At 49.1% G+C, this 123982-nt stretch overlaps 3 protein-coding genes across 29 annotated transcripts in view; 1 reads left to right on the plus strand and 2 right to left on the minus strand.

Moving 5' to 3' along the window:
* Positions 1-5052, plus strand: part of Ikzf1 (IKAROS family zinc finger 1) — an 89164-nt gene extending 84112 nt beyond the window's left edge. For all 22 annotated transcript variants that reach the window (XM_063234343.1, XM_013145414.3, XM_013145415.3 and 19 more), the window contains one exon: positions 1692-5052. In XM_063234343.1, the coding sequence (XP_063090413.1) occupies positions 1692-2380 (689 nt within the window). In that variant the 3' untranslated portion in view covers positions 2381-5052. The remainder of the gene's footprint in view (positions 1-1691) is intronic.
* A 41991-nt stretch (positions 5053-47043) lies between these two features.
* Positions 47044-53384, minus strand: Fignl1 (fidgetin like 1). Of its 2 annotated transcripts, none has more exons than XM_003463468.4 (3): positions 53285-53384; positions 51007-51130; positions 47044-49964 (listed from the first exon to the last, which is right to left on the minus strand). In XM_003463468.4, the coding sequence occupies exon 3, from the start codon at positions 49952-49954 to the stop codon at positions 47924-47926; it is 2031 nt and encodes a 676-aa protein (XP_003463516.2). In that variant the 5' UTR covers positions 49955-49964; positions 51007-51130; positions 53285-53384; the 3' UTR covers positions 47044-47923. The 2 variants fall into 2 exon arrangements, with proteins under 2 accessions (XP_003463516.2, XP_063090430.1); XM_063234360.1 differs by lacking the exon at positions 53285-53384 and adding an exon at positions 52913-53245.
* Positions 53385-58409: 5025 nt separating this feature from the next.
* Ddc (dopa decarboxylase) lies at positions 58410-121329 on the minus strand. 5 transcript variants are annotated; one of them, XM_013145397.3, is made up of 15 exons: positions 116278-116297; positions 102389-102617; positions 101452-101565; positions 98673-98792; positions 95171-95305; positions 93787-93930; positions 82714-82780; positions 79813-79907; positions 74200-74267; positions 70744-70820; positions 69473-69492; positions 68218-68316; positions 66940-67041; positions 60494-60709; positions 58410-58772 (listed from the first exon to the last, which is right to left on the minus strand). In XM_013145397.3, exons 2-14 carry the CDS (start codon positions 102587-102589, stop codon positions 60509-60511), a joined length of 1443 nt encoding a protein of 480 aa, XP_013000851.1. In that variant the 5' UTR covers positions 102590-102617; positions 116278-116297; the 3' UTR covers positions 58410-58772; positions 60494-60508.
* Positions 121330-123982: the final 2653 nt, after the last annotated feature.

Below are 123982 nucleotides of genomic sequence, written 5' to 3' on the forward strand. Positions count from 1 at the left end.
GACGCATTTCCTGTCTTCCCTAAATTAAGTTCATCTTTCCCTAGAATGCACTTAACTGCCTTGTTTTACTTCCTTTCCTCCCTCACATCACTGGAAAATATTTGCACGGTAACTAGACATTTCATGCACTCCTGCCTCTGCCGCTTGGTCTGACGGAGCATGGCCAGTATGTCGGCTTCCTCCCACTGCAGTATCTTCTTTCCACTGCATCCAAGGCTTTCTTCTCCCATGAGCTCGACTGGCTGACTCTTCTAAGCCTAGAGGATGAGAGCCGCACCGGGTCAGGTGGCGCTGAGCAGCCTGGGCTGCCGACTTCCTTCTGCTCGCTCTCCCTCCTCATGAGATTTGGTTAAAACCCATAAACCAGCAGCACCATGGTGCTTCCTGTTCCCACAGGGGAGCTTGGCTCTGAGCCTGAAGGGCAGAGCTTTCTCTTCTGTTCTGTGTCACCTGGTTCCTACAGACAGAGACACAGCCCTGCTTGGTGACCCGAAGAGAGAGAGAACAATTCTCTGGGACATGAGAATGTTAGGCAAATGCAGGGGGTGCTGCGGGTCCACACCTGAGCTTTGGGAACTGAGCTCAGCACATGGCACAGAAGAGGCTGTGATAGAGGAATAGAGAGCTCCAGGCCAGCCGGGGCTCCTCAGAGACCCTGTCTCAGAGAGTGAGAGACAGAGACAGAAATTGGTAGGCAGATGGTGCCTGTGTCTCATGCTAGAGTTTCGGTTCTTTCCATGGTTGTAGCTAGGTAAACTTCCCTAGGAGGTGTGATTGCTGCCACCATGTTTTGTAGGTGTCTTGACTTTTCTCTTGCCATTGGGCCCCAGGGAGGAGGAATTCGTGGGTAGACTGGGTGCGCCCTGGTAATTGGCACAATGCATTTGCTGTTCCTGTTACCCATTTGTTGCTCGTGTGAAGTGTTTAAGAGAACAGAGTTTGGTGGGGCCCGGAAGTCATAGAACCATGACTGGGGAAACAGGATGTCTCCGTGGGAAAGCACCCTGGCCCCCATGTGGCCGCTGCGCGCCCATAGTCATGGAGTTGGCTGCCCTGCCTCATGCTGCTCTTTCCCAGACCTTGAACAGAGGGTTAAACATAGTGCAGGGCAGCCTGACTTGATCCTGGCTGGATGCCAAACTGAGCAGTTATTGTGAGGTCTCCAGAACACTGTCTTAAAGATACTCTTTTAAAATACGAATTTTAAGTTAATTATGATAATGTGGGGCTTGTTCGGACTTTGTCTGTTCGTTTATAGTACTAGAGATTGAACCCACACTGAGCTATATCTCTAGGCTTATTTATTTACATATATATTTATTTGTTTATTTGAGACAGGGTCTTACTGAGTTGCTAAGTCCCCCAGTGAAGCTCAGATTTACTGTTCTCCTGCCTCAGCCTCCCAGAGTGCTGGGGTTACAGATGTGCACCCCTCAGGCCCGGTTCCTGTGTCTAACATGATATGAGTAGTTAGCCAGGTGAATTACACTGTTCAGATCGGCATGGGTTCAGTGTCCTGCCCATGCTTCCAGCAGCGGTCTTGCGACATCCACTGCGGAGGGTGGCAAGTCGCATCCCCAGACACAGACACACCTATCCTAGCCTCTCCTGGCTGCAGGCACTGGGACATCCGGGTGGGAGGCCTCCCCTGCCCAGTGTAGACCCTGCTCACGGTCACTCACTTCCCACAGGGGACAAGTGCCTGTCCGACCTGCCCTATGACAGCAGCGGCAGCTACGAGAAGGAGAACGAGATGATGACATCACACGTGATGGACCAGGCCATCAACAACGCCATCAACTACCTGGGGGCCGAATCCCTGCGGCCCCTGGTGCAGACGCCCCCTGGGGGCTCTGAGGTGGTTCCCGTCATCAGCTCGCTGTACCCGCTGCACAAGCCCGGGCCTGAGGGCCCCCAGAGGCCACCGCCCTCGGCGCAGGACAGTGCGGTAGAGAACTTGCTACTGCTGTCCAAGGCCAAGTGTACATCCTCGGAGCGTGAGGCTTCCCCGAGCAACAGCTGCCAAGACTCAACGGACACGGAGAGCAATACAGAGGAGCAGCGGGGCGGCCTCATCTACCTGAGCAGCCACCTGGGCCCGCATGCACGCAATGGGCTGGTGCTCAAGGAGGAGCAGCGTGCCTTCGAGAATGCGCATGACGCCTTCCGCGTGCTCAGCACAAGCGGCGAACAGGTCAAGGCCTACCGTTGTGAACACTGCCGCGTGCTCTTCCTCGACCACGTGATGTACACCATCCACATGGGCTGCCACGGCTTCCGCGACCCCTTCGAGTGCAACATGTGTGGCTACCACAGCCAGGACAGGTACGAGTTCTCCTCGCACATCACGCGCGGCGAGCATCGCTTCCCCATGAGCTAAGCTCCCGCTTACTGCCCCATCTCCCTCCTGCTCACTCGTGCCCACCCAGACCCCTGGGCGTGCGTTTGTACATGGCTTCTGTCTTCTTTGAACTTGGTTGGTTGGGGTTAGTTGATTTGCTTGGAAATGCAAGGGTTTCCTTGTCGATAGACGCAGAGTTGTATTGGATGCACCCGAGCTTCTGTCTCGCTGGAAGTTTCTGTAGACTCCTAGCTGAAGTTCCCTCACCCATGACTCCCTAGCTTCCCCTTCTCCAAAGTGAGCCTGAATTTCCTGAGAGATTTAAGTAAAGCAAGACAGAGGCTGGATAGGAGTGAGATGGTCCAGGCGTCCTCCACAGCCCTGGAGCAGCCGGTGCAGCCCAGCCGAAGAGCCACAAACCGGGTCAGCCGCTGCATGGGGAGAGAGCCAGCAGCCTATGCCCAGGCCATGGCCCTGGCCCTGGCCACCTGCATCTGGAGCAGAAGGCTGCCCTTTGGAAGAGATCATACAAAGCAACCCCTGTGTAGAAAAACTGGGACAAGCACTGTTGGGCCACCCGGGCAAGGAGGGGAAGTGACCAAGCCTCATAGACCCAGCTTCCGGTTTCTGAATGTCCCAGGGCTGCCTGGGTGCCATGAGGCTTCCTGAGGCTGTTGCAAGGTAGACGGGCCCAGCAGTCCTGGGGACAGTGCAGGGAGCCCTGTTTCTGCTTCCTTGTTCTGTGTCATGAAGGCCCCAAAGTGTGTCACTACACTCTGACCACCAGCCATGGAACTGGAGCCTTCGTTCTCCCTGAACCTCCCAAGCAGTCTGCTTCCTCCTAAACCAAAGCTTCCCTCCAATGCCACTCTCCTTTCCTGTGTCTCTGCTCCTCCTGCGGCTGATTCTGCCCAAGACCAGCACCTGGCATCCTCTCGCCTGCTGGGACCTTGTAGCCTGGGCTGGGATGTCTGAGTGCTGCTCCCCTCACCACCACCCTACCCCATCCACTCTCCTGCACCCTGGTGCGGTTTGGGAGTAGGTGGAGGCTGAGTTCCAGTGACCGCTCATTTTTAGATCAAGAGAGATGCAGAGCCCAGCACTGTGGCTGCTGACACAGAGAACTCCCCTGTTTGAAGCTAAATTGTGAAGTATTCATAGACTCTCCTCCATAAAGACACAGCAGTGTAGGGCCACACAGAAGCAGGAAGTGTGGAGCTGCAGCCTTTCTCCCCAGGGGCTATCACGTGACTTGTCCCTGCCCCAGGCAGGAAAGCCCACCTACCTGGTCACACAAGACAGGGCTATTAGCGCTGGACCCAGCTGTGATGAAAAGGTTGCTGTGTCTCCTGCCACAAGATTGATCCTCTCTCTAAGGTCATTACTTTCTATCATCTTGGCAAAAAAAGAGCCTACCCTTCTAAATGTTTGCAGTTCTTGTCCAGAGCGAACCCAGGGTACAGGAAGGGAATGGTGGGCGAGCACCTCCGCATCCAGTGTTAACCAGCGTTCTTTTGTCAGGCATGATGGCTGGGTGGCTCCTTCCGTTGGGGGGGGGGGGTCTCTCCTGGGTAGTGTAGAGCACTCAGCACCCTTGGTCACTGCCCAGAGCACCCCCAAGAATGTCTTACCAGGGGCAAACTCTTCAGTGAGCTCAGGGAATTCTAAGGCCACTAGAGGGCTGGAAAGCTCCCCAGAGACAGAAAGCACTGGAAGACTTTCCCCGTTAGCAAGCTCCGGCCAGACCTGTGCCCTTGGTCAGTGTCACAGCGCCTGCAGGTGAGGTTCTTGGCCCCAGTGCTCATAGATACACTTCTCCACTGGCACTTGATTTGTGCTAAAGGACAGAAGTCATAAGGATGTCACTTTCTTTGCTTCCAGAAGAGTGGTATTTTGAGGCTGGAAATAAAATTGTAGTTGTAATAGTGTAATCTCTACCACACCAATATTTGAGTGAAGAAAGAGATAAAGAACCAAGGCTGAGGATAGCTTTGGTTCAGCATCTACTCACGGAGACAGGGTGGGCCCCAACTCCTCCAACTCCACATCCCGAGGTGAGGCCTCCCCGCTTCAGCCCTGCAGTCTCAGTTTCCCTGAGCTCTGTCCTGCATCCTGAGTCATTCGGTCGAGGGCATTCTTTTTCCAGTGGCGTCCACCAAAGTGTCACTACCCAGAGCTGAAAATGTATCGGCAGGAGCTCTTGCTGGAATGCTTTGTCCATTCCTCTGATGTCTTTTTCTCTCTTTTTTTCTCTATCTTTGTCTCTCTGTCTTTCTGTGTTTGCCTCTCCCCAACCCGTCTATCTCTTCTTCTTTGTCCTTTTCATGTACTGGTTTTAGACCCAAAGCCTTTACAGTGAATTACACCCTCAGTCTCTTAACTTTTTTTTAACTTCTGAGACAGGGTCTCATTGAGTTGCCTAGACTGGGGCCAAACTTGCCATCCTCCTGCCTCAGCCTTCCAAACTGCTGAGATAACAAAACCACCAAGCCCAGTTCACTGTCTTTTATAGCCAATATAAATGTCTATTTGCACACCTTTTGTTGTGGTTTTATATTGTAACAGCATTTTGGAGGGGGGGAAACTGTTGTATTTAAAGTAAGGTTTCATATTATGTCAACAGTAATTAAATTATGTTTGAAAAGTGCCCATATTCTGTACCAAAAGTCACCGGTTTTTCTTCTAGTTGGTAAAAGTAGGATTTTGCATGACCTCTCAGTTTTTGCTCTGTGGTTTCTTTTGTTGTGTGATGGTATGTGCATGCACGTGTGTGCTTGTGTGTCTTGAGCACCAATGTGTGCTGAGGTGTGCTTCCCATTCACGTCCCCATCATGTAGAAAGGAAACAGCAGAGGCAGGAAGGTTTCCAGGAGCAGATTGGCCTTCCTGTCTCCTGCCTCTCCCCACTTTCCAGAGAGTGCCTGTGCCTGTGCTCCCTGCCCCTGGCCCCTTCTGTGTCCTTGTCCTGGTGAAGGGATCACCAAACATCATTACCCTCATTGCATTGTCACCAGAAGGTGCTCAACCCAGCTGCTTCAGACACAGGGAAGCCTCCATCGTCTGTGAACTTAATTTGGTTCTTGATTTTGGAAAAGGTGGCGACAGTGATTTCAGAAAAGGTGTGGAAAAGATGGCCATGGTTCTGTCACTGGATGAAGAGTTTGCAAGCACGTACAAAATTGAGTCCAAACCTTTCTTTTTGCAAGCCAAACTGTTTGCCAACAAAAGCATTCATGAACCAAGATACTGCTATGCCAGCCTGGACGTCTCCAGGTGGCATCTGATGCATAATGAGATCTTGGTGTCTCTGAGAAGAGAGGGAGCAGCCAGGAGGTGGAAATGCAGGTGATTTAATGGATGCTTTTGTTGGTTTGATTTTGCTTTTCTGCTCCCATGCTTCGTTCTTCCATCTTATTTTGGGGACTGTGCTGTGCTACTGGCACAGTCCTCCCCTTTGCCGAAACAAAAGCAGCAGGAACAGACTTAGGTAGCTGCGTCCAGATGCAAATATATTTCCCCACTCTATGGCTCTGTCCCAGCCATGACGAAAGGTTGCCTCTGCTAAAGCCCAGGTGTCCCTCATCCACATCCACTCCAGGGCTCTCACTTTTTAAAAATGAACCAAAATAGAGCCTTCTTTAAAATCACAGTCATCAGAAAAGATGCATATACACTTTCAGGGTGCTGGCACTCACTGTGAACAGCTATAACCCAGAATTATTTGCAGTTTCAATTCTAGGGCTTTCCAGTGCAGGTTTTTATGATGTGTGTGGTGCCTGTGAGATCCAGTCTGTTGTGCCCAGTTCTTCTTCTCCCTCCTGGCCCAGGACTGTAGTGACACCACGAAGCCCTCTCTGCAGTCAGCCTCTGTCCAGCAGAGAATGGGGCTGTACCATGGGACAGAAGAACCTTGTGTACACATTTTACAATGATTCTTTGGTAGTGGTAGAAAAAATAAACGCAGTGAACTCTGTGTCTTCCCTCTCCTGTGATGTCCACACCAGTGTCAGGGAGCTCCAGGCAGTGTGCAGAGACTCCTGCCAGTCACTGCAGGGCCTGAGGCACAGGAGGCCAGCCTGAGACAGCCCTCCTGCAGGTGGGAATACACACGACAGGCGATGAAAATGCAGGGCGAGTGGTTAAATGTTTTAAAATCACTCCGGTAAAGAAGCCCTGCCATTGATTCCCCTCATTTGAACACCTTCAGCCCATTGTTCTGGCCATTTTCTGAGGCAGCTCTGGAGTCCTTTCTAAGTTGTCTTTATGTGTGATCAAGAAGTACGCTGACTGCTTCGTGCCGTCCAACAGAAAGGCAGTCCTAAAAACACCGCATGGGGGAGGGGCTGGGGATTTAGCTCAGCGGCACAAGCATCTGCCTTGCCCCTCCCAAGGGTGGTGTGAGCGTGGATGGACGCACAAGCATGCAGTGGGCAGCTGGAGAGAGGGTGGACAAAGGTCCCCAGTCCTATCTCCAGTGACCGTGACTGCAGCACATTTGCCATCAAAACACCTGAGTGGTGCAAGTCCTGTTGACACTTTGCACTCTTCAGACATCTCAGGCACCCGCCTCCGCCTCCTACACAGCTTGGCTTTGAACACTGGCACAGAGCAGAGAAAGCTCCAGCAGCCAGAGCAGGGCCTCCCCCAGTGTCCTGGGGACCCGCACCCTTTCACAATGCTGGAGCCAACAGTGGTCCCCAGGGGTGTGGTGCCCACACTTCAGTACCACCTTCTCTCTGCTTCCCCGTGTCCCTGTCATTACCCTGGGGGCAGAGAGGGATTTCCCTCTGGCCCCAAATTGTCTGCACTGAGCAGCCGACGCTGAGACAGGCAGCCTTGTCTGTGTGCAGCTACTCGCACTGTGACGTGGAAAACACACCCTGAGGTCTGGAGGACCAGTTACGAGCTCATGTGGATCACATCCTCAGCATCTGGGGAGCACTAAGCATGGGGTTGGGCTGCCCCGGCTTTCCTGCCTGGCCTGCAGTGGTGCAACACTTCCTACATTCCCTTCTCTCATCTCCTTGACAACCTGGTGAGCCACACGCAGTGTCCACGTCTCCATCCTAGAGACCACGTGGTGCACATGTGTCCTCCATACACAACTGGGCCAGCCTGAGGCCCCATCCCATCACACACACAGACACCACCAAGGTAGCCTCCCACCAGGTGGGAGTCCAGGACCCTACGGTGAGGAGTGGCCCCAGACCCTACCCGCTGCCAGCTCCCACGTCACCTCCGCAGTGTGCCCCTCGGAGTACAGGGCTTTGATCCCCGAGCCACACAGCAGTATCATGGCCTCACACACACCCATCCCCAAGTCACACCTCAATCTCCCAGCCTCACTTTGGGACAGCCATCCTCCCTGGGACTCAGGCAGGGACTAAGCAAAGTTCCAGGGGCACAGGGAGGGAGGGGGAGAGGCAGCCTCAGCAGGGAGCAGGGGTGGGGGACTCAGCCTGGAAACAGAAGACGCAGGAAGAGAAACGAGATTGGGTGAGAGACACAAGAGGGCACTGGGAGCCCTAAACCCTAACTCTAACCCTTAGCAAGGGCCCTGAAAATGCAAGCAAAGCCACACTGTGACCCAAAAACCCCACCTTGGCCAGGATCGCCCCCAGGAGACTAGACCTCCTGCCCCCAGCCCCACCCCAGGGACTCCACTTGGTGCCTTCTCTGTCACTGTGCATTTCCTCCCAGTTCCTGATGCTCAGTTCCAGCTCACTTGTGGGCTCACTGGGGACTGAGCTGGGAATGGAGAGTCTGGGAAGGTGAGAAAGTTCTAGATAGAAAGGATGCCCCAACATCAGGTAGTGCGGGGCTCTGAGGACCCTGTCCCTTTGGGACTTGCAGAATGACTGGACCCCGAAGGGGGCTGGGGGGACAAGGGCTCCCCACACAGAATAGCCCTGGGCAGGAGGGCTGAGGTCCATGGTGCAGTCTGGGCCAGAAGGGCGCGCAGGAGGAGACTGGGCCATCATAGAGAAATTCAGGTTAAAGAGAGAACATGAGTTTGAGCCCCAGGAGCTGCAGGGGAGAGCGCTGTTCTCCAAGGGCAGGACAGACTCAAGGACTGGGCTCCACAGCAAGGAGAGGAGGCTAAGTCAGAGCCACACCACGGTGCCCACTGGCAGGAGAGGAGGGAACTAGGCTGCCTGCCATTGGGTGCCATGTCCAGGAACAGGCATCTTCTAAGACATGCAGTGTGTTCTTGATGTCAAGAGGAGCAGCCAAAACCTGCTGCTATGGGTGCTCCAGAAACACCCAGTGCCCAGTCATCTGTTTCAGGTAATTAGACCTAGTGCACTCCACAGAGAATTGCAAGTTCGAGCCCAGTCCAGGCCACTTCGTGTCTTAGTGAGACCTTGTCTCAAAATGGGAAATAAGCAAAGGGAGCTGGGAATGGAGCTCAATGCGAAGGCCCTGGGTTCAATCCCCCGTACTGCAAAAGAAAAAAAAAAAGAAAAATCCCCAGCTAGGATCACACACAGGAAAGTGGTGATCGGGCAGGCACAGCCACACAGGTGGAGGCACCTCTAACCCTGCCAGCCCAGATTCAGCTGGTGCTTCCAAAAGGCACAGGTTCCCCTCAGGAGCAAGGGGGTTGGGTCCCACGCACAAGTGCATGGCTTCCCCTACTTTTGACCAAGCCGACTCCCCCTGACCCCTGTTCCCATGCTGCTTCTGATAGGATGCCTCTCCGTGCCCAGCATCTGGTGCCCTGCTCGTGCCCCCTCCCAAGCCACAGCAGCAGCTCCCCCAGGCCAGGGACCAGATGGGCCCGGGAGACTTGGTGAACCGAATCAGCAGGAGGGGAAGCAGATGTGCCCACCGAAGTCCCCAGCACAGCCACCACCCGCCACCAGGGGAGGAGATTTGCATAACAGGGATAATTTGGTCGCAAAACTGTCCCCTGCAGCAGACTACATGGATCTCGGTACAGCTCAGAGATTTCACTTCTTGTTTCCCGTTGTCTCAAACCAACCCAACGTAACGCCCGGCGTGTGAATTGTCCAAAGATTTTTTTCCATCTCCCTCATGACTCAGCCCCAGACCTTCTCTCCCCACTCTGCTCTACTACACCCCTGGACCCAAGGGAGAGACAGAGGCAGAGACAGAGACAGAGACAGAGACAGAGAGTGCCACCGGGTACAGGCCAAGCAGGAGCCTCCGTTCCCAGACTCAGTGCATGGAATCCCAGCTCCCAGCAGCCTGGATGCTGTCCGCTGTCCCAGTCACCTCACCTTGCTGCCACCTGCCCATGCGTCCTCAGCGTGTCAATCCCATAGCTTTTGCCTGCACAGGCCTGGCCCTGCCACGTGAGGAGACCCTGCCTCGATTCCCCTTTCAGGGCCCTCCTCCTCACCCACGATGGGCACTGCACTGACCTTCAGCAAACCCATGGGCCCCTCTCCCCACACCCACTCCCCACCTCTGAAAGCACCACAAGTTCTGCTCTAAATGTTAGATTTAAGCTGGCTGTGGTGGCCCACGCCTGTGATTCCCAGCTGCTCAGGAGGCTGAGCCAGGAAGATTGCAGGTTTGAGGCCAGCCTGAGTGGTGAAGCGAACACCCTTGTCTCCAAAGGAAAACAACAAAAGGGCTGGGGAGGTAGCTCACTTCGAAGGCCTAGGATTTCAACCCCAGAACCACTGAATAAAAATAAATACTGGGTTTATACTACTTCTCGGGCTGTGCTTTTATATCCATGGAGTGGAGTCAGCTCATCACATGAGTCAGGCTCTGAAGGTGAAGGGTTTACTGGGGTCTGCAGACCTTGAGCCCCAGCCACATGGCCCAGAGCTGCTGCTCTGCCAGGGCAATGCCCTCGCTCTGCAGGGGTGGTCGTCCAGCCTGCTCCCAGCTGCCCCAGCAGGTCATGTGGTTCCACCTCGCTCCCACTGCCAGCCCCATGTGTCATGCAAAGTCCACCCCTTCCTGGCCAGTGGCCAATATAAATCCATTGGTGCCCAGGTTTGGGAGCTGTGGTCCTGCACTCCATGTATCTGCAGTGCAGCTCTCCAGTGCTGTGTGTTAAGTGCTACCTCCTCCATTGGATGGTGAGCCTCTGAGGCAGGAAGCAGGCCTGTCCCCCCTGAATCCCCAGAAGGGATAGTGGTTGGGTCACAGAGCCTGTACCCTGGACCTCTCAACTCCAGCCAAGGCTCTTCCTCTGAAGGATGTAGTAGATACTGGGCCTGGGCTCCCTGGAAGGAGCTGCCTTTTTCCTGGCCTAGGCCTGGGACAGGCAATAGTAGAGTGGCGGGAGGATTCTGCGGGCCAAGGCGCTGGTGGGCTGGAAGGGTGTCTTTCAAGAAGCTCAGGGCTGAGGTAGAGCTCAGAGGTAGAGAACTTAAGCATGTGAAGGGCTTGGAGGTCCATCCCTATGCAAGAAGAAGGAAGAGGAAACAGAGGAGAGGGAGGAAAGAAGGGGAGGAAGAGGCAGAGGAGGAGGAAGCTGCCACCACCTCCACCTTCCGGGGCTGCTGCTTTTTTACCTCATGCATATTTCCCCATCTGCTGTGCTGGAAACATGGGTTGGTCTGTTCCCCAGCCCAGGCCTGAGTCCTCAGGACAGAGACCTGAGGGGACTTCAGCTCCATGCCCCCGTGGAGCCACAGCAGAGGCCAGGGCTGTGATGTCAGTGGGTCCCTGCCAAGCTCCTGCTCTGAACACTGCAGACTGCTCTGACCCCAGATCCATGGCACAAAGCACATCTCTGTTGAGTCCTGAAAAGTGGACAGCTGAAAGCAGAACAGTGGAATCACACAAAACACTCAGAGAAAACCAGAGAAGACAGGAAGAATGGAAGGCGATAGAAAAGGGGCTGTAAACAAGACAGGAGGCGTGTGTAGGGCTAGCAGATACTGGTCTGTGTGTGAAAGTGCTTTCGTGTCACTCGTTCAGACACACACATCAGAAGGTAGACACGGTGAGAGTGGGTCCCAGAAGAAAGCTGGGCTGTAGAGTGTCTAAAAGATGCTATTTTTAAATATAAAGTCATAAAGAGATTAGAAGTGAATCGATGGAGAAAGAACTAGCATGCTAGCATTAACAGAAGGAAAGTGGCATGCTGATGTTAATTTCAGAGGAGCATCCCTCAGGGTAAGGAAGTTGTTGGGGCAAAGAGCCACATGGCATGGTAAAGAAAATGTAACCCCTAATATGTATGTACCTAACAACTTGGCTGCAAAACACATACGGCAAAAGCCAGTTGACCCTCAAGTAGAACTAGATGAATCCACCCTTACACACTCCATTGGATGTTTTTAGCAAGCAGAAAATCTTGAGCTAAGAGGTCTTATTTTGTCCAAGAAAAGTGAATGTCAAGAAAATGTCAGGTAAAGTGGACAGCATGAACCCAGGCTCAGGGCTTGGACATGGGGTGTTGAATGGATGAAGGCTGGCACCAAGGGTTAGGCTGGGTGGCAGAGGCACTGGCTAGGAGAAAAGCCAGCACCCTGCTCTGCAAGGTCTAGGAAGAAGCCAAGGATGTACCTGGCCCTGAGTGTGGGCAGGGTGGATGGCATGGCCCCCTGGAGGAAGAGTGGCAGTGGGCATGAGCCCTGATTTCAGGTAGTGAAACCAAGGCCAGAAAGCAGAGAGCCTTGCTCAAGGTCACAGAAAGTCACCCTCAAGCCACATTTCCTAAATCCCACTGTGCAAAATGCAGAAAGGGATGGGGCCAAAAGGCAGGAAAAGCAGCACAAATCTGCCCCCTCTTGGAGACGTGTGATGACCTTGAGCATCAAAAGAGCTGAGAAGAGAACCAATGTGCTTTGCTGAATCCAATTTCCACACTTGTATTTCGATCAAAAGTCCTCTCCACGCTTTTGTGTTATCTTCCCTTTGGAGAACAGAATTCCAGAGGCCAAGCTGTGGCCGCAGCACAACCACAGCTCTGTCCCCAGCTCTGCCTGCTCCACTGTCCTCAGGGCACTGATGTCCCCAGAGTGTCTCACTTCCCTCAGTCCCAGGAGAAAACGCCAGCTCTCCTCACAGGGTGCCGTGACTGGTGTGGGCGTGGGCTGGAGGCCAATCAGTGTCTGTCCCAGCTTCTGGGACCCCGTCTTTCCATGAAGGTAAAGCTGGCTGGGGTGAGGACCCATTTGTCTGCTGCCCACAGAGGTGAAGATGGGACCCCAGGCATCGAGCTGGGGCCTAAGGCTGTGTCCCCATGGCGGAGAATCAACACAGAGCTGTCTGTTCTCAGCCTGCATCTAAGTTTCAAACTGAAATCAAAGTCCTGAACCAGAATTTGAACAACTGGAAACATATCCAGGTCCTACGCAGCTGAGCGGGCCACATAAACAGTACCAGTGCACCATTTCCAAATGTCTTTTACCTACTTGGGGTGTTAGTGAAAAACAGGCTAGACTGCTACTCAGCTTCAGGTACCTGACACCTAGAGCTTCAAGGAGGACAGGTTGATTTTCCGCTCACTGTTTCACAGGGTTCACTTCCTGATCAGCTGGTTGCAAGGCAGGAATGTGATGCAAGGTGGTAGGGAAGGGCAGCTGGTAACCTCATGGCAGCCACAAGCAGAGAGTGAGGAACCCCCTCAAGGGGTGGGCTGGGGACAAGACGGACCCTGCAGCCCCAGCTCCTGCTGAGCCCACTGAGCTGCGAGCCACATGAAGGGGTCCCTGAAAGGGTACAGCTAGAGTCCTCGGGATCCATTCAGTTCTTCAGATCCTGTCAGCTAAGCCTGCAGCACAGGGAGGCTTGGGGGGGATCTGCTGGACCCCCACTCCCACAGACATGGTTAGAGATCTAAATCAGAAGGAAAGAGAAGCAGTATGTTTGCTGAGTGGCTGTACAATCTCATGACGTTCCGTTAGCAAATATGGAACCCCTAGGCTCACATGAGACTCATCCTCTCCCCAAAGGCAGACAATGGCCAAGAGAATGCAATTTACAATTGTGAAACGAGTTCCGTGTGCCAATATCAGTGTCATATCAAGCAATCTTATATAATAGGTAACATTACTAAGGGAACGTTGAGATAATGATGTATTATTACATTATGGAAGAAAAGCTATCAATGAAGCTAATGAATCACGATTCAAATACATTCCTCGTGGTTAATGCCTGTAGTTATATTTATGTTGCTGTTTGACAGCATGCAGACTCTAAGTGTAGATTCCTTCATTTCAAGCCACGGGGAAGAATCCTTAAAATTGTTGTATGTGGGTGACATGAAACCTTCTTATGCCACCCACTCCATCAAGGAAAGTTGCCGGGGGTGGGTAGTTTTGGGAGAGAGAAGATCTGTAAAGGAATTTGACAATGTCGCCCTACCACGTGTGGAGAAGTGTGATGTTACATCTCTGGGGTGTGTGAAGAAATCAGACGTTGATCTCTTGGCATGTGCCCTGTTTAACGACGGAGAGACAGAAGTGCCGAGGACAGCGGGTGGGAGCAGGGACGGAAAATCAGATGCAGCAGAAGAGATATCTGGCTGAAAACAGCAAAGGAAAGCCGTTCAGCTGTCCTGTGCCTATGGGCAAGTAGTGACCGCTCTCCACATCTTGGCCGAGCGTCCAGCAGGGCCACAGCTCAGAAGGCCCACGCTCAGCTTCCTGGGTGAGGAGGCTCTCCGGTTCACACAGGATTTCCTCTGCAGACTCTGTCACTTCCATCACGTAACGTCCTTACCCAGCCTTCAGACAAAGCTCATTCTCTCCTGCTCAGGGAGATCTCTGAGTGGTGAAGAGCCAGCTTATCATGCTGCAAGTAGAGAGATTTTGGAACAGCTAGTGAGAAATTTTGAATATCCCCCACACTAAGAGATGATAAACATCTCTGATTATGATTTGCCCCTACCCCGATGTGACTAATACATGTTTCATACTCCTATTGAGACATCACTCTGTGCCCTATCTGTGTGTACTGCCAGCATGTGTTGGCTAAAAATAAAATATATTTCAATTTTTAGAAAGCTTTAAAGCCTGGCAACATTCTGCTGTGTATCCCATAAGGAGTCGCTTAACTCAGCACGTAGTAGGTTTGCTATTAAATGTTTATGAATAACTGCAGTTCTCTCCCTGCCCATCCTAAAATCAGTCTTTCTGTTGCTCTAAACACTCTCTAATGCACACAGTGGCTGGAGACCAAGCCATAATAAATGCAAGGCTTTAATTCCTCTCTAATGTCCAAGACAGTAAGAAACTACCGCCCTGCAGGTTCTGGCCTACTGCAGCTTTCCCAAGGCGGACTCCATTGCCAGCCCTTCCTCACAAAGTCGCTGGACCCAGGAACCTACCTGCTTTCCCACCGCCTGGTTCAATGGGATATTCTTCCCAGGACATACTAACAGCAAATCACAGAATAAATATTTTTATGGGCTAGATGTTTAGGTAGAAGCAAGACTGCATTGCTGGCCACAATCTCATAACAAAGGAGTTACTGTCCTCACACTGTAGAAAGAGGAGTCAGGGGCCCCACCTGAGGGGAGCAGGGCTCTCAGACCCACCCAGGGCCCTGCAGACAGCTCAGACTCCTGGCCCTGGGAGCTGGGACTCATGCATAGCAGGATTATGTTGAACAAGCACCCCACCTGAATCACTTAGCCTGAAGGTAACTTGGTCACTGTCCCACACTGAGTACACACTCACCACTCGGGGGTGGAGTGTATGGAGAGACTAAGCAAAGAATAAGCAAAAAGGAGAGCCTGCTAGATGCAAGCCCATATCCTACTTCGGGCTGTGGAGAAACAGCATCTGTTCCGCACCCAGAAGACCCAATGCCAGAACCTCCAGCACTGAGCATTTGTCACCCAAACAAAGGCTCCAGGTAGCACAGTGCTGACCACAGGCACTAAGCATGGTTGACTGTTTAAATTTAAATTAGATGCAAATGGATAGAAACCCAGATGCAAGTGGATAAAACACCCAGTCCCAAACTCATAAGCATTTGGATTGTCCTGCAGGCTGCATGTGACCGTGGCCGCCATATTGGATTGCCCTGACATGGACTCTTTCCACCCTTATAGTGGGCCCCATTGGGCAGTGCTTGTGGGGTCCTGGTGGTGCCTACCTCATTCCTCAAGGATCTTCCATTTCTGGCATAGTGCCTCACCCAGCTTGTGGGAAGATGCCTGTCAATCACAAACTCCTTTCCCCAAGCAAACCATGCCCTCCCAACACATCTCCCAGTGAAGTCTGTCCTAGGGCGCTAAGCTCTGAGGCCACCTTCAGTATTCAAAATTTGCAGCAACTTTCACTTCCCCCTTGGCGAGCAGACCCTTCACTCTGGTTGGGAGGGAAATGGCATTTGCCTAGGGACATGTCCTTTTAGAATGCTCTGGTCCCACTGATCCCTTCCAAGGTGTTGGCTTTTTTCCCTCCATTCCAAGGTGCCCCCAGGATGCCTCTGATTTCCACTCCATCTGCCTGGGACTCTGCGCCCTGGTGGGTTCCTCTGACCTCCAGTCCCTTCCGGCCAGTTAGCAACCTGCAAAACAGAAACTGTGAAGAGCAGTACCTCGGGAGGGTGGGATTTCCAGCAAATAGGGAAGGACTCGCTACGCCCTGCTGGTCAGTTCTTGCAGGATCATCCTCCTCTCAGGAGAAAAAGAGGAAAAAAAGGCAAATCACTTTCCTCTTGCTTCTGCTTCTCCTAAATAACTGCTTGCCTAATTTCCTTTGCAGTTAGAGAAATGTTCCTTGTGAAAGCTGCTATTTCCACATATTCACACACTGTGGATTCCGGGCTCCAGGATGCATTTGCATCTGTGGGTTCCCTCTATCCCAGCAGCATAAGCTGTCCTTGTGTCTCTGTTTGAAGACAAAGCCCAGTGCAGCCAGGCTGGCTGAGGCCACTGGGCCCTTCCAGCCGCACATGCCCACCACTCCTGGACCCCAGGGATAGGCAGGGTGCGCTCTGGAAGGCTCCATCCAAATGCTGAGAATGTCATCCCACGGCTGGGACCTACCCAACCCATTACCTGAGTGAGGCAGGTGGCAAAATACAAGATTCAGGAAAGCCTGACCAGGGCTCCTGGAGCCAAGCATCTTCCCCCGCCCTAGCCCAGGCTTGGGTATCTTGTGGTGTGTGGGGTGCAGGTAGGAGCACACACAGTTACTGACTCAGCCTCACCTGCTTCCTACATAAGAACGGTGTCCCAAACCACTCAATCCCAAAGGAATAAGACCCTTCCTGTTTCCAAAAAGATCATCAATGCGAAGGGAGTATTTGCAAAATGCCCAGTGAGGTGACCACCCCTTGGCAGAGCGTTGCTGGGTGTGACAGTTGTTCTCTGTGGTGAGTGTTCATGTACCACTGTAGAGAACAAAAATCTCAGAAATGTGGGCGTAAGGTGCGGCTTCCGCTTCACTCCTCAGAGCCACCATCCCCTGCCATTTGATTGACCCAGGACCAACAACTCACTTGAAAGGGATTCACATTGATTTTCACATTTGTAGAAACCAGCATCAGGAAATCAATGCTGTTGGTAGTACTGGGGAAAAAAATGACCTGAGGACCAGTGCAACAGAGTAGAAGATGCAGACACAACTACTAACACACTCAGCCACCTTATCTTTGACAAAGGAGCTAAACATGCTCACTGGAAGACAGATAGCCTGTTTAATAAACGGTGCTGGAAACCTGGTTCTCTACATATCAAAGGCTAAAACTAGACTCATGTCTATCACCCTGCACTAAAGTCAAAATGGATCAAAGATCTAAATATTAATACAAAAACACAACTGTACTAGAAGAGAGTGTAGGTCTCAAAGACATAGGGGTAGACAGAGACTACATGAACAAAACCCAAACTGCACAGGAAATACTTCAATCAACCAACAACTGGGATCTCATCTTATTTAAAAAAAAAAAAAAAAAAAAAAAAAAAAAAAAAAAACTTTTGCACATCGAAAGAAATCACCAGCAAAGTGAAAAAGTCAACCCATAAACTGGGGAAGAATTTTAGCCAACAGTCTCTCATACAAAGGGCTTCTATCTAGAACATACAAAGAATTGAAAAGTATCAGACCCTCCCCCAAGTTCAAAGACTCAGTACAAAAATGGGCAGCTGAGATGAACATATACTTCTCAAATGAATAAGTACAAATGGAAAATAAATACATGAAAAAATTTTTGACATCACTGATCACTTGAGAGATGCAAATTAAAACAACTTACTCCAGAGACAATGATTGTCATCAAGAAATCAACCAATAACAAATGCAGGAGGGGCTGTGGGAGAAAAGGAACCTTTCTCCACTGGTGGTGGGAGTACAGATTGGTGCAATCAGTGTAGAAATTCCTCAAAAAACTAGAATTAAAGCTCTCATTTGACTCAGCTGTTGTCCTTTTGAGTATCTTCCCTGAAGAATTAAAATGTCATACCACAGCAATATATGTGCACTCATGTTTATAGCAACATAATCTGTAATAGCTGAATCTTGGAAACAACCCAAATTCCCATAAACCAAGCAATGGATAAAAAAGATGTGGTATTTTTTATACAACAGAGTACTACTCAGTTTTAAAGAAGGATAGACAAGACATTTATAGGGAAGTAGATGCTTCTTGAGATCTTACTCATAAGTGAAATAAATCAGACATGCATATGTAAACATATAGTGTCTCCCTAGTGTGAAAAGCTGAAAGAGTAAATAAAATTCAAAATGTACAATATATATTGTGAAGTGGGAAGAAACTGTTCAAAAGGAAAAGAAACTGGGATGGAGAAAGAAGAAAGAATGAAAGAAAGAAAGAAAGAAAGAAAGAAAGAAAGAAAGAAAGAAAGAAAGAAAGAAAGAAAGAGAAAAGGAAAAAATAGATATATGAAATAGTTAAGATAATTATACTACTAATTGCTATTAGCTCATTAGAAAGAAAGGTTTGTGTTAATACTATCTGATCAGTTTTTCATGCCTATATCTTGTGATATGAGCAACTTCTTTGAAGATAACAATACACAATGTACTAACCCTACAGTCTTGTTTTGAAATGTTGTACCATTGTTTTTATTTTTTTTGCTTTAAAATTTAAAAAAAATCAATGCTGTTGGAAATTTCCCAGGTAACAAACACAGGCTATTACATCTTCAAAGTCCAATTAAGTCTAAAAATGTTTAAAAATCTAAATGTACTATGAAAACAGTCAAAACGGGCAGACCCAAAATGTGAGGTTTATAGCAAATCAAAGAACTGAGCCTGCTAACCTCTGAGCTGGGATTCCTTCCAAATGCCATCAAACTCACAATACTTCACAAAAAGACCAGGTGACAGCCACTCCCAGGCCTTCACAGAGCCCTGGGGAACCTGAGGAACGCGCTCCACCTAGCGGTGAAGGGACGCAGGACCGGAGGGGCCAGATGGTGCCCAGAGAGGACCCTGGAGCCAGCCCTGCCTAGGGCAGCACAGGCACAGTGTTGTGAAGGCATCCTCTGCTTCTGGCTTGTGAAAGGCAGTTTGTGAGATTTTCTAACCCCTGTTGCCACGGAGAGCAGGGCTCCCTCCCGCCCCAGAGGGCACTGCGCCAACCTGTGAAGTCGGGGGACAGAGAATTTCCACTGTGTGCTGTGGACTTGGGCCTGGGTGAGCTGGAGCTTGCTGCGGGCTGCCTGGGGGCCACCGCAAGGCTTCCTATGAATCCCTGCCTGAAAGGTGGCTATGGAAATGTAGCACAGCACACTGCCGGCACACAGCAGGCCCTGAGGAAGCTCCGATGCTATTCAGATCCAGTCATCTAACCGTCAGGTGACCCTGGAGGGCAGACAGCTTGGCTTGCCGACCGGGAGCGTCATAGCCAAGGCTGGAGGGTCTGGCACTGACCTCTCATTCTTAGGCATTTCTTTGTCACAGCTCTAGGAGTTGGGGCACTGTTCCATGAGAAGTCTTATTACTCTCATGATGGATTGCTTATGTTTTTGAATTAGCAACTAAATTGGTATAAATCACCCAGCACTATTTATGCCAGGTCTGTTTGTAATAGTCAAAAATTAGAAATAACCCCAACATGTGTCAGCACTAATGCATGAAAAAGCGTGGCATTTCTACACCACAGAATCATCATCATCGTCCAGGAAAAGGAACGAAGCTGTGATGCACAAGCCCAAGTGCACAAGCCACAAAGTGATTACATTTTCTTAAAAACAAAACCCCATACTGTGTGAGTCCATGTATATGGAATTCTAATAAATGCAAACGGATGTCTCAGAACCAGCTCAGCGGCTGCCTGGCACTGGAGGCCGGAGGCTGAAAGAGTAAGTGGGAGGAAAGAATTCCACAAGGACACAAAGAAACTGAGAATTCTGGTGTTTTATTTTGATTGTAGCAGTGGTTTTGCCTGTGTATACATTTATTAAATGTAATCAAATTATATACTTCACATCTTTGCAGCTTACTGGATTTCATTTATAGACACCTCAATATATTGCAGAATAGGTAGAAAATGTTCAAGTGGGGAGGGAACAAAGGAAAGGGGAGGGGAAAAAGAAAGAAGGAAAAAGTGGAAAAATGAGAAAGGAAAGGAAAACATGAAAGCCAAGTTTCCGTGAATAGGGAGAGGAGACGGGACGGAGGGAGGGCAGGGAAATGGAAAAAAATAAGTTGTATCGTATACAAGTACAAATTCTCTGGAATTAATGTGGTCACGGTGCATGTCTACAATGTACCAATAAAATCTGATTGAAAAAATAATTCTATACCTCAATAAAGTCATTCAAAATTTAAGGTAGCTGGGACGCAATTATTTTGAAACTGCATCTTACTTTTGAGAGATTTCCTAAGAATATCACTGGATTCCACAAAGGCCTTTGGAACTGAATCACTGAATACCCTCTGCTGTGGTCCCAGTGCCTCTTCCAAAGCTCATGCTGAGATTTAACTGCCACTGGGATGGTAGTAAGAGGTGATCAGTTCCTGAAAGCTCCTCCTTCAGGACTGGATAAATTCTGAAACCTTTAGAGTGGATTAGTGATGAACTCTGATTTTCCCCAGCCACCACTGCAAAGCCCCTTCTCCCACGGTGGAAGGGAGCTAGGAAACTCTCCGTAGGATGAGTCTTCCACCTTGGACTCCAGCCTTCAGAGCTGTGAGTAGGCAGGCACCTCCTGCAGCGCACCGTCCACCAACTCCAAGCCAGCTGCGTGTTTTACTTCCCTGTGGTGTGGAACAGCAGAGGAGCAGACTCCTCCACCAGCCTGAGCCTGGGCAAGAACCACATCCAGGGACGGAAGGTAAACGTGGAGGGCCAGCTGACCTGGGAGAAGGTAGGGGCCAGCAGCTTCCGGGATTCCAGTCCAACTCCCCAAAAGTGACTGCAGGAGAGACAACCAAGGGAGACTGCCACAGAGAGGCCCCTCCTTCCACAGGAGAAACCAGGCCCAGCAAGAACTGACATTAGTCCAACAATGAACCCACATCCAGCAGAGACCACAGGGCTAATTGTTTCCCCATCAATCAACTGGAGCAGGCACATACCTTGGCGTTGCCGGTTACCACAGTCTGCGGTGAAGGAATAGAGGGGCCCTGCTGTAGGGAGGGCACCTCACAAACCCACGAGTGCCAAAGCCAAGCAGAGAAACCATGGCTGGCTGGATTCCAAGACTGCAAATCCTGAAAAGAAAGCATGCATTCAAAAAACACAGAGGAATATTGTACTCAATTTTTAAAAATTGTTAAATTTTTTATTATTTCTAGCTTTCCTTAATCAGTGTTTTGAGGAGCCAAGCAGAATTTTGGGCATTTTCTCTCTTTTCTCTTCTCCTGTTTTTCTTACTTTCTTTCCTCTCTTTTTTCTATTCCCCTTTTAGTTTTCTCCCTCCTCCTCCCCCTCCTCCTATTTCCTATATTTTGCTCTCTGTTTTTTCTTGTTTCTTCTTTTTCGTGGTCATTTCTTGTGACTATTTTCTAATATTATTATTTCTTTTTACTCCTAAGTATGGACCCCTCTCACTTTTCTCTCTCCCTTCTCATCATTTATTAATTTTTAAGTTATAGTTTTCTCCATTTTCCCAACTCCCTTCTTTTTGCTAGTGTGACTATTAAGTTTTATGAGTCTTTAGATAGCCAGTGAACTCTGTGCTACTGCAGTTAAATATTGTTCTATTCTTAGTGGAGGTACAGTTATTCCACCTAGAGCTATTTAGTGCAGATCAATCTTTGGTTTATACTATAATTGTGTTTATACAGTAATTGTAGATGTCTTTTCTTTGATTAAGGTAGTACTCATGGTTATTAGTTCTCAGAATTTGTCACCATCCAGTCAATCTTTGATGTTATTATTATTGCTGATTATATTACAATAGCCACCTATTTGATCTTTGACAAAGAGGTCAAAAACATACATTGGAGGAAAGATAGTGTCTTTAACAAATGGTGCTGGAAAAAGTGGCTCTCCACATGTAGAAGATTAAATTTAGACCCATATATATCACCTTCTAACAAATTAAATGCTATCAAATACCTAAATATTAAAAAACAGAAACACTTAATCTGTTGCAGATAAAGTAGATGAAATTCTTTGAACCGTAAGTGCATACAAGGACATCCTGAACGGAACCCCAGCTGCACAGGATATGATACCCAGAACCAACTAATGAGTCCACATCAAATTTTAAAAAAGCTTCTTCACAGCAAATGAAACAACGAACATAGTAAAGATACAACCTATAGAATGGAAAAAACAATTACTCCACAGAGGACTAACATCCAAAATATATGAAGAACTCAAAAATATCAGCCTCCCTTAAAAATAAGAGACCCAGTCAAAATATGGACCACTTACACAGACACTTCTCAGAAGTACAAATGGCAAATAAATACATGGAAAAAATGTTCAGTGTCATTGAGTGTTACCAAAATGCAAATTAAGACAGCACTGAGATGCCGGCTCACCCCAGCAAGAGCAGCCATCATCAAGAAGTCAAATAACACCTGCAAGGCTGAGGGGCCTAGGAGCCCTCCTGCACTGTTGGCGGGAGTGTGGACTAATACAGCCGCTATGGAGATCAGTATAGAGAGTCCTCCAAACACTGAGATAGAAACTGCCCTTGATCTGGGTCCCCTTGTAGGCATCTTCCCAAAAGGTTAAAGGCAGCACAAGTCACAATAGCTACACTTTGGATGCACCCTAGATGTGCTTCAACAGATAAATGGACAAAGAAATGTTGGTATTTACACATGGAGTACTACTGTATCATAAAGAAGGATAAATTTGAGCATTTTGTAGGAAAATGGATGCACTTTGAGACCATATTGGATTCTGCTAGCCTGTGGTTTAGCTCTATCCTCCCAACTTGGTAGCAGACTCAGAGAAACAACTTATATTTCCAAGGGTAACTTCTGCGTTCTCCTTCTCCTTCTAGAGATAAACCTTCTGCTTCCTTTGCATGCTCAAAGCCCTCTCCAAGCCCAAGACTCTACAGCCACCCAAGCCCCCACCTCCAGCCCCCAGGAATCTTTCTGTCTCCTGTCTTACACAGGCAGATGCTCCTTTAATTCAGCAGTTAATCTGTTATCTTGCCCACCTCCCAAACTACTCCCCCAGACAGAACTGAAAAAAGTAGCCCCACTTCTTTATTCTTGTTTGAGAGCTTCTGTACCCCCTGCCCTGTGAAGCTCTCCCGTGCCCACGTTAAAGGCCTCTGCCTTTGTCTCTTCCTTATCTCTCTCATTTTCTCTGTGCTGCTTCATATTGAGTGCCCAGAATACTCAGTCACATAATGATAACTGAAATAAATCAGATACATGAGTAAATATCGCATGGTTCTTCTTATATGAGAAACCAAAGATGTAAATAAAGATGAAAATAAAAATTAGATAACAGGAAGTAGGGAGATAAATTTTTCTCAAAATTTGGTGGAGGAATGGAGGCTTCGGTTTCTTCAGAGGAGGAACGGTCTTCACCTTCATCTTGGACGTCGTCTCCTGGCTTCTAGCACACACTCTGCAGCTTCCAGCATGCACTCTTCGGCCTTCTGTTGCAGACCCATGGACCTCCTGATGCAGACTTCCAGGGTCCACTGCAGTGAGCTCCAGACCTCAAGCTGAGTCCTTCGGTCTGTGGCATGCAGAAACCTTCTGCACTCTTCCTCACCCAGCTCTGCAGGTGACCATCGTAAGCCAAGCTTGTGATTTCTTATTTGTAAATCTTGTGTAATATCCCTTTCTCTAGTAAAACACTGACTGATGCCCCCAGGTATCTATGAGTAAGATAATGAATAAAGTAACTATGTTCCTATGATAAACAAAAAGTAAAACACACAGCAACAAAAAATAATAAACTACTGTTACAACAGAACTTTAAAAATCTCAAAAACATTATATTGAGTGAAGAAGCCTTCCTGAGAGAGAACACAGTGTTAGATTCCATTCATGTGAAGTTCTAGCACAGGCACATCTACTTCGTGGGAGAAAAATCTGTGGGTGAGTGCATTCGTCTGTGGAACCCTAATCACCAGGGCAAAGCTGGATCCACAGGGGTGGCCTTTGGGAGGATAAATGTCCTGAGAGCAGAGCCCTCATAAAGGACAAATGGAACGGGATGGGGTGAACAAAAGGGAGACGGATGGAGCGGAAGAAGATGAAAGAATTAAGACGAGCTGTGTGAGTGTAGCAACACTACCCTGGGACATAAACATTATGCACTACAAACATATGGGAATAAAAAATAAAAATGAAAAAGAACTCAGAGGCAGATTCATTGTTGATATAAACTGCTGATATTTTTTTTTAACTGCTGATATTTTGTTATGGCAGCAGAAAGCAGACCCAGAGAATACTGTCCAGGTAATATTCAGAAGGTGCGGTGCACAGTAGGGTAAAACCCTGGATTAGGCAGCCGGCAGGGCGCCTGGACCCTGATGCGCTGGTCATATCAAATCTAGGGCAGGCTTCTATTTTTCACTTTTATTTACTTAATTACGGAGTCATGACTAACTTCAGCTCAGTATGCTTTTTAAATATGTAGGATCCTTGATATCAGGTGTGTAAAAAAAAAATCACACATCTTTTCCTTCTAAAATAGTAGAGTTTCTTGGAAACAAGGGGAAGAAGGAAGGCTCTGGACTTCCAGGAGGGCTCTCAGGTGGTGGCCAGAGAGGCCGTTTGTCAGGGAACTCACATAGCAAAGTCACAGCAAGGTACAACACGGGTCAAACTACCAACAACCTTAGGGTTATACATATGCTGCTTAGTTAATATTGATCCACTCAGGAAACAAGTCAAGAAGCACAGCGGTATTTGGGGGAAGGGCTGGATCCAGATGTTACGGTCCCACTGGGGCAACTGATGCCTATCTGGACTTACTGAATCCATCGTGCTAGTTACAAAATAGCCTCAAGTTCCTTAGAGAAGCATGCAGACACAACCACTGTCTGCGGCCACAGTTCATTTCTGATACCTTTATTTTTCGGGTGCTGCCTTCCATGAGGTCCCTGTTCCTCTCTGATTATATATTCCTTTCTGTCTAACTTAGATGCCTATAATATTAGGATGTCACCAAAAAGCTACCACAGTGAAGATCTCTCTGTCTCTGTCTCTCTCTTTTCTCTCTCCCTTCCTCCTCCAGTCCAGGGAAGGATGGCTTTTGTCTTCAGGGAACCCTTCCTCCTCTCCACATTTTACTCATGCACCATCTCCCCTTCATTCGATTTAAGAGATCTGTGTCATGCATTCTCCCTGTCAAGAAAACTGCAGACTTAGTTACCGCCTATGAGCAGGGAGAGAAAAAAAGAGAGGGGAAAGTGAACATCTTTCTTCTGCATACATAAGAAAATACAATTAAAAAATCAGCATCAGGGTTAATATAAATTAAAACAGATGGTGAAAATGAAGCAAATGGTTACACACACATGTACACACATGCACATGACACACACACACTTACATTGGTTCCAAGCTCCCTGATATATGTTCCTGGTTCATGGCTCCTTCATGCAGGGGCGCTCGGTGTGAAGAACATTTGAGAGGAAAACTACTCCTTAGGACTGTAAGTAAGAGGCCTGAAGGTCCATAACACTCTGCACAATGCAACACTTGGAGAACATTCGGTGCCAAAGCCCAGAACTCACACCAAAGCAATAAAAACAGGCCTCCAGATCTGTGTTTGCATAGCCTCCCTGGCAGCCAGGGCCCTGAGTCTGTGATGTGTGTGTGTGCTGTGCTGGGCCATGCCTCTGATTCCTCCTGACTGGCTTCCCAGAGTTCTTCCTTTAAGCCCACCCAAGGTAAAGAAGTGCAAGGCCTGATATAGAAGAGGAGCCCAGAGATCTGGGCTGAAAGGGCTTGAACCACAGGCTGAATCAGTACCAGATGTCTCGCCTGCAAGACGGGGATAATCACTATGAAGAAAAATTATCCAAAATGTGGAACTGGCAAAGATGACTGAGCTTTTCTAATCCTGGGGTGCAGCTCACATGCCCTCTCATGGGTTATTTAGCTCTCTAGGAGAATCTATTTCTAATTAACAGACTATAGCTATTACTGGTGATTCAGCCCTAGATCTTCAAGGTGCTCTGTTCACTCGTGTATTTTGTCCTGGAAAGATACAGTCCCCCCACCATGAAGATAATCCTAAATTATGTCTTTGGGGTCATAAGGACACTGACCAGCCCAGTGCAGAATTTGCCTCATACGCACACTCAGTCTCCCAAATACTCTCTGAATCAGCTTCACGACTTGCTGGTTTCCTCATCAGTTTGATAAATATATCCCACAAGTCCTTACCATACATGGGTGTGGTAGGTTGAATAGTATTCCCCAAATTTTTGTTCACCTGGATCCTTCAGGTGCAACTTTCTTTGGAGATAGGGTCTTGGTGGGTAGAGAAGGTGGAGCTGAGGTTAAGATGGATCCTGAACAGGAAACAACACAGTCAGACTCAGAGACCTGCGGGCAGGAGGCCAGGTGCAGTCTGGGGTGGAGCTTGGGATGGTGCTGAAGCCATGGAACCACAGAGGCTCCAACAGGTGGAAAAGGCCAGAGACAGACGCTCCTGGAGCCTGCAAAGAGAGCACGGCCCTGCCAGCACCCTGACTTTGGACTTCTGGACTCCCACACTGCAGAGACCAGCGCGCTATCGTCCTGCTCCTCGGAGACAGCTAAGTGTGTGGATATTCCAGCTGCACCATGACATCCCATTTCACACGCCTTTGTAGATCTCCTTTCGTCCTGGTGATGTTCCTGGCACCCTGTGGACCAGTGCTGTCTGATACAACTTTTACAATTAAAAAAGTTCCATGTGCACCCTGCCCATCATGGAAGCCAATGGGTGCTTGTGGGCTTGGCTGGTGTGACCTGGGACCTGGCATTAGGGCTACTCTAGCTGTAGGGGAGACTGTTAGTTATTCTATGTGTCCTACATCAATTATTTCTTTAGTGGCATTATTTTTCTCTGCCACATTAACGTTGAGTTTTTGCTGGGATTTCTATTGGCAGGACTGATTACATGCTTACCTCAGAGGAAGCCTCTCCACCTAATTTTAAACCTGGAAATTCTGAGTTTGCCTGTCCTGACAGCTGGGAAGCAAAACAGAATCTGTGACACTGAGGTAAAGTGGGACAGTCAGAATGCCCAGGTACACTGTAGAGGTGACATTATTATCCCTTGAATTCAAGCAACAATGAATTCATTATTCCCAAGCCTTTTTTACCTGCCATTCTCACCCCTATGGTTGATGTTCCTTTAGTAACTTCTCTGTCCCTGTAAGCCTTTCATAAGTCCTGAGAGCTGAACATTTCCACAGATCCCCAGCCAGGCTACCGGGGCCCTGGCTCTTCTAAGGGCAGAGCCCCCCTGGGGCCATTCTGTGGTCAGAATCAAAGGTCCAGCTTGCAGGACAGGACTGCGCAGATTTGCACCTGCATTTTCAGGAAGAACTTCGGTGAAGGAACAACCCAGTGAGGGTAAAACCTACCGATAATTCTTGCTGTAAACTTGCTTTTCCACTGAGTCATGGTTGTGTATGTGACACAATTTGGAAATTCAACCCCTGAGTGAACCTGATGGGGAGCCCTCAGAGGACTCAGGGGTTCTCCAGTGAAATATCTGAATGAACCATGGACTATTTTTAGAAGCTCTTGTGAGTCAGAATCTTTCAAAATTAATAACTTTTTTAAATTGAGTAAGATGGAAGATACTTCAATAAGCCCTAAGATGTGAATGAGCAAGTTTTCATAAACAGAATCACTAAATGTCAGCGTGAGGAAAGGGCACCTTGGAGTCTGTGAAAGCAAACCTTGTGACCCTCCTTCCACTGCAGATCTTTTAGAGGTAAATCCATATGGTCAGCGGTGAACTGGTGGATAGAGCAATGGTTGGAATTCTGGGCCACAACTTCAGGTATGCAGGAAAAATTATCTTGCTGGCCTTATTAGTTAGCTGGTAAATCAACACATATTATCTATCCCAAAATACAACAGTTGAAAGCAGGAAATACACAAATATCTCAGTTTGTGAACTTGGTTCTTTCCACTATTCTGGTTGCAAGCTGAAGTGGACAAAAACTGAACCAAACTCAACAATTAGGTTCAGTGTTGCCCTTATGGGGAAATCTGATTGGTTCCAAACCAATTTGGTTTGCAACCAGAATGGTGGAAACAAGTAAGTTCATGAACCGAGGTACCAGTGAGGAAAGCGATGAGCTTAGTCCCCAACTTAGCAACTGGGTGAGTGCATGAACGAGGTTACACTCAACAGTTTCTGGGGCTAAGGAATTCAGGTGCAGTCTAGCTATGTCTGCTGGCGAAAGGCAGCCAGGGCCACCATGGAATCGCACCAGCCTCTGGGTCCCTGAGTGAAGACAGGACGAGGGCAAGATTCACCCCAAGCTCATTCATGCCAGTCAGGTTCAGTTCCTCTGGGCTCCTGGGCTCAGGACCACTATCCTCTGGCTGTGATGGCCACATGGGCCTCACCAGAGGGCACTCACAGGTGACAGCCAGGTGCCCCAGAGTGGGGGAGAGAGCACGGGAGCGGACAAACCAGGAGTCACAGCCTTCATGTGAACTCAGGTGAGATCCTGTCACTTTTTCTACATACCGTTCTGTTCCTTAGGAGAAAGTTCCCTCCCTTTCTCCTTCCTTCCTTCCTTCCTTCCTTCAATCCTTCCTTTCTTCCTTTCTCCCTCCCTCAGTGGCAGGTCCAGATTCCACCAAAGTGACAACAGTCTGTCGATGCTTTTTATACTTTATCTTACACCAAACTCCTTGCAGGGTCCCCCTGGCCTGCTTCCAAAGCCACCCCTTCACTCATCCTCCATCTACAACAGCCACCATCTACTTCCAGATATCCAAATCCATGTCACTTATCTAGTGCTGCAAAGTAAACTGTGCAGTTTAAACATCCCAGTGGCTGTGCAGGTGTACAGACCTTGCGAGCTGGGCTCCGCTTCCAGGTGGAGGCATCAGCTGGGCCTTCTCCTGCGCTGGAAGGTCACTTGGAGAGACTTCCTGTGGGCTCATCAGGGTGGCCCGGTTGGTGTCCTGGGCTCATGTGACTGAGAACACCAGGGTTTTGCTGCCTGTTGGCCTAATGCAGCTCTCAGCTTGAAGAGGCCAGATGAGCTGTTCAGGACACAGAGTGAGAAATGAGAGGGAATCTTCCAGGGAGACTGAATCTCAGGTCCCACGGTTATGGGAGTGAGACCGCATCACTTACGTGACAGTCCATGCAGAGAAAAGATTCACAAGCACTTCTGAGTCCAAGGGACAGGGCCACCACTCGCCCTGCTGGAAAAGCCTTGCATTAGACAGACACACAGAATGGCAAAAGAGCATTCTCTGAAACCCATGTTTGTTTTTGAAAGTTGAATTTTATTATTGGCAATAAATGCCATCCATCATTTTCCTTCAAGGGACAGGCCTAGTCCTTCCATTTTCAAAAACAGACTTCCCAAAAGCCCCAAGTGTGAATGGGCCACCTGTCAGCATTTCCTGTAAAAGTGGTGCTCAGTGAGGAAAGCGGTGAGCTTAGTCCCCAACTTAGCAACTGGGTGAGTGCTTTTCCCCCTGGAAACCCACCCTTTGGAGACCACAGAGTCGCTTTCTGTGTACTTCCCATTTTGCCCCACAAAAAAAAATGAAAGGGTGCCCTCGGGGGCTGAGATACAATAGGCCTGGTAATTTTTACTGTTTCATCAAGGATGCTATTAAGTAAAGGTGACATTTAAAAGAAACAGGATGGAGGGCTCTTCTGGTGTCCTGACGCTAAAGTGCTTGTCCCTGGCACATTATGGAGAGGACCCTAGCTTTATGGGCTGCTTTCTGTGACTTCTACAACATGCAGCGTGTATAGGAAGGGCCCTAGAAGACCCTCAAGCTGTGGAATGGAGTCAGTGACCTTTGAGGATGTGGCTGTGAACTTCACCTCTGAAGCATGGACTTTGCTGAGTCCATCCCAAAAGAAGCTCTAGAGAGATGTGATGGGGAAACCTTTAGGCATACGGTGACTACAGGAAGACTCTTGGATAACCAGAAAGTTGAAGAAGAGTAAATAACTATTGCAGAAATCTAAGAAATGGAGAGGTTGAGAAATGCCATTGATATAAAACTTGCAATCAGCATAAACAAAGCTTCCTATGGACTGAAGATACTAATGTCCACATGAAAATTTCTGGTTTAAAACCAACTGAAAGTCTTACTAGTAGAAGACCCCTGATTGGACATTTTTCACTAAATGTGCCTGTCAGAACTAACACTGCACTGAAGCCAGGTAGGTAAGTATTTGGAATCTGAAAAGCAACTCTTAAAATGTAATGAAAAATTTGAAAATTGTGATGATTTCCAACTCATTCAGAATCATGCAAGTGTAGAATTTGGCAAGAAACCTTATGAACATGATCATATCCTGCTCTGATCTTAGAGAAAGAGCTCATCTTAGAGAAAAGAAATTTGTCTGTCAGAAAAATTTGAATGCCTCTAGCAATCTAGTGATGTTCAGATCTATCAGATAAATCACAATAGGGGTATACTCTCTGAGCACAAGCAATGTGGGAATGCTTTCAGCACACATAGTATTCTTCAAAAGCAAAAAGAATTCAGATGGAGGAGAAATAGTATGTATGTCAGCAACGTGGGAAAGGTTTCACCAGAAACAGTGATTGTCAAATACATGAAAGAATTCACACTGGTGAGAAACATTATGTATAGAAGCTATGTGGGAAAGCTTTTGTCACACAGCAGTACTATAAAAGACATGAAAGAAATCACACTGGAGAGAAGTCTTCTGTATGTAAGCAGTGTGACAAAGTTTTCAGGCAACATTCTGATTGTCAAAATCATAAAGATTTCACACGGGAGAGATGTATGTAAGCAATGTGGAAACGATTTCAGCAGGAAAAAAGCACTATCAAAGACATGAAAGAATTCACACTGGTGAGAAGCCGTATGTATGTATGCAATGTGGGAAAGGCTTCAGAGTCACAGAGTCATTGTAAAATACATGAAAGTATTCACACTGCAGAGAAACTATATGTATGCATGCCATGTGGGGAAGCTTTCAGGACAAGTGATGGTATTCATGATCATAAACATCTTCACATTGGGGAAATACCATATGTATGTAAGCAATGTGACAAACGTTTCACCAGAAACAGTCTTGATCAAATACATGAGAGAGCTCTCACTGGTGAGAAAACCTTATATATGTAAACAATGTGGTAAAACTTTGAGCACACACAGTACTTGTTGAAGACATGAAAGAATTCACATGGAGGAGAAACCAACCCTATACATGTAGTCAATGTGAGAAAGTATTCACCAGGAACAGTAATTGTTGAGTACATAAAAGAACTCACACTGGAGGGAAACCATATGTACATAAACAATATGGGAAAGATTTCAGCAGATCCAGCAAGCACAAAATACAGAAAAGAATTCACACAGGGGAGAAACTTTATAAACATAAGCAATGTGATAAAGCTTTTACATGTGATACTCTGTGTCAAAGACATGGAAAACATCACACTGCAGAGAAAACATGTATGTATTCCATGTGGGAAAGCTTTCAGTAGAAACAGTCATTGTCAAAGACATGAAAGGACTCACACTGGAGAGAAACTATACACAGGCAAGCAATTTGCAAAAGCTTACAGCACATGATTAGTGTCAAATACATGAAAAAAAACTACAATGTAAAAATCCTATGTATGCATGCAATGCAGATTTGGATTTGCTAAGTCTTCCTTATATAGTCATTAAGAAACTGATTGGGGAGAAGCCCTATGTCCTTAAGCAATGTGGAAGAGATTTCAGAACACACATGTTGTCAAATACATGATTATATGTATTTTATGTCAAATCTAGGAGTCAGTGGGAAGAAAGTGTATATGTAAACTTACTTTGAAAAATCCGGGGAAGATGTTTCATGTAGTGGAAACCTGCACATAGTACATTGTTCTATATCAATGTTTCTTCAAAATGTACCAAAGAAAAAAATCCTAGATGAAGATATCAGAAACAATGTACATTCTGTGGTTTTTTTGTAAGTTACTTATGTACATTTTTATGTGCAATGTTTAACATAAAAATATTGAGTTGACATAATGAGATGTTTTATGCGAGTGTCTGAGCATAATCCAGAGTGTCTTAAATAAGCATGTTTGACTGAGATGTATTTTGTAATTTCAAGTACAGTTAGTGTTTGTAAGTTTTTCTTTTATCTTTAATTTCAGGACACACACACCATTAATAATCATATCTTGCCATTTATTGCTATTAGAATTTTGCACTATTTTTCTTTGCAGTCTTTGTGTATGTTTTCTAAAATCTGTGTAACAAAGATATTTTTAATTTGATGCTATACTTCATATGGATACATATTTTCAAAGGCTTGTGAACATGAGTTTTTGACAAAGTTGAATTGTTTTCATACAACTTGGGGATTAGTGAATTTTGTTTTTCATATGAAATGATAAATAACTGCTTGTATACCAACAGCACTGTACATTGTGTCATGTATATATGTTGCATATTTTTCTTTCAATACTGTCATTTTCATAAGGTTTTATTTTTTGACATAAAAGTTTTCATGTTTATATTGCAAAAAAAATAAATAAAAGAAACAGGATGTGGTGTTTGTACACTACAGAATACTACTCAGAAAGAAGGGTAAGTCTGGGTCCTCTGTAGGAAAAAGGAGGCACCTCGAGACCACAATGTTAAGTGAAATAAATGAGACACACAAGCTTAAGTGTTGCATGGTGCTTTTTAAATATAGGAACTCCAAAATAAAAGGGCAGTACTAGGAAATGGGAGACAGAGCTTTTGCAAATGGAAAGGGCACAGGAGATGGAGAAAAGGGAAAGGAGAGGAGACGGGGATACGAAGAGAGTTAGGGTGTATTGTGGACACGTGCCAACTTCCCATGAGGTATGTGATTGTTAAGTACTGCGAACACAGACTCACACAAGTAAAGAACATTGGGAAGGAGCTAGGGATGGATCGATGGATGGATGGATGGAGAGATGATAGGCAGATAGATAGATAGAAAGTGGGACTGCATGGCCATGCAGAATCTGGTCCAGTGTCACTGTGTAGCCACCACTGCAACTCGGGAGCAGTGCCAGTAACGTCTCCCCTGCCCGCCCAGAAGCAGCACTTCCTGTTGAATGGCTCCTGGGCTGTGGCTCTGCACAGCTCCTGAAAGGCGGTGGGAGTGGCAGGTCCTATGAACCACATGCAAGGACACGATGACACCAAAGAACAGATGGACAAAAAACAAACAAAGCCCTGGACAGTAAACAGGAAAAATCAATTAGAGATTATTAATTTAGTAAGCCACTAGAAGAAATCAAGCCTTTCATCACACTGAACATTAAAATTATCATTGAAAAGGATGTCTGGGAAGAGAAATAAAAGAGCTACCCAAGGTCTCCCATTTCTAGCTGGAAAGAGACTTCCAAAACCAAAACAACAGAAGACATCGCAAACCACAGATGTGACACAAACAATGTCTTCCGGAGTGTTCCTCCTTCTATTTCAATCCAACTTTCCCTAAAGATGTTGTAAATGCTGAGCCCTGTTTCTAACAACCGGCCCAATATAGCAGTGGGCAACCTTATGACACAGCATGATTTCAAAAGCCGACCTTCCACCCTTCTAGAGCACTGCTCGGGCTGCCCTGGGTTGCAGCATTTCCTGTGCCCAATCATGCAGGAGCCTCTCCAGTAAGCACACAGGTGGATCACTAAGCGCTCCAGTACGGGTTCTCAGTCCAGGAGGTCAGGGTGGCTCTGGTGGCCGCGTGCTGCTTAGCCGTGGGAAACCCTTTCCACCGCCTAGTAACTGGGGTGCTGAGGAAATAACCTGCCAGGCTCCACCCAGCATTCCCAGCCTCTTACTTCTCTGCAGCCCATAGAATCTCCTGCTGTTCTTAGAAGAGTTTTCTTTTTTTTTTATTTAAAAGGAAAAAGAGAAAAAAAAGCAGAACAAAACAAGACAGTGTAAGGGTACAAGTAATTCAGAACTACAGAAAAGTGAAAAAACAAAAAACAGTATGCTATCACCAGTTAATAGATTACTCACTATCATCTTAGAAATGGTGTTTCAGGTCACAGGATCAAAGCACACAAAGCGAACATTCAAACAGTGAGACTGCAAACAGTTGTGTTCAGTAATCCAATCCAAACTATTAATATGGTCTTCTATGCAACACACCTAAACACCCTTGCTGTTGTATCCTTCAGGGCACTTTTCTTTCCCTCTCTTTATTACAACAAAATTTACACATTTTGGGCTTTATTGCTCCCTTAGATCTTATTACTTTTTTTTTGTAAGAGAATAAAATCAAGCATGATAAAACAAAGCTGTCAGTCAAAACCAAGGATAGACATAGCACATGATATAAAAACAGAGTACAAGGTTATCAACAATGGTTACCATAATGCCTCTTGTATCCTTAAGACGAATTGTCTATCTCTTAGGTGTTATAGAGTTAAACATAACAGTAGAGAACAAGACCAATAAAACCTAAACTTTGTAAGTCTTACCTTAGAAGAGTTTTCTCAACACCTAACAGCCTTCTCCTCTACACCAGTCAGCTGCCAGGACCCCAAGTTGAGTAAACCGCAGTGCATCCATTCAGTGGGACAAAGATGTCCTCACTGCCCCACGGGATGGGTTCCAGGGACCTTGCAGATGCCAAAATCTGCCAGCACCCGAGTCTGCCATGTAAAGTGGCACAGCATCCATAAAATCTGCACACAGCCTTTGTATGCATTAACTTGTATGGACCCAGGCTATTTCTAATTCCTACTGTGATGTGGACACCATGTATGCTGTGGCCACACCATACCCCTCAGGGACTGGGGACAGGAAGCCACTTTTGCAGATTTCTGACAGTTTTTGTCCATTTGAATGTTTGCAGTCTGTGATTGGTTGAATTCACGGATGAGTTACCTGAGGCTGCAGAGGCCACCTGTACTATAAACCCCCAAAAAGCTTCCAAGAGTATAGAGCTCAGTCTTACTAGTACTGCTGTATAATTCTGGTTATATAGCAATGCATTGTACTGTGTTTGTGCACGCTGAGAAATATGCCAAAAATATTATGATGTGTGAAATTACATGCTTTCCTCCTTTACATCTTTGTGAGTTCCCAGTTTTATTCAATTAACATCATCCTAGTGATTAAACTCATTATATGCATTGATGTGATTCTTTAAAAAATTAACATTGCACTAAATCTAAGCCGTAGGACAGCCCACAGTGAAAAGTATTCTAAGAATCTATAGGAAAGCCCTTAACTATACTCAGAAGGTTAGGATTTTTTAAAGGTGGATTTCTTCCAAGTTTTAGCTTTTAAAAAGGCACTAACCTCCTTTAATTCACTACATGCTTATCAAGAATCTTCAAATAAAAAAAAAAGAATCTTCAAATTACACTTGTACAGAAATATAGAGAAGAAAGAAAAGCAGACTGCAAGAAAAGGATTGTCAATGTACACTGTGTACCTGAAGCTTTCAAACTCATATTTTCGTCTGAATCTTACAGTAATCTTTAAAGTGGGGAATATCACCCTCATCGAATAAACCACAAGGAACATCACTAAGAAACAAAGGTCATGAAGACTGTTAAGTTATAGTATCTTTTAGAGCCCAATTAAGTTGTTCTGCCGTTTTTTTTTTTTTTTTTTTTTTTTTGTATCAGGGATCAAACTCACGACCTTGAGCTTGCCAGGCAGGCACTCATGCCACTGAGCTAAATCCCCAGCCCAGAGTTGTTCTAGCTTTTAAACATGGACTTGCATATATTCTTATAGTTCTCCCCAAAAATGTGAGATTTTTTTCTCCTTATGCAAAATCCAGCTTTTTCCTTTTAACATATTTTCTCCTATTTAGAGCTGATAACTAGTCTTAGAAGACCTCAAAACACCTTGCATGCAGTGTCTGGGGAACTTGTTTCTTTGCTCTTTGAAAATTGTTTGCTCTAGAACATTATAAATGGGTACTACATTTTACAAAAAACAGCACATTTCACCCCACTGAAGGAATACTTTATTGAATACCCTCTGATTTCTGAGAATCAGTATCTCTGAGTCGATTGCTAAACTTGGGCAGAGTTTTAGGGGGTCCTTAAATAATAAAGTTTGCTTTGACTTTGGCCCTTCTAGTCATTCGCATAGACTGTGAGAAATATCAGCCTTTCCTAACACAAGCAGCTTCAGGAAACCAGAAGCCACCCCGCTGGACCAGCACCCCAGGCTTCCAGGAGCGCAGGGCTGGGATCTTCACCAACTGCTCCTGCAGCTGGCAGTGGTCCCCCCAGGGCCTCAGTCTAGGCTCACCAAGTTACTCCTGCTGGATGAAATGATGGACTCAACTATAAAGAGATTCACCTGATCACAAGGGGACTGTGAACGCCATTCAGTGGGGAGCAACTCGATCTCCCAGGCAATGTCTCTCTGACTCTCTCTCTGTCCCACACACGGTGCACATGGACAGTGCAGTACAGTGGGCAGGGAGGGTAGAGGGGAGGCTTAGAAATGAACTATACACTAGAACTAAGTTTCCCATCACCCTAAAATGACTTAGGAATAACAGGCCTTTTTCATTTCAGTGTGCACAATTTTAGAGGAGATATTGTGTGCATTCTCCACTCTAATTTCGACCACTGGAAGGGAATAAATAATGAAGGGCCAACGTATTTACTTTGCATCTACTAAGCATGTCCATTAAAATAGATTTACCCGCATCATTTCCCTTAAATTGCAATCATGCCCTCGTTTTACAGCAATTTTCTGTATTTTGTGAAATTATGTCCCCAGAAGCTTAGCAGGCCTCAGGGGCTGAATTGCCCCCCTAGGTCAGCAGCATGGACAGCTTGGCCATTTCCACCAGTTATGGGAGCTCAATGTTATTGTATCCCAAACTCCAGTGAAATAGAATTTATCCACTGTGCAGCCACAGATGTAATGTTATGCATACATGTTGCTCACTCAAAAATTCCGCTGTAAAATGAATTTCTCAACGTTCAGTTTCTTAAAATGCAGATGAAATCCATATTTGCCTCACAGCTGCTTTTTTCAGCAATTCTGATAACTTCGCTCAATTTGGAGTTGGATGAATGACTCTTAACTATGGATTCTGATTCGGAGGGGTTTAGTTTTAAATACGATCATATGTATGTGAAAACACAGAAACTTCTTAAAGATTCACCTTCTGTTTGGCAGCATCTTTTCAGGCTCATTTTCTATCTGCTGGGCATAATGTTTCCTAGAAAGAATTTATAACCCCATTATTAACTAGTAATCTAATGTCTCCAATTAAGAAATGCTGTTTAATTGTTCAAGAAAGCTGTGGTGCTTTTAAAATGCCTTATTTTAAATTTTCTCTTTATTAAGGTTTTATTCATTTTTCTTTCACTTTTTTTGTTGATACTGGTACTGGGGATCAAACTCATGCCTTACGTTTGCCATGCAGCTGCTTACGCCACTGAGCTAAATCCCTGGTCTCCTTCACTCTTTATAAAAATCTCTTTTCCCTTTTCCTGAACTGACTATTTAAGAATTTCTTCCTCTCATGAATGGAAGGTTATATCCCATTTTTTGACCCATGTCCTACTTCTATTTCTCTAATATTTCCATTTACATTTAATAGAAATTTAAATATGTGTGTACATGCACAAACTCACAGGTGAGTTCTGTTTTGCTTTTAGTTTAAATGAGATACACATACAGTTATATGACACATAAGACTAGTTGGACATTTAATATGGACAGAATAATAATTTTTAACCTAAGAAAGGATTTCATGTAAATGATCATTTGCTAATATTCAAAGTCATCTTCCCCGAGTATCAGGACGTGAAATTGTGTCCCTAACGGTGTTCATATTGAAATCTGGAATGCGTAAAGTAGTTTGTGTCTAACATTTTTCAGTGAAAATTTATATCAACAATACCGTTACTTTAACTATTTTTATTTTTTTATTAATTTATATTTTTGGCACCAGGAATCAAACTCAGGACCTTGAGCATGCCAGGCAGGTACTGTGTCACTGAGCTATATCCCTGGCCCCCTATTTTTATGTTTAGCTTTTTATTTTTTATTACTCCCTTGATATATAAAAAGTATTTGTAAATTATAGACAAAATACTTTTGAAACTTCCTCTCAAAGTCATTTCTGCAGTATAATTCCCACTACAGTACTTTAGATGTCAAAATGAGCTAAGATGACATCAAAAAGCCTGATGCTGAAGGCTGTGTGTTTAAACATCAGCTCTGAAATTCTTAGCAATACCAGGGAAAGGAGACCTGAGGTTGTTAAACAACAGAACTGAGTTTGTTTGCATGAAGCTCACAGATTCTAGAAGCCAGATCCTCAATTTGCATCTAAAAGGTATAAAATTAGTTTGCAGTTCAAAAGCCTGCCTGCAAATCCACAGCAGAGTTAAGAAAAACCATCTCACTTACTTACAAACACAGCAGCCAGCCCTGCGACCTTCTATACCAGCCCTGATCAACAAGGTGGCCCATGAATGGCCGAGCGTTTGGCATGGGACATCTTCAGCCTGAAAGGGCTGCAAAGCTTTATAAACTCAACTGCTGGATTCCAGACTCAGGATGAGAAAAAAGGACGAGAAAAGGCCTCTCACCAGCAGCCCTGATACTGACGACTCCCTGAAATGAGGAGGGTATTAATTTCACTTGGTTCTTTGACCATTCATTGTGACCACAAGAACATTTTAAGTTAAATATGCAGAAGGCACCATAGATCTGTCAAACAAATCTCATTTCTATTGGATGCACTCCATTCTGGGAATTCTGGGTAGGGATATCTGCTGGCATTTACAGCATTTCACACACACGCACGCACACACACACGAGTTCTGCTCAGCTCAGACAGTGTTGGTGGGCTGGTTGGTTGTCATTTCTTTGGAATGCCAGCTATGCTATTTTTGCCCACCATAACAAATTGCCACAACCTTCCCATCTTAGGACCACATGGGGCGCTGAGGAGTTTCCTTGGAGATATGCACTTGAGAGAATGGAAGAAAGGAAAGTGGAGATGAGGAATAATCATGCCTTCTTTTCTTTGTTTTTGTACCAGAGATTGAACTCACGACCTTGCGCTTACCAAGCAAATGCTTGAACCGCTGAGCTAAATCCCAGCCCAACCTTCCCATTTTAGGACAACAATGTTAGGATCCCAGTTTGCTGTAAGTTACTGGTCAACTCCATGGGTTCCTCTGCCCAGGGTCACCTGAGACTGGAATCAGAGTCAACCAGCCTGGCCTCTTAGCTGCAATCTCTGAACTTCTGCTCAGATAGGTGGCAAGATTCTGTTCCATGCACTGAGGGGCTGAGGGCCACGTCTTTGCTGGCTGCCGTGGCCCAGGGCCGTGGTCAGCTCCTGAAGGCCTCTCTCCAGTCCTGACACATGGCATTGCGCCTCTGGGCTGCAAGGCAGGTCACATCTTTCTCATGCTTGGAATCTCTGACTTCCTCTTCTCTCTTCCTCTTCTCCACCGCCCAGGGACACATGCAATTAGACTGGGCCTAACCTCTGATAACCTCCCTGTCTTAAAGGTCGAGATTGCATCTGTAAAGTCCCTTCCCAGCAGGACGCAGATGAGGGGTTGATTGAGTAACCACAGGCTAGGAATCTTGAAGGAAGGTGCTTAGGATTCTGCCTACAGCAGCTTCCTACAGTGGAAACAAGCTTGCTGTACTGCAGGAAAGTTAATGAAAGGAAGCGAAGCAAAGGAAGAAAAACCACAATTGGCTCAGGAAGGAATGTGGGTCTTTTCCTTTCATGGGAATTTATTGGAGGGTTTTTTCACAGGGAAAACTAACTTATCTTTTAAAATGGATAGCACAGTGAGGGAAGAGAGTTTCCACAGCAATTGAGTCTCTCTATCCAGCAGGGTCACTGATGGAAAGGGCATATTGACCACAGCATTCGGCAGTCTCCTCTTGGGTCCTGAGTGTGTCTTCCTGTCAGTGGAAGACAGAGAGGGGCCCTCTCTTCAGACCTTGGAAAGGAGGGCAGGTAATCGGAAATCGGAGGCACAGGAAGAGGGAACATTAAGAGGTAGGACAGCAGTAAGTACATGGGCAGTGTCCATTGCTTTGTCAGATACCGTGCTTCCGAGTAATGTGGCCACTGATTTGTGTTGCACAGAACCAGGCCACCATCCCAGTTTCCCTTCTCTGTGAAGAGAGCAGGCCCTGGCATCTGTGTTGGTGTCCATAACCCCTGCAGACACACACCAGCTGGTGGCTGAGAGGTCACCTGCACCCTGTGAAGACTCAAAATACCATATTTTCTTTAAAAAAAAAAAAAAAAAAGTGTGGGAGTGGGGTAGGATGGTGGCTTTTAAGGGGAGACTGAGTTGTGTATCTGCATGCCTCCAATACTACGGAGCAACTCTGACCCCAAAATATGGGCCCTGAAGAGGAGGGGTCCCTCTGTGGGAGTGTGGGTCTGAGTCACATGTGGGAATAAGAACTGGGGTGACAGAGGTGGGGAGCGAGGCTCTGCTCTACTCTCAGGGTGCTGGCCCTGACAGTAAGAGCCTTTGACTCACTCCCTAAGTTTCTGAGCAGAAATGGACAAAGAGTGCCAAGACCCAGACATCTCTGGCCTGGGCAAGCCAGCTCCCCCACCAGCCAACAGCAGCCATCTTGGCATCCCTAACTGCAAGGAGCTGCCTGGGGCCCCTGAGGTGGATATACTTCCACTTCCTTCCCCTTTGCTTAACTGATTTATACATTCAGTGGCACTTAATAGGAACTCCTTTCCAAAGCTCTCTTCTCATGTTTCCCAGTTTCCTTAGGGAGCCTGTTTTAGGCATCCGAGTGAGATAGAAATAGTATAGGCGTCAGACAAGGGAGCCAGTGCAGAAGACCAGGTATCTTGTGACCTTGGAAGAAACAGACACCTCTGCTGCTGGCCAGCTCTGAGGACAAAATGCAACCACAGCCTAAGTATAAACATCAAGGATTGACATTCTAAATAGGTATGCATGACCTTGAGGAAGCCAGGAGTCACCATCCCTAGAGTCACTGCTCTTTAAGCATGCCCACTTGCTATGTGACTGGCTTCCCCATTTGTCCCTGATTATATCAATTTTACCTCAACAATTAATCTTATTGGCTGACCATAGTTCTATCCCACCTTATGCCCACCGTGCATGTTCCTAGTTTTCCTCCACCTTAGACTGGCCTCACCTCTTGGTTTTGCTCTATAAAAATCCCTAGAAAAGAGAGAGTCTTTGGTAACCCACGTGGGAAACCCTTCTGTCTCCCTCCCGGACAGAGGCTTTCTTTTTCTCAATAAATATATTCTGCTCTTAGCCTCCACTGTTCCTATAACTCATTCTTCTGTTTTAGAGAACACGAAATTGTACCAGACATCTAGTAGACTGGGAGTTTCTTTCCCCTGTATCAAGCCAAATCAGCAGCACTGAAGTTCGCCCTTTCTGCCTAGCACCTGGGACTCTATAAGCATTTGTCAAATTGATTTCACTTGGATCATTACTAACAAAATAGCACACCTGGTTGTGTCTGTCACAGAGGCTATCTACTGCAATTCCCTTTCACTGCTAAGGAAACTGAAATCTTAAGCAGTATGTAGAAAATGAGATCTTAACAGGTGTGGAGGGGCTGTCCCTGGGCAAGATCACTAGTGGTTTTCTAACCTCACTCTTCCATTATAAACAGGTAGCATGGTGGAAACAGTTATATCATAGAGACAAGAGTAAAAAATGGTGACTAATGTTCAGTCATCTGTCTTTGACAAAGGGGCAACAAACACACTGCAGGAAAGATCAGGTGTTCAGTAACTGGGGCTGGGAAAACCGGTTACACACATGGTGAAGACTGCATCTAGATCCACATCTCTCACCCTGTACTAAAATAAAACCAAAACGGATCAAAGATCTGGATAGCAACACAGATATAATCTGCTAGATGACAAAACTACAGAAATTTCTCATTTAATCACCCCCTAATTAACAACTGGACTTACGGCCGTTTGAACCTAGGACCCACCACTCAGACATGGGCCACAGGAGCTTGGGCAACAGTGCAGCCTCCGGGGGCTTCCTCTGCAGTACAGTACACTGCTAGGGTTTCACTGCACCACACTGCACGTGAGAGTTACACGAATAAAGTCATCAAGTTGGAGCTTCCTTTGGTCATTTCTTTGATCTGAATACTGTAAATACAGTCCTATTTACAATTCCTCATTTAGCAACCAATTTTAGCAAACAATTCATTTAGCATCTTACTTGCAGGAATGAAACATAGTTGTTAAGCAGGGAATGTCTGCATTGAAGACATAGGTACAGGTAGTTTTTTGTTTGGTGTAGTTTGCTCTGGTGACGATGGGAATTGAGTCCAAGGCCTTCACACTGAGCCACATCCCCAAATGCTTTTATTTTTTAGTTTGAAACCAGGTCTCATTAAGTCATTAAATAGGCCAGACTGGGCTTGAATTTGTGATCCTCCTGCCTCTACCTCCCAGAGTGCTGGGATTTCAGACATGTGCCACCACACATGGCTACAAAGACTTTTTAAACAGAATCCCAACTGCACAACCACTAGTCCATGACAGCCAGAATTAACAACCCATTTGGCCAGAGCCTGAGATCTGTGCGCCATGATGCCACTCGGGATAGCGCATCAATGTGGATGGCGGAGTTAGCAATATTTTAGAATTCAGACCATGAATTAAAATTTCAAAAGAATGAAGAAGACCATAGGTGGGAATAAAGAGTTCCTCAAAATATAAATCAAATGGAGGTGTAATAGGCACATTTCAAAAGGCCTAACACAACAGCAGCAGCAACAAAAAACTATACACACATTTCTCTACAAAATACAGATGTGAAATTTTTCATCAAAATAGTAACCCATTGCTTCCAACACCATCTCAAAAAGAACATTCATCTTTATCCAGTGGGATTTACCAGAGGTGTGAGAGTGAGTCAACAACACAAATCAACCAACAGAATACATCATATCCACAAAATGAAAGCCAAAAATCATGTGATTATCTCGATATAGAAAGTTATTTGATAACATTATTCAATACCTTTCATGATTAAAAAAAAAAAAAACTCTGGACAAGTACAAAAGAAACATATTCCAATACAATAAAAAGGGGGAAAACCAGAAAGTTTTCCTCTAAAATCTGGAACAAGATAAGGATGCCCATTCTTACCACTCTTATGCAACACAGTTCTGTACTGAAGTCTGGGTCAGACAATTAGGCCAGGAAAAGAAATAAAAAGTACACAAATAGGAAGGAAGAGGTCAGATGTTCCATTTGCATGATGACACCATTTTATATCTATAAAAACCGAAATACTCCACTAAAAGGCCACTACAACTAATTTAAAATTCAATAAAGTTGCAGGATACAACAATCAGTAATCCATTGCTGCTTGACTAGCATGTATGAGGTCTGAGGTCAATCCCCAGTACTGCAAAAACAAAAACATAACTGTTAATATTTTTATACACCAATAATGAAACTACTGAGAAAGAAATCATTTTTTAAAAATCCCATTCACAATAGCTACCAAAAATATTATCAACAACAACAAAAAAAATCAGGAATAAATTTCACCAAGGAAGCTAAATACCTTGAAAATCACAAAATTAAAATTACAAAACTCTGATGGAAGAGATACACATAAAAAGAGAAAGATTTCTCTCATTCATGGATTGGAAGAATGTTGTTAAGTATCCATACTTGAAGCTATTGACGCACTTGATATAATTCCAATCAGTTCTTAAAAAGCTTGTGCATGGCAAATGAAATCATCATCAGAGTGAAAGACAGCTTACTGAACAAGTGAAAGTATCTGCAAACAATACATCTGACATTCAGAATAGAAATGGAAATCGAAAACCTCAACAGCCAAAAACCAAACCAAGCACCTGATCAAATAACATTTCTAAAACGTATTTCTAAAGGAATATTTCTTAAAAGAAGACATGCAAATGGGTAGCAGGTGTATGAGAATCTGTTCCCCATCTACGTCCTTAGGGAAGAACAAAACAATGAGGTAGCATCTCACTCCAGACAGAATGACTGCTATCAGAAGGCACAACTTTTAAGGGCTGGCCCCAGGTGGAGAAAAGAGAAGCCTGGAAGGCATCCTGTGGGCAGAAATGGGAACAGAGAGATGGTAACAGTGTGGTAGCTCCTCAAAAAATAAAAATACGATGGCCAGCTAATGCAACCGTGCCACTCCTGGGCATGCACCAAAGGCAAAGATATCCTATCTGGCCACCCGCACTCCACAGCCACTGCAGCACTGTCACAGCCACAGAGACATGCGGTCAGCCCAGCTATCCACACACACACCGCCCTACTCAGTCACAACATGAATGAATGAACACCAGGCTTCTGCAACAAGAGCAGAACTAAAGATCTCTACATTGAATGACATAAGCCAGGCTGAGCACAGATAGCCCTGCTCTCACTTATCTGGGCTCCATAAGAAATTCTTCTCTTGGAAGCTGACAGAAAATGGAGGATGCCAGAGGCTAGGGAGGCTGAAGAAGGGGTTACAGTTAGCTAGGAGTAAAAAGCTCTGAATATACTACTAGGCTGAGTATAGAACAGTCATGTACCATGTATCACAAAAAGCTGGACGAGGCCAGGTGTGGTGATACATGCATGGAAGTCCAGTATTCTGGGAAGCTGAGGCATAAAGATCTCAAGTTTGAGCCCAGCCTAGGCTACTTAGTGAGCACCTCAGAATAAAAAATTAAAGATAAAAAGGTCTGAGGATGTATGTAGCCTAGTACAAAGGCTCTGAGTCAACCCTCACACCACACACACAACTAGGATGCTGAGTATTTTTACTTTGAAGAGATGACAGATGACATGATACAGGTGTTTAACTCAATCTAAACACTGCACAATGTACATGCATATGAAAATGTTACACGGTACCCCATTAATATGATTTTTATTCCTGTCAAATTTTTGGAAACAATTTATGGAAAAATAAGAAAAATAAAAATAGAGAATCTTTTTTTTTTTTTGAGATAGGGTCTCTCTATGCAGTTCAGGCTGGACTTGAGCTCACTTTGTAGCCCAGGCTGGTCTCAAATTCTCAATCCTCCTGCCTCAGCCTCTCAAGTGCTGGGATTACAGGGTGAGCCACCACACCCAGCTTGTGTCCTTTCTAAGTATAAAACTCAGAAGCCAAATAATAAATAAATGAATGCCCAATATTATACATTTGGGTTAGTTACTATATTCCTACCAAAATTTTAAGCATGACACGTGCTGGGATAAGGTGTCTTTTTATAAAAGAACCTGACTCTGCAATCAGTGTTCACTTTCCTGAAAACAGTGGCTTCACAACGCCGTGGAAACCTGTAGTTAGTTGTCCCCAGCTGCTGTGAGACTGTGTGGATGCGGTGACCCAGGGTCTGCCCAGCTCCTTCCTGTGTGATACTCTCCCTGGAGTATTCCTGGAGCGGACTCTCACTCAGCAGAGCAGCAGCCCAGAAGAGCTGCTAACCAGAGCCACAGCCCATGACAAGCAGAATCCGGGCTTTTCTCTTGGATGCAATCTACACCGAGCTCCACAGAGGGAACTCGCTCAGTGCTGGGGATCAAAGGCGCTGAAAGTCAGGACTGGCAGGAATTGCAGCTTTAAAATTTAACATTAAGGCCAAGTTTCAGTGGCCGGCACGATGGCACACACCTGCAGTACCTGCACTGGGAGGCTGAGGAAAGAGGATCACAAGTTCTAGGCTGGGCTGGGCTACATGGTGAGATCATTTTAAAAGAAAAGTTGATTTATTAAAAAAGAGTGAGTTAGAGTTAAACAAATCCTAACACCTAGTAGGCAACTGCCCCTAAATCTAAATACTACGGTAACTAAGACCCCAGAAGATGTGAGGAGAATACCAGTAGAGAAAAACTAAGACTTCCTTGACAGCAATACCTAAGATTCCAAGGTTATATAGTATGTTTTAGTTACTTTCCCTCATGGCTGAGGCAAAGTACCCAACACTCAATGTTAAAGGGGGAAGAAAGGTTTATTCAGCTCAGTTTGTAGAGGTTTTAGTCCGTAACTGGCTGAGTCTGAGGCAGAGGCATCCCTGGGGAGATGCAGCTCGTGGCAGCACAGCACAGCAACAGCAAGCCAGGGGGAGACACACAAGCCTCTTTCTGCCACTGCGATGAGGGTGGCGCCAATCCCATCGGCAGACAGATCCAGCACTCACCCACCCCTAATCCCAGCATGGCAGGACTCAGCCACACCCTCCAGATTCATCGGCCTCCAGAAAAGCCCCACCTAAAAGCACATGGGGCTTTGGAAGGACATCCAGACACAAACCATGACACAGTGTTTTAACAAAAAGGGTCCAAGTATGCACTGTTATGTTCTAAGATGTTAAAGAAACTTGACATCCAAATCTTAACAAAGATAATTGTGTATTAAAGGGGAAAGTTGGAATAATAAAGCCTTTTATATGTATAAAAACAGAAGGCAGAGGCAGGTGAATAAAAATTTAAACTACACATCCCAGAAACAAATTGTCTGAAGTCATCAGCTAAAAGCGCCTTAACTCCCATTTCAAGTCTCAGTGTTCACAAGAGAGAACCAGAATGTGACTTCTCTGAAGCCAGGAGCGTTTGTGTCTGGTTCCCAGCTTTACCTCCAGCATCTGGAACTCTGGCTGGCATCCGAGTTTCACAGGAATGAATGCAGAAGAACACTAACAGAAAGAAAACTCCCCACTGCTCAGTGCCTACGTGGCACAGACAAACAGCCCCTCTGATTCACTGTAATGGGAATTCTGAATAGGCAGAATTATTTTTCCAGAGGAAAACTTAGGAACACCTGCCAAAATTTCAAACACGTGCACTCTTACCCCACACATTTTACTCAGGAGGTTCACACAGACACTATGTATTTTTATCTTCTTGTGTGTGGTGCTGGGCACTGTGCATGCAAGGCAAGAGCTCTGCCACTGAGCCACACACCTTCCCCTTTTTCAAGACTGCATTTTTAATAAACAGCAGCATACAGTCCTGCCCGAAATGCCCTTTTTAACAGAGGACTGAGCTGATCACAGTTCACCTCACACAATGGGTTTCTGGGCAACCACATAAAGGAAGACTCTCATAGATGTCTATTAATGTGGAAAATGGTAACGTGCTTTCCTGAAAAGGGCAGGTAACAAAAGCTGATGCATAGTACAATTTCTTTTGCTTGAAAAAACGACTTCTAAGAGAATCAACGCTGAAATAAAATTTTCTCCCATATGGTAATATAATAGTGATTTTTATTCTCTTTTCATCTCTATTTTCTAAAGTTTTCACAATGAGCACATATATTATGTATAAAACCAAATGGCCCATTATAAGCCTGAAAACATTTATTTTAAAAAATAGTAATATGTAAGCGCCTGCCTTGCAAGCAGGTAGTCGTGAGTTCGATCCCTGGTACCAATAAAAAGGAAAAAGACAAAAAAAAAAAAAAAATAGTAATATGACAGGTGGTGAAGTAGTATCAAATAATTTGTTAATGTAAACATTGTAGATTCTCTGCAAAAGTACAGCACTCTTTACCTTCGGTTCTGTGGCTGTGTCTCCGATAGATTGCTAATTCTGAACACGTTATTAGTCTTGATAAGAAAAGAAAATCATAAAATAAGTAACAAACTTGCCAAAGGAAGTGAAAGCTGTCAGTTTTATTCTAGCTTTTGATGAAATCTTTAGGCAGCTAAATGGGAGCGACCAATGCAGCTTGGAATGGAAATCACTGTTGCAGCCAACCGTAAGAACCACAAGACCTTCAGAGGAACTTCGTTTAATACGTTCGCACTAATAAACATAATCTCCAGAGTAAAGCTCTGATTGGAGCTCGCTATTCACCTTCAAGACTTCCTAGAAGTAAAACAAAAAGTTCAGCCTCATGCAGCTTAAATAACTTACAGACGTCAGACAACAATTGGAAGGCAAGTAAAGCATTCAACACAGGCCAAACCACCGGCTGGAAACCCTGAACTGTTTCTACCCTCCTCCAATGTGCAGAATTCACAGCACGTCCCAAGCAGTGTACTTCCCATGTCCCCAGTTCCTGTGCTAAAAACAAACTGGCCAGTGCTAAAAAGATGTCACGTTTTAATTTGCAGCGTCCCATTCACCTCCCACAGCCAAAGGTTCTGTTCCAGTCTTCATACAGCTCCAAATCCTTTGAAGATACGCTGGGCCGCACAGTTCTAAACGCGTTTTCAAAGTCAGCGTACGCGATGGGCCGGACCTGATCCGGAGTTATAGTAGCAATGTCGGCAGTCTGTAAGCTGCGAATGGGACCGAGGGATGCCTCCCGGCACAGCTGGGTCATATCTGCCCCTGAGAAACCATCAGACTGCTGCACAACCTGGCGGATCTCGTCCTCGCTGAGCTCGCACTGCTCCCTGGACATCAGATTTGTTACTATCTGTCTCCTGGCTGCGGCTTCCGGGAGGGGGATATACAGTCTCTTCACCAACCTTCGCCGGGCAGCCTCGTCAATCTCTTGGGGCCGATTTGTGGCTCCCACTACTAGAATTCGGTCTTCAGAAGATGTGGCTGCTCCGTCTAACTGAACTAAAAATTCCGTTTTTATCCTCCTAGAGGATTCGTGTTCACTATCTCCTCGCTGGGACAACAGGGAGTCAATCTCATCTATAAATATCACAGCTGGCTGCTGACACCTCGCCACAGCAAACAAAGCGCGCACCATCTTCTCCCCTTCTCCCACCCACTTGGAGGTCAAGGATGAGGCCGAGATGCTGAAGAAGGTCGCCCCAGACTGGCTGGCGATGCACTTGCCAATCAGAGTCTTTCCAGTACCAGGGGGCCCGAACAGCAGAACCCCTTTAGGGGGTCCCCGTAACCCAGTGAAGATGTCTGGCCTCATCATGGGCCACACAACTATTTCCTTTATCGTGGCTTTCGCAAACTCTACTCCCGCGATGTCGTCCCAGTGCACTGGAGGCCCATGATCCATGATCTCATTCATAATCAGGTCAACCATCTTAGGCTCCAAGTTCTTGAGCCGCTCGTCAGCAGTATGGACTGGTTCTGTGGGCGCTGCCCTGGACGGCTTGTACTGCATGCCTCCATCCTGCTCTGCCCCCTCAGGCTTTGGCACGGGAGGAACAAATTTCCCAAATATCCCTCGAGATCGACCAGCCCCCAGAGACTTTTTCACACCCCCATATGAGGACCCTGGTACACGCTGGGATTGTTGGCCCTTTTTTTGCTGATCTACCCATAACTGTTCCTTTGCTGTTTTAAAAGTAGGCAGATTTCTGTCCTCCCTTGGGCTGTCATCTTCTGTTTTGTTAGAAGTCTTATTCAGTACTGGATTGGAAAGAGCATCAATGGAGACAGAACTATAAAAAGCCCTCCTTGCCTGGAGGTTTTCACAGCCAGAAGAAAAAGGAGACAGGTTGGATGAGAACATTTGCTTTCCTGTGTTGGTTTGAGGAGAGCTGTGACTTTCCTTTGGGCCACCTCCAAACAATGGCGTGGTGTGGAATCTGGCTGTGGCTGACCCATCTAAATGCCTGGACGATGTGGGACAAGTCCGAGCACTGTCAGGCACCATGGATGGTTGGATGCTCTGAGGGTACCTCCAAGGGTTGCTGCCTGGGATGTCATGGATCTTGGCTGTGTCAGGAACTGAGCTGGGTAACAGGTCACCGTCTCCTGCACCCCCACGAACACCAGAGTCAGGAAAATCAAAGACAGGGACCTCCTGCTGGATCACCACCGATGCATCCGCAGGTCCCAGCACAGAGTCCCTGAAGTTCCTGCCAGCCTGCATCATCTTCTGCACATTACTCATTTTGAAAACACTGTTTATTGACAACCCAGACTGCCACTTGTTACTGTCAGCTTGCTGAGATCTTGTCAAAGTTAAAATATTTTCTGCATAGTTATTCAAGCCAGTTTCCACATTGTCAGAATCAATAACTGCAGAGTATTTCTCTGCATACCTTTTGAACAGTTTGGAAGCACAGACCTGGGAGATCTCGGTGTTTGCCCAGGCATACTGAACGCGTAGTATCTGTGCGCGGTATGCATCTGCCTTCTGTTCCGGGGTACATGAGCCAGATGTGACTGCAAAGTAGTTCTTCTGCCACTCGCTCAGGTGCACAGACCGAGAGCTGGGGGCCTGCATGCTAGAGGTTCTACAAGAGACCAAAATGAAAGATATACGAGTAGCAGGAAGAAAATAGACATGATGGTTTCAACATATTTAAAACTTTCTGGTAAGGAAACTATGTTGGAGTTTTTAACTTATAAAACTTACTTATAATGACATTATTTATAAGAGAAATATCAAGTAAATCATAGACTTTACTCAAGATATAAAGATATATTTTAAATTCAGTATTTATTGGTAGTTTTTAAAATACAGAGCTTTTCAGTCTATGAATAGACACCACTTTAACCAAATTTTTGGCAAGAAAGAGGCCGAATGGTATAAAATCAAAAATTCAGAAATAAGACAACACATACTGCTGTAAGTACTATTCAACGTTTTTCTAGAAGTTGTGGTCAACAAAGTAAGTAAAACAAACAACAGGTTAAAACACTGAAAAGAGGGAAAAAATGAACGTTGACAACAGAACCAAGTGAATTAATAAATGATAAGAAATGGAGCACTGAGATACATGGATGTAAAGTGAACAAAGGAAACAAAACCGTTTCCTTTAACATCAGTTCCTCAGTATTTTTTATTCAAAATAAACCATGCTCATAGCAACTATAAAGACTTAAACATATCCAAAGAAATGGAAGTCCTGCCATGTGATGTGAACTCTCAAGACATAAAGATAAACTGACATGAAGTCTTTAAGATTAAAGTTTGTCTTAAGAGTGACTTAGGAGCTAAAGTATTTTAGTTATCTAATTTTCTTGGCAGAGAAAACATTCTTAAGTTTTAAACACAAAGGTTTAGAAATTAATCACCAAAAGAAAAGCACTATGGAAGCATAGTAAAACTATGATTATATAAGATAAACCAGGAGTTTACATCTGGGCTCAGTGAAAACCTGGATGAATGACGCTAAGCAAGACTTTTATGCTGGACGTGCCAGCTTCTTATCTGTCAAGCGAAGCAGCAGCATCATAAGAATCAAGTCAGGTAGTGAATATGAAAATAATCTGGAAACTACTAATGTTCCCAGTATACAAATGCAGAAACCAAGGCTGGGTTAAGGAACTTACCAAAAGTCACACAGCTGGCTATGAAAAGAGCCAAAAGTCAAACATACGGTTTCTTTCCAAGCACTGGGCACTTCACCAGGGATCCAGTGTGTCTTAATGCTACTGCCAAAGGTCACAGAGGAAGCTAAATGGATCATAAATATGAAAGATATTTAACGATTTTGATGCCTTACTCCGGAGACAGCTGCTGCTGAACCTCACAATTTCCCAATGTCACACACAGTGAATGTGAACTGTTTTTGTTTTTTGGTACTGGAGAGCAAACTCAGGATCTTGTGCTTGCCAAGCATGGGCTTGTGCTGCTGAGCTAAATCCCCGTTCCAACAACTGTTAGGACAGATAAAACAGCAAAAGTCAAACAGCCTACTAGTAAAGTGCTTCTACGTTAGATTTCTCTAAGTTATTTCTTTGAGCCTGTTCCTATTTTAACAATCATGAATATATCACGATGTTGCACGTGTAGAATCTACCTGTGTATTCACAAGAAAAATCTATAAAAAATACTTTAGTTTTCTAAGAACATTACATTAAGGTAAAAAGTAAAAACTTGTGTATTTTAAATTTACCTTTCAAATTACCTAGAATAATCAAATTATTTTCATGTAAGTGCCATGTTTAATATAGTTTGCATCTCCAACAATGCCTTGCAGAGAATGTGTCACATTATAGGTGGGTCTTTATAAGTCTTTAATAAAAATACTGTCTAGTGGGACTAATTTGTATAAAGCTATAAAGTTGAACAGAGTCAAAACTTAGATAAACAGTTCATCCTGCTTCCCACTCTACCATTTTAACTCTTAATGTCCTTTATACAATACTGGAACCAGAAACTAAAACACAGATGACTTGGAAGGATTTATCAAAATTCTCACAATTACTGCAGTCATCCTCTTCCTCTCCATAGTTGCATCCCAGTTTATCACCTGCAACCCTGGACTTTCTCCAACAGCTCAGGGATCTAATCACCGTTCCCAGAAACCTCCATTCTCCCTCTCATCATCACCTGTCTCAATAGTCACCTCCCAAATCTTACTTCTTCCTTTCAGCTCAATTACTTATCCAACAACTATGGATATGGATATGGATATGGATATGGATATGGATATGGATATGGATATGGATAGGCAAAAGCTGGCCATTGCTGCTCAATGATACATCTTTACCATTTATCTTTATTATTTCTAAGTCAACTTAACCTTTATAGTCTAAAAACTATAGTTAAGGAGAACTGATATAAAACTGCATTTCTGTATTTTCATAATTTTCTGATTACTTTAAGAATGCATTTGTCTTTCTAACTGGATAACTGGAAGAAGAAACTACTATTACATTTATGGTCTCCATTAAAATGACATCATTTAAAAAAAAAAAACAAAAACAAAACCTGACAGGGCTCCTATCATACACCAGAAACCACTGACCAGAGGCAAAGAGCACAGGAATTCTGAGCACCGGGTCTGAGGCCAGGGTGCCTGTGCTCTACTTCCCACCAGCAGTGAGCAACTCTGGACAGATCTCAGTCGTGTCTGTTTCCCCTGTAACATAGTGCGCTAAAACTGCTCAGGGGGAACGGTCTCAGGTCTGCAAAGCACTCAAAATGGTTCTCACACTGATAAACGCTCACTGTTGTTCCTCACTCCTCACAGTGAGCCCTGGGAGAAAGTATCTGTGTCTTACTCATGGAAATTCACAGCCTGTCCCTGGCCACAGGGACCTTGCACCGCCAGCAGCGTGATGCAGCCCTGACTCCCTGCATGCGCCGAGCATCCCTGGTCCAAAGCGCTCTGGCCGGCAGCGTTAATCTGCATATACCAGCTTAGGGCGGGGACTCGTCTGCACAAGAAATTCGGATGCCACAGACCATAAATGCATGGCTTCTGGTTAGCTGCACGCCTCATTTTAATACCTTCGTGCAGGACTGCAAGTGTCATGCATTGACATTTCAACTGCGGTGCCGGGGGAGAAGGGGCTCGGAGGTTTCCGAGGCCGAGTGCTTCGGGTTTTCGGCGAGGGGTGCTCGGCCTGCACTAGGCGTCCGCCCGAAGTGCCACCCCGCGAAGCACAGGAAACGCACCGGGGAAACCGGCGGGGGCCCAGAGGTGGCGAACGGGCAGCCCCAGCGGCCCTGCCCCACCCCGGCGGCGCCCCAGTGCCCTCCGCACCACAGAAGTCAAACAAAATAAATAAAAGGGCGCCACAACGAGACTCCCCGGCCCAGCCCGTAGCAGTTGTTGCGCGAATGCCGAGCAAGCCCCGCACCCCCGCCCCGCCTGGTCACCTCCTCCAATGCGCAACTCGCCGGGTCGCCCAGAACTCCGAAAAGCGCGCGGTGCGCTGTGCGCCTGCGCAGTGAGCGAAGTGCGCGTGCGCGGCGTGACACGTTCCTCTCTGAGCTGTGCGTAGGAGCGTGCGTGCGTACGTACGTACATACGTACGTGCCGCGGCGGCCGCTTGGGTCGCGCCGGCTAGATGATAAGTTAGCTGTCCAGTCGCGGTGGGCTTACTGTTTTTCTCTTTGAGTCCTAAGAGTTGGACCCACGGCCTTCTCCCAGAGCGACTCCCGCATCCCACTGTCTTTTATTTTGAGACAGCGTCGTTAAGTCTCTCAGGCTGCCCGCGCGCGACTTTACAGGCGCCGAGGGTGACAGTGGGTTTGCCTAAGTGACAGGTGGTGTTCCGCTCATGGTGCACAGGGCTCGTTTTTTAAAAAGTGGGACGGGATGTGGAGACTGGGGGAGAGAGGAGGGAGGAAGGGAAGTAAAAGGATCCAGACGCGACACGTGCACGTCCCAGTTCCGCACAATAAATGTATTTTTACAGTGTATCGCGAACATACTAGTAAAGAGGGAACAAACAAAAATAAAAGTGCTGGGAATTAAAGACAAGGACGTGGTGAGAGTTGGTGGACGCTGGAAAGGTTCGTAAGACAGACACCAGCGCTCACCTCTTGTCCTAGCGGGGAGCCGCGTTAATGTTTTTAGGTAGGACTCTCGCAGGCTTCTGGAGCCAGCTTGTTCATCACCCATACTGCTCTGCAGCCCTCGCACCCCGTGGTCTACTGCAGGTTCTCAGTCTCCTTTCCGACAAGGCTTCTAAAAGGACCGTCAACAAAAGCTCCCAACCTGGGCAACTTTAGCAAGACCCTGTCACGAAATAAAAAAGACTGGGAGGAAGCTCAGCGTGAGGCCCTGGTTCAAGCCCCAGTATCAGAAGGGGAAATAAAAGAGATGCATTACGTACTATTTAAATTGTGAAAGTATCTGGCATATGCACACTTTCAACAGAAGTATATGTGGTTACTAATAATACAGTGCTGTCATTCAGGCCCTTTATGCTAACAAAATTTGTTCACCTGAAAAGTGGGACACATTAGATAGTCTCCTAATGATTCAGCACTGTATGTAAGAGTTTACTGCTTTGAGCTTTGCAGCTATTACAACCCTTTTCCTGCAGAACACAGGCAGGGTAGCTTATTCTGTCTTCTGGGGAGAAGTTGCTGAACCTTCAAGGAAGGCGTTTTTACCCACATACAGCAGACCTTGCCAGTCTGCTCCAGGGCTTCTGGGAGATGGCTGCTCATTTCCATATTCATGAGTTTTATAAACATGATCTCAGATAATGCCAGTGCACAGTTGAGTGAGTTCATTTGGGTTTTTTTTGTTTTTTGTTTTTTGTTTTTTGTTTTTTTGAGCAGAGGGATTACAAGGTGCCGAGTAATATGCATTCTTTTCTGCCAGATTTGCTTTTCAAGAAGTTTAAAATGTGTTTGAAGGTGAGCTGGGAAGTGAATGGATTGAAGCAGGAAAGACAAGATGAGCAAACAAATTGAAACAATTCTTTTTCTGTGGAATTACCTAAGTGTGACTAAAATCCCACTGATTTCCAAACCTTCCTGATCCCTAACTGTGGTGAGCAAGAAGGTGAGTGAAGTCTAAGGAGGACATGTAGCCATCCTGCAGGAAATGAGACGTGGTGAGCTGAAACCAGTGAAGGCACAATTCTAGTGCAAGATTTTCGTTGGCCACATGGAATGAATTGTAAAAGGCAGGCGGTACCTGTGGCATCATCAGCATGAGCAAGTTGGTGAGTGGAGACAGTCCCTTCCCTGTATTAGAAGACAGAATTACAATGAATATAACATTGTTTTTAGCTTTTATTCATGAATCCAGGTAGCCTCATAGAGGCTGGGGATTTAGTCTGGTGACACATGTGCCTGCCTGGCAAGTGCAAGGTCATGAGTTCAGTTGCTGGTACCAAAAAATAAATAAGTAAATAAATAAATAAAAGAACAGGGTAACCTCATGAATTGTACAAAATTGAACAAGCATCTGCATTGATCAAAGGCAGGACAATGGATTTTCTACAGTCAGGACAAGAAAACAGAACAAAAGAAAAAAAGCTGATGTTACCATCACACTACAGCAGATTAATTTCTTTGTAAGGCGTAAACAGTATGACTTTCTTATCTTACTGACTCTCATAGACTGAACTCTGATTGCTTGCTGTGACCCTTATACTGTTGGGTTGGCCTGCTTAGAGATCCACCTTCTTACTTAAAGTTTGTTTGACTGTGTTAGGCCTTGAATGACTCTATTTTGGTTTGGGCTATTGGGACCTAGCTCAGTCCAAAGCATTGGCCTCCCATAATTTTTGCTTAATACTTGCAGTGGGGCATAACAAAGCAAAAATGAACTGTATGGCCATTGTCCTCTGTGACCCACCATAATCAATGCTCCTTAGGGTTTCCAGTTTGGTGTTGTACGAATCGAATTGTTCCACACACAGCTATGTTGAAGTCTAGACCACAGATCTGTACATCTGCCTTTATTTGGAAATAGACTTGGTCACGTCAAAAATGAGTTCATACAGGATTAGGGGAGGCCCAACTCCAGTAGGACAAGTGTGCTTAGGAAGAAGAGCTGGATAGGCGCAGAGAAGATGGAGGGAAGAGGCAGAGACCAGAGCGATGGGTCGACAAGCCAAGTAACTCCGGGATTACCGGATGATCTGTTGGCTTGGTGGAAGCAGAGCCATTGCTGACACCGTGTGTCCAGAACTGTGAAGGAGCTTCTGTCCTCCTCAGACTGCGCAATTCTGGTACACATTACAGCAGCCCCATGAAACAATACGAGGCCTTCTTACAGCATCCAGGGTGAGGGCAGAGGGGTAGGGCTAGGCCAGCACGGGGGATCTCTAGGCTTCAGTCCCAGCTCCACTGCTCACCAGCCACAGGAGAGGGGATCAACTCAGGCAAATTCCGTAGAGTAGCCGGCCAGGGCCAACCCACTAGCACTGCCTGTGTGTGGGGTGTCGTTTGTATGCCAGGCCTGCCCCTGCATCCCATGTGGATGCCCCAGTTAGAGTGCAGCCCTGAAAAATAACACACCTTCATGGTGTTTCTACCTTCAGGATTTTTCTCCTTGTTCTTTAATAATTTGGCCAAAGTCTCTTATTTTCAGAGAACGTTGGAATCCCGGATGTAGGACAGAGTTTAAGGTTTGCCTGCATTGCAGCCTGGTTTTTGTTTGTGGAAGATGTCTTTACTCTGTCCCAGCTCGAGGTCTCCCGTGCTTACATGGTGAGCTACAGTGGTGTAATGTACACTGTACTGTGAAGAGACACATTCCACTTGCTGATAGCTTAAGTTTTTCTTCACATTAAAAAAAAGAAAAACCATCTATGTTATTTGCTCTTTGGAGTGACAACGAAGTCTCTTCAGACTAGCAGGAAAGTAGAACTTGAAGATAGCTGTTAAGTCTTCCCTCTCCCTTTCTTACCAGACATCCTTCTATTCAGCCTCGGGCTTTCTCTGTTCCTAGCTGGGTACTGTGATCAACAGCCACCAAAGGCCACCGAGTCAGCCTCTGATGCCCCTCCCACCCCACCCTGGTCAGTTCACTGTTAGGACACCAGGCTGAACCCAGAGTTAAATAAGATGCTGTGGGTTGATCACTTACTAATCCGAATAGTCCAGTCCTGTAAAAGCTTCCTTGTGTTGAGCCATTTGGGCATTGTCTGCCTAGTTGGGACCAGGTTCCAAACTTTATCCTGGTAGACATCCGGGGCTCTTCTCAAAGGGCAGAAATCCCTGATAAGTGTTTGTCTTAGTCACTTTCTTGGTGAGTCACAGCACTTGACCCCCACGGCTTCTGGGAGGAAAGGTTCATCTTGGCTCAACTAACAATCCTTGGTTGACTGGCTCTGAGGCAGGACGGCATGGTAAAGGGACGGCAGAGGAGAAGCTGCCCATATCCCGGGGATGGGGATGGGGATGGGGAAGCAGAGAGAGCAGGGACGGAATTGGGAAGGGAGCTACATCCTTCCAAGTCACAGCTCTGGTGACCTCCTCTTCCGATGGGACCCCACCTCCCAACAGCACATTCAACTCAGAAGAGTATATCCCCCGGGGCCAGTGACCTTCCAAAAGTGCCATCACTAAGCATCGGGCATCCAGATATAAACATAACATGGTTCATTGTGGGGAGCACATGGAATATTGGAAAGCACAGTACAGTGGGTAGGGTAGGGGGAGTTCCTGAGCCTGACTGGGCTGCAGTCCCAGCTCAGCCACTGATGATGCAGGTGACGTTAGGCAGGTCACCAAAGCTCTCAAGTCCCACTTTTTGCGTCTATAAAATGAGATAAGGGTACCTCCCTCTGAGAATATCCAAGTCTTAGTATTTTAGATTAAGCACAGCAATGCCTGGCTTAGAGCAAGTGCTATGAGTGCATCTTCATTATGGAAACTGGGAGGATGCCCTTCTTCCTGTCTCGGGCTGGGTGGTTTGGGGTCTGAGCCCTATGTCAGAGATGCATCTTGAGAATGAGAGATGGGGCCACCTCAAAATGAGCCAGCTCCCCTGCAAGATTTTCTCTCTGCTGGGTCTGCATCTAAACCGAAGTCTTAGACACTGTTCCCAAAAGATCAAACCAGTTCAAAGAGGAGTGTTCTAGCCCTCAGCTGACCTGCTGCCTGCAGCAGCCCTGGAGCCACCTGCTGCCCACCATCCTGCCTCTGACTTGTCTCAGCCTTCTCCTCAAACTACATTTGTGAACAGGCAAGACAGAGCTGCTCCAAAACAGCAGAGGGTTGGTATGGGTATCTACAGATTTCACACAGGAAAAACTAAGGCCCCAGAAATCAGAACATCACAACAGAAAATTTGGAGCTCATTGCCTGGATCCAAGTTGTCTCCTGGCTATGAGTTTGTTGAAGTCACCTCCACATAAAACTTCCGTACTATTAATAACGCATCTAGAACAGGGAGCACCTGGGGTAGGTGCTCAGTGAGCATGTGTGGAATACATACCACTTAAAACTATCTAGGCATAGCGAATCTGGGCATTTTACACCATAGCAATCAGCACACAGATAGAAGAAGGCAGTCACTTGACACTGAGCAGATGCTTCAGATGTTTATTAAGCATTTAGCCATGTGACAGGACCACAGGTATAATCTCAAGTGATCACAGACAGCCCTGGAAAATACTTCTGTAAGCCTTTTCTGCTACCATTGATGGCTTTGTGTGCATGAAAACCTATGATTTTTAATCAGCAAATATCACAGCCAGATCATGAGTAACAGCTACAATCACTTGGATTAACTATACAGTAAATATTTCTTCATTGATGAGACACAGAAAAAGACAGTCACAAGTCTGATTAACATGAGGCCACAAGCAGGTAAGCTCCATGGAGTGGGACAATGATTACTTTCTTCTCCGTCCAGTTTCCAGATAAACTGTTTTCACCCAACTTCTCATCTCTGCAGGGAGAAAAATAGCATAAACATTCAGGTGCATTCCAAAAATAAAAGTGTAACATTCTGTGTGCTCCCTATTTGAGTATAGAAAAGGAATGTACTATTTCTCCAGAATAGCAGAGGCAACTGTACCGGGTAAAATAGTTTGAACTGAAAGACAGAGTTGCCATTGCTTATCTGACATCTCTAGTGACAAATTTTATCAATATCAACTAGAATCTCTGCCTAATTCCCTCCACTCTGTAAAACAGGAATAGTTTCCACCTTTGCTCAGAATTCTGGCCATGTGGACATGAAGTGATAACCTCAGATAAGCACAAGAATAAAACCAACGGGGGCTGGGGATTTAGCTCAGCGGCATAAGCGCCTGCCTTGCAAGCAGGCAGTCGTGAGTTCGATCCAGGGTACCGATAAAAAGGAAAAAGACAAAAAAAAAAAAAAAAAAAAAAAAAAAGAATAAAACCAAGGTGCCAAGACTTTCCATTGCCCAGTTAGCCTGACCAGGCTAGAGCTGCATTATAACTCCTTGGTACCCTACCAGCTTTTAAGAAAATCAGAGTCCAGTTTTTCTTTTGAATCTGCAGCAAATATAAAGGCCCCACAGGAACTGTGATCTCTGTCAGAAATATGCGTCTGTTTCTGACTTTTCCAGGGCCACAGCTTTTTTTATTACTCTGGGTGCACGGGAAGAAGATCTTTGTCTGATGCAAGCTTGTGGGATATGTGGAATATTCACGAGGAGTGTTTGCCTGATGGGGTTTTGTTTTGTGTGTATTTTTTATACTTAAAGCAAGTAAGTATTTCAGAACACCAGCCCCTCCCTGACACCTTCCAGAGATGTCTGAGCTAAGGCTTGAGTCGTTTTGGGGAAGGAGGTCTCAGCTGAGAGCAGAGGAAGGTTCTTACTGCACTTCTCAGCCTGTTTCCATTGGCAAGGTAGCTAGCTTGGCCTTACATTTCTGCAGCTGCCAGAGCCACTCACAGAATGAAATGCAACTTTAAACTTGATGTTCTTGGAGCACTATAATAGTTCAGGTCTTCATGGTTATAATTAGGAGCACAGAAGATACAGTGAGAATCTGCATCCTCCAAGGGTTGTGATAAAAGACAGGAAATGAGGAAGGAGATAAAGAGAAACAGGATTTAATGAGGTGGCAGTCACAGAGCTGGGTTTACTGCTCTGTTCCCTAAGTGGGACCAAACCGACAGGGAGAGAGAGAACTCTGGTGCAGTGACACCTGTATCACCTGTGCAAGGCCTTCACGGCCGACTCTTTCAGCTCCCACATACATAGCTGTAAAATCCTTCGTGTCACTGACATCACATCTGACCCTGTATGTCCGTTGTAGGACTGTCCTGCTGGGGCCCATCCTCATGTGGAGGAGTGTAAATGTGCTCCTTTCAGAAAGCATTGTGTCAGGGGAGTAAAGAAATTCCTGCCCTCGTTTGCCTAAAGCTGGCCAGCTTAACATAGCAGCCTGCTGTGACTGTAAGTTGCCTTGATAAATGCATTTGAGATGTTATAGAGACTGATAACCTTCTTTCCGATGATAAAAGTTTTAAGTTTTCGAAGAATTATTAGCAGTAGTGCTTCTTTTCCTTCTGGCTGAACATGAGTCGGTTTTCATTCTCCAGGGACGGGATTCAGTCCCTAGCGCTAGGTGGCAGAGCCAGGATGGGGACACCTGGAAGAATGGGGCGTTCCCAGCCTGGGCCAAGCTCACCTGCTGGCTGGGCTTTCAGGCCCTCTCCAGCCTCAGCACATCATCCGCCAGCTGTCGGATGTGCTGCCAGGCCTGCTGCACGTGGGTGGACTCCACCTGGCGGGAGCAGATGGCGAAACGCAGCACAAACTTGTCCCGGAGGTGACACGGGACCAGGTGGATTTTCCTGGCACTGTTTATTCTTTTCAGAAGCGTTTCATTCAGCTGGTTGGAACCCTGGAGGGATTGGAAGTGAGAAACTGCTCAGCCCCCCAAGTTCTTAAAACATCAACCTACCCCATAAAGTGATCTCTGCTAAAGTTTGGCAAGACCAAGGTACAGAAAGAGAAGGCCACTGTGTGCCCTCATTTGGGAGATGCAAGAGCCTGACAATAACAGCAACACAACCCAAAAGGCCACCTCCTCTCTCTGCAAGACCATTTTTCCACGTTGTAATATGCTGTCAAAAGATGGTCCTCTAAGGGTCCCAGTCTGTTCAGAAGAGTAAGATGCCTAGACTGGGTGCCCTCTGCAAGGAGTGTGCTAATGCCACGTGATTGAGTCTGAATCTCGAACCAGAGCAGGTCTCCACAACAGAGCAGAGGATGCACAGGAGTCAAACCACTGCTACAATTCAGGAAGGATGTTCACGAACAAGGGCAGCCTTTTTGGCAAACAATAGCCCCAGAACAATAGCCCCACCATGCCCACCAAGTGCCCAGGAACAAGAGATCTGTACCAAGCAACCCATGAGCAGCCTCATTTCCCCACCAGACCCGCGTGCGCAGGGATCCGGGACCCTGGTCCTCTCTCCCAGCCCTCCACACCCCTGCCTGTCATCTTCTCGTGCAGCAGCTCCCCGTCTGTGCTATTCCTCAGGGCCCACTCTTCGGGGGCAAGGGCAGGAAGACTGGTGAGGAGGGAAGCATGCAGGCTGCAGGGCAGAATCACACCAGCGAACACCTGCTGGACACTGGAAACAGGACTCAGCCTGCAAATCCACCCAACCTCTAGCTGAGATCCCAGCCTGGCTCCCAGAGTGCCCACACACACCACGGCAGGGTCACAGGCAGTCTATAAACTGTCTGCATGCACACCAGTCGGGATAAATCAGGTCTCGCTCAAGGAGAAGGTTGGAAGACAGAGCAAGGAGAGAGATGGAACCACTGAACAGCAGAGGAGCCACTCTGGAGCTCCTCAGACAAAATCTACTAAAAGCCCAGGTGATGGACAGAAAAGGAAGGACAAACATCCTGATGTCAAAATCAGTCTGAAATGAGAGGCTTGTTGGTCAAACAAAACGTGTACACCAGACTTTCTAAATCAGTGGACCAGCATGCACTGCGCCCTGTGTGCGGAGCAGGAACTACCATTCTGGGAACTTCCAAAACATCTGAGGGACTACATAGTGACAAACTCAAACCACCCAGGAGAGACTTAGGGTATGAGGCCCCTCACCTCTTTTGCCTTCCTCCAAACAGCACTGGAGCCTGGCACAAAATTTCACCCACACACACAGCAGCGGCTGATCAGGAGGCCCCTCCCTGCCTGATGGACCACCTTTTTTTTTCTGTTTTTTGTCATGCACCATAGTAATTGAAATCTCGAGTGACGATGAGGTTAGGGACCACAGCAGTGGTGAAGGTAGCAAGCAAAACAGCATGGCCCCTCCTGCCCTGTGACCAGCAGCATGGGGGGAAATGGAGCCAGGATTTAAGCAGCCTTGGGCCAGGATGGGGAACCCCATGGAAAGTCAGCACACACACACACACACACACACACACACACACACACACTCTAGAGAGGAGGGAGAATTAGGATGGAGCAGCCTTGCGCTAACTCCACGGCAGCAGCAGGGGCAGTGAGTTGGCTGACAACACTGCTCCTGCCCTGTGACCAGCAGCATGAGAGGAGAGAGAGAAGAGAGAAGGACCCGAGGGAAAAGAACAGGGGAAGCTACACAAGAGCTGAGAGGGGCCAACTGTATGTGTACTAGAGCCCCATCAGGCTGTCTCTGTCTCAGGGTGGAACCACAACTGGGAGAGACACACAGATACCCACAGGGTATCTGTGGCCACTGAGGGACACAGAGAAAGCTGCTGGCTGAAGACTCTGGCACCAGCCCCCACATCTGGAGGCCAAGATGAGCCCCATAACCAGCTCTTTTCCTCCTGGAGACTTGGCAGCATCAGCCAGAACAGACTGGCACTCTAACTTGGACTCTACCACAGAATTGTGGACATCAGAGTTTTGTTTTGCTCTGTTTTTTGTTTTGTTTTGTTTTTAATCAGTACTGGGGATCAAACTCACGACCACGCGCTTCCAAGGCAGGCGCTTAATCTGTTTTGTTTTTCTTTGTTTGATTTTCCTTTTTCTGTCTGGCCTTTTTGCAGGGAGGGTTATTTAGATTTTTACTTTTGTTATTTTGTTTGTCTTTTTTCTCTTATTTCCCCAACTTTTTCTTGATGTTTAGATATTTTCATGTGAGTCTTTATGGTTCACTTTGATATTCTTTTGTTTTCTCCTTTATTCTTTCTCTCCTGTTCTCATCTCCAGTTTCCCAAAGCTTGGGTGATGATCCTTTGTGCCTTGCTTCTACTATATTTCTCTTCATTTCTCCTGCTTTGAACCCATCCCTCTTAACCACCACCCCCCCACCATCACCACATGTAAAGTTACTGTACTAGGGAAAAACTATTGCATGTCAGTTCCTAGTTTATACTGAATTTTGTTATATTATTGTAGATCTTGCTTCTGTGGTTAAAGCCATAAAAATTACTAGTTACCATGGTTTGTCAGTTTCTAGGCTATATGTGATGCTGTTGTTGCTAATTGTACCACTTTAGCCAAGATGTTATACCTGTTGTAATCGGTTTTCTTCCTAGTGTGCCAACACTGGGGTGATAACTATAACCATAATCCAGTGCCAAAGAATTGGGTACTAAGCCAAATAGCTACAAACTTCTCATCCCTAATAAATTGACAAGCTAGGATCATGGGACAGACACAAAGTCTAAAAGCCAGCTATCCTGAAAGATATCTCTGAGGAATACACATTCCCTAGGGAAGCCTTAATACTAGCGATAAAGCTACTATCTACTATAAGAAATTTACAAGCATCAACATAGCAAATTAAAAACAATAGAAAAATGACAAGATGCAGAAGCAAAATACAATCTCAGATCTCTAGCTCACCCAGGAAAAGTCCAAGAGACAATAAGATAGAGGAAATCAGAAGCCATGCACCTAAGTTTTCTGAAATGGTAAAAGTAAAAATAAACAAACAAAAAACCCAAAACAAAACAGATGAATGAGGCTACAGAGAAAATCTAATCAGGTATATAAAAAGTGATTATGATCAAAACGAAGGCCTTGCTAGTGAATAGAGAATAGACACAGGTTCAAAAAACCAGGCAATTTAGGAAAACGATAGAAATCGTAGATGCCCAACATAGGAAAGACATGGAATCCATGAAACTAATTCAAATAGATATTCAAAGATTAAAATTTCATTGAAAGTACATGCAGTTGATTGAACCAAAGTGAAGAAAGATTATCAGATCTAGAAGACAAGATTGCAGTTACTGATCAACAAAAGAAGGATTTCTTAAAAATAGAGACTATGAAAAATCAATCCAACACCTGCAAGATGATGCAAAGAAGAACAACATAAGATTGATCAGCATCAGTGAGAAGTAAGGAGAAACACAGACACCATTAAAAAAAAAAAACCTGTTCACAGAATTAATGAGAGAAAAGTTCCCAAGCAGGTAAAAAGAACTCTAATTATCCATGACCACGATAAATCTACACCAAGCCATATAATAAACAAAATTCCAGAAATTTAGCACCAGAACAAGATATTAAAAGCTGTTAGGGAAAAGAAGCAAACAACCTATAAAGGAAAGCCCATCAGAATCACAATACAAACCCTTAAGTTTGTATTAAATAGCGTGGAGTCTCTGTGTATAGTCTTGAAAGAAAACAACCTCCAACCAAGATTAATATGCCCTGAAAAAAAATCTTTCAAAATCAGTGGAAATAAAATACTTCCAAGAAAAAGCAACTGAAGAAATTCATAACCACCAAAGCAACTCTCCAAAAATGTTCTAAAGAATATTTTAGAAAGAGATGATAAAGACCACAGTTCCAAGAACACCAATAGAAGCCACCAGGCAAGGCAAGCAATTAAAAGAGTGGGGGAAAACAGTGAACCAACAACAGGAAAATAATATGACAAGGATAAGCCAGTATATATCAGTTACAACCGTTAATGTAAGTGGTCTCAAGTCACCAATCAAAAGAAACAGACGGACAGAATAGATCAAGAAACAAGATCCAACAACATGCTGCATACAAGAAACACATTTTTTCTCAAAAAGAAATTCATAGACTAACAGTCAAAGGATGGAAACAATACTTCATGTGGCAGGAACCTGTAAAAAAACAAGGATAGCTACTCTATTTGCAGACAAAGTGAACTTCAAACCAAGTTTGAAGTTCAAAAAGACAAAGAAAGTCATTATATACTGATTAAGAGAAAAGACCAAAAGGAATAAATGCACCAAATACCAGGGCACCCAATTATGTAAAACAAATATTAACAGTTATGAAAAATCAAATAAGCATTAACAAAATTGTAATAGGGGATTTTAATTCCCCACTGTCACAAATAGATAGAACTAGACCAAAAGAGCAAAACAAAAACAAACAAGCAACAAAAATAACCCCACAAAGAAATGTCAGAAATGGGCTGGGGATTTAGCTCAGTGGCATAGGCACCTGCTTGGCAAGCACAAGGTCCTGGGTTCTTTCCCCGGTACAAAAAAAAAGTCAGAACTGAACCAAACCTGTGAACAAATGGGCTGAGTATACCTTCTTCTCAGCTGCACACTTCCCCAAAGTAGACCACATACTGGCTCCTAGAACATGCTTAAGTAAATGCAAAGGAGTTGAAATCATCCCATGCATATTATCAGATCATAGTACAGTGAAATTAGAAATCAATAGTGAAAGAAACTGCAGAAATTCCAAAAATATATGAAATAAAATAATACTGTGCTGAACAACCAATGAGTCCCCCATGAAGTTAAAGAATTTGAACAGTATCTCCAATTAAATAATAATGCCAATGCTGGAACTTATAGGATGCAATGAAAGAGTTCTAAGAGGGGAACTCTGACATCAGGAAAACAGGAGAGGCTCAAAGAAATAACCCAACGCTGAACCTCACACTTTCAGAAACAGAAAAACAAGTCTAACTCAAAGATCATGTGAAGGAGGAAATTATAAAGATCAGAGCAGAAATTTACATAATTGAGACTAACAAAACAATACAGGGAATCAAGGAATCAAGGAATTGGTGCTTTGAAAGATTACACAAAATTGATAAACACTTAGCCAAACATTTGTTTGTACCAATGGAAGGAAAAGGCCCAAATTCATACAATTAGGAATGAAAAAGGTGAAATCACAATGGAGCATACAGAAATCCAGAAGATCATGAATATCTAATTTGACAAATTTTATTCTAATACGAAGGAAATCAGAAAAAATGGATAGATTCTTATATACAAATGAATTACTGAAGCTGAATCAAGAAGATATAAAAATAAAACTTTACCAACAAGGAAAAACCCTGTCCTGATGAGTTTCACTGCTAAATTCTCCATGAAATTTAAAGAAGATCTAGCATCCTTACTTTTTAAACTCTTTAATGAAACTGAAAGGGAAGCAATATTTCAAACAAGAGAAGGATCCAACCAAAAAAGAGATCTACTAGCCAATCTCTCTAGTGAAAATCATTGGACACAAAATCATGAGGACATAGTGAAAATCATGAGGACACAAAAATCCTCATTAAGATACTGGTAAGCAGAATGCCACAAAGCATCAAGAAGATTATACAACATGACCAAGTAGTACAGTACTCTGAAAAAGGGAATTGAAGAAGATACCAGAAAAGGGAAAGATATCCCTTGCTGTTGTGCAGGAAGAACCAACATAGTGAAAATTGCCGTACTCTCAAAGTTGTTATACAGATTTAATCTGACTGTTTCCAGGGAGACGTTAAAGGGACATGCAGGACCACCGAGGCAGAGTGTCCCAGCGAAGATGCCTCCCAGGCCCACACTGGCCAGTCTGACCTGGGGCACACACAGTGCAGGCAGTAGAACACCCAGGGCTACCTCACCCTTCTGCACGAATCTTGCTGGGGTACAGGGCAGAGCTGGGGTTGGCTTTTCTAACCTAGCAGGTGGGTGAGGCTGATGCTGCAGGTCCAGAGTGACCAGGGCAGGTCAGCTATGGACAGCCACTGTCCAGCAGAGGGTTCCAGTGACAGGGGTAGGGGAAAGCAGAGGCCCCCAGGCAGCTCATGGAGTCTTTGAGTGTTGAGGTCACTACTGCAAATGCTCCTCTGTCCCATGCAAAGAAAGCACAGGGGCCTGCGCCAGGTGTGGGCGTACCTTGAGCCGGAAGCAGACCAGCCCCAGGGTGACCTCCATGCAGATCTCAAAGCGGGGGTCTTGGCGCACCAAGGACTCGAACTCATGAGCCAGCTGCACATGCTGGAGAGAGAACGGGAGAGGGTTTGAGTTTCCCACCACCCTGAATTCAGGACTGAAGCCCAGAACAACTCATTAGGCCCTCACACCAGAGTGATTTTCCTCACAGAAACAAGGCACCACTGCACACTCAGCCCCGGACCTGGCCTTCAGGTTCAGAATAACACCGCCAAGGAGGATTCTAAGACCCAGTGTTTGCGGGACTGAGCTTTGAACCCAGAGCCTTGTGCATGCAAGCAGGGGCCCTGTCCTCAGGTTCCTCTCCTTGTGCCTTATTTACCTTCTAGGTGTATGCAGAACACACACGCTGTGTGGCCCGTGGAAACCATGCCCCCTGGGGTCTAGGTGCACTTCTAGTTCATTTACTTCCAGGACTCCCAGGAACAATCACGGGGTACGTGCCACCACCACCACCCCCACCCCCCCCAGCACAAAATAGGGACAAAGCTAGTGAGGACCCACGTCATTAAAATGAGCAATACCGAGTGCGGACACCAGAGGGCGCCAAAGACCTCAGCCTGGGATGATGCCGGCTACATTGTTTTGGTCTGGTGACACGGGTGCTGTGTGCTGTGTTGTCACACAGGACAGCACAACCCCGGCCAGCTGTCCTGGAGTCTGAAGACATCACCAGCGTGGACGGGTGAGGGAGCCACACTCACGTTGACACCCAGACTCCACACAAAGGGAGCTGTTGTTCTGCATGCCTGCTCGGGGCAGGCCCTATGACATCCGTCTCAGTGACAAAACCGCCTGCTGCACCCCACTCAGAACGCACCTCCCCACTTAAGCAAGCGTGGCTGTATGCCCTTCTTAGACATCTGAATTCATTTCTAAGTGCCCAAGACCTTCGTAATAGCTCTCAGATAAACGAAGGCAGGCTGGGCACAGGGGTGCATGCCTGAAATCTCAGCACTCTGGGAGGCTGAAGCAGGACGATCATAAGTCTGAGCCCAGCCCAGGCCAGCTTGGTAAATTAGCAGGATGCTGCGTCAAAACAAAATTAAATACATAAATAAAAAGAGCTGAAGAGGTAGCTTAGTGCAAAGGCCCTTAGTGACACAAGTCCTTAGTGCCAGAAGATAACAGAGGAAGAGGAGAAGGAGGAGGAGGAGGAGGAAGTGGAGCAGAGGAGGAGGGGACGGCAGAGGCGGAGCGAGCCGTTCGAAAGCCGGTCACCTTGCGGATGTGGGCCTGCAGCCCCTTGATGCCGTACATTCGGAAGACAAACCACATTTTCAGGGAGCGGAACCTCCGGCCCAGGGGGATCTGCCAGTGCTGAAATATGCAGAACAGTTCAACTGTGAGGACCACGTCAGGCACCCGTTCCCTCCCCAGCCCCGCAGATGGTCTATTTCCCGGGACCGACCCCTCCACAACCAGGAAATGATGAGCTGCACCTAGCCCCGCTCTGAGCTGCCAGTGTGGGGCAGAAATTGCAGTCCCTCAGCCTTACGCTGGGGAGCTGTGACCTAGACCCAAGGCTCTGCTTCCACTGGGCTCTGCAGCTCTCTGTCCCCTGACCCGAGAAATGGGTGTGGCAGCGGCTGCCCAGCTCAGGACCCCCCGCCCCCCAGCCTGGAGTAAAGTGGTGCTATCTTTGCATGTCCGGTGTGCAGTTCACAGCCAGACACCGTGCAAAGCCTGCTGTGGCAGACCCCTGCTCTGGGCCAGTCCTACTGGGCAGCTCATCACCCTGCACGTCCCTAGGTGCTCGGCAGGGGGCAGCATTCTGTCCTGGCATCCATCCCGCGGCCTGCAGGCCTGAATTTCCAACTGCTTTCCAGCAAAATTGGGATAAGACTGGATCTCCTGCTCCAGACAGGGGTTGCTGGGAGCCCTGGGGACACCCAGGACCTGGGAAAGGCCGCTCATTGGGTCAGGGAGCTTCCTGAGTGTGGGGGTAGACAAGGCAGGGTGGGTGGCAGTGACAACTGTCATGGCCAGGGTCACAAAGCAGTTACTGCCACACTGCTGCCAGCTCTTACGTGCACATGTGCTTCTCCTTGCGTGTTCCTGTCCCCAGGGCTTCTAAGTCCCCAGCACTGCATCTTTCCAGAGCAGGGCTGGGCAGCACTGTTTCCCAAATTGATGGCCCCCAGCACTTGTGGCAGGTAACAGCAATATGAGGCGAGACTGCTGAGTGCTTCTGGTCCCTGGCCGCTGCCCCCCACCCCCTCCCAGGGACCAGCCCAGGGACCAGCACAGACCTAGAGAAGCATCCAGAAGAGGGGTACCCTCCCTGCCCAGCAGTAGGGCTGGGCCCAGGACTTCCCCACCCTGGGCCTGCGGTTGGCAGAGCTGCCCACCTCCCAGAGCCCCGCTGACGGGTCAGTGGAGACCCTGCTCAAGGGGGTGAGGGACACTAAGCATCACAGCCCTGAAGCCCAGCACTGCCCACATTGCAGACGTCAGCAGTCAGCTGCTTACTTACCCTGTAGTCAGTGATAAGCCCTAGGAGAAAAAGAGGAGAGAGAAGCCATCAGACCAAAGTGCAGACCTTACACGGGTCCCTGTCATCTTCAAGGCAGATTTCCTGTGACCAAGTCCAGGGGAGTCCCAGCAAGTGGGGTGCCAGGACACAGGTTATTCATGGGTCCTTGGGTTTGCTCTCTGTGGTGACAGCATGAAACCCGGAAGTGTCACCCAGAGGCTAAAGGAGGCTGCCTGCGGGTCACCTGGATCACTCATGCACAGGAGGGCACACCAACACTGGGATAGGAAATCGAGCAGAGGCTGTAGCCCTGCGGTCAGTGTCCAGCCAGAGCAGATGTATAGTGACAACCACAGTGGGGTTCCTCCTCCAGATTCGGTGGCTCCACACCGGTTAGGACGGGTGGCCATGCTCCCTGTCTGCGCCTAAGGTGATGTGTCCAGGACCACACCAGGACAGAACCCTGGCTCAGGGACTGTAGCTTTCCAGTGGTCTCAGGGTGAGAATCTCGAGGACAGCGTTGTCAGGCTGCACCCTTAAAAGAGAGGGACTCGAGTGCTGTGGAAACCTGGCCCACTGACCGAGGCCACAGAAGCACATGATGACCTGTCAGTGTCCCTGGCTTCCTGGGCAGTTGAGCCTGCAGCCTGGCCGTCGCTGACCTTCAGGCATTCTGCTGGGACCGGTGATCTAGCATGACCCACCGACTGGAGGTCGTCCCCGCCTGCTGTCCAGCTCCTTCTTTTCTCAAAGAGGAGGAAAAGGGCAGTACGGGGGGAATGGGCACAAAGGGCCCATCTCGTCCTGTGAGACAGAAGCCGGTCACAAGGCCTGGCTCACCACCGATGCCCTGCCATCGGCCCTCGGCCTCAGGTTCTTCTCACGCCAGGTATTAAACACAACAGGCAACCATCGGAGCCATCGGAAATAACTGGTGTGCACCACAGGCCGAGAGAGACACACGGAACAGCACCCCAAGGGTAGGTGGCAGGTCACGGCGCTGGGAGAGACCTGCTGAGTAACCAGCTGACAGACCTGTCTCCACTTCCTGTGACTATGTCTCCCGTGATGAGCCACACGTCACAGCTGGGAACTTAAATTTCAGCCGCTTAAAGGAATTTAAAACTTAGTTCTTCAGCGGCGGGCAAAGGCTTGCTGGTTTGTGGCCCGTGGCTTGTGGCCACCATACTGGACAGCCTGGAACCACAGTGCATTCCCGCACTGCTGGAAACAAGGCCGGACACAGGCCCCCAAGGCCAGCGCACCCTTACCTGAATCCTGATGGCCATGCTTCAGGTAGACAGGGTCCAATTTAAAGGCGCCTATGAGGTCTGTCCTCTGTTTGACCCTGATTGGGGAGAGCAAAGGAGAGACGATGTGGTCAGATCCAAAATGTCCCCCAGGTCTAGCTACGTGCGGAAGGAGACTGTGTGAGTGCTACGGTTCACCCGCAAATGTGTTCACAGCTGGATATGTGGTTAGGAAGTGGGGCCTGGCTGGGGTGGCCACTGGGGCTTGGCCTGAAAGGGTGCATTCTTGTCCCCAGCTCTTTCTTCCTCTGCCTGCTGCCTGGCTGCCATGGCTCAAGCAGCTTCCTCCCACCAAGCCTTTCCACCGTGCTGCTTCTGTTTTGGAGCCAAGTACATCTCTCCTCCTTCAAATTATAGTATCAAATGAGGAAAGCAGGGATCATGAAACACACTGCCTGCCTCCCTAGCCTGGCCCCATGCAGTGGCCGGCTATGAGGCCCACCTAGCCCCCGCATGCATCTGTAGGCGGGAGCTAGGATGGTGACAATAAAAAAATAAGCACTAGCACTTTGTTCTTTCCTGGTGCAAAGGCCTGAAAATCTGTGGAACAGACAGGGTGCTTCAGGAGGGGCCTTCTCTCCCGGAAGCCCATGGCGCTGCTGAGCAGAGGGCTGGAATTTTCAGCCCCAGCGCTTGGGCTCCAAGGACAGGGACAGGGAGAGATCTCACTGCTGTGCCTTGGTGACGCCAGCTCCATTAAGAACTCTCAGCGACAGAGCTGGGAGGGCTCCGGAGTTGGTCAGCACCTCTGGGTGCTGGGCAGCCAGAGAGGGCCAGGAGCACTGGAACCCATCCCCAGTGCAGCCCCACACCTGGCCCTGGGGGTGTCCCCATCAGCTGTGTATCCTGAACCCTTCCTAATGAATTTCTCTATGTGTATGGACTCCTTCATAGTTCTGAGAGTGCTTCCGGTCAGGCAGCCAGCACAGAGTGGGATTCTGGGTGCCTGGCTCTCTAGCTGCCCAGACAGAACTGCAGGGGTCACTTCCCCTTCACGGTTGGCGTGAAGACAGCCTGAAACCCTCTTACATTGTGGAGTTACACCTCCAGGCCTGCTTTCATTTATTTATTTAAAAATTTGCAACAAAAACAATTTCTTTCCCACTGATCCCAGGGCCTTTGTTCTGAGGCACATCCCAGCCCTTGTATATATTTATTATTTGTACCAGGAATCAACTCAGGGCCTGTGCTGGCCAGGCAGGCGCCTGTGCCGACATCCCCGGCTCCTCATTTGTTTGTTTTAAGACAGCATCTGGCTAAACTGCTAAGTTGTGCAGGCTGGAGTCAAGTGTGTGGACCTCCTGCCTCAGCCTCCTGGAATGCTGGGATTCTAAGCATACTCTGCCATGCCCACCCAAGCCTCTCTTCTGAATGTAGATAACATGTGACTTTTGGCAGGCAGCAGGGAAGGTTTACTCTGGAAATGATCTGGTATTAAAGGGACATTAAGCTCTAAGCAGGTCAGTTCCCATTTACATATAAAAGATTCAAAACACCAAATAAATAATAAACAGCACGTAAGAGGAGTAATGAATTCGTTAGGCACTGTATTTGCTGTTTGTGATGAGAGCCAGGTTTAGAAACTTCAGTTATCTTATCCACGTCAACACTGAAAGAATAGAGCCAGAGTGTTTATGTTAAATGATGGTAAAATGTCACAAAAAGCCCGAGAGAGAGGAATTCTAAAATTCCGTTTTTAGGTTATTAGTGGAATTTGTGAAACATGGAAAAACATGGAAAAATATCTGTAAAAAATTCACAATTGAGAATTGCTTGTTTTTGAATTTTCTCTCTCCCTCTCTCCCTCCCTCCCTCTCTCCCTCTCTCCAATCACTCTCTGTCCCTCTTGCTCCCTCTCCCCCGTTCCGGGCCCCTCGGTTTGAGGCAGAGCCTCACCCTGTGGTTTAGGCTGTCCTCACACACTTCCTGTGCTGCTCGCAAACTTGCTACCTCCTGCCTCAGGCTCCGATATTCTCTGTGGTCTGCGGCTTTGTGGTATTTCTGTGGTGTCACTGACATGGGGCAAGCCCTGCGTGTGAGTGAGACCTGGCTTTCCCCAGACAGTCTCTCACCCCCAACTCCCCCGCTCAGAGCCACAGATGGAGAGAAGCTGTGGGGGGTGGGGGCTGCCACAGAGGGACCTTAGCAGCCTCTTCCTGCCCTCTGAAGCTGCCCCACTTTCCCTGCTTTCTTTCAGGCAGGTCTCCCCAGGCTCCTTAGCACGGACCACCATGTATTCCCACAGAGCACAGTTACGGCTTTCAGGAAACCTTGACACACTGTTCTGTAACTTACCCCTACTACGCTGCACGGAAAACCGTGCCACAGACACAGGACAGACACACCTGAGTCTGAAATGCCCATATATGTACTGGGTTTAGCTGGGCACAGCAGTGCACACCGGTAACCCCAACACTCAGAGAGGCTAAGACAGGAGGATCCAAATTCAAGTTCAGCCTAGGCAATTTAGAGAGATGCTTCCCAAAACTCTAAAAAGGAGCTGAGTACGTAGTTCAGTGTGAAGGCCCCTAGTACCAAAAAAAAAAAAGCTAATTGGTTTTAAATAAAAGAATTTAAGCAGAAGCACAGGACAGGAATGGGGTTTGCTTTTGGATTCACCAAGCAAAGGACAAAACAATCATCTGGTAGAGTCGGGCTGGGAGAGCAGTGGCCCTCATCTTTCTCAGGAGAAAAATATTCCTGAATCAACTGTGTGCCGAGCAGTTCTGCAGAGTGAGGTGTACTGGACACCTGGAAAATCTGCAGTTGTGAACACCCTGCAGGAAATTCATCCAGGGCCCACCTGGACTAGGAGCAACTTCTCATGCTGACAGTTTGTTTGAAAAACAAATTTCTAGGGTGCCTCCCTGGCCCCCAAATCACTGCTTCTGTAGACAGCTTGAATGTCCTGCACCACCCCCACTTTGACGCCTGAGTTCTTTTCTTACCCTAAATAAAATCAAAGTGATTGTGGGGCTGTTATTAAGAATTTCCAGGGATGTTCTTGGGACCCAGTTATTTTTACTACTTAGGAAATGTTTTGGGGCATTTTGACTTAGATTGCTTTAGACCTTGGCATTAGACTAAGATGGGTGATGAGCTGAAGACTTAAAACAGAAAAGCACCCAAGTGCCACTATGTCCCGATATTTCCTTGGATTTGTTTTCTCTTAAAGCCCGATAAATCACATTGCAGATGAGTCTCTCCCCTGTCTTCTGCCTGTGTTGCAGCAATGTGTTCTGGATAAAGTTTGCAGCCTGGCTGAGATTTAGCAAGAATCCCATCAACAGCTCAGAGGGGAGATAGCAGCCGCAGGCCCACCCTCAGCTCCCCCACCCTGCATGCCACACCTTCCTATCGGGTGCTGTCATCTCTCTGGCCTGGGCTCTGCTGCCTGTCACAGGCAGGGACACTTACCACATGGCCGAGCAGTCGAAATTCACCAAAAGCCATTTGTGGGGGTTAAAGTTAAAGGAATCTGCAAACTGAGCAAACAAAGGAAAACCTGTAAGTTGTCAAGATTCAGGTATGAAACCAGGCCCCAGACACAGTCATTCAGAGCTGATATTCCCCGAGATCAGCACTTTCAGATTTACACGGTTTCCTACGACACATCCACACTGCTGTGCTTGGAAGTATGCTGGAATTTTTGGAATTCTTAACTCACAGGAGCTGTGTGCAGAAATCACTCTGATTAGGCCAGGAAATATTTCTTGGTTCCCTCAGCTCCAGGGGCCTCACACAGCCTCACAGAGCCTCACAGAGCCTCACAGAGCCGTGCAGTGTGGTAAAATGAGACAGTGGCAATTTCAGACCTAACCACCCGCGATCAGGGAGAAATCCATTTCGATTTCACAGATTGGTTCTTTGCCCAGCTTGCCACTCATAGAACGCTCTTCCTACAGTCGGAGTTTTTTAAGATTTTGAGACAGGGTCTTGCTAAATTCCCCAGGCTGAGCTGGAATTTATAATCCTTCTGCCTCAGCTTTCCAGTTTGCTGGGATTACAGCCTGGCTCTTCTTTATTTTTAAAGGTGGTGCCCAAATTCACTTCATCCCTCACTGCTGCAAATCATGCGTGGAAACTGCAGACAGCTGTCTCCAGATCCACGAGCCAGATTCCCATGGAAAAAATAAGAGACCTCAGCCGCCCAGCCTGGCATGGGAGGGCAGTGGGTGCTGTCCTGAGCGCGTCCTGTTTGGTCATTGGATGGAGGGGAGGGACCCGCACCCCAGCTCCAGTGCTTTGTGCCCCTGTGATCAGCTGGCATTGAGGGTGAGCCTGCAGTCAGGGCCCAGGCCAGGAGGCACTGGGACCCAAGGACCCATGCCACCCTGGACATGCCAATTCATTTCCTTCTAGGATTCATAAAATCTAATTTTGAGAAAGAGACAGGAAATTGCAGCCAGGTTTCATTTGTTGATAAAAGAAAGCAAAAGGTTAAAAGGAGCTTTGCTTGCAGGGTTTTATGAGCTCCCTCCTCTCCCGGGGGCTGCTCTGTTTAAGCTGCTTTCATTACCAAGAGTGCATTTCCCTCCTGCTGACCGAAGGAGAAAGGCTCTTATCTGCAGGGTGAGGCTGAGACAGGATATTGCAGCCGCTTATCTGACCACCTGAGCAGCTGAGCCCCTCAGCAGAGAACAGGAGGCTGTAAGGGGCCAGCAGGGAGGGGGCTGGATAGCCCCTGGCTGAGCAGGAAGGCTGTCTGGTGCTGATATGATCTGCTCTAAGATCTGCTCCAAGACAGCAGGCCTGTCCTGGGTGCCAGGCACCCCTGTGAAAGGCGCCATCCAGATTTGCAAGGGAGAGAGGATCAGGAAGCCCTAAACCCAGGGCCGGGTCACACAAGCCAGGCCTGGCCTGCCTGGGAATCCTCTTCCCTCAGGCCTGTCCAGAGACAACCACTTCTGGTGATAGAAAAGGCATTTGAACAGGAAGGTAATTGTAAATTGTAGGTTTAGATCACTCGGTGTGCGGCACACCTATAATCCCAGTGCTCTGGAAGGCCGAGGCAGGGGGGACAAACTTCCAGTTCAGCCTGGACACCTTGGCAAGATCCTATCTTCAAAGAGAAAAACTGTTCATTTTTTAAAACTTTGTTCTTTTGAGAGTGCCTAGCACTGCGACTGCCTCCTGGCTCTGTGATTAACTTTCTTGACCTTGTACCCACAAGATCACAGCTGAACACGCAGAGGCCTGACTGCACCACGATCACTAATCCAGCTTTGAACCGATGATCTCACCCTGCTAGCTGATCAGAAGTGCTCCCAGGCTGTTCTGTCTCGCCTCTGTATCTGATGCTTGTGCATCATAGAAAATCCCTAGACCGTCAGAGATCAGGGCCTGATATTCTGGGAATGATCCCCACTAGTGCCCATAGACGTAAACAAATCTGCCTCCAAATCCTGGGTGTTGTTTTAGTGTGTCTGTTTGCAGTAGCAATGTCATAATGCTGTAAAAATAGAAAGGGCTGTACATCAGTGCAAAAGCCCTGGGTTCAATCCTCAGTTACACAGAAAGAAAAAAATGAGTATAAAATAGTTTCATGGTATGAAAACTCCCATGTGTGAATTGCTTGGCTTTTTTATATGAGAAATTAAAGTATTTAAAAAGCAAAATAAAGAGCTGGGCATAGAGGTGTACACCTGTAATACCAGCACTTGGGAGGCTGAGACAGGAAGATTAATCGGAGTTCAAAATCAGCCTGGGCTCCGTAAGCAACACCCTGAAGAGAGGATAGGAGAGAAGAAATGGAGAGACAGACTGTGGAGATGGGGAGGGTCTGAGGATGGGAGGAGACGGAAGGAAGGCAGGGAGGACCAAGATGCAACATGTCTAGGCCTGGTTCCCTAGGATGAGTGCAATTACTATGCACTGCAAACTTACACTAATAAAAAAGAGCAAAATAAAAATAAAATTTCCATGGGTGACATTATGTCAGGGACACAGTGTCAGCCTTCAGAAGACTCTGGATTTCAGAGTTTCCAATGAAGCTCATGCTAGTGGAGGCCTGCTAGTGATGGCTCCGTAAGAGACTAAGGTGAACGATCCGTGCTACTCCCAGGGACACTGTAGGATTTTGTCACTGTTATTTGTTTTGTCTTTTTGAGACAGGGTCTCACTATGCAGTTCAGTCTCACTATGCAGTCTCACTATGAGCTCATTATGTAGCCCAATCCGGCTTCAAACTCCTGATGATCCTCCTGCCTCAGCCTGTTGAGTACTGGGATTTTAGGCATCACCCCCACACCTGACTTTTGGTATTTTTTCCCTTCCTTTTTTGGGGGATGTGTCTAAGGTGGTTTATTTTTAGTCTTTTTTTTTTTTTTTAATTCATTAACCATGGACAGCCCTTAGGGTTTTTATTAAACTAGAGAGCCTGGCTGGTTGGTATACAATTCCTCATACACAGAACAGAACTAAGGGGGTTCCCCTCACTGGTCCCTATCGACAAGTGCTCCCCCTCATCCTGACCCCCAGCTTGCTCAGAAGACAGACCTGTGCGTTCACAACCTGGGAGAGGATAGACTGATTCCTCATCCCACGACCTACATCTACTTTAGGAAAGCGGGTCCCACCTGGGTCTCTTAGGCAGGCATGCGCAGGCACCTTGCCTTATTTAACAACACACTCCTTTCTGCAAGTTGCCGTTTTCTTTCTCCACCCTGTAGCAGATCCAGTATCTGATGAAACTCATTAAGGTGGTGGGAACTGTCCTGCCCGCTTCTTTTTTCTAGAATGACTTTCCCACCTCCTGATTTTTCTTTCTGGAAGCTGGTTTTAACTTATTTCACTGAGAAATGAAAGAAAATATTGTACCTTTGGAAATACACCAAAAGGACTCAGTTTGTAATCTTAAAAAAAAAAAAAAAAAAATTCCCCCTACTGGTCACTGTGTTATTTGCTTAAGGTAGATTTGCAACCCTGCAGCATTCTGAGTTCCTGGATCCCAGCTCAAGGCCTGACTCCGCCCAGGGGAGGAGATGCCTGCAAGATGGCAATGTCCTGTCCCAGGTCATGAGCAAGCAGCTCTGCCTCATAAGCAAGCCAAGGACAGATGCTCTTGCCAACAGGGCACCAGAGAGGGAACCCCCTTATTTCTGTTTTGCATATGAGGAAACCTATACCAACCGGCCAGGCTCTCCAGTTTAATAAAAATCATGCGAGGACTCTCTAGGAGACTCTTAGTGTGAAAGGAATCACATCAGCTTATTTTTGCAGCAGTTCTGTTTTTCAAAATGTTTAGGTGAATTTTTCTACCTTCTCCAAATCCTAATTCTTAGGGATTTCATTAGTGTTAAACCAGTGCTTTCTTGTGTCTCAGCCTTTATATTTGCAGTCTTTTCCAGTATCTTAAACACAAGCCCTTCTCATACACACACACACACACACACACACACACACACACACACACACAGAGCAGGCTCAACCTGAAGAAACTTTTTCATTATTTTCCAGCATGAAACTGCCACCTACACAGCCTCGGCTGTAAACTAAGGGGTGCAGCTCCTTTTCAGAATTTCTTTCAGGCAGCCCCCTCCCGCAATTCCTCAGGTTTTTGGAACACCATGCCCCCCCATTCCAGCTGCTGAACTCTGCATGCATGAAGCTCTGGGCAAACAGTTATTGAATGAATGACCAAATGCCTGCCTGGTGAGTAATCAGAGGATGGTTCCTTCCAGAGACGGGACCCACCTCTGATGCTGGCTGGCTGGCTGGGGTTATAGCACTAGAAGAATTCAAAATGGCACTTAGAAAATGATTAGTGAGCAGGATGTCTGAGCAGAGAGGGGTTTGGGGGACACCTCTCCTCGCCACAGTGAAAGCTAGTAAGGCCTCTCATGTGTGCTCAGTGCTTCCCGAGTGCCGGGCTGTTCTCATGCATTCCCACATGATCAGTTCATCTACAACAGAGTCATAGCTGCCCTGCATCTATCTGTGAGAGGACCCCTAACCTGCTTGAAGATGCCTGGATACTCTGAGCACAGGCACAGGGTTCACACCAGGAACTGGGGACCACAGCCGCGCCCTTCACCTGTATCTGTGCAGGAGGAAGTCTCTGACCCCGAGAGGAAAGCCATTCTTCCCTGGCCAATGGGCTCCCCGATTTCATGTCTCCTTCCCTGGACACACTGCCCAGGAAGGCTACATAGCCTTTATCTGAGTCCCTGTGGGGGAGGCTTCAAGCTGCCACCTCTGTGCCATCCTGCTGGGGTCTATACCTCGAGAAGTCAGATGTCTTGCATTCTATGCTCTGTGGAGGAGCTCACTACAGGCTGTCCTTTGGGCAGCAGGGCTTTTGCTTGGTTTTCCATCTACACAGTCCACATGGCACATGACCAGACCAGTTAAACACTCACTGCACCAGGCGCCGGGTGTCCAAGGGAAGGGGCAGCAGGGCAAGCTGGGCAGTGAGACCTAGAGCTGGGTTTTAATCAACTTGGAGTGAGATGCACTGAAAACTCCGCCTGTCCCTGTCCCTAAATATTTCCCCATGCTTTTTAAGCTGAGTCTGCCCATCACACGCACAGCTCTGCCCGGATGTCTGGCAACCAGACAGGAAGGCAGCATCGGCCTTGAGGGTGCCGCTGGGTCACAGGAAAAAGGACTCGGTGGGCCCTGCGGCCTTCTCCTGAGGAAAGGCCCTGGTCAAGAATTGCTGGGAATGCTGGAAAAGAATTGTCAGAGTCTCATAGGGGAAGAACTCACTGATAACTCAGTGTTTTTAAAAAGGGACCTTAGAGCTGGGGTTGGAGACGCATACCCACAATCCCAGCACTCCAGGAGGCTGAGGCAAAAGTTTCAAGTTTGAGCCCAGCCAGAGTAAATTACTTATGGAGAGGCTGTCTCACAATGCAAGAATGCAAAGGGCTAGGGAGGTAGCTCAGTATAAACCTCCGGGGTTGGATCCCCAGTACCACAACTAGAGAGAAAGCAAATGGCACTGCGCCGGCTGCAGCACAAGGGCAGCAAACCTGCCCAGCATGTGCAGAGCCCCAGGCTCCCCCAGCACAGCATGGCGGCACCCACCTCCACTCCATCCAGAAGGTGCCGGAACTCCGGGCAGATGAAGGCGCTGCCTGCATACGCTGCATCGATGTGGAGCCACATTTCCTCCTGGTTGCCTGCAACCAGAAGCAGCGAGTAAGTTTGCATCCCATGGACCCCGTCCCACACAGCCATGGGATGTGGGCACCCAGGACGGCCCCTCCCAAGGCCCCTGCCCCCTGGAACCGGCATCGCTGCGGTGAGGTGAGTGCTGTCCCGCACGGAAGAGCTGAGCGTGGAGCCAGTGAGCAGCCAGGATCACCTCTCGGCCACCCACCAGCACGGCTCCTGTCCTGGACTCTCCTCGGCTTTGCCCCTCTGCCCTTCCCAGCTTCATTCTTTCCATAGACAAGGAGGAGAGGTGGGTGCCTGCATCTTTGGGTGACACCGTGGGACCCACTCACCACAGCCTGTCACACCCACGCTCAGAGCGGGGATGGGGATGTGACTTCCATGGCCAGGCTGCCCTTGTCCGGTGCCCCTGGCAGGGCCACAAGGTGGGCAAGCACTGAGATGGTGGGTGGCTGAGGGAGTGGGGTCCTGCGTACCTGCGGGCTGTCACCATCCACCTTCCTGAAGGCTGGGGGTGGGGTGGACCACTGTGCTCTCCACCCAGTCAGGCCCAAGTGACCACAACAAAACCCTCAAGTGGACAAGATGAGACATGCGGCCGGGATATGCTCAGCACCTTGCTGGAGCGGGCGCCAGGCTGTCACTGTGCCAGTCAACCCCAGTAGTGCCAGTGACCCTGGCAGCTGATGCCAGAAACCAAGGCCACCACAGGGGTCGGTAGTATGCTCTGAGTGCGGAGGATACTGGGCCTCAGGGGCAGTATACGGTGTGGGGCTCTGGTCAGAAAAACCAATTCCCGGGGCGACCATGCGGTGGGCCTTCCTGTCCCCATGCCCTGCCTGTCCCTTGCTCTCTGTGCTTCCTGCTGTCCACCGCAGAGTAAGCAGCTCCCCGCCTGGGTTGCTGGCCACCTGGAGCCACCTCTCCCCCTTTAAGCCTTGGGTGCTGAGTATCTCGTCCCAAGGATGAGAAAAGTGATCCAGACAAAGCCCCTTGTGCCGGCATGAATGACTCCATCCAACACGTTCCTCAATCAGCACTCTAGGGGCTGATGCAGGAAGATCTCAAGTCCGAGCCCAGCCTGGGCAACCCTAAATCACTGGGACTTGGCAACTGTCCTGCCTCAGCCCCCCAGAGTGCTATGCCATAATGCTCAGGTAACAGATTCTTGCAATGGCTCCAAAAGATGGGGTTGCTGGGGCTCTGAGAACGTGCTGCCCAGGCTGCAGGAGCCTTAGTACTTAAGCACAGTCACAGACAAGGTCTCGGACGGAGGACGTGGGTCAAAGGCACTGACTGCACCGCCGTGTCTGTGACGCCGTCCCTGAGTGCAGCTGCCGGCCGAGAATGAAAGGGCTTTGGTGCTGAAGCAGCCCTTGGGCAGAGATCAAACAATTCGGGTCCCTGGGCCCCAGCCCTGTGACTGCGCAGGTCACTCAGGGCACTGTGCTCAGCGGCGGAGCTGTCACCTCCTGGACACAGAAGTCCTCAGCCCTCTGACTCCGCCAGCAGCCGGGGATTGCATCAGCCCTGCCGGCCGGGACGTCCAGTTCCCAGAGTCTGAATCAGGGCCTTGGAGCTGTGGAGCTGGCCAGGATCCAAGGAGGAGGCCGCACGTCCACCCGGCCTATCCCTCCTGCTTGGCAGCCTTACAGGCCCGCCAGCCGCCTGCCACCATGGACTCAGCAGACATGTGCAGGGGCAGGCGAGCCACAGCCCATGCCTGAGTGCAGGGACCAGACACGCGGTCTACACTGAAGGTTCTGCGATGGCTTCAAGACCCAGGATGTGGCCTGAGGAGCCCAGTCAGGGCAGTGCTACCCGGAGCACTGATATGGAGCACTGATATCAAGAGGGAAAGAGAAAGGAGTTTCGCTGGTGGTGGCCCCGCTGTGCACAGAGTACTTGCGGCCCTGGGGAGAGCAGAACCCTGCAGAGCTAAGTGTGAAGTGGTGGCCTCTCCCAGTCCTTCTGGACCTCAGAGATCAGAACTTCTGTCTCCACCAGAACCTCGGTGTCTGCCTGAGGCAAGGAGGCAGAGGTTGGGGACAGCCAGGAGGGCACCCAAGACACAGGGCCACTGTAGACCAGAGAGCGCGTTTGCTAAACTAAGCTATTCACCAAAGCATTCAGGGCAGCCCTGTTCCCCAGTGGAGTCGAGGTGGGGGCCCACAGACTCCTCACTGCAAGGTTAGCAGTCACCCAGCCCGTGGCACACACCACCATGCTCAGCCTGTAACTCCCCCCACCCCAGAGCTGAAGTCAGGACATTAGGCTGGGCAGGTGAGCACTCATGTAAGGCTGGGAGGAGGACCCTAAGTTCAAGATGAACCCCGGCAACTTAGCAATTGACTATCATCCTTAAAAAGCAGCCAGAGTGTGGCTGAGTCCAAAGAGCTGGGTTCCAAGGCTGTGGGAAGATTCAGTGAATGGGAGCCTCAGGTTGGGGGTGCATCAGGCACCGCAGGAGCTTGCAAGGCCAGGGTTTGCTGCTCTAGGATTCAGGAGGTTCATTCTTATCAATGGGGACAGCACAGCCTGCGGTGCTACATCCAGTGGCCTCGCCAGGAAGGGCCTGGCCCCTACCCAGTAGTGCGTTCACAGGGCCACACTCAGTGCCACACTCAGCTCACCCATCAGCTAGTGCTGAGGCTGTGCAGTTCTCACCCCGGGACCATCTCACTGCAGAGGCCTCCAGACTCTGGAAGACCATTGCCCTGTGAAACCAGTGACCAGGACCCAAAGAGGAAGCTGCTGAATTCCCCAAACACCAGAAACAGTCACGGGGAAGGAACCGAATGGAACACTCACAGATGGGACCCACTTCTAGGAGGCTGTCGAAAGAGCAGCAGTTGGTTGTCCCCAGCGTCGCCACCACCTGCAGGGAAAGAGTGGGCAGGTTTGCATCTCTCCTGGCTGCATCCCAGCGGTGACCTCTGTGCATCATGGCCAGGATGGCCCAGGGCTCTCACTGTGCCCATTGCCATGGAGACGGAGACCCAGGATGCCCACTGGCCAGGTCTGGGAGGAAGTTTCAGGTTAACAGAGGCCGATGTGCAGATCAGAAGCTGAGCTTCAGGCTGCAAGTGGGGTGACAGGAACTCCTGTGTCCTGCATGGCCAAGTTCATCTCCAGGCTGGGAGGTCACAGTTCTCTCTGTGAAGCAGGAAGCATAGGCATTTCCTCCCACTTTGGGGGTATGTGTCATGTGTGTACATGTGTACATGTATACGTGTATGTGTGTGTGTGTGCAGAGCACAGAACTAGTGCATCAGGCGTGATACACACGCTAGCAGGCTGTGGGTGCCCGAGGCATGAATGCAAGGGTTCTTGGTGGTTGCTTTGAAGAACTCTTTGAACCTTCAGGGTCAGCCACATCAGACGGCTGAGGCCAGAAGATCTCAAGTTCAAGCCCAGCCTGGGCAACTTAACCACTTAGATCCTGTCTCAAAAATTAAGGGGCTGGAGCACAAAGGCCCTGGGTTCAACACTCAGTACCACAACACAAAGCAAAAACAAAAACAGGCAGCCGCACCAGGATACCAGCCATCCTCCTTCCAGGCCTAGTCCGCTGCCTCCCCTCCCCCCAGGACATTGATCCCATGGCCTGACCATCTCCGCCGGACCCACTGCGCTCTGAGATCTGGACGTGTCTGTCTGCTTTGTATGGTCAGAAAGTGCTCTTTTCAGGGGCAGAGCAGAGGCTGAGACCCACTTGCTAAGCTGAAACTCTCCTCAAGTGAACAAAAAGACACTCTGAGCTAGGCACCAGGCCTAGCAGTACACACCTGTAACCCTGGCACTGTAAGAAGCTGAGGCAGGGTGATCTCGAGTTCAGTCCCAGCCTAGAAAACTTAGGGATTTAATGAGATTCTGCCTCAAGGTTAAAAAGTAAAAAGGATTGTGGATGTAGCTCATTGTGAAGGTCCTGGGTTCGAGCCCCAGTACTGACACAAAAAGTATGCTTCCAAGAGCAGACAATCTAAATGACTTCCAGGTGTGGTGTTCTGTGGGGATAATGACATTTCTCCTCAGCTAGGACGAGAATGTAAAGTTCAATGCGACTGACACAGCCTTTGCTGAACCCCCACACAGCAGGCCTGAGGATGAACCAGGAGGGTTTCCCTGGCCCATGGCTGAGTTCACCCCTCAGGAGAGACGAAGGGCCAGTCTACAGCGGCGAGCTGTCTGCTGTGCATGGTTTTGTTTTCAGTACGGGGTACTCAACTCAGGGCCTGCACACTGATGTATCCCCAGTGTCTTCTCAGTTTTTGAGTCAGGGTTTTGCTATGTGGCCAAGTTGCCAGGCAAGATTCCAACTTACAATCCTCCTGCCTCAGCCTCCCAGAGTACCAGCACCACAGGTGTGTGTCTCCATGCTTTGCTATGGGTAGGTTCTGCCCTGCCCTGCCCCAGCTGAGCTGCAGGAGAGTCTCAGCCCTGTTTCTCAGCAACAGTGACCACGGCCACCTGGGCTGAACCGTGCCCTGCACTGCACCCACCCCCAGGCACTGTCCTGGGCCCGACAGAGCCAGGCAGGCCTGAAGCTGCAGGGTCAGCATCACTGAAGTGTGAGGTCCTGAGAAACAGAGAGAGCCCTAGAGCCAGCTCGCTAGGGACAGTCCCTGAGAGGGGGAACATGGCTGGCACAGAACAGCAGGAGATGGAGAGGGAGCGGAGCCAGGCCAGGACCCAATGTGTGACTCCTAGCACCTCTAGATGGCGTCTGCCCAGGGTAGGAGGACAGTTGGGAGTGGCCCGGGATGTGGGAGCCCAGGGAAGGGTGCTCCGAACTCCAGGACCTTGCTGAGCCTGTGGGCAACAAGTCCAGGCACTGGGCCAGGCAGCACCAAAGCTGGGTGGACCCAGGGTCACTCCAGTCGCTCCCTGGGGCAGGAGGCCACCATGCCAGGGGCATCACGGGCACCAGGCTGCACTCGGGATTTCTCTGGAACTCAGAGATGCAGGTGCCACACTAGTGAGGGTGCTGGGACATGCACCCTCCTCACCTCAGACTCCTCTGCACCCCACTCCTGCCATCCTCTCAGGGTAGCCCTTTGTCCCGAGCACCCCATGTCCCTACTCTGCCTTTATCCATCAGGGGGGGAGGAGCTCCCCACTGGTACATGCGATCTCATCCTGATATGTAATTGAATATTAAAATTCAGTGTTTAAGGGACCTGGCAGCTCTGTTAGTAGACAGGAGACTCTCAATGTGCTTTGTCTATGGCAATAAGAGAATAGTAAAAATTACGTAGCTCAGGAAACCCCCAGAATCTCCCCAGATATCAGCACTTCTTGTTTTGCCTTCTCCACGTCACCAATCTCTGAGAAGTGACCAGAGCTCCACTGCATTCTCTCAGCTAAATGTCACCTGAGATGGTAATCGCCTTTAACCAATAAAGGCAGGCTTCTGCTGTCAGGGCTACAGGTACAGCCACCCGTTAAACTGTCTTCCACCTTACGGGGTGCAGAGGGCGGTCTGGTCACCAGTTCTATGACTGCAGATTTCCTGGATGGGCCTGGTCCACAGAGAGCTTTGTTACCCAGTTACCTTTAGGATGTGATTGGTTCATCTGCGCTGATTCTGAAAGTTCCGGAGAAACAGGAAGTTCTGCTTTGTCCTAGAGAGGAGCCCTGCTGAGAACAGGAATGACTCTTCCTACCTTCCTTCCTTCCTCCCTTCCTTTCTCTCTTTCTTTCTTTCTTTCTTTCTTTCTTTCTTTCTTCCCAGTACTACAAAAACAAAACAAAAATCCACAACTTTTTCCTCCTTTCTTTCTCTTCCTCTTCTTCTTTTATTTCGGTATTGGGGTTTGAACTCAGGGTTTTAGCACTGAACTACTCTGCAGTCATTTTTTATGTTGAGACAGAGGCTTCCTAAATTGCTCCCGGCGCCCAGACTGGGCTCCACCTTGCCATCCTCCTGCCTCAGCCTCCCAGGGTGCTGAGCTGATGGACGTGCCCGGTTGAGTAGCACTTTTTCAGTGCTGACTCCGTGGCAAAGCCTGAGGCTCAGAGCTGCTCATTACTTACATTTAATCATCACAATGACCTCGTTAGACTGACCATGACCCCTACGTCCTAGACGACCTCCGGCACCACAGGCAGTAACGGTCCAGAACTGAGCATAAAGGTGGATGACCCAGAGGGACAGATGTGTCCTCAGCTCTCCTTTAGTCAGCCAGCTGCACCCTGATAAAGACAGCGGCACTGGGTCCGGTCCCTCCATTGCTGACTACGGAGCCCAGCGGGGCATGGTGGTGGCCACCTGTCATCCCGGCACTCTGGGAGGCTGAGGCAGGAGGATAGAAAGTTGGAGCCCAGCCTGGACAACCTAAGGAGATTCTGTCTCAAAATCTTCACAATAGTTTTTTTGTTTTGTTTTGTTTTTTAACACAGGACGAGGGATGTAGTTCAGTGCACGGGTCCTGGATTCAAGCCCCAGTGCCCCCAGCCAGAAGCAGCAGCCCCTGGGCTCTTTGGCACCCTCCCGGGGTACCTGGAGCAGGATGGGACCCTGCCTGACACAGGAGTAGGCCCCAAGGATCCTGTTCATGGCACCACACGGCAAGCCCCGGCCCAATTCTCGGAAGCCGCCCCAGCACTGGTGCCTGCTGGCCCCGGGCTCTGATAACTGGGCTCCGTGCGGCTGGGACACAACACTAACCAGATTTCAGCCTGGCGCACATGGCCCTAACCACGTCCCAGAGGGTGGCAGGGGCAGGTGACCACCTGTCCTGCTGTCCCCTCCGGCGGTGGCTGCTCTGTGTGCCCATGCCTCCTGGAGCCCTGGCTGATGAGTCATCTCCTAGCAACAAGCCTCTCCCCTTTCTCTTCCTCCAGGAGCTCCTACTGACCTGTGGTGCAGGCACCTCTGTCTGCACCAGGAGAACCATCCCAAGAGGAAAAGGACCCAGGCTCCGCCCCTGTCCCTGACCAGCACCCAGAGCGACCAGTAAGGTCCACACACTGAGAACCAGTCAGTGAACAAGTGAGTCACAACTGCAGGGCTGGGCTGGGTCCCACCTCTCTGCCCTGGCCACTGTTGGTGGCTTCTCTCAGAAGAAAACAAACTACTCCCTCAAGTGTCTCCTAGAGTTCTGGTCCCAGTCCCTAAACCAACCATGGCACAGCAGGGCCGTGACCCCAGCACTCGGAGGCTGAGGCAGGAAGATAACAGGCCAAGCCCAGCCTTAGGGACTCTGCTTTCATAAAAATTAAAAATGAGCTAGGGATGTAGCTCAGTGTTGAGACCCTGGTTCCATGCCCAGTACCTCAGCAAAAGGTAAAATACACAATTCCCAAAAAGTTTTCAAAAGAAGTCTTGGATTTGCTTAGGTACAAAGTTCTGGACATTGAATGCACAGAACAAAAGGCCGTGGGGACATGGTTAGGCACCACGCGCGCTCTAGAGATGGGTCCTCTGTCTGGTCTCGGGGCTCTCGGGACCCTGAAAGACAGCCAGAGAGGTCACCGGCATCCTCCCATCACCTTAGGAGACCTGGAGACCCTGCTCCTGCTCCCCCCTGACCCTGACCGCCCCACTTGACCACCATGACAACACCTGAACAACTGCTGAACCCCCACCAGGTGACGGCTTTTCTCTGGCTCTGGGCTCCTGGAGTCCTTAGACAGTGCCATCCTGCACTGTGTGTGTACGTGCATGCGTGCGTGTCTGTGTGTGTGACAGATCACTTAGCAGCTCCACTTCTCCCTGCCCCACCCCAACCAGGCTGCTTTCTTATTTGTCTTTAGAGAGGAACCTTGAGCCCACACATGGGAGAGAATGGCCCTAGTTTGGGGCCATCTCTGAAGGACAGATGACTTGGGCTACACTTCTCCAGCAAGCGCAGGGTGTCTGCACCTCACAGCTCCGCCCTGTGTCACCCAGAGGCCAGAAGGACCTTGGGATGGCAGTGGCCCGTGGGGTCACTCAGAGACCCAAGTGCACGCATGCTCTTTCCCTGCCACCAGTCAGAGCGGTGAGAGCACTGCACATGGCAGTCACACCGCACCGTGTAGGGGACAGTGCCAGTCTATGTGCGGCACAGACGAGGTCTTTCTAGCCTGCAGTCGGCTGAGCGCAGGAAGGGAAACCAGGGATTCTCAGGGCCAGTCATTCCAGTCCAGTGATACTCCTGCCTGGGCGGAAAGCCCTTCCCTGCCGGCCTACCGCTTCCCATCTGCGGGCCTCTGCAGGTGGGTTTCTCCTCCACCAGTTTCAGCTTACATTTTCAATCCACGCATGTGGATTATTTTGAAAATCGAAGACAAAACACTAAAAGTGATGAGAATGACAGCAGTTGGACGGGGAGGGGACAGAATGAGGGCCAGTCAGCCCCTCCTGCGGGGCAGCCCTGCCGGGCTAATTAGCTCTGAAGAGAGCTGGACTGTGAGTTTAAACTATCACCTTAATACAGGTAAAAAGTTAGCCTCTCACAAAGAGAGCACACAAAGGGCAAAAGGAAGCTTCCAATAAACAATTCATCACTTTCCCTTGATGCTCCCACCACCATTAGCTGTCTTTCTATCGTAGGCTCTGGTCCATGGTTATTTTAAAGACCATTTGTCTTCAACTGGTACAGAATCTCTGGAAGGGGCACACAGCAGTGGGTACCAAAGGTCTGGGGAAAATGTTACCCTTGGATCAAAAATAATCCCAGTGCTAGAAATTGTTACCAAAGGATTACTGACAGATGTAAGGTAGTTAAATAAGCAAATAAAGGTCACTTCATATGTGTACCAATCACTATAAAAAAGAATCCAAGACAGAGTAACCTAACATTTGACACTAAGATACTGTTAGGTTTTTCCAAAATCTGAAATCGGAAGCATGGTTTTTTCACTGAGCATGTGACACTTTCACACCATCATAAATGTAAAAACTTGTAAGCTAAGTGTCAGAAGTCAAGGACCACCTGTGTATCTCCTCAGGTCAGACGGCAGTGATCATGTTACAGATGCTCTGTGTAATTCCACATTTCTTTGCACATGCTTTGAGAGATGATGCATTTAAAAATAATTAGTCTATGTTTCTGGACACACAAGATGTAAAGATGAAATTTTGTGACACTGGCAACTAATACAAGTGGGGGCGGTATAGATGTGACAAAACCCGGAGTTTCTGTTTGCTATTTCAGTGAGGCTGGTCTGAATCCAAATTACAGTTGTGACTTTAGGAATTTCTTCTTTCTTTCATATCCATGACATAAACAATTTTGTTCTACTACACATTTGTGCCCAGATGGGCTGCCACCATTTATGGACTGAAACTTCCAAACCATCAGCCAAAATGGACCTTTCCACTTTATAAAGTGATAATCTCAGGTGTTCATTATAGTTCTGGAAAACTGACACAGGTATCATCAAACATTATTCAGCAGTGAAAAGAAATAAACACCTACCATGGGGAAACACAAATGCTTGTCACATTCAGTGACAGATTCAGTCTGAAAGGCATAGGTACTTTATGATTCCAGCCACATGGCACTCTGGAAAAGGAAAAGCTATGGAGAGACAGTCAAAGCTTGGAGCTGCTGGAGCTTTGGTTGGCGGGAGTGAGAAATGGAAGTAGAAAGGCAAGGTTTTTACAGCAGAGAAACTACTCCTGAGGGGCTGTGTCATTATACAGCTCTCAAAACTGGTACCAAGTACAGCACCAAGAGCAACCCCTCATGTAAGCTATGGACTTTAGATAATAATAATGCACACTACCAACACGGCAACCGTGACAAACGTGTTACAGGAGTGCAGATGCTGGGCACAGGGGAAAGGGTAGCGTGGCCAGCGAAAGAAATAACTGGTAAGCTGCACCTCATTGAAATTAAACTCCTGCCCTTGCAAAGACACTGCTGAGACTGCGACAGTACAACACGGCAGGGGAAGTGTGTGCAAACCCTCCACAAGCACTGAACTGTCTGTACTTTGTGATCATGTTTATGCGAAGCTAGACAAGCCGGTTAAATAACAAAAAGACATGATTCACATTTTACTAAAAAGGACAGATAAATGGGAAACAAGTACATGAAATTATATTTGACCTCATTCGTGATCACAGAAATTATGGTCATGAGGAGATATTACTATATGCCTACTGAAACAGGAAAGGTCAGCCAGATGTGGTGCTGTAGTCTCAGAACCCTGGGAGGCTGAGGCAGGAGGATCTCAAGTTTGGGCAATTTAGCAATTTAGGAAGACCTTGTTTCCAAAAACAAAAGGTCCTAGAATGTAGTTGATTTTGAAGGTCCTAGGTTTGATCTTCAGTATCACAAAAACAAACAAACAAATAAACAAACTGGTGATAATTAATTTAAAATGTTCAGTGTAACACCTCACAGTAAGGGAATGGATAATGTGGTACCAAATTTCTGTGGTACAGCTGTGAAAAGAAATAAGACATAACCCCAGGAGGGACCTCAAGGACATTAGACTGAGTTTTAAAAAGTGAATCTGAGCTGGGCATGGTGGCTCACATCTGTAATCCCAGCACTTGGGAGGCTGAGGCAGGAGGATCTCTGAGAGTCTGAGGCCAGCCTGAGCTATAAAATGAGTTCAAGCTGATGTGAACTACACAGAAAAACCTTGCCTCAAAAAAAAAGAAAAAAAAGTCACATGCTCTATGATTCCATTTATAGTGTCTTCATAATGACAGGAGCATAGAGACAGAATGCAGACTGCTGATTGCCACGATAGATGATGGGAAGCGGAGAGAGAGAGGCACTAACAGTCACCTTATAGAGCAAACCTCTGTGGGGATAAAACATTTCAATGTCCTGATGGGAGGGTAGTTACACGGATCAGCCCCTGACCTGCACGGACAATGTACCTATCCATTTTCCTGGCTTTGACACTGCCCTGAAGTTATCCAACCTGCAATCATGGGGGAAGTCACGAAGGGTGTGGGTTTCTATGCGCTAACGTCACCATTTTCCATGAAAACACAATTACTTCAAAATAAAAAGTTAAAATTTTTCAATATTTAAAATGATATGCTTATCACCTGGGCAAAGCTAAAGAGAGAATCAGCAAACTGTAAATGGTTCAGATTAAAGTGTGGAGATCTTTTTTGAGTGATGGAAAACATATAAGCAAGCAGAAAAGATATTTGACGCTTAGTAGAGAGCTCTAACTTATGTGTGATCAGAGTTCCAGATGGGGAGGAGGAAAGAAATGAGCAGAAGTAAACTTTGAGCAGTCATCAGGTAAGTATTTCCCCAAACTGACTAACGACAAGTTAGAACCAAGAAGTTCTGGGAAACCCAAGAAAAATAAGTGGAAAGAAAACAATTCTCTCGCATCACAGTCAAATTGTTCAAGAACAAGCATGAAAAGCTAAAGTCAGCACAAGCATTTGGAAGGCAGCACGGGAGTCACACTGCCATGTGTGTTCCTCACCCGATCAGCACTACGTCTCAATAGACCCCCCGGGTGAAGGAAGTCAACACACACTCAGGCAGCTGCCACCTCCAAGTTTTATACCCAGCAAGCCTAACATTCAAAAATGAAGCCAAGATAAAGACATTTTCAGAAAAACAAACACGGAGGCAACTGTCAGCATCAGACTCACACTATCTTATAAAGAGAAATTTTTAGACAGAAAACAATGACAGGGAAACGAGAAAATGGAATGCCATCAAACACCTGATTAATCCAAGGCAAAAACAGTTTTAAAAGATTGCATAAGAGATATATTAAAAAAATAGTGGATGGCGTCTGTAAGTGCCAATGATTAGCTTATGTATAAAAAGACCAAGTAGGCATTGACTATCACAGTGGATTTTAAAATGAATTTAAAAAGAGCAATGATCATGAATGGAGTACACAGGAAACAAGAGAGCTGTAGCCAAAGGTGGAAAAATACATCAGGCAAACACCGATGGAAATCTGAGGTAATTACAACAAGAAGTGTCAGACAGCAGACAAGGGCGGAGGACCATCGCTAGAGATAAAAGGCACGTTGCCTGGCAACAAAGCATTTCCATCAAAGACAGATGCCAACTGGAAATCTGCATGAACCTTGTCAATACTCTTCAGAATCTATATGAAATCTGACAACTGGAAGAGAAGAAACAGACACACCTACCATCATCGTGTGAAGTGGTAAAGACGCCCTCAGTAACCAGCGTTCATTTCTTTTGTCATTGGAGGATTAGAACTGGTTTTATGTTCTCTCTGGCCTTATTGTATCTGAAACTGGCTGCCACACATCTTATGAGTTTTAAGTACGGATTTTGCCTCTATGCTTCTTGATATGTAAGTTTTCTTTTATTGTAAGATTTACTTGATAATATATGCTGTAAGTGGTCCTTACCAGTATTTGCCTTTTAATATTACTTATGAGTTTTGTAATTATTCTTTTTGAGACAGGATCTTGCTCTAAAATCTAGGCTGGTGTTGAACTCACTATGTAGCCCAGGCAAATCCTCCTGACTCAGCCTCCCGAGGACTGTGTCACCATACCTGGCTTTGTGATTTTTATAAAATAAAGTGTTCCTATTACTGTATGTGACATTTCTTCCATTGCTTTCACTCTTCAAATCTAACGGAGCATATTTCAACAGATTTAACTTTTCCTAGACATTCTAGTACTCTTCATACTGAAACTATAGGTTCTAAAACTAAACAGAGTTCTTTTAAATAATACTAAAAGCCTATGCGTAAATGTTAAAGGTGATCCATTCTCCTCCTCCAAGTTGTCTTCCCTCAAATCCTTATTATCTGAGGCACAGTCACTTCGCCATGCCCTCGGGCTTCACATCCATAGCTTCACTCAACCATGGATCCAAAATACTTCAAAAATGAGCATTTGTGCTGAGTTGCGGACTTTTTTCTTGTTACCGTTCCTTAACACAGTGTCACAACTATTTCCACAGCATTCACTGTGCATCTGGCACCTGAGCCATTCAGAGATTGAAGGGCACAGGAAACACGTGTGTGATTCGTGCAAATCCAACATGCAGCGACTGTTTCTAGTGCCTGGATCCCACCGTGTTTGAGCGTCCTTGGATTTGGTCTCTGGGGGTCTGTGGGGCGAATCTCCCACAAACAACAGGGAACAGCTGTGCTCTCCTAACGCCTGATGACAGTCAGGCATTGTCCCAGGAGCTAACGCACACCTCCGCTCTCATGTCCCAAGCCACACACATCTCGGAGCCCTGAGGCTGCTGGGAGATTGCCAGCGCCTTGCTGCACCCCAAGATTCTGGCTAAAGGATCGGGAAGCACAACGTTTTTTGAGAGCTCCCAGGTGACTCTAATGCCAGCCAGGCTGAAGGCTGCAGAGGGGTGCGAGGCAGGACAGTGACCATCCTGCTGCGGCCACGGCCTTGGGAGCACACTGCCACCCCCACTGTGCAGTCCCCGGTCTCTCCCATTGACAAACACGTGTCCCGCGGGCCACCAGGCTGGGGGGCTGTTGCTGTGTAACTGCCGTGCTCATCCGGGTGATGCGTCTCAGTATTCACCGAGCATGGCCGGTCTGGGCATCCCCACCTGCCCGGGTCACTCTCAGAATTCCTTGGCTACTGAGAGCATGGACCACCACACAACAGCAGTCAAGGTCAGTCACTGGGGTCCCTTCAGCCAACCGCAGCTCGGGCTCAGTGGAATCCTCCAAGCTCAGCCTGGTGTGTGTGGTATGCACACTGGGAGGCTGAGGCAGAAGGGTCGTAAGCTTGAGTCATAATCTAGGTCATTCTGCGGCCGGGCAAGGTCCTGGGCCACGCAAAAAGTGCTGAGGACGCAGCTCAGCGGACAACTACAGCCTGCCTGGCCGCGGACCAGCCTGCGAAGTGGCTCTGCTGTGCACGCGCACGCGCGGGCGCACACACGCATGCATGGGCACGCACCCCGGGGCCCCACCGGCACCAGGCTGGTGACTTACAAAGAAAGGAATCAGCCCGGCTGCCTTGTCGCGCTCCAGGGCCTCCCGCAGGGCAGAGGCTCGCATGGCGAAGTTGCTGTCAGAAGGGATGAGCTTCATCCTCACCCCGCCGATGAGCCCAGCCCGCTCCACAGACGAGTGTGCCTGGGAGGATGAGGAGGCAGACGGGGTGGACGGTGAGTGCTTGCTGGAGCCAGGTTTCTTCACTGTTTTGTCTTTTGCAGTTCTGCGCTTGAATCCAGGACCTTTGCCTTGAGCTATACTCTCAGCCCTTCTTTAATTTTTTATTTTGAGCAGCATCTCTTCAAACTGCTGAACTACCCAACCTGTGTTCTAATGCTCAAACTTGGGATCCCCCTGCCTAAGCCTCCCCAGTGCTGGCATTATGGGCATGGGCCACCAGGTCCTGCTTTTTTTTTTAACATAATTTTCATCTGTGGTGGGTTGAACCCCCGGACCTGGGCCCTGTGGATTCGGATATAGCACCACCGCAGGATGGTCCACCCTCCTCAGGACTGTGCAGCACATCTGCTCTGTGGGGGAGCCCCTACCGTTGGTCCTGCGAACCCTAGGCCCTCACCTGATCCCCCAGGACATGGGCACCACACCTGCAGGGTAGCTGTCCTAGGCCGCTCAAAGCAGAGTGGCCCAGGTCTCCAGCCCCAGCCCCTTTTGGCCAACACTGGCTGTCACTCTCTTCAGCGACCCTCCAAGGCCCCTGGCCCCAGGGGAAGAACCCTGGTGAAAAGCAGGGACAGAGTGCGTGGGGCTGGGACATGCAGGACCCGCTCCTCCTGACGAAGCGCTGAAACTCAGGTGGCATTTATTTCAGGCTCACAGCCACCGTCAGGTGCATGGCTTAAGGGACTCAGTACAGGAAAGCAGGCTGACGAAGCTGGGTTGGGGCCTCTCTGCGGGACCCGATCGCCTGGCGTGCCTCGGTCTATCCCTGTCTCAGCCTTCATTTTCTCTTGGGATTGTCCTCCTCCCACTGGCTCCTTCACACTTGCTCCTGGGTTTTTTGTGCTTGTTCCCCCCGGGGACCCCTGTTCCTCCTGTCTGCAGTTTCCTGCACCCTTGGAGCACTACAAACCCCTCCTCCGACCAGCTGAGCCCCAGATAGGCTGTGACTCTGAAATGAAGACCCCGAGCACGTCCCTGCAGTGCCTGAGACCCAGAGCTGGGGTCAGCAACGGGAGCTAGAGGGAGGCCCAGCCCTGTGTCCACCTCCTGCCACAGGGACCAGGAATCCTGTGCTGGGGGTGGTACCTCTTCCTTGCCCTCCCTGGGGAACCGTTCTCTGGCTGCCAAGGAGGCTGAGCTTATGGGGATCAGGATGAGAGAGCTTGCAGTGCTCAGGCCAAACCCCACCCACCGCACTGACCTGGTCTGATGCGTAGGCCACTAGCTTCTCCATGATGGCAGCCTGCGTCAGCTCAGGGGAGGCAGCCTGCAGCCGTCGGATCACTTTGGTCCGAGCAGCCAGCAGGGCCACCAGGGTGGCTTCACTGGCACTCCCCTGAATCCAAGAGAAAAGTACAAATGAGATACAGGGACTTCTTCCAGCCAAGTGGCACAGAAGTCTCCCAGATTCATCCCTAGAAGCTGGCGGCGCTCGCAGTGTGGCCCCCTTTAATTTAATAGTCTCGGGTTAAAATGTTTGACAAACAAAAGGAGGTTTGTGTTTGGACCAGAAAAAGGGGTTAGAAGAGAATAGAATGCCACAGAGAAATACCCAGTGCTGAGTAGAAATGCTAACTTCTTTTGGTAGTACCAGGGATTGAACCCGGGACCTTTGCACTGTGCTGCATCCCCAGATGTGTGTGTATATGGGTGTGTGTTTGCTTTGTTTTGTTTTTAATTTTTATTTTTAAGTTAAAACAGACTGGGCTCCAGTATCTATTCTGGGCTCCAATTTGGAATCCTCCTGCCTCAGCCTCTCAAAATTCTGGGATTGTAGACAAGTTGTACCACACCTAGCTCCTCCTAACATTCTGTCCTTCTTTCATTAATCTCGACTTCCTTGGCCGGTTTTTACTGACTTGCTGCGTTTCCTACTGTTTTCAGCTGACTCCTACTCCTTGCGGAAGTGGGTAAGATTCAGGAAAAATACATGTGCTCATGTTGCTGTAGCTCTGATGCAGGGGTTTGGACAGACAGACCCACGCTCCCCTGAATTCCGCACCTACAGTGGGTCTTGCATTTCCTTCAGATCACGTTTTCCACTTTTCCTCCAGTTTTTGTTGTCATGAGGAACAGTCTTCGCTAAGGGTTGAGACCATGAGAAAGAACTTGGATGGTGAAGCAGAGTGAAACCCAAGCCCCGGGAGGCAGGGGCTACAGTTGGTGTTCCCTGCTTGTACCCTGTTATCCCTCCCCACGGAGTCTTGCTTCAGCCTGCCCCTCCTGCAGGCTCCTGTCAGACACTCAGCCGCTGAAATACGGACCAGGCAGTGGGGTGGGTGGGGGGGCCTCCATGCAGTCACCTCAACGCTCACCTGTGGTGGTGGCTGCCCCGAAACCCTGCTCTGAGTCCCAGGGGCCCCGTCTTCCCTCTCTGTCAAAGAAGAGGCTAGGACTCATCCTGGATAAAATGCTGCTGCTTAGGCAACTCCAAGTCACTTTAAAAACAGAACTTGGAGATCGAGCCCAGGATGGTGCCAGGTCGGCTGAGGCCAGCACAGCCCCAAAGGGTTTCCATGTCCTCTGCCACCAGCTTAAGAGGAGGGTGGTGGCTCTTTGGTGACAGGAGTGGCCAACCCCTACTGCCTCTGCCTCAGGACAAAGGTTGCCATGGCAAGGTGCGGGAGGCTGGCTGGAGCCGAGCAGCCTGCACTTCTGTGGTCTGATTGCTTCAAGCGTCCCTGACACATGGCAAGCAATTGGTGTCTTTGTCCCCACACAAGCTTTCAAACCCAATTAAGAGCCTGCTCCAGCAGGCCTGGCTCAGCCAGCTGCACAGGGAGGTGGATCGCTGAGCCCACACGCTATTGCTGTGCGGAAGACAGATCAATAAAGGGACCTGGCTCAGACCGTCCCCAGCTTGCTGTTCCAGTGGCTCACAGACCCTGACATCAGCCCTGTCATGGTGTCACTAACGGAGGTGGGGGGATCGCTTTCACCAAGCACAGGGGCTGCCTGTGTCTCCTGCAGGCTGCTCAGTCTTCACAAGAAGATAGTTTAACCCACGGCCACCTGCACGTATGCAAACGGCCAGGGACTGGCTGGCTTAGCATCGAGTCTGCTCCACACTAGCTATGCACCAGCTGTATCTCAGCATCGTTTTTCAGTTCTTTATTCTGAAACGGGTCTGGCTAAGTCGCCAAGTGGCCCAGGATGGGCTCAAGCTCCTGCCTCAGCCTCCATAGGACTGAAATTACGGGGCTGTGCTGCACCCCAGCTTCTGTTGCTTTTAATTCACTTTTGACCTCGATCCTTCTGTGCCTCTGCTTCACCTCATCAGCTGAAACATGATTAACAGAAGAACCTACTTCTCACTCTGGAGCAGAGAAGCAGGCTGTTTGTGGAAGGGGGTCAGTGAGAAGGACAGAGCTGGCTCTGGGTGGGAGGAGGCGAGACAAGTACATGGTTTTCCAGAAGTCCCTACAGGGTGGAAGGGGTGAGGAAGTGGGTTCTCCCGGGCCTGCAAGTGCCAAACTGGCTTTGAGCCCAAACACCCACGTCAGACTTCGACCTACAGAACCTTAAGACAATGAAGCCATTTGAAATCCACTAAAGCCAGGCATAGTGGTGTGCACCTGTCCTCCCAGTACTCTAAGGAGGCTGAGGCAGGAGGATAGAAAGGGGAGCCCAGTCTGGGCCACTTAGTGATTTATCAATATCCTCTCTCAACATAAAGGGAGCGGGGCTGCAGCTCAGTGCACCGGCCCTAGATTCAATCTCCAGTGCTGAAAAAAAGCCACTAATACATGTCAGCATGATAGCAACTTATCATAGCAGCCACAGAACATGAGAGCATAGAGAGTTTAGAGGTCCAGAAACCAGGAGCTCTGCAGCATGGGGCAGCTGGGCCACCCCGCAGGGATCTCCGAGAGGGGCTGTCCCCAGTCTGTGCCTCAGTGTACCCAACAGTGCAGCTACCATAACTGATTGTCACCTCCACTAAGAAAGCAGAGGACAAGAAAAGAATCCTTGTTCTCCGGAGTAGACAGTGATCCTGGGGCTCTGGGTGACCCAAGACAGCACAAAAGGGGCCTTCCACGTGGTTCAGCCCCTATACTCGAGCAGCTTCGAAAACACACCGTTTTTGAGTCAGCCTGGAACATCCACCCTGCAGACCCAGAAGGGACAGGAAATCCATCACGGCATCCTGCATGTCCTCAGTGGACGTAAGCCAGGCAGCCCTCACAGCCACAGTGGCGTCCAAAGGAAAGCAACCAGATCACAGACAGCGGCTCTCAGAGCTGGGAAACCAGGCCACTGCTGTCACTGGGGCTGATGAGAGCTCCCACGATGCTGGTGAGACCAAAGGCCTGAGTCACACAGGAAGTGCAGGTTACCCTTGGGAGGCATGGGGGGCCGGGGTGTCATTGGATGTTCTGTGCTTCTGTGTCCCCTTGTGAAAAATAGGGCTCACCTAGGGAGCTGGACAAGTCTGGAATGTGGGAACCTCAAGGCTGGCACTGGGGACCCTGCTCAGATGGTGGCCATGTTGCTGTCTATGCTTCTGTTCCATGTGACCAACTGTCCTATGGTCCTGGGCCAGGAACCCCGGCAGGGCAGGGGTCCAAATCCACTCTGTCCACTCCGAGACCAGCTGGCCCCAGGGCTCCCCATGCAGAACACTCGGGAGAAAGACAAGGACACAGCTAGCAGGTCACAGCTCCCCAGATAGTCCCCAGGCCTGTGGTCCGTGCAGTCCTCACCTGGATCACACCTCCGCCCATGCCGGCATTCCCAGCCAGGAAGGCATCCGGCAACCGTAGCATCTTCCCCAGCCAGTCCAGCATCACAGTCTCCAGCTCCGTGCACGCCGGGCTGGCCGCCTGCGGAGGGGACGTGAGCCAGAGGGGGTGGCGGACCGGGGCAGGCCGGGTCCCCACCACTCTATTTCCTCAATCTAAGGGAACCCAAACATTAGAGAGCACAGCAGCAGAGGGATGCTGGAAAATCGGGAGCAAGAGGGGGAGATGAGGGACCTGGGGATAGGAGAAGAGAAAAGAACTGGAAAGCTCCAGATGCAACCTGTGAGTGTCCCAACCCCAGCACAGATGCAACCCTTACTGTCACAAGTGTAAGCTGCCAGTGAAAACTACATTTTTAAATTCAATTTCTAAAAATCAAATATTTTTAAAAATTAAAAAATTTCAAAATCTTTCCAAAATTGCCCTTCCGAGTAGGAGGCATACAGTACAGTGTGACAATGCCTCCCGCTTGCAGGAGTCCAAGGCCGAGTCCCCCTGGGGGAACTAGGCCACGCGGGATCCCAGAACCAACTAGGCCGGCATCCCAGCAGCGGCCCAGGATGAAGGCCGGGCAGTACTTCGTCTCTGCATTGAGCTTAGTCAACTCCCTGTTACAACCCTGGGCTCCAGGACCACCAGCTACAAGAATGTCCGGAGCCCCAGGGACAGCAGGGGCTCATTCCTCGGTGGGGGGGGGGGGCAGGCAGCACTGACACTGAGGGTAACATGAGGACAACCCTCCCTCCTGCTCCAGGACCCCCAGGTCTAGACGGGAAGCCCATGTCTCTGTGTACAGGGCTCTGCCAGCCTTGGTGGGTCCCCCTGAATGTCTGCATTGCACTTCTCTGCCTGATTTAGGTCACAGGAGGGAAGCTGTGATGGTCCCTGGAGCTATCATCCTACACATGCATGTGCACACACATGCACACGCACACACACCACGGATTCCCTGATGTCCCCTCCTGTCAGATCAATGGTGTGTCAGATTCTCACAGGATCACAGCACCTGCTGCAAACTGCCTGTGGGAGGGGCCCAGGTTGGGGTTCTGACAGGAACCCACGGCCCAATGATTCCAGATGGAACTGAGGCAGGGATGTTAGTCTCAGCTAGCATGGTGGGCTACTGGCAGGAATCACAAAAACCCACTAATGAGCAACGACCCTCTACTACCACCCATGGAAAAATTCCCTTCCGTGAACCCAGTCCCTGGTGCCAAAATGTTTGGGGACCTCTACTTCAGGTGCTGGGAATGCAGCAGACATTGCGGAAGGGATTCACCTGTAACTCAGCTCCCATCCTCTCGGATGACCCTTAGGTGGCTGGAACCAGTCCCCTTGCCTGAGCCACATACAGGAGGGTAGCTGGGAAGGCACCTAGGTACCCCTCAGCCTCCACCCAGGCAGGAGATGTGTCTGTCTGCTTGGTTACAGAGGTCCCAGAAAGGCCCACCACGGACATGCTTCCTGCTTGATGTGGGAAGAGCCCAGGATATGGTAGCGGGGACACCAGGCAGTGCTGGCCTGTGCCTGTGTGGCTCCGCCTTGCAGACAGTACCCTCTTCTCATGCACAGGGGGCCTGAACCCATCCAGAGTTGCACTGCATCTCCCTGCCGGCCTCTCAGACTCACCCATGGGTCCCCTACCCCTTCCAGAGCCCAGAAGAAACCAGTTCTTGCTAAAATAGCAACAACAATTTGGAGATCACTACCAAGTCACCCTGCAGGGACAATATCCCCCGATCTGCAAAGCCTCACAGATCCTGCTATGACACCTTAGAAGAGAGCCTCTCAGCCCAAGCAGACCACCCTGTTCCCACCAGCAGAAGGGCAGTGGAGGGCAGAGAAGTGGCACTGGCCACTGTGGCAGCACCTGGGACCTTCTGTGCCCTTCTCTTACCTGGAGAAGAGCAGCTGCCAGGTGGCTGAGGTCACTGGCCAGGCTGGACTCTGCTAACCTATTCTCCCTCTTGTGTCCCAGGTCCTCATAAAAGAGCTCAGGTAAACACCTGTACTGCAGCCACCCAGTGCCCATGCATATGCAGGTGGCCAGGTGGAGCCAAGGTGGGAACTGGCTTGGGAAAAGCTTGGGAGGCTACTCTAGAAGCTGTACTCTCCTGACCACCATGTCTAACCCGAGAAACACAGCTCGGGCTATGCTGTGCTTCAGTTTTTGATCCCAGATGAATTGGGACTGGTGACCTGTGTATGGGCACTGGTGCCTTCTGGACAGTCCTGCTTCGGCTGCCTGATGGGCCAGGATTTTCCTGGTAGCAGTCTGGCAGACGGCAGAGTTCTTGAGCTCTGGAATGTATGAAAATCCCCCAGGGGAAATGCCGACTCCTTGATTTCAACTCAAACCAAATGCTTATGAAAAACAGCCCTGGCCAGCAAGGTGGCTTGTGCTCACAGCCCTTGGGACGCTGAGGCAGGAGGACTGCAAGTTCAGGCCAGCCTGGGCAACTTAGCAATTTGGAAAGTGTCAAAAATGAAAAAGCCTGCAGGTGTAGCTCGGTGTAAAGGACCTGGGTTCAGACCCCAGTACCACAAAATAAAACAACAGGCCTGTGCAGGACTGGCTTTGGGTTCTGAGGGTTCTCAGAAACCCTTCTCCTTACCCATTCCCATCCGTTTCAAGTCTGGATCTGCTCAGAAGCTTCCGCTCAGGGCCAAGTCCTCCTCTCCCTCCCACAGGTGGCTCCACTGTTCCACAGTCCCCACACCAGGCCCACAGGGCACTCACCCAGGAGAAGCCGATGCAGCTGATGGCCCCGCACAGCATGTCTGCGAGCATGGATGGGTATGAGTTGGCCGTGGGGAAGTAGGCAAAGAAGTAGGGGCTGTTCCAGTGTGTCACCTGCAGGGCAGAGCCGTCACACGGGTTGGGAACCCAGTGATCAGTGCTCCTGGCAGCCTGGTGCGGGTTCCTCTACTGACCCTGGCCTTGACCCTAATGCTGACCCTGACCCTGGCCCTGACCTTTCCACCCAGTAGGGTGCAGCATCCACTCCCAGCTTGCCATCCCCTTCCCCCCCCCCAGACTCCTTTTTCATACTCAAGTGTGTCTGCCCTTTCCCCAGATGTAAAGGCACTATTCTTGTTTGCCACAATGCGTGGGCCATTGTAAACAAGGTCTCTACACACCGCACTGCTCTACAGGCTCACCGAGTGGGGGTCCGCTCTGCTGGCTGTGTCCAAAGCTTGCTTTTCCTCAAATAGCTTTGAAGAATTAAGTCAAGGTTTAAAACGTCCTGCATTTCAGGTCCCACCTCCTGCTCCTCAACCAGCAGTGAAGCTGTTCCCTGCAGTCTAGCACTTCCAGAGTCCGGCACCCTCCCAACTTCTCTGTCCCCTGCCGGGCCACTATCACCAGGCGTGGACTTTGCCCAGTGCAAGCTGAGTTTGTATCAACCACACTGAAGGTGGTGGTCAGGGTGCCCACTCACTCAGCCTGGGTGCAGAGCCACATAAGTGGTCACTTGGGCAGGGGAGACCCAAGGAGGAGAAGTATCCATGCCCCTCACTGGCTGCCTTGGAGTCTGTGTGATGTGGGCCTGGCTCTCTCATTTACTCCCTGGATGGATTTAGGTGGAGGAAGAATGGAGGGTTTTGTGGCCAGGTGGCCAGAAGATGCCACTTAGCCCCCCACCCCGGGGCCCTGACTAGGAACCTACACTTACCCCCGGCATGATTATTCTTTCGATGTCCCCAATGATGTCCTCGTATGTCTCTGGCTCCTCAGGGGCACTGCTGGGGATCAGGGGCCGAAGGTAGCCAGGTTCCACGTCAGGGTAGACCAGGCGGCTCTCAATGCCCTCCAGGTAGTTGGCCACATAATCCACCATCTCCTTCCCTCTCCTGCGGAACTCGCTGGCGTTCATGGCAACAGTGGGTCAGCTGGAGGGTCCACTGTGCAGAGGAATGGAAATCAGAGGCTCAGCAGTTGCCAGCAAGCAAACAACTAGGGCCTGCTGGGTCCAGATCCACGGACCCAGAGGCCACCTTCCTATGGTTGGATGAGATGACACTGCCCCTCCATCACAGAGGGTAACCCTGTGTCTGCCTGCGTTACTTCCTGCATTGGTGCTGCTTGCAGGAAAAGCACAGATCATTAATGCATGGGGAGTTCCGGCGCTGACCATGGGCCAGTCCAGGTTCTGCAAGCTCTGCTGCTGCCCTTCTGCAGCCACCCAGGCCAGAGGGATCTAGGATTTCCCGAGAGAACTGGGTTGGAAGGCAGGAGGACACAGGGAAAGCCGGCTCCCCAAAACTACAGACAGCGCCTGACTCTGACAATTGGAACCCAGCAGGGCAGACAAGTGGGCACATCCGCTTTGGGCTTGGGGGTTCAGCGGTGGGGAGATCAGCTCTTCAGAACCTAGGCAGAGCACCCACCTCTTAGGACACACATGCTTAGAATATACGAAGCACCCTCAAGTGACCCCAATTTTAGTTCATTACAATGTCATTTACACTGTGGTTCTGATGGGCCCCCAACACGAGCTTTGGGTGCTGAAACAATTGTTCAAAAGTCACAGAGGGACACGTGGACACCGGGAACAGGAAGGAGGAGACGTCCTTGGCTGGAGTGAGGTGCTGGCCCCATCCAGAGCAGCAAGAGCCAACCACTAAGATCTGTGGCCTGGCTTCCCCCAGGCTCTTGCTCCAGGTCCTGGTCTCTCCCACCTGGGGGAGTGCAAGGATCTCCCATCTTCACTAATAAATCCACCCTTTCATTTCTACCTCTGTGTGACCTTCTTGATTCTCTGTTAAGGATACTGTGCACCTAACAACACCACAGCCCCAGTATCCAAGGGGGCTGACCTGAGTATCATGTTCCCAGATCTCTTTGTGCCCCCATGGTCTATGCTGGGATTTTAAATAATTTTTCATGATGTTAAAGGTATTTTCAAAAAGGTGTTCATATGACACTTGCAAAAATGCCAGGAGAGATTTTCCTCAAGGCTAATGCTGTCCGAGGGCAGGGAGACAGAGCTCAGCTTGGAGTACAGCAGGCACCAACGGGGAACACAGAGGAACAGGACCAACAGGACCCACGTGTCATCACAGGAGAGGGTTTAACACATTGGCTCACATGATCAGAGGCTGGACGGGCTACGAGGGTCAGCTGCAGGACTGGAGCTGGAGGACCTGTAGCCGCTGAGACCAAGAAGCTGGAGGCCACAGAACACCAAGGACCAAAGATGCGGCCCCAGGGGAGAACCAGAGTCTGGGCGCTCTCTGGGGAGCTGCTGATGTGGGCCCTGGGCTCTGAGGTCCATGGGCAATGGTGGCAGCAGCAACAATGACAACTCACCCCTTAGGATTGACCTTGCTTCATTTCAGGCCCCCAGGCCATTGGACAGTGCTGCCTATAGAGCAGGTTGACCCCTCCATTGGCTGGCCCACATGCCAGTCATCTCTGGACATCCTACAGACACACCCAGAAGGGAGCTTGACTAATTTCCTGGGCTCTCTCAATTCAATCAAGTTGAGATCCAAGATTAACCCTCGCAGCAGGGAGATAAAAGGGGTGGCTTGGCATTGAGGGTGGGCGGGACCAGAACTGGGTTGGCCACCAAGACCTAATGCCAAGCTGGATGCTCAGGATCCTGCTTGCACAGGCCCTGCAGCCAGCCAGGAAGCAATGAGAGGAGCCTGCTGCCAGGCCACAGAGCTCGCCAGGGCCAGGTGACTTTGCCCAAACCTGCTGCTCCCGCCCTGGGTTCTGTCTCCCTGTCCTTCTGCAGAGGGTTTGAAGCCACAGGAAGGATGCGTAGATGATTGTGGGTTATCTCGGGGTCTGATTGAACCCACACCCTGTTTAAGAGTGGTTTGATGAGCATTTTCAGCATCACTGCTCTGGTGACAGTGATTGGGATGTGAGACCCTGAATTACAGTGCCAACCCACAGCAGAGAGAACCACGCTGTCTGAACTTCCCCTGTGTCTTGGCTGCAGGAACTGAGGGCCTTGGAGGATCGTACTGTCAGCCACAATGTAACAGGACTGCCATATCTACTGCCCCACGAGAGGGCAGCTTCGTTTCCAGCTGTGCTGAAGATGCTTGCAGGTGACGTGGGTGGAACTTGCAGCCTCAGGGCTGCTCTTTCTGCAGTCGCTTGCTCTGCACAGTGATTATGAGGCACCTGTCCCAGGTGACAAGCTTTTTGGTCCTGTGGCTTCTTGAGACTGCGAGAAGGACACTTCATAATGTGCACGGGCCACACCAGCAGGTGTCCCTGCCACAGGCCACTCTGATCCTTTCTGTGTCCTCCTATGGACCCCAGGAGCTGACAGCCCAGGATGCAGGGCCGAGGTCAGATCCCAGTGCTCATGGTTACTCTCTGTGTGACCTGGGAAAACTCTGCCTGGCTAAGAAGCCAAAACAAAACATCGCAGCAAGACACTGTCTTGAAGAGAACATTGAGACAAATAATCACTCAGGAACATCATGGTCAGTATACAAAATCACCCATCCAGGAACGTCTGTGACAATATCCTGCCTTATCTGCTATTTGACATTTCCGAATTCAATGACTTGAAGTCAACGCTGGTCCAAATATATTAAATGGAAATTTCTAGAAATAAACATTTCATAAAGTCTGAGTTGAGTGCTGTTCTAAGTGGCAGATGGATCCTTCCTGCTCACCCAGGGCTCAGAGCATCTGCGCAATCCACACTGCGCGTAAGCTGCCTGCATGGTGATCACTTCATTAGTGACACCATATCTGACGTTCATACTCAATAACCTTTGATTTACTTAACATGGTCATTATCCTATCTCACTCATACTTAATTGCTGGCAATCACTCACTGTGCCTAATTTATAAATTAAATTTCATCATAGTTATGTTTGGATAGGGAAAGACATGAGGTTCCAGGGTTGTCATCCTTGGCATCAGGTATTTGCTGAAGGTCTTGGAATAGATCTCCTTTGGATAAGGGAGCACTATTGCTTTTTCTTTTTTTGGCGCTAAAGATTAAACTCAGGGCCTTCTCACTGAGCTACATTCCGAGCCCTGTTTTATATTTAATTTGAGAATGGGTTTCACTAAGTTACTCACACTGAAATCAAAATTAGCATCCTCCTGCCTCAGCCTCCCAGAGTACTGGGATTGCAGGCATGTACTGTCATGCCCAGGTAGATATTCCTTATTTCATTGCAAGGGTTTGTCTGTTTTGCAGACATTTCCTTGTTTGATTTGATTTTCATTTTATTCTGGTTTCTGGCAAAATCTTTATCTTTCCTTCATGATTTGGAGCTTATGTGAGACTATAAAAAACATTTTCTTAAACTGGGTGTGGTGGTGCACGGCTGTAACCCCAGAGCTATGGGAGGCTGAGGCAGGAGTATCACAAGTTCGAGCCTAGCCCATATATTTAGTAATGTAAAGAAAGCCTATCTTTAAAAAAAAAAAAAAATGAACAGGTCTAGGGATGTAGAAAGCCCTGGGTTTAACCCCTATGTAGTGGCTGACACATGGGTCAACCTGAGAAGCCTAGAAGTTTAAGAGACTCAGCAGGGGCCAGGGTCCTCACTCTGTAAACATCCCATCCTGAGCAAGAGGAGGGCAGGAGAGATGGTGTGAGTGCTGCACCAGCCCTGGCGGGGTCCTGCTTACAACAGAAGGGAAGAAAAGAGGCCCGCTCTCCCGCCTATTCCTCTTGCTGACTTCTGCCAGCTTGAAGTGTTGGCCCTGGGTCATGCCACCCTGCCTTGGAGCCAGCTGATCACAGACTGAAACCTCCACAGATTGTGAGCTAAATAAACCTTTCCTTCTTTCACTTTGGTATCAGGTATTTTGTCTCAGCAAAGAGAGAAAAAAAACTAAGACACTCCAGTACCACAAAGGGAAGAGAAACGTCTTCTCAGTAATTATTCTAGCTCTACTTCTGCTGTTTGTGCCATGTGGAAGGAAGAAGCGTGCAGGGCCAAAGGCTGGGCAGGGCTCAGGGAGACCCCAGCCCTGAACGCTGCATGCGTCTCTGAGGATAGAAGCCGGGCTGAGTGCAGATCGGGGTCTCAGAGGAGCCTGAGGAACCGAGGATCTGTGGCCCTATGCTCAGCATGGGGTAAGGCCTGCCAGGCAGCCCGAGTAGGGCCTGCCATTCGGACCCCATCACTCCCTACCCTATGTTTGTAGACTGATTCCTGGCACGAGCTCTCCAGAGAGCCCTGAGTGGCTTGGTACTGCCCACCCCGGGGGGCTGGCCCAACATTCCCGGAAAATGCCTACTCTTTCCCACCTGCCCTGTGTTTGCTGGATGCCTGCTTCTCTCTCTCTGTCTTTTTTCCTTTTTCTTTTTCTGGTCCTGGGGGTTAAACCCAGGGCCTTCACCCTGACCTGCATCCCCAGGCTTCTTCACTTTTTATTCTGAGGCCCGGCCTCTCTAAGTTGCTCAGGCTGGTCTCAAATTTGTGATCCTCCTGCCTCAGCCTCCCAGAGTGCTGGGATGACAGGCCTGTGCTGTCACTGCCTGGCCTCGGGTACCGGCCCCAGCAAGCGCCTGGGTGCTGCTGAGTGGGGAAGGAGCAGCTGCTCCTCACTTCCTAAAATACCACATTTCTGACTTAGCCCACAGGGGACCCCATTCTCCACCAAGGGGCATCCTGCAGACTCAGCCACAGCACAGCAGGCCTCCCTGCAGGGCTCCCCCTGACTCTGGCCTGCCTAAGCCCACCTCAGCCCACAGCACTGTGGCCCTACACTGCTGTGTTCAGTCCATGGTCCTGCCTGGCACCTCCCCAGCCTCTCCTCCCACCCTGATGAACAGAATCAAAGGAAGCCTGATTGATGCCCGAAAGTCCTGTTGCATCTGGGGCAGCAGGCCTGCTTCCCGCCTCCCCAAACACACAGGAATCTTGGCCTCAGAGGAGCCTGGCTGATTCTTCCCCATACGCCTGGCTTCTTGACACCCTTGTTTTCCATGTAAACACACAAAAAAAGGCCATCAGGAACAGGCATCCAACCAAGACCTCGAGCAAGGGTCCAGCCTGGGGGCTTCCCAGTAACAGGAGGACTGATCATGGGCACTGCCTCAAAAAATCCTCCAAAGCGCTCTCTCTCTTCCCCTCCCTCTCTCTCCTTAATTTAGCTTTTAAAAATAACTTTTATTTTGAGGCACTTGCTAAGTCACTAAGTTGCCCAAGCGGGCTTTGGGGATCCTCCTGCCTCAGCCTCCCTGAGTGCCGGGATTATAGAAGGACACCATCATACCTGGCTTCTTTTAGCTGTTACAATTGCTGTTTAAACAACACACCATGGAGGAGCTTTAGGTGAGCACTGCTGCTGTGGCCACAGGGAATCAGAATCCTCAGAGCTGGCTTCAGGGGACTCCACAAGGTTGAGGGGACCCAGGATGGAAGGTCGTGCCCCAGTGATGGTTCGACATTTAGCCACCGACCTTTTTGGCTTCCGGCCACATAAACCTCCTCGGCTCTGTTGCCAGGGAGACCGAAGGAGACTCAAGCAGCTGAGCAGCTGACACTGGTTTCAGGAAGAACTAATGCGGCCACGCCAAGGGGGCGCAGGCCTTGGAGCCCGTGTTTCCAGGCTTTAAAATGCCCACGATGCCACATGCCGCACAGAACTGTGACCAAAGTGCAAGGGAAGGTGGCTGGCAGCTGGCAGGGAGCAGCTCCCTTCCCAGCCTGCACCCACTGCAGGTGGCACTGAATTCACCTCGAGGATTCTTCTCTGTGCCAAGAGAGGAAACTCCACAGGGTGCAATTGTATGTGAGTGCTATTATCTGGCACTCTGGGAGGCTGAGCAGGAGGATGCCCAGTTGGGCCCCAGCCTGAGCACCTTAGAGATTTAGTAAGGCCCTGTCTCAAAATAAACTAAATAAAAGTAAAATAAATGGCTCTGGTTATTGCTCAGTGAAGAGACCCTGGGTTTCATTTCTGGGACTTAGCGCTGAGGTTCTCTCTGGGCAGCCCAGTGGGGCTGGAAGCCACGGCCAAGCCAAGCTGGCGTGCAGCACCATGCAGGACCCCCGCTGCCCCTCTGAAGCCCCGCCCCCCACAGCGAGGGAGTGGAGCAGGCAGCCGGACTGGGTCAGGAGCTTGGGCATCGGGTCCAGCTTGGCTCCCAGAGGCTGTGTCTCTGCGGACCAACACTTGGCCCCTTCTGAATGTGTCCCCGAATGGGCATAGGAGATGACTCAGGCAGACAGCCCTCCAGACTGTGGACAGGCCTGACCGCCACACTGCCCGCGCCCTTGTCGTTCGGGATGCAAACGCAAGGCAGCAGCCCACTAGGCTGAGCCAGGTGGGTAATTTGACTGTGACAGGAGAGTCCTAGGGTGACAGCCTCGGGGAGCAAAGGGCCTTTTCTCCCTGGTTGTGTCTCATAAACAGCACCACCTCGACTACTGGGTCCTTTTTGCACATGCGCACTCTGTGCGAGCAACCCCAGGGTGCACACCCCCCACCCACCCCACTCCGCACCCCACCCCCTGCCTTCGGAGGGGGTAGGGCACTGAGCTACCTCCCCAGCCCTTTTCTAAATTTGTAGTCTGAGCCAGGGTCTTGCTAAGCCACTGAGTTCTCCAGGCCAGGTTTGAGTTTGTAGTCCTCCTGACTCAGCCTCCCAGAGTTCTGGGATGGCCTGCCGAACCTCCAGGCAGGGCCCTCCAGTGTCCCTGCCCACAGTGGCCCCAGGCCCTTGCTGTGATGAATGGCTTTGGGGCGGGGGAGCAGGGGGTAGCAGTGCGGTGACATCCCTAAATCTGTCCCACGAAGACGAAAATCCCTGGAGCACTGAATCTGTGGATTTGTACCATTCTCTCTGCTCCTTGCCAAATCTCTTTCCAGAAAAGCAATAAAGCTCTATCCAAATGTCACCAGTACAACGCCAGCTCTGTTAGCTTTTCTCATCCAGCCCAGTTTTAAATGGAAAACCTTAGGTGTAAAACCACTCTGATCGGATCACTTCCATTCCTGTTTGCTGTCTTTAACAACTGCCATAAAAGCCACCAGTAACTTTCATTTCAGCGTTTCTCCTTGGCTCCTGCGGTATTTCTGTGGCACAGCACCCACCCTCCTCCTGAGACAGGGTTTCCCCTGACCTGTTTTCCTCAGCGCTTTCCCCCTTTCTCTCCTACTCCAGAGTCACATTCACTGCAAGAGACCTGGACAGCTGCCTGTGTGACACAGGCCGGAGTCAAGCACCCTTTTCACAGTGGCGAGGCCGTCCCTCGGGCAGTGCCCAGTGTTGGTTTAACGTCTGTGCAAACACAGGACACCTGGCCGTTCTGTCTGTTCCCGTGCCTGCCTGCTCTTTTTGGGTCTCGCTTTTCTCTTAGGAACCCAGTCCGGGGTAAATATTGACTTCTTGATTCCCTGTGGACGCTGAAACGTGGAGCCGCTGGCCCAGTGCCCAGGGTTGCTAAGAAGCCGATGCTGGTGGCTCCTCCAGGTCAAAAGCTGAGGAGTCAGTGACCTCTCACTACCACACCTTCATCCGCTGGACCAGCTCACCAGCACTGTCTGGCTCCTTGCCATGCGCCTAGGCGCTGTGAGTACATTCGACCCGAGGGGCTTGGCCATCAGGTAACCATCCAGAAGCCAGTGCTCCCCCACACACTGGTGCAATGCACTGTCATTGTGGCCCGAGGACCACAGGTGCACCCCAGGCTCCAACAGGGGATCCACGGTGCCCAGAGGAAGTGCTTCCCTGCCTCCTCCAAAACAAGTATGTGGACCTGTACCTGGGGCTCAGGAAGAGCCATGCCTGCAGTCTGTCTGTCTGGACCAGGTTAGCACTGCAGAGAGGAGGAGAGAGATTCAGGAGAGCCAGGCAGTCCCGGTCCATGCAGCCCCAGGGCTCTGAGCCAGACCAACCCACTGCCCGGCAACCCTCAGTGCCACCTGCAGCCCTGTCTCCTGCCCTGTGCTTCTGAGCTGCTCTCTTCCTCCAGAAATTGCTTCCCAGATCTGAGGAGGACATGGGGAGCCAGCTCCCTGGAGCCCCTGCTACCATCTACCCCAGAGAGAAGCTGTCTCCTGGCCGAGTACAGCCTGCAGAAGGTGGATGCCACCCACAGAGCATTGGAGTCTAACCTGGCGTGGAAGGGCTGCTGCTGGGTCTTCTCTCCATGCTGGCTGGAGCAGAGGTGCAGCCACCAGGCGCCAGGAGGCAGGAAAGGGAGCTGCAAGACCGATTGGCCCCTGGGAAACATCCAGAGGTCCCCAGGGCTGCTGCCCACACCCTTGCTCTAGATCGAGGTGGCCTGGGCCTGGACTCTCTGCAGGCTGCCGGCTGGAGCCTGGGGGCAGCTGTGAACAAAGACGCACCCTTCCCAGATGGAGGGCAGTCCCGACCCTGCCATGGGCACATTCCCTGCGGTCAGTCCCAGGGGAAAGCTGCTCATTGGAAAGAGATGTGCGGGGAACAGGGCTCTCCAGACCTCTGAGAGACAGAAACCCAGCCCACCTGCATGTGTGTCCCTCAGATGCTGGAGACAGGAAGCCTTGCAGGGCATGCTGAGCATTGGGCACCGAAGCCTGTTTCTACCTGTGCTTCACTTGCTCAGGGATTGAATCCGGGGCCGTCACACTGAACTATGTCCCCAATTCTTTTTTATTAACTTACATTTTGCGATAAGATCTCTGTGTTGCCCATGCTGGACTTGAACTTGTGATCCTCCTGCCTCAGCCTCCCATAGTACAATCATCACAGGTGTGCGCCACCACACCTAAGCCCTTTACAAAGGCATGTGACACAACCAGTCAGCCGTCCTCCTCCACCTTTGGGCACATTGAGTCACCGCCCCTCACAGCTCCTCCCTCCCCACACAGGCTGCAGCCTCTGTGGCTCCCCAGGCCCATGAGGCGGCCTGGAAATCATGGTCCCTGCACTTGGCTCTGTCACTGGGAACCAGTCTCCAAAGCTGTCAGAAGTTCCTGGCTCTTTACAGGACTTATAGCTTAGCAAAGACTCCACAGCTCAAGCTGGCCTTGGTTGGTGTCGCATTTTGCAAAAAGTTCCCAGACACCCCAGGCCAGTGGTCCCCGAACCCCCAGCAGCATCTCCTCCCTCTAAAGGCAGAGAATCGGCACCAGCAGCAGCAGCTGGGCACCGCCCACCCGGACCCCAGGCCCAGCACTGTGGCTGCACAGGAGCCCCAGGCAACAGGACAAAGAGCCACACTCACAGCAGCTGGACCGGCTGCTCCTCTGTTGGCTGCGTTTGCTCCGGTGGCAGTGGAAAAGCGCGGAGCCAGTGCATTTATGTAGACAGTGTGAGCTCCCAGAGCCAATCAGCGCAGCTTCTGCACAGCTCCCCAGCATCTCCGCTCTGCCGGGGCCTCCCAGAGTGCAGGAGCACTGAGGGGATCTGTGGGCTGCAGGGACAACTGAGGAGGGACAGGACCGTGTCCCTGGTCCCTCTGTGGATGAGGAGTGGGGGCTTCATCTTAGGGCCTCCTCTGGCAACTCAGAAGCCGCCGCTGTACCCAGGGGTGGGGGTGAGGCTCAAGGCCTGCTATCCTTAGTCCTGGGGGACCCCTGACTCCCCACAGGCCTGGACATTTGGGAGCCCACTCCTGATGAGGCTGAGACAACAAAGCCAGTTCATAGACCGCCGTTCTTGCAAAGCCTCAGCCACCTTGATGGCAAGAGCAGGATGGGCTATGGTGACCTCTGACACAATTACTGAGGCCTGAGCTCCCCCCACCAGCACACAATCCCGCAAAGACCGAGCCCTCACAGCCCTCACCCTGGGAAAGAGAAGCCAAGCTCACATCTCAGACTTAGAACATGCTTCTTACAGCCTGCACAGCCACACAGTAGCTTGGGTAGAAAGAGGGTTTCTCATCATGGGGGAGGGGGCTCTTCCTGATGTCTCTAGCTCACACCTGACAAAGGTGCGCCCAAGGGCAACTCTCCTGTTGCCTAGGCTGGGGTGTCACAGAACGGACACCCAAAGCCACAGTCCGGGTCACATAGGGAAACTCTTTCTCAGACCTGACAGAGGTGCTGCCTCCACCAGTGCCCTACCTGCCCCCAGGCCAGTGCCTCTTCTGACGGGTGTCACCCCAAGTATCTCCCAGGAGAGTGCTCCCAGTACCAGATGCCCCACCTGGGAGGGATGGCTCCTGAGCCAAGGAGAGATGTCCTTCCTGCCTCCAGACTCCTGGACCTCCCTGCCCGCCAGGCCCGCTTCCACATAGGTGAGAGCCCCTCTTTGCTCACCCCAGCTGCTCCTGGAAGGCTGCACTCAGTGTCACCCCTCAATTTGGTCTCCCTACCTCAACCCAGTAAGACAACGGGCAGCTGTGACTTCCCCAATAACCTGAGGTCTGCAAGGCTCTGTGAGTAACAGGAAACACGCCCGCCCCGACAGGCCCTATCCTCAGGCAAAGCAGACAGCACCAATTCCCCCATTAAGGCCAACTTGCAAAGCTCTCCCCACAACTAAGAGACAAGCATGCCTGCCCCACAAACTCACCTGCTGTGGCCCCTTCAAGCTGGGGCCCTGCTGGACCTCGGAAGCCTGATCCCCAGAGACATCTTCCGAGGAGCCCTCCCTACCTGCTCCCAAAGGATCCATCGCTGCCACCCAGCCTCTGCCCAGCTTCACCAGCCTCCCGGGTCACCCATTGTCATGGTTTATGTCTGTGTCCCCCAGGCCTCATGAGTTTGAATTGTGCATTTGTTATTCATTCATTGTCTAGCGCTTGGATTGATGGTGTTAGTGCTACACGCACTTAGGGATGGAGCCAGGATGTGATGTAATGGCAGGAAGAAGCTATGTCCTGCTCTTGGCTGGTTTGAGCTTGCTGTTTGGAGCCTCCATAAATGGCAGCCTAGCCATGCCCGCCTGCCTGGGAGCCAACTGAGTATGGGCTGAAATCTCCAAAAACTGTAAGAAATAAACCTTTCCTTTCCCAACTTTGGGCTTCAGGTATTTTGTCTCAGCAATGAATAAAAAGTAACTAAGACAGAATTTGGTACTGAGGAGTGGGGTCGTTTGCTGTGACTATACCTGGCCATGTTTTTCAAGAGGCTTTGGAAATGGCTTGTGGGAGAAGTTTAGAAAGGTTCAGACATGTCGCCTGGATGCATAGAGCTGGAGCAGCTTAAGCTGTTCTGTAGAGGAGATTCTGGTCAGAGCTCAGGAGACCAGAAGGCTGATAGAAAGCTTCATGGTAAAGACCAGGCTTGGGAGGTTTCTGCTGGGATGAAGGACTGCATTGGCCTTTGGACTCCACATGATGTGTGTTATGGCTTGGCAGAAAGTTTATCTGCATTTTGCTCCTGCCCAGAGACTTTGCCTGAGACTGAGACAAAGGGCAGTGGACTGATTAATCTTGAAAAAGAAATTAAAAAGCAATCGAAACTTGAGGCCATGGCATGGCTATTGCTGGGGGCTTTTAGCCAGCTGTATGTTTCAAATCAAGAGCAAAGAGCCCAGTAGGATAATTTAAAATGCTGTGAATTTGGCCAGAAAGAAAATTCCAGGAAGGCTGTGGATTGTAAAAACAGAGTTGAGATTTTGATTCCTGAGGAGAAACAGAAAGAGAGATAAGAAAGATGTCCCCGGGGCATCCCAGGAAGCGGGTCCCCACCCTGTGCAGCCTCACAGCAAAGGTTAAAAAAATTGCTCAGAGGGAAAATCTTCAGAGCCAGAGCGCCATGTTCTAGAATGGCGACAGCGGCCACATGAAGTTCCAGAATGGTGGCAACATAGAGAAGCTTTTTCTCATAATCAGGTAAACAGAGCCCTGTGATCCAGGCAAATGACCCCTACAGCCAAGAGAGAGAAAAGCCTGGCTACTGCTTCAGCTAGCAGCAAACCTTGGTGGCATCCACAAGGTGCTGCTTTTAGGTGCAAGGAAAATGCACAAATTCTGAGGGTAAGATGGCTTCCACCTCGATTGCAAAGGACCTAGCTGGCCAAGCGATGTGCCCCTGAGAGGGCAATTTGTGAAGATGTAAGTGTGAAGCCAAAGGTGCAGTGGAGACCCCAGAAGTTTGGAAAAGCCAGGAATCTAGATGATCCAAGGGAAGCTGCAAAAAGCAAGCAGAGAAGATTTAAGAGAAAAGCTGCGGGAGTTGAAATCCCTGGAAGTGTCCTGGGGGTGAAATCACCCAAGCGTTTTGGCACTTGCAACCAGATTGCTTCAGATGCTGAGTGTGGAACTCTGGGACTTAATGTTTGGCCTGCTGGATGTTGGACTTGCTTTGCTTCCAATGCTTTATATTCCCCTGTTTGTAACTTTTGGAATGGTAATGTTTATCTGAAATTGCATTTCAGAAATGTTTATCCTTGTTTCATTTGTACAGGGGTTACAGTTAAGAGTTTGCCATAGATCTTGGAGGAGACTTTGGACTTGGACTTTTCAGCAATGCTGAAGCTGTTAGGACTTTGGCAACTCTTGGAGGTGGACTAAATGTCTTTTGTATAAAGGATGTACATGAGTCTGGGGGGCCAGGGGTGGAATGTCATGGTTTATGTCTGTGTCCCCCAGGCCTCATGAGTTTGAATTGTGCATTTGTTATTCATTCATTGTCTAGCCCTTGGATTGATGGTGTTAGTGCTACACGCACTTAGGGGTGGAGCCAGGATGTGATGTAATGGCAGGAAGAAGCTGTGTCTTGCTCTTTGCTGCTTCGAGCTTGCTGTTTGCAGCTGCCATAAACAGCAGCCCAGCCATGCCCGCCTGCCTGGGAGCCAACTGAGTGTGGACTGAAACCTCCAAAAACTGTAAGAAATAAACCTTTCCTTTCCCAACTTTGGGCTTCAGGTATTTTGTCTCAGCAATGAGTAAAAAGTAACTAAGACACCCATATACCCCTGTCTCCGCTTCCTGCTCACATCTGTACCCCTGGCACCCATACTCACTGCAGGTCTGGCTTCAGCGACCCCAGCCCACTGGAACCCCACAAATGGGTTCCTCCTGTCTGCTGCTCTCCTCCCTCTGGTGGAATGCATGTTCATTCCCCTGTGTGTCCTCAGGAATTCTCCTCAATCAATCCTGCACCGCACCTGCTTCCCCTGAGTAATGCTCCCCAGTGGGTATCTTCTCCCCATTATCTCCCTCCAGTTGATTGGGCTCCTACCATCCAGATTTGTGTCTTCCATCTCCAGCCCCAGAGTGATGTACCTGGCCCTGCCCCAACCGCCAGAGTCCAGATGCAGCTCTAGGCCCTGGCAGCCCCCCAGATTGCCCTCTTGCATCCATGAGGCTTTAAATGTGGCCCATGCCCTGCAAAACCACTCCCAGCTCTCACTACACAGAGCAGGATTCGCTTCTGCCTCCACCCTCTCCCCCTCAGGGTGCCTGTCCCTCTCTGCACTGGCCATGGCCTCTGCCCCTGCCTCCTTCACAAGGGTGCAATCACCCACCCTCAGCAGGGACCACGGCTGAGTCCACCTGCTTTCCCACTCTTGAGGCATACACCGAGGACCCTGAGACCTACAGGACACCACACTCAGGGACCCCAGGTCATGAAAACACCATCACATCCCATGACTTACAGCCACATGCATAAAGGTCTTTTCACAGCCACCACCCACCTCTCCAATAGGGGGTCTCTGGAGTAATCCTGGGGACTCACCCCATTCTAATGAGACTGTATCCTAAATCTCCTCTTCCTCGTGACCATGATCATGGCCTGTGACTCCATCTGCTCAGATGTCAGGACAGCCAAGTATAGAAACAACAAACTCACAGTCGTGAGCTGCTGGGTCCACTCACCCCGCCAACTTCCATCTCACCTTTCAGTTGTGCTCTCCTCCCTCAGCTGACCCGCACTGCGGAACAGATGCCCCAACCCAGACGCCACCCCGCCAAGCTTGAAGCGCCCATCCCAGCGGGCTACCGTCACAGGCTGAGATTTACCTTACACCAGGAGGATAAAATCCAGGTGCTACACAAAGGATCATCCAGGCTCCGCTCCCCCTTTCGGGGACCACATTCACCCCCAGCATGGGACAATGGCAAAAAGAAGGTTTTCAGAAAGAAATGCTGTCACTATGCATCGTGTTTGTGTCTAAACACAGCCAGTGCTATAGTCAGGGGCTGTGAGAAGTACAGTTAGAATCAGGACACAGAATTTATAGTATTATTTTATGATGGTCACCCAGAGTTAAACACAAGAAAGTGCAGGAAATCTGTCCACAACACCAAAGACTCAGAACATTCAGCCAGGGCCTGGATTCCACAGCAGTGTCCTGCATGAGTCCAGGTGAGAACCTAGAGCCCGTGACAATGCCTTCCACGAGTCCAGCTGGAGGTCTAGAACCCACAAGAAGGACTCATGCCAGTCTGTTTTATGGATCTGTGCTGGGAACAGCCAAAGATCAGTGGTGGAAGCCAGAAAGTCCATGCCATTGGGGAGAAGGAGTTGTACTGGTAGGTTGAGGGTTCTACACTGGAGCCGAGGTGTCACACTCACAACAAAGACCAGGGCTGTCCTGAAAAGTACCATGGCCGTCCTGAAAAGTACCATGGCTATCCTAAGCAACACAGAGGTCCCGAGCTCCTCCAATGATAAGAACAGTGGAGTACATGCCAGAAAGCCAGCGTGATGAGTTTCTCCTGGAAATTAAACAGTACACATCTTCCCCGCAGAGCCATGAAACAATGTTCAATTTAAGGACCAGAGCTCCACAAAGCGAACCACACCCACCCTACCAACAAGGTCCCGTGGTCCTTTGATGATAATGGCCAAACTCACACTGGGGAAGCTAGTCATGACAAGCTCTTCCAGGAGAACCAAGGGCTCAAACAGCAACACGTGGGAGAACCCACAATGCCTTGCTCTTCCTTTCCACATCGCTATGCTGGCAACTTTCCTCAGGTGGAACATCTACGTCCAGCACCATGCTGATTTAATTCATCTGGTGTTAAGTTGACCACCAGCTTTTAATCCGTAACAGCCCCGGTCCCCTGACTGTGCAGACTGCTTATCTCTGCTCACTAACTGGGCTGGACCATGTACCCTGGTGTTTCTGGCCCCCAATATGGACAAACCTCTGAGCAAACCGAGCTCGGGGTCCCATGCAGACCCCTCTCTTAGGACAGCCACGAAACCTGTTCCTCACAGCCCTGCTAGGAGGTCTGGGAATCCCCGGGTATGGTGACAGGAGAGGCAGGGGTAGCGTCTCTGCTGCAGCCCACCTTACAGAAGGAAGTAGGTTCCCTGGCCGAGGTGGCCCCCCAGAACTGAGTCACCTGAGGAAGGGAGGCCCCTCTACCTTTCTCAGGAAGAAAAGCTGCTTCCGCTTCAGCAGGTTGGGTTTCATCTACGGGTCCATCAGGGTCACCAGGACCAAGCAGCTAGGCTCCCAGAGCAGGCAAGGGTGGCTTCACTGCGGGCCGGGGAGGAGGCTCTTCCAAACCCACTGGACATCCTTGCTTCTCCCCAGTCTTTCTGCTGTTATTGTTTGAACCTTGCATAATAAGACTCTTAACAGATTTTATCCAAGCACAGATCTGATCCCCAACATCCAGACGGCTTCTGCTGACGGCCGCTCCACTGCTATAGTGGTGATTGATCCAGTGAATCAATCAGGTACCACTGCTCCGCTGTGGAGACGTCGGGGGCACAAGCAGGAGCAACTGTGGGCCCGAAGCAGTAGGAGCCCAAGGGTGGGGGAGTCCAGAGGCAGAGGGCTCTGGCCCTGCCAGGACCTGCTGCCCCACGTCCAAGGGGAGCGCTGGCCTTTAGGTGCCTGCTAGGCTGCCCCGTCCCCTGCAGAAGCCCACAAACATCCATGGGAAGATGCAGGTGAAGAATCCAGGGAACAGAATCCACATCCAGTCCCTGAGTGGACACTGGCTGTGCCCAGCACTCAGAGCCTCTGGACTGGTGAGGAGCAGCCGCACTATCACTGAACAAAACTTAGCTCGGTAGGCAACGTCTCAGGAAGGCCAGTGCACCCCAAGGCTGTGGATCTGCTTCGTGGTCACCAGCATAGCCAGATCAGCAGCGTGTGTGTGCCAGGTGCAGGGACAGACTGGGGGCCAGGTCTTAGGGAGCGCCAAGGAGCTGGTATCCAACCAGATATCCAACCAGCACTGGTCAACAGTGCAGTCTTTCTGCTGTTGTTGTCTGAGTCTTCCTTGCAAAGAGCAAAGCTGAATCCCTCACTCACGTCGTACACAAAAATTAGACCCAGAGGGATTACAGCCTCAACTGTGAGAGTTTGCTTATTTATTTAGTTGATAACTTTTCTGTGCTGGGGTTTGTCCCAGGGATTTTGCACTAAGCTACATCTCCAGTACTTATTAATTTTTGTAATTAGGAGACAGGTTCTTGCTAAGTCTGTAAATTATCTAAGCTGGTAAATTATCACAAGGTAAAGTATATACCTTGGGATCCTCCTGCCTCAGCTTCCCGGAGTGCTGGACTTACACATATAGGCCACCATGCCCTGACATAAAAGCTAAGTTTTCTAAAGAACAGAAATTATTTTTATGATATTGGATTGGAAGGATGTCTTAAATGAGTCATTTCTTCAACTGACTCTAATAGATTGACAACTTTGAGTATGTTATCAAGCATGAAGTAGAAGCTAGAAGACCTGAAAAAGATTGACCTCTGATTATGGGTTCAATCTATAGCATGAAGATTCCTATTTGATAAGAAAAAGAAAACCCATGGGGAAAGAGTGTCTGTGGGGAATGGAAACACAATGTCTCGTGAATATCTGAAAAGATTTTGCTACTAATAAGACAGTAAGTGTTCATTGCTAACACACAGAACTGTGATTGAGTCTCATGCACCCATTGGTATCCCGGCTGCTGATTAATCTCTTAACATGTTAATTATCCATTAATTATGTGCACGTGGTTCATGAGTCATGGCTGTGTCACCACCTTCTGTCCCTGTCCTCACTTCCCAGCCTCAGGGGCCTGGCGCTGACCCTCCACTGTGCCCTTGAGGCAACATCTGCTTAATTCAATTTCATTCCATGGATTTAAAGCCTAGACCTATGCTGTGCAGAGCTTTTCCCATTAAACAGGGTTTTAGGGCTGGATGACACCTCGCCTTTGTGAATGTAGCTCAGTAAGATTTACCTCCCCTGTTTCGCAGGGTTTGTGCACTTTTTCTCTTCTCAGTGTTCCCACCAGACATTAGATGCAGGATTCTACCCATGGTCACTAAATCAAGATGACTGGGTTTTTGGTAAAGGTTTGCTGAGGTTTCCCACCATGCTAGAGTATTTATTGTTTTCTTCACATCATTACATCAAGATTTCCTTTATGCAATTAAAGTTATTTGCATGTTTAGAATTCTATTCTTGGTAGAGTGAAACTTTGATAATTTCATGTAATAATAAGTTAATTCAGTGGGTGCATACCAGTAATCCCACCACTCTGGGAGGCTGAGGCAGGAAGTTGTAAATGCCAACCTGAGTAATTTAGCAACTAGGTGAGACTCTATCTCAAAAAAGGAAAGAAACCCTAACTTAACTGAGTCAGGTACTCCAATGGCCTGTGCCTCTCGCAGTTCAGACAGGCTGCCTTCAAGCCTCTCTCTGTCCTGGTGACCAGGGTAGAGCAAAGCAGAGGGACAGCACTGCATGCTGACGGCTGCATGTCTTCACAAATCATTTGGTCATTTTTAACACCTGGAAGTTTCGACTTAGATTCTGAGAGCACCATGTTACCCTGGCTCCCGAGTGCCTGGAACCCACTCTGCAAGCACAGGGGTGTAGAGAGCGCTGGGGCAGCCGGGGTGCACCTCCTCCCAGCTCAGCCCAGAGGGCAAGGTACCATCCTGGCCCCATATCCCTGCACCCTAGGACCTGCTGCGGCCATGGGAGCCCCTGCCAGCCCTCGTCCTGCTTGCTTTAGTCCCACAGCAACCCGGCTGTGGTTAGAGGGGAGTGTGTACCCTTCTCCAGGGGGAGGACCACTGACTCCCACCCGGTGCAGGCTCAGGTCTGACTTCCTGGACCCTGTGGGACCTTCCGGGGCCCTTGGCACCAGTGCAAGATGGCAGGAAGACCTCTGACTTCTCAGCTCGCATTGCTCAGGAGACACCGTGGATGTCAGGAGAGGCCCTCGTGGGCCTGAGGGTGCCCCTCTGGCCCAGGACGGATTCCTGTTTCAGGCTCACCTCCCACACGTGTGCCCACCACACCCATGATCGAAGGATTCGACTCCATGAGAACCGGAGGGTCAGGGGCTGTCAGAGCTCTGCTCACAGAGGGAGGTGTGGAGCCCATGGGACCTGTGTCTCATGGCATTTGCTACAGTGCCACAGGCATGTGTGCCTGTATGTGTTCGTGCATGCCTGTACATGGATGTGTGCGTGTGTGTCACGACATCAGCTCCTGATCCTCACAGTGTGGAAACCTCTGCTCAGCCCTTCGTGTGGAGATGGTTGTGGCGCATGGTGACCCTGCTCACTCATTCCGGGAGTGGTCCTCTCCCCACCTTGGGACCTGAGTGACCCCATGTGTGGTAACACACACCCAAGAACATAGGAAAGCGGAGACTTACGTGCCAGGAATCCCAGTGCCTGCCAGGCCTGTCTGGTGGACTCTGCTGCGTGGCCCAGCGGTGGAGCGGTGGCTGGGCTCCCTACTCTGCTCGGCAGTCTTCCTCCTTGCACCTTTACCCTGAGCGCCAGTTAAACATTAACCGGGGCGGTGATAAAGGTCTAGGCCACCTGGACTGGAGGGCACAGCTGTGCCTGGGACCCACGGAGTGCTTTCTGCACAGCCCATCTCCCTCTGCTCCTCCCTCACAGCCCTGGCTCCGGTGCCAAGGAGCCAGCTCCGTCAGTCACCCCACAAGCTGCTGCCGCTGCAGGAGCCCCCCAGACCATCTCCCACCCTCACAGAGCCTGCAAATTCCTTGCACTGTGCCCAGAAAACAAAGTTGGGGTCTCTAGGTGAGGGGTATCACTGCCACTCAGGAGCCCACTGTCCCCCAAAGCCACTGCAGGCACAGTGGAGACCCAGGGAACAACACTGCAAATGGCGTCCGCAGCTCCCTAGAGAGCAAAGTGGCAGTGTTCTGGGCCCCGGGGACAGTGCTTAGCCCCAGTAAGGTGGGGAGGAGCCTGCAGAGCTGGGCTTGGGCTCCCATGTGGGGACAAAGTGAAGCCAGAGGGAGGCTGTGTGGGACAGTTCCCCAAGGACTGGAACCAGGCAGCAAGGACCAAGCGGTATAAGCAGGGCTGAGTGTCACCGCAAGGAGCCGAGTCTCTGCGCTGCACTCAGGGGCCGCAGTGCTGGAGGGGCTGGGAGCTGAGGCATCCAGCTGCCAGGACTGGGCCCCAGGTACAGGCAGGGTGAGCAGAGGTGGACCCTGAGCCTCTACCAGAGACACTCAGTAGAAGGAAAGGGAGGGGAGGGGAGGGAAGTGGAGGGAAGGGGTCCACACAGGGCTCCACACCCAGGCTCCCTGCATGGGGAGCCGATCAGGTGTCTGCCCTTCGCTAGGGAACACACACACCCAAGACTGTGCGTGGACAGTCCTGAGGCTGCAGAGAGCGCGATGTCATCTGGGCCTGAGGGCCAGCCCCAAAGGACTATGGGAAGTGGGGGTGCTGCACCCCACTGCAAGGGAAGGCGCTGGAGGTCTCCGGGGAACAGCTTCTCAGGACCTGCGTGTCACACACATCGTGCTGCTCTCATGTGGGGCGGGCGAGTCTGCTCACATCCCCACCATCTGGCTGGATGGACAGTGGGGACCCAGAGGGCGGGCAGGGAGTGGAATGTGCTGAGGGGTGTGAGTGTGCATGTTGTGTGTGTTATGTGTGCATGTGTGTGTTGTATGAGTGTGTTATGTGGGGGGGGGTGTATGTTATGTGTGTGACTGTCAGTGTGTGTGAGTATGCATATGTGTGAGGTGGCTGCTGGGGTGAGGGAGGAGCGGGCAGCCGAGAGACTGCGTGCCCCGTGCCCACGGTGGCTGGTGGGCACTGGCTCCGTGAGCCGCGGAGAGTTCAGCCCCAGAGCTGAGTTCCGGTGCCACGCAGTAGCCAAGGTGAGAGGCCCAGAATGCCAGCAAGGACTGCACCTCTCCACAGTGTGCGCCCTTCTCACAAACATTTTTTTGTGTGTGCAATACATAATAAGAGCCTTTCACCATGGGCAGTGGCACTCACAATGACTTCTGCCCCTTCCTTCCCCTCCTCCCATCTTCAGGTCCACATCCTGTCTCTACAGCATGCTTCTCCTTCTTCTCCGTCCTCCTTTACTCTGCTCTTTAGATTATTTATACTTTGGGTTTCTCAGGGGAGAGAAACTACGTGGCACTTAACCTTCCTGTCTGATGTATTTCACTAAGTAAGCATCCAGTCTCAAAGGACATCTGCCTTTCTACCCGTGACGCAAGTTTATCCTTCTTTCCGGCTGAGCAGTGCTCCGTAGTGCATATATGTCACATTTTAAAAAACCCCTTCATCTGTTGATGGACATACAGGCTGCTTCCAAAATTCAGCTGTTTTGATTTGCGCTGCTGTAAACACATAAGCATATATTGCTGCAATGCTATCTTTTTGAGTTTAGAGCTCAGAAAAAGATATGAAAAGTAAAAAAGGCTATGGTTTGAAAGTGGTGAGACAAAATGTGAAGCAGTGAGATTGGGTAACATCACTGCGTTGAAGAGGGCAAGACTGGAAAGTTTACAGAAAAGAGAATCCTCACAGGGCACGGTGCCAATGTGGTTGGCTCTGGGAGCCAACTGAGGCTGGCGGAGCACCTCCAGGTGTGTCTGTGTGGGTCACAGATGTGTGGCCCTGGCATCTGTGTCAGGTCCCGCGCTTCCTGTCTCGTGCCATTCCCCTGTTCTGCTTCCTGCTGCTGTAGACTAGGCAGCTTCATTCTGCCACCCCCTTCCGCCATGATGCTCCTGCCTTTGGGAGCCGTCCACGGACTGAATCCCCAGAACCGTGGGCCCCATGAAACCTCTCCCACTTTAAACAGTGGGGGTCGGGTGTTGGGTCTCTGTGACTGAAAAGCCGACTAGCACATGAACAAGCCAGTGGTGCCATTGTGACCAGCAGCTTCTCTCCCAGTGGACAAATCTCCACAGGGGATCACGCCCATTACCAGCAGTGGCCCTGAGCATTTCCCATCCTTCTTCTTGTTGGCTGTGGGCTGACAGAGGGTACAGTGAGGCCTAGGGATAAAAGAAGGAAAGGACCCTAAGGTGCCACCTGACAGAGAGGTGGGCTCGTGGAAACAGGATGCTGTGTTCTCCTCTGCCCCACTCACTGGGCCTGACACCTGTGACCCCTGACTCATCACCAGAGTCAACCGACCACAAAAGGGAAGCGCTGTGAACCAATTTGGGAC

Source organism: Cavia porcellus, unplaced genomic scaffold (genome assembly GCF_034190915.1).
Source record: "Cavia porcellus strain 051 isolate PalLab524CR breed Dunkin Hartley unplaced genomic scaffold, mCavPor4.1 scaffold_23, whole genome shotgun sequence".
Classification (NCBI taxonomy): domain Eukaryota; kingdom Metazoa; phylum Chordata; class Mammalia; order Rodentia; family Caviidae; genus Cavia; species Cavia porcellus.

Bases quoted from the DNA above. Each gene is read 5' to 3' on its own strand.
- Fignl1 (XM_003463468.4), bottom strand. From the start codon at position 49,954: ATGCAGGCCCCCAGCTCTCGGTCTGTGCACCTGAGCGAGTGGCAGAAG.
- Ddc (XM_013145397.3), bottom strand. From the start codon at position 102,589: ATGAACGCCAGCGAGTTCCGCAGGAGAGGGAAGGAGATGGTGGATTAT. The intron at 98,793-101,451 runs GTGAGTGCCCTG...TCCCCTCCGCAG, and splicing joins GCTGCATCGGCTTCTCCTGG to GCGGCCAGCCCGGCGTGCAC. The intron at 74,268-79,812 runs GTGGGTGCCGCC...TTGTTTGCTCAG, and splicing joins ACCTTCTGGATGGAGTGGAG to TTTGCAGATTCCTTTAACTT.